Source organism: Festucalex cinctus, chromosome 9 (assembly GCF_051991245.1).
Source record: "Festucalex cinctus isolate MCC-2025b chromosome 9, RoL_Fcin_1.0, whole genome shotgun sequence".
Classification (NCBI taxonomy): domain Eukaryota; kingdom Metazoa; phylum Chordata; class Actinopteri; order Syngnathiformes; family Syngnathidae; genus Festucalex; species Festucalex cinctus.
The window spans coordinates 17379715-17523893 of record NC_135419.1 but is presented as its reverse complement, the minus strand read 5'-3'; the positions used below and the strand labels follow the sequence as shown (position 1 = coordinate 17523893).

Here is a 144179-nt window from a genome sequence, read left to right as displayed (position 1 = left end):
TGTGACCTGCTACTTCCCTGCTTGACACTAAAGCAAAGTTATCGACAAGTAAAAAATAATAAAAATACATATGCATTTTAAGAAAATAGTTCTATTTATTACAGCTTGAAAAAAAAAGTCAATATAACTTATTTTTTGTATAAAAAATATTATTTTTAAGACCGCTATGGTTGATATGGGAATAGTATTATTTTCTTATTTTTCTAAATCTTACAGGGAAATTTAAGTGATTTTTTTCTTGTTCTGTTGGCAGATAATTTTGCTTATTTGAAGAAATAATTTTCTTATTTTACTATATTTTTTTCTTAAAATTTCTACTGTCCTTTTTTGCAGTGTATTTGAGGAAATGCAGCATATGTGTATGCAACAAAAGCTCTTTTAAGGGGCAACAAAATTGTTTATTTTAGGTGAGGCATTTATTTATTGAAGTGGTTGATGATGCACCCGAAGATTAATTGTGGCATGGTGTGTATTATTCGGGCCTTTATTTGAAGAAATACGGTATGTTTGCATACAAGATCACCACCTGCATCCACTTAGCGCCTAATCCAGAATTTCTCTGGAGGACCAACGCTCCGCCTGCTCCCACTCGATGTGTTGATAACCTGACACAAGTCCTCAGGCCCGTTAACGGCGCTCCGATTCGCCTTTTTATGGCTTCAAGTGCCAGTGGGGGAGTTATCCCGCCATGTCTGCTGGACATGTTTTATCCCTGAGATGGAGCGAATGTCAAAAAGCAGCCAAGGGAGCCATCAGGGGGTCCCTCAAACTGAGCACCCCCAACTAATAAAAGTGAAGTATAGTTTCAATTCAGACCACTGGATCAGCTAGAACCTCCACTGTAGGTCAGATCTGTTTAAGGAGACGTACATTTAGTCTACATTATTATTTGTGGTAGCAGCGTGATTGACAAACAATCTGATTGGTCAACTATCAACTTTCTTAGGCGGTCTTGTGAGACATTACTTGAAGTGTTAAAATTATACATTTTCTTGGAATTTAAGTGAGAAGTTTTTTTTTTCAAATAAAAAAAATTAAATAAAATAAAAATTGTACAATTTAACTGATAAATTGAATAAATACTAGTCTTTAGAATGTAAATATAGGTCAGCAGAAGTTCCAGAAGCTGGCGATAACTTGTGACATCATTATCATCCAATGAATGTGTTTTTCAACAAGATAAACCCGAAGCAACATCAAGGTATACCACGAGACGGGCTATCCATAACCACACATCCTGTCTTCTTAGGTCAAAGGTGACGTCGTGTTGCTTTCTCTTAAGATCAAACAGAAGAAGGGTAGGGGGTCTTGCATGGGGAGATAAGATGCGAGTGTTTGATTTCACATTCTGGATAGATGACTTTCGCAAACCTCCTTGCTAGCGCGTGGCGCAGACGTACCCCCTCGTACGCGCGTCATATGGCCTTCGTTAGAGAACCGTTTGATGTCTATAAAAAGATGTGTAAGAGGCGGTTGTTGAAGAAGACAAAAAACTTGTTTGGAGTCGAAAAGGTACGATACATCTTTCTCACATGATAAAGTACTGCAAACGCTCACAGTCACTCGTCAACATTCCGCTTGATTTTTTTTTTTCTTTTGTATTTCTTGGAGCGTCGGAGCCGCAGGTTGTTATCTGAGCCTTTTGGGAGGGCGATATTATCTGCTACGGAACGTTGACGATCACATTCCAAGCGGAGATCAGAGGAGAAGTGGGAAGGAAAAGTGTTATGAGTGTTACATATTGCTTGATGTGAAGATAGACTTTCCAGATAATGTTGCGGGATGGGTGGGGACCAACCGGGCTGAGCTTTTTTTTTTTTTTTTTTTTCCCCAACCGGCAGAAATGTGGAAACATATTCCTGTGAGAATTTAGTAGGAAATAGCATACTTTACTGTATCTTATTCTATTTTCCAGTGTCATGTGCGAACTCTGCAAAAATGGAGTTCTGATGCCAAACACACTTTGATTTGGATTCTACTGACAAATGGTGATACTACTTGGTGATGATGTCATTGTATTTGTCGCACAGAGGCGAAAGCATCGACTTTTTAATTAAGCTGACTCTCTCGAGCTGCATCTGGCTAAGCTAGCAAAGCTAATACCATCCCTTCATGCAGTGGAGCCTGTCCTCTAATTCACCAATCCTTGCCTCCTCAGCAAAAAGCTTCATCACAAAAGGACGACAAGGAGTACCGGTAAGTAACAGGAGAAGATGGTGAAGCCTTGCTAACCGCTAAGATAGCATGAAATGAGAATGACGAACGATGAAGATTTCCATTTCCACAAGAAAACAGACAATACAGTGGAACCTCGATATGCGAAAGACCTGTTTTAAGAACAAATGAGCTTACACATTAACTTTTTGTTGAAAAATTACCTTGATTAACAGATTATTTACAATTTGCTAACCATCATAGGAAGGAAGCTCAGTTGTACTTTTTTCTTTTAGCTAGCTGTATGAATGCATTTGTCACCATAGCAAATGTAAACATATCGTATCACTTATCAGAAGCTAATGCTGTTAGCTGTCGTTGCTAATCTGTGCTTTAGAAAAAACGCTCAATGTAGCTATGTTTACCTTTTGGATTTGTCATTATTGTGAGAGATGATTGTGTTTCAGACAGTGTTGTCACTTTATGACTCTGGATCTTCCCCCAGCCTAACTGATCAAGTCATTAGCACAAAATTTGGTGTGGAGCGGTTATTATGGAAATTAGCCTCAACATTGCATCATAGTGTGGAGAAAAGACTCCATTCACTGTCACATTATTAAAAAATAAACAGATAAAGATTTGCTTGGTTGTTTAATTTGACACTTTTTGGCACACGCATGGTGGGCAGGAACTCCAAATCCAACTATTTGTCCACAAGCCTTAGCTACCTTAATTAATAAAAGTTTTCACAAGGTTCAACGTATCAACAGTCTGCTGTTTCCAGACTCTGGAAAATGCAACACATCTCACGTTCGTTAGTGTTAAGTCATAATCAAGGCGAACCCTGCTGGGCTTACCCAGAAGCCGCAACATTTCACACGGGCTTCATTAGCGGCCTCTCTAATTGGCCCGGCTCCCTGGTGAGAGCTAAACACTGCTGTGGTGTGATTGGTGGAGCAACACTATTAGCTAATCAGATGTTTTGTTTTGTTTTTTTTACAAGTGTAACGTTGCCAAGTTAATGTGTGTAGTACATATAGCACACTCTCACTTGCCTTTGAGGGATTCTCGGAAAGCAAAATAAGATACAAAAAAAATAAAAATAAAAATAAAAAATAAAAAAAAGTTGTACCCCCGAGATCAGTTTTATAAAGTGTGAGGGGCTTAGCAGTTACAACTTGTAGCAGCTGGAGAAATATTAGCATTTCATGTGCTTGTTCTGCCCATAAAGTCCTGTCTAAATCTTTTGTTGCGTCTCACACCAGCTTCATGAAAAGACAGATTTTGACAGACAGCACAGAAACAAATAAAAACAAATAATAAGCGGACTAGCGGTGATCAGAATAGCTAAAGCTAACAAGCTAGACACTATCCTCAACCACCACCAGCTTATTTTCATGCTTTCGGACCCGCACAGATGAATAAAGACTTTATTTTAACATTTTGCATATCCACAAAACGTTATAGCTTGTCAAACTTTCTCTGTAAATTAGCCAATTGAAAGACGAGATGCCAAAACATGTGATTAGAAATTAGTCGTTCGTTTAACATTGATGCGGCTAATTTGACGAAACGTTTTAATCGCTACCACTCGGTGAAAATGTAGCTTTTGCCTTTTCGCATTTTTGAAAGGTTTTTGTGTGGGACTTTTACACAATTTTCACTCAAAAAGGTCAAATTACACGTTGCTCAACCACCAAATGGTTCCAGGAGCCTTACTATACACAACAAAAAGTCAATAAAAGACTCTTAGGATGCTCTCAAGAGGAGAATTTACAGACTTTCTTCCTGTTCTCACTCCCGGATTCCCGACACTTACAAGTTCAATTACGTTGACTGTGCGTGCGTGCGTGTGTCCATATGTGCCTTGTGTGCACTTTTACAGCAAGTTGCAACAATCTGGGGCACCATTATGTTCTCTGGTAGCCGGCAGCGAGTGCGCGAATGGTTTGAGTTAGAGGAAGAGAAACGGCGTGAACCGAGAGCTACAAGAGAACAAAAACTCTGCGTTAGTATCTGTGACAGCAGAGGCCACAGTGCTCTTGTATAAGCCTCATTTCCACCCCCTACAAACTGCATTTAATGCAACACTTATGGCATTTTTTTTTAACTACTTGAACTTTGCTTTGCTATTCCAGAAGAAGCCCAGAAACCATTAATGACTTCACCAAGCACCGTAGTTAACAATGAACTGTATCACATGTGCAGAACAACAGTTTAGTGGCAGACACTGTAAAGGGGGATTTAAGGTTTTAATGATGTAAACGTTTGGCGTACTGATGCTTGTGTGTGGTTATTTACAGGATTTTTTTTTTTTAATCCTTTTTAAGGTAGTTTTTTGTTGGGCCCAATTCTAATATGGTCTATTAACACATACAATAATAAAAATATGAATTACAGGCAGGAAATTTGACTGTTTTACACGACTTTGTTATTTATTATTTAACTTTAACCTTTCCACTATTTTTTTGTCTTATTTTGTAATCCATCCATCCATCCATCCATTTTCTTGACCGGTTATTCCTCACTGGCTGGAGCCTATCTCAGCTGGCTTTGGGCAGTAGGCGGGGGGCACCCTGGACCGGTTGCCAGCCAGTCGCAGCTTAATTTGTAATGTATTAAAAAATAAATAAATACATAAATAAATAAATAAAATGTCTTTTTGGGTCGGGGAAACTTTCATTACAATTGTCTTATTTCGTAATCTGTTAAAAAAAAAAATAAAAAAAAATAAACAAAAATCAGTCCCCCCTCCCCTTTTTTCATGGTTTAACTGTCATTACTGCTGTCTTATTTTGTAATGTGTTAAAACAAAAACAAAAATCTGCCTTTTTTTAGGTGGAGACTTTAATTAATTAATTATTATTAATTGGGGTAGGCGACTATAAGCTTTTGCTTCAGCCTATTCCTTTTGGGCATTAACAGTATACTGTTTGTTTGATCTGTCTTGTTTTTTTGTGCTCAAATAAACTAAACTAAACTAAACATAAACAAACATTACCGTTGTCTTATTTCGCAATATTTTAAATAAAAGAATGAAAAATGATCCGGGGAAGGGGTGCGGTGGTGGCTCGTACTTGCTTAACGAGGCCCCAGTCCATGAGGCTCTCGTCGGAACCGGAGTCGATGAGTGCTGGCATGTCAATGGTCATAGCATGGTGGCGTATCTGGGCTTGCGTGATTCTTTGTGTCTTAGCAGGTCGGGGTGACGGGAAACTCACCGGTGAACCTCTCTTCACGGTGCAAGTTCCAACCCGATGACCAAGTTCACCACAGTAGTAGCAGCGGCCTTCTTGGCGGCGACGCTGTCGCTCCTCTGTGGTTAACTGGGCCCGACCAAGCTGCATGGGTTCCTCGTCATTCCCACTGACCTCCCTCGCGGAGGATGACTGGGGAAATGCATATCGTGGAGTCTCACTTGCCAGTGGATGCTGGAGGGGTCCAGAACCGGGTATCCCTTGGAGTCCGCTGCTCTGCTTGAGCTCCCGCCTCCGATGATCAGTGCGGATGGCAAGCGAAATCAACGAGTCCAGGTCGCCGGGTAAGTCACTAGGAAGCAAGAGTTCCTGCATTGAGGTTGTGAGTCCCTTTAAAAAGTGATCATAGAGAGCTGTGTCGTTCCAGCCACTCTTGGCTGCTAGAGTTCGGAATCGGATGGCATAATCATTGACCGATTCTCTGCCTTGTCTGAGATAGCTGAGTTCTCGCATCTTCTCTCGATCCATGTTGACTGGATCGAAAACTTGGCGGAGAGTCATGCAAAACCCGGCTGCGGTTGAGCAGGTCGGGGAGTTTCGTGCCCATTCCGCGGTGGCCCAGTCCCTGGCTCGTCCAGTCAAGTGCGAGATCATGAAGGCCACGCGGGAACGGTCTGTAGGAAAGGCCTGTGGTGAAAGTTCAAAATGAATATCGCATTCAGTCAGGAATGCCTGGCAGTGTCCTGGTACTCCTGAATAACGCTCCGGGGGAGCCAGTCTCAGACCTACTCCGGCCAATGCTGGAGTTGTGGTCGGTGGTTCAGCGGTGGTTTCCTGTCTCGTGGCGGGTAGCGTGGAGTGTTGCAGGTGGCTCATCAGCCCCTGCACCTGTCCAGCAAGTTCACCTATCCGGGTGGCCATGGCTTGCTGGACCTCCTCCAGGTGTGACAAGCGAGTGGCCTGCCTCCGCAGTGCAGCCTCCAACTTATCTGCTGAGTCCATGCTGGCCGAAGTGTACTGACACGACGTGAGGAGGTAGGACTCAGACGCAGATGTAAAGTTGGCCAACAAGGCTGCAGCTTTAATAACACGAAAACCAAAACGCCTCTTAAAGAGGGAAAAAAGGCTGAACAAAAAGAGCTCCACACGGGAGATACAAAAAAGGGCACTCAAAAACAGGGACAACAAAAGGCGCTCCACAAGGGAGGAAAACCAGGGCAAACTAAAGGCGCAAGACAAGGCAAGGCTAGACATCAAACAAGGACTGTGATACGAGGACTGAGAGGACGCTTCCATGCACTGAGATATGTGACACTTCGGCCCAGAGGGGAGGAATCAGGTGGCTTTTATGTCCAGGTTGATTGGGAACAGGTGGATCTGTTATATAAATATAATCTGTTAAAAAAAAAAAAAAAACTCAACAAAAATCAGCCCCCCCCCCCCTTTTTTGTGAGTTTAACTGTCATTATTGTTGTCTTGTTTTGTAATGTGTTAAAACAAAAACAAAACGAAAAAAGAAATCAACAAAAATCCGGGGTGACTTTCATTACCATCGTATTAATGTGTAGTGTATTAAAAACAAAAACAAAATTAAAACACACAAAAATCTGCCCCTTTTATTGGGAGGGTATCATTACCGTTGTCTTGTATTTGAATGTGTTAAAAACAAAAACAAATTTAAAGAAATCTGTCTTTTTTTTTGGGGGGGGGGGGGGGTGACTTTCATTACCGTTTCATTACCTATTTTCTAAGGTACTAAAAAACAAAATTAAAAATCAACAACAATCAGCTGTTTTTCTCCAGTACATGAAACCATTTTTCCTCCGCTTTCAACCAACACACCAAAACACCACCTACGAATCATCAACACAATTGAGTTTACAAGAGCAAAAACACATTTCAACTCTCTCTATTAACTTTTATTGGCTTCACACAAATGATGCTCGTTAAATGAGACAAATGCATAAAACCTAAAGACGCTTGGCAGGACTGTGATTTTTATTTATTTATTTATTTTTATTTATTTTTTTAAGGAATTTAAAGCGGAAGCCGCATTCTGTGTATGTCCGGACAGCAACAATTCAATTTGAGCTTGTTTTTTTATTTATCATACTTAAGACTCTGGTATGTTGAGAGGGTGGGCAGAAGAGGCGGTGGGGACGGAGCAAATAATAAAAAGATGGGAGCACGGGGGAGAACCGAGGCCGATTTAATGGTGAGAGTCAAGATAAATGAGGAGAAACAGAAGGAGGAGGCTGTGCGACGTTCTGGCTAAAATTGTGAATCGACGCTTCCTGGGAGGGTTTCACAACGCATACAAATGAACGCGGCCGCACTCGTGGCCGCAGACCACCTGTTTCCTCTGAATGCATTTCAACATTGTGACCTCATAACTGGTTCCAGCCTTTTTTGCTTTGTGTGGAAACGCTGTCATTGTTTATCACAGCTGGCTTGTATCACCCGCTTGAATGTAAAAGTTACCTTCCAGGTCAAGAGGAGTGAACTCGGTTTGTCGTCGCCAGCCTATTCGTCTCTCTCTGGAAGTTCAAGGGGTTGGAATATTCGCCGGAAGGTAAAAATGAGGATTGGCCTGGCTGGTGTAACACAGCAGTGGGAGAATCAAGAATGTGTGTACGAAGGACGCAAAAAAAAAAAAAAAAAAGGTTCCTTCCCAACCCAAACCCAAACATTCCAGCTATGAAGCATCAACTGTCTTGCGGGACAAAAAATATTCCACAAAAGCACATTTTTTCATATATTTTCTGTACTGCCTTGCATATTTCAACAGCAACTGACTGATTTGCGAGCGTCTCCAGTGGAGAGTATTGACAAGGTTGACTTGCATCTGATGTTTTTTTGCCGAAACTGTAAAAAAATAGCTCCATTTGAACTCGGTGAGATGTCAATCCGTCCATTTTCCATTTGTCCTCAACATGGCTCAACTTTTTAGAACATCAATAAATTATCAGTAGCTGCTAACTGGTGTTTGTCAGGCTGTTTTGTGCCTATAAAATTACTTGTATGGCATTTTAGAATCTAAAAACACAAATATTTATAATAATAATAATAATAATAATAATAATAATAATAATAATAATAATAATAATAATATGTATTTTTAGTGTAATTGCTTGAGATGCCGTTCTGTCAGGAAGGATACTAGCATGGACCCAAATTCACATCTGCAAAACCAGAGAAATGTATTTATTTATTTATTTATTTATTTATTTATTTATTTTTAAATAAATAATCTCCAGCTGAGGCTGGAGCTCTCAAGAGGACAATACAAATTAGTTTACCAAAAGAGGTTTACTCACATACAAGGTTATTTTAGTTAACTAAAACTAACAAAAAAAACAAAAGCTAAAATTCAAAAAACTATTTAATTAACGAAATAAAATAAAAACGACAATACTTTAAAAAAAATAAAAACTAACTGAATCTACAATTGATGTTTACAAAACTAACTAAAACTAACTATAATATATAGCAAAAATGTCCTTCGCTTTAGTCTTTGGTGATTAATTTAATGCACGAGCACTTGGGGATGATTTTAAATGTGATATTAAGTACGGTAGATTTATTTTGATATTAACCCGTTAATTAATGAGGACATTTGAAAGGGTGTCACATAGAAGTGACATCATCTAGTGGCAGCCAACAGAAAGGCACCTTCAGATGACATCGCTCCCATGGTGGGTTTTTTTTTTTCCAATATTGCACACAAGTATTACACATTTTTTAAAACTAAAACTAATACTGAAACTAATTAAAACTAAACTAAAAGTAAGCATTTATTAAATAACAAAAACTAATAAAAACTACCAGAACCTCCCTGAAAACTAAATAAAACTAACTCAATTAAAAAAATAATAATAAAAAAAAAAAAAACACAAAATAAAAACTAAAATGAAAATTCCAAAACTATAATAACCCTGCTCACATGTGATTACTGGACAACCAAAAGTGACACTAGCTGAGGCAAACAGATTAAACTGACATGACACCTATTACTCACTCGTGAACAGAAAGTAGAGGTGGAAGTCTGTGATCCAAAAATCGGACACAAATTCCCAAACTGGGTCCAAAGTGAATTAGCAGATATCAATCAGGTCAGGTTTGAAAGACAGAACCAGACGAGAATGGGCAGGTCCAAAAACAGTTTCAGGCTCCAATTTTTTTTTTTTTTAAAGTACTGCAAATGCAAGTGACAATCTGGCAGTAAGATCTGACAGTTATGGTTAGATAGCGCAGTGAACAGGTGAGAACAACGAGCTCAGGTGCAAGAAATGATTAAGAAAATAGGATAAGCAGGAAATGAGGAGAACATGACATGCTAACGAGGTTTTTCCGTGCCTTGAAAGAAATCTAAATGGTCTAAATTACTATTATTTTTATTTTCGGTACTGGTGGACAAAGTAGCCTATGGCTTGTGGTCCAGTTCATTTTAAATTAAATTAGATAGAATGAAAATTAGAAACCATGCAACGCCCCTAAATACATATTAAGGGTTGTAAATGAAAAAATCTAATTGTACATAGGCCTACTAGATGCCACTAAATCTCACTCTGAAGTCCCTGTTGCATTCAAATCTCAAACAAGACACCCCACCAGCTCAACAATTACTTTGTCCATTCATAATATTTATTACAACAGACACTGGAAATAATCGACTTGACATATAATCAAACGCCGACTCTTTCAAAGTGAGCGTACCCAAGTCGCGATTTGAACGCTCTTTCTTTGCCCAATTGGTGTTGCTATGTAGGGCACACCGGCAGAGCTTATCTCTCGTATTTATCCGGCGCTGATCCACTGTAGCTTTGCCTGGAAGCCGTAGCCTCGGCAGGAATTCCGAGTTGTGACAAGGTTTATGTTGGCTCAACTGCCTGAAACTGGAGCCCAGCCCTGCGATGCAGTCAAATAAATCACCTAAAGAGCAGGACGGCGCGTAGAAACACAAACAAATGGCTTTTTTTTTTTTTGCGCAAAAAACAGTGTTTCCAATAATGTGTTATTGCTCGCCAAGCGAGAGGAGCGGCACAGCCACTTAAAGAGAGCTTAGATCAATGCAACGACACATTAAAGCAAGAGCATGTCCGCCAATTCTAAATACATGTCAGATACATTTAATGTCAATTTCGTAGACTGTGTTGTTTGGTGTCATTATGTGGTCAAGAGGTTTCATTCAAACATCGAAAGCACCGTCATCATCTGAGACCGCCAAGTTCTTCCTTCCTTCAAATGTTTGAACAATAGTTGCAAGGACGATGAAGGACGGGCAAAATCCAAGACAGGCGAGACGGCAGACAGCTGGAAATGTTGATGAAGATCCTTAAAGACGCTGCCAACTTGTCTATCACATGCGGCGGGCGAGTTACAACAGCGACGAGGGAGGGTGATGGACATTGTGGACATAAAAACGTTTGATGCATTCACTTGCACTCATGTTAGTCGCACAGGAACACTCGACACCATGTTGAGTATCGGTTACAGTCGTGTCAACCAGACCAGCCCGGTGACCTAGTGGTTTTGCGTGCTGACCTCACGGTTTGATGTCGTGGGTTCAAATCTGTGTGAAGTTTTGCATGTTCTACAAACGTTAGCGTGGCTTTTCTCCAGCTTCCTTTCACATATGTCTAAATTTGCCTTCACTGAGTGGGAATGGTTGGTTGGCTGGCGACCAGTCCAGGTTGGATGACCAAGTCTTTTGCCCAAAGCCAGCAGTCATCCGTGACGAGCGCGTTAAAAAAAATAGCTGAATGGATCAACCATTTACAGTACAATGGGAGTGCCACAAGGCTCGATCTTCAGACCATTGTTTGTTGATAGTAGAAGCAAGTCAAAACTGTCTTGGATGTCATTTGTAGTGGAAAACTCAAGTATGACAAATAAAATCTGAACTTTTTCTTCATTAACTCATTCACTCCCAGCTGTTTTACTGCATTTTGACTGATTTTGCAAGGCCCACAGAATATTGTGTTATATTTGTTATAAAAACATGGAACCTACCAAAAGAAGGTTTAGCATCTCTTGTTTCATTAGGAAAAAAAAAGAAGTATATTTTTATGTTTGGGTTTTGCAGCAATTAGCATTGGAATATAGCTAAGTTTAAGCATTATTCACAAATCTGTTTAAAACAGTAGGGAAAAGAGTTTTTTGCAACATGGCCCAGGTTGATCTCTTATACTCTGCTGCCACCTGCTGGCCGTTTTTGTAATAACTACCTTAGATTCAAGCGTTCTCTTCAGTTCAGAGGCTGCATCAAAGCTCTTCTGTATGCCCTAGCATAAAAAAAAAACCTAAAAGTATAAATACGTCTTTGGGAAAAAATGAGTTAATTTCTTCTTGAAAAGTTATTTGTTTTGGAATTAGCTCAGGCAGTGTCAAGCCTGACAGTTAAAATGCATATTTAACATACTTCCTAGGGTTTTTAGCCAATTGCAATCAGCGATCAATGAGTTAAAAAAAAAAAAAAGATAACCAATCACAGGTTCAATGAAAATATGGAGCAATTATCTGTTTAAAAAAAACATTTATATATTTACTTTACTGTAACAGGGGATAGCAAGTGACTGATTTGGCCCACGAATTGTGAAATCAGACACATAATTGGTGTCAATTGGAATGCATGGGGGGGAAAACAAATCTTGAAAAAATGCTGATAAAACAAAAAACATAACATGTAATATGTTTTATCTCGTAGAGCCGATCAATGACATCATTGATTGATCGGGCAAATAAAGACATTACAGCCGATCACCGATTTTGCATAAAATGCTAAAAATCGTCCGATCCCGATCCAGCTGATCAGACGAGTGTAAAGTCTACTTCATGGACACCAAATACTAGTTTCTGTCACGCCGCCACCAGAGTGGCGGTTCATGCTTTTGTTTTCACAGTCAGGTTCCCGGTTTATTTTGAAAGTACTAACTCTCATCTCACCCCAGGTCACTTACCCTTCCTGCAGCCTCACTGATTACCGGTCCACGCCCATGATCACTACCACCTGTTCCCAATCAACCCGGACATAAAAGCCACCTGAATTCTCTCCTCGTTGCCGAAGTGTCACACATCTCAGTGCATGGAAGCGTCCTCACAGCCCTCGTACTAGTGATGGCAAAATGAAGCCCCGTAAAGCAGTGAAGCCCTGCAGTGAAATGCTTCACACACACGTAGGGGCTTCAAGATGATTCATTTCCTCGACTACGCCATCATGTGGACAGAAAAATGTATAACATGCTTGGTGCATGCAATAAAATGGTGGGGTGTAAATCATGCTCTAAATACAAAAGAATATATATTTGAAGAGTGTTTTAACATGAATTGTTCTGTGTTACTTTGTCTATGTTTGTGCTTATGCAACAAGTGAAAATGTGAAATAAGGAGGTAAAATAAAGTGCTTATTCATTTTTATTTAAAAACTATTTTTTCCGAAGTTTTTGGACTCAGGCGGTTTCTTTTTTTTGCAGAGAATTTCACCTGCTTTGGAAAAAAACTCTTTCACATGGTACTGATGAAGCAGGGGTGCATCGATATGAGATAGCAAGTTTGTATAGAATTGGACGCGTATATTTCTGTGATTCCCAGTACTGAAGGGGACTTTCAACTGTGAACAGAAAAATGTTAATTTTATGTGTTGTCACATTTTATTTTATTTTATTATTGGAATCTGTTAAAATAGTACCGTAATTGCAGTGCATTACCTTCTGAGGTGAGATCTGCTCAAAGTGCTCCTAAACAAGGGAAAATCTCTTTCTTGCTGGTTCCATCGCAAAAAGAAGCTCGTCAAATCGAATGCCAAAAGCAAAAAAGTAGCGCAATAAGGGACCCGAAAACACAAAAAGTGAAGGGGAATCCATAGCGTTTCTTTGCCGCTTTTATTTCGAACTACACTCAAACCGAGCGAATCATTTCCTGAATCAGTCACGTGGTACACCTGCTTCGTGGGGCTTCAAACGTCACCACGTACGTCATCAACACACGCATTGACACGCCGTTCATGAACCACTCATCTGCATTACTCGGCACACGCTTCAGGGATTCGACCCGAGAAGCACATCACTACCTCGTACCATAGTCCTAGTTTGATGTCTTGCCTTGCTTTGTCTTGCGCCCTTAGTTTGTCCCTTGTTTTCCTCCCTAGTGGAGCACCTTTTGTTGTCCCTGTTTTTGAGTGCCCTTTTTTGTATCTCCTGTGTGGAGCTCTTTTTGTTCAGCCTTTTTTCCCTCTTTAAGAGGCGTTTTGGTTTTCGTGTTATTAAAGCTGCAGCCTTGTTGGCCAACTTTACATCTGCGTCTGAGTCCTACCTCCTCACGTCGTGTCAGTACACTTCGGCCAGCATGGACTCAGCAGATAAGTTGGAGGCTGCACTGCGGAGGCAGGCCACTCGCTTGTCACACCTGGAGGAGGTCCAGCAAGCCATGGCCACCCGGATAGGTGAACTTGCTGGACAGGTGCAGGGGCTGATGAGCCACCTGCAACACTCCACGCTACCCGCCACGAGACAGGAAACCACCGCTGAACCACCGACCACAACTCCAGCATTGGCCGGAGTAGGTCTGAGACTGGCTCCCCCAGAGCGTTATTCAGGAGTACCAGGACACTGCCAGGCATTCCTGACTGAATGCGATATTCATTTTGAACTTTCACCACAGGCCTTTCCTACAGACCGTTCCCGCGTGGCCTTCATGATCTCGCACCTGACTGGACGAGCCAGGGACTGGGCCACCGCGGAATGGGCACGAAACTCCCCGACCTGCTCAACCGCAGCCGGGTTTTGCATGACTCTCCGCCAAGTTTTCGATCCAGTCAACATGGATCGAGAGAAGACGCGAGAACTCAGCTATCTCAGACAAGGCAGAGAATCGGTCAATGATTATGCCATCCGATTCCGAACTCTAGCAGCCAAGAGTGGCTGGAACGACACAGCTCTCTATGATCACTTTTTAAAGGGACTCACAACCTCAATGCAGGAACTCTTGCTTCCTAGTGACTTACCCGGCGACCTGGTCTCGTTGATTTCGCTTGCCATCCGCACTGATCATCGGAGGCGGGAGCTCAAGCAGAGCAGCGGACTCCAAGGGATACCCGGTTCTGGACCCCTCCAGCATCCACTGGCAAGTGAGACTCCACGATATGCATTTCCCCAGTCATCCTCCGCGAGGGAGGTCAGTGGGAATGACGAGGAACCCATGCAGCTTGGTCGGGCCCAGTTAACCACAGAGGAGCGACAGCGTCGCCGCCAAGAAGGCCGCTGCTACTACTGTGGTGAACTTGGTCATCGGGTTGGAACTTGCACCGTGAAGAGAGGTTCACCGGTGAGTTTCCCGTCACCCCGACCTGCTAAGACACAAAGAATCGCGCAAGCCCAGATACGCCACCATGCTATGACCATTGACATGCCAGCACTCATCGACTCCGGTTCCGACGAGAGCCTCATGGACTGGGGCCTCGTTAAGCAAGTACGAGCCACCACCGCACCCCTTCCCCGGATCATCCAGGCCAGAGCCCTGAATGGCAAGGAGCTCTTCAGCATCACCCACGTCACCGAACCCCTGGAAGTACGAATTGGACAACATATCGAAAATCTCCGTTTCCACGTAATCCAAGCTTCGTCTCCCACTTTGGTTCTGGGATATCCTTGGCTACGTCAACACAACCCCCAAATCGACTGGAACTCCGGGAATGTACTGGAATGGGGAAATGATTGTAAGGATCACGTTTTGGACCAATCAGCGACCAGTGCATCCTCAGCCGCAGTCAACATGGTCACCCTTGAGTCTCTCGCTCCCGAGCCTCGCCGGGCGCCGCCTCAAGCCCCCGAGCCTCGCCGGGCGCAGCTCGAAGACCTTACGCCATGCCAAGTCTCTGCATCATGTCACGCCAAGTCTCTGCATCAAGTCACGCCAGGTCTCTGCATCACGCCGACCAAGCCAAAGCCGACCAAGCCAAAGCCGACCAAGCCAAAGCCGACCAAGCCAAAGCCGACCAAGCCAAAGCCGTCCACGCCTAAGCCGTCCACGCCTAAGCCGTCCACGCCAAAGTCTACCACACCACGCCAGGTCGGCCAAGCCTGCCACGCCTTGCCAAGCCTGCCACGCCTCGCCAAGCCTGCCACGCCAAGTCTGCCACGCCTGCCAAGCCTGCCACGCCTCGTCAAGTCTGCCAAGCCTGCCACGCCTCGTCAAGTCTGCCAAGCCTGCCACGCCTCGTCAAGTCTGCCAAGCCTGCCACGCCAAGTCTGCCAAGCCTGCCACGCCTCGTCAAGTCTGCCAAGCCTGCCACGCCAAGTCTGCCAAGCCTGCCACGCCTCGTCAAATCTGCCAAGCCTGCCACGCCACGTCTGCCACGTCTCGCCAAGTCTGCCACGTCTGCCACGCCTCGCCAAGTCTGCCACGTCTGCCACGCCTCGCCAAGTCTGCCAAGTCTGCCAGGTCTACCAAGTCAAAACTATCCACGGGATCCCCTTGGTACTTTCCAAACCTGATCCGGCGCTAGGAAAAGGTCTTCGGAACGGTCCCGACGGGACTCTCGTCTGGCGTCATGGACGCCCTCCTGAACTGCCTTTTTGTCTGGGACGGATGGGTGGGTCGTGTTCCCACCTCCGTGCCCCCTTCCACCCGCCCTTGTTTTTGGACTCCTTGCTGAAAGGCCGTCAAGGGCCGGCCATTGAGGGGGGGGGTACTGTCACGCCGCCACCAGAGTGGCGGTTCATGCTTTTGTTTTCACAGTCAGGTTCCCGGTTTATTTTGAAAGTACTAACTCTCATCTCACCCCAGGTCACTTACCCTTCCTGCAGCCTCACTGATTACCGGTCCACGCCCATGATCACTACCACCTGTTCCCAATCAACCCGGACATAAAAGCCACCTGAATTCTCTCCTCGTTGCCGAAGTGTCACACATCTCAGTGCATGGAAGCGTCCTCACAGTCCTCGTACCATAGTCCTAGTTTGATGTCTTGCCTTGCTTTGTCTTGCGCCCTTAGTTTGTCCCTTGTTTTCCTCCCTAGTGGAGCGCCTTTTGTTGTCCCTGTTTTTGAGTGCCCTTTTTTGTATCTCCCGTGTGGAGCTCTTTTTGTTCAGCCTTTTTTCCCTCTTTAAGAGGCGTTTTGGTTTTCGTGTTATTAAAGCTGCAGCCTTGTTGGCCAACTTTACATCTGCGTCTGAGTCCTACCTCCTCACGTCGTGTCAGTTTCCAACTACCAAATGCTTTGGCACCATCTTGTGGCAATATAGAGTATTGCAGAAAGAGTTATCAAAAAAAAAAAAAAAAAAAGGTAAATTCCGGAATTCAAAATTCCAAAACACTTTTCACAAATAAATAATGAAGAGCACTTTGGATACTGAATATCTGAAGGCGCGTAGTTACATTCATGGAATGGAATCAAATGTATTGTCATTGCACAAATACAGAGCAAGGAAATTCACTTAACAGTTACGATCAATCCAAGAAAAAAAAAAAAAAAAAAAAAAGACCAATTGAAGGAGAGAGATAGGGAAGCCTGACAGGCGGCCAAACGGTGTCTCGATTTATTTATTTTTTAGATTAAAAAGAAATACATAAAGTCCTCATTTACTGGAGTCTATCCCAGCCTATCCCACTCACAGTTATAGCAAGTAAATTACAATTTTACATCTTTTTCAGGAGGTGAAGCACTTGTTTTTTTTAAACGGATGGCGCACTTTGATTACACCAATATATAACATATTTTACACCCGCATTTGTGGAAACACTGGATTTCCTGTAGCTCGATCAGTAGCTTCACGAGCCTGCTTAACTCTTCTTTCACTCAATTCAATTGCCGATACAATATATCGGCTTAGTGAGTTTCGATTTTGATGGTTTGTGAGGCTGTGTTCAGCTCTATTGTCTTTATTAGGCCGTCATAGAGCCATTAGTGGTACCAATCAAGTGTGAAAGGGAAGAAAACAATCATGGGAATGATGGATGGGATCTGATTTTGACTTAATGATGTTAGACGAGTGAGCATGGGTGGCAGTTTAGCTCGCCCCTGGCATGCAGAGTTCCATTGATTTTCATATTTTTGTGACATGTTGTGAATTTAGTAAATACAGTGTGACAGTTTCTCACTCAGTAAATCTTCACTTAAATGTCTCATTTGGTTCCCAGAGAGATCTGATCAATTAATTTAAAAGAAATTAAAAAAAATGGAGCACAAGGTCTGCATTACGGATGTAACGATGACGGCAATATTGTGATATTGCGATATTAAAACTGCCACAATGTATCGTCGTCGTCATGTCACGATAGGAAAAGCAGCAGATCTGTTAGAGTCGGGTTGATTTCCATTTGTGCAGTTGTAGCACCCTCTGGTGACTATTTATTATTTTTTTTAGTGCAGTTTAATTTTCGCAAGGCATGTTTTGGCCCTTCTATGTTTTAAATCCACATTAATGGTCAGATGAAGGGGAACGTAATATGCTTGTGAAGCGAGTCAATATTAGGGATGTAACGATATCCAAACATCACAATACGGTATTATCACGATATTAAGGTCACGTTACGATAATTATCACAATATTTTGGGGCGGTTGGTGATACAAAAAAAAAAAGTCACAATATTGTTAAAAAAAAAAAAATTAGCTCATACTTAAAAAAAAAAAAAAACAATATTGTGTTTTTTTGTACATTACAGCAATGAAAATATATATGTATAACATAATTAATAAGAAATTAATAACATTACTAACATTCATAAGAAATTAATACATACAATAAATTGAGTTCCTCCTCCACATATTGACTCAGATCACAAGCATATTATGTTCACTTTCATCTGACCATTAGCGTGGATTTGAAACATAGAAAGAAACACGATATTGCCGCTATCGTTACATCCCTAGTCAATATGTGGAGGAACTCAATGTGTGCTTGCATTGCCAATGTTGTAATATTTTTAATTGCTGTATTGTACAAAAGCACAATATTTAGGGTTTTTTTTTGGGGGGGGGGTGTTTTGTTTGATGTTTGGATATCATTACATAGTCTGCATGGAATAAAACCACTTTCTTTTTAAAATTATATTGGAGATTTCTGTGGACTTCTAGGGGGATTTTTTTCAGGGAAAAAAAAAAAAGGGGGTCCAATTCCCCAGTAAGTATTTACATCTCCACTTGCTGGGAGTGGGAACGTTTGTGCCAGAGTGAATTTGAGAGGCTGCTCAAATGTTTGGCAGATGCTGAGCACTTGATGGCATTAAAGCTCGTCGTGCCGAACGGCAGACACAATGAAGTAGTCAGGGGGGGAAGAAGATGCCAGCTGGATTGAGGGAGTCACTTGCTACAACTATGAAAATATGATCCAAAGCATTAATACTGATAAGCCTTGTTGGCTTTCTGCGGCCATCGCATGCTTGTGTAACGTAATCCATTTGTAACCAGTCCCGCTCTCGGACGCGGGCCTTTTTTAATTTCAAATTTCCACAAAGTATCTCCGTGTAATCCTCATTGAAATCCACGTATGGGGCAACCCGGGAAAACTTTTCTGACTTTGTTCCGCGCCAAGATTAATTTGACCGCGTCCATATTTTTTATTTTTTTTTAACTCGTTGAGCCGGACTGCGGTGTAAAGCGAGCGGGGTTACTTACACGAGCAATTTTTCGGACGCCGCTTTGCCGCGCGCGTAATCAAGGCTTGCGGTCGCGTTGTCATCAATCTAAAACGTGACGGCACCACCAGATGCGGCGTGGGTCCGACCGGGGGGGCCGGCTTGCGTCATCGCTGGACGCTGAACATATTTCCCGCAATTCTGTTCTTAAAAATAAAGTCAATTCATCATTGGCGACAGATCAGTTAAGTGGGATGTGTCAACTTGATCGTACACAGTGAAATACATGTTTCGGTTGTTCACATTTTTGGCCTATATTAAAAAAATTAAAAAAAATAAAAACTGTGATATGTCAAGAATCCTGTGGGCCCAGATGGAATGCCCGCATTTTTCTTTGCCTTGTGGGATAGAGCTATACTTAATGTAAAGTATAACATCTACACGGTCTAAACATTCATGAAGGATTGTCGGGGCAGAACATGACCACTGAAGCCTCAAGACTCCCCATGGCGAACTGTGGCGATCATTTTTATAGTCTTAAAACTAAAATACTGTACAAGAATGCCATCCTTACAAGTTCTTAGAAGTGAAAAGTAACTACTGTACATGCAAATACTTTTATAACTAGTTTCTTCATCTATCTTTCCTTTCTTACTTTCTTTAGTTTTTCCTCTGGTCTCTTGAGATCTCCCTAATCTGTTTGGAATTTAGAGGTTTCTGGGGTTGGTGAAAGATTCTGGTTTTGTAACGTTGTGGGTGGCAGGTGGTGTCTGGTTGGTGCTGGATTTCACTTTGCTTCATCTCTCTTTACTTTGATCCTTCCTCTGGTCTCCTGACCTTCTGAACTTCACGACTCCAGTTCAAGAGAAGGGTATGGGATTTTTATTGGGTTTCAGGTGAATTCATGAGCGCAAACTCACACGCACGCACGCACATGCATGCACACACATAAAAAAAAAAAAGCAATGATGATGACGTTGAATCGGTAAGACTATCGAATGATCAACAATAAAAAAAATAAAACTAAAAATAAATACAACAATAATAATAAATAATAATAAAATAACCTTTAAAAAAGTCTAAAAAAAAAATCAGCTTACAGACTCAAATGGATTACTAATTGTACTCTTGTCGAAAAACACGGCATAATCAAAAAAAATGAAAACACCAATTTGATCATAATGAGTGCTCTGATCACTTTATCTACACTTTATGTTGTCAAAAGTGCTTTATCAAGCTTCATCATTCACTTTTTTGAAATCATTCCTTTTTAGTTTAAAATAACTTACTTTTAAAAATAACCTCTTTTTTTTTTTTTTTTACCTCCAGCACCCCTTGCCATACACTGGCCATAAGCATAACCAGGGTGCTATTTTAGACCAATTTAAAATAAATAAATAAATAAATAAATAAATAAATAAATAAATAAATAAATAGTCTGACATGATGGTCAACAATTGAATACGGTCGTCACGCTTCGTGTTGCTGTGGCTACTCCTCGTTGTTTCACAATGACCCGGCGGAATGTATTCCATCCACCCAAAACTTTAAGTAGATATATTTTTGCAGTAATGTGTAGGCAGAAGAAAGATGCTAGGCAAAGTAGCATCCATTTCTCATGGTTGTACTAGCGGTATTTGATTGACATTTGACAGTTGAATGGTGCGTGGTTTCAGTGCATTCCACACCGACAGCATTTGGCAGCAGACAAAGGCTTGACTTTTCAAGACTTCAAATATTAGTATTTTTATTTATTTTTTTTAGTTTCTCTTCTTCTCATTTGAGTACTTTTGCCACCTCTGTATTTTATATACTGCTTATCCTGTTCAGGGTTACATTGGGCCCGAAAAGCAAACTTCACCCAGGATTGGTCGCTCATCAATCACAGGGCACGTTGCGAAAAGGGACATCAATTCGTGCTCACATTCTCACTGTCACAAAGTTGGAAGTGAATCCACTCTGCCTGCACGCAAGTTACGCGAGTGAACCACGACAGCGTCAGTGACTTGGAATAGAGAATTGTGTCCTCCCATTTTTACATTCCTTGTGAGCTGTTAAATCAAGATGGCAGCAGACACGCCTGTTCAATTAGTGACATGCCGGTCGGCATTGTCACTTTGGAATGCAAGCTAAGGGGAGAAACGCTGGTGAAGATGCTATGAGCTAAGCTAAGATGCAAACAAAAAACACACTTTTACTATCAAATATTGGACTGGTGAGACTGATGAAAGCATTTTTATACCTGGATTCAGTGTACTATTGTTTACATCATAAATGCGACCTAACATATCCAAACATTGACCATTGACAACAGCCTCTCAAAATGTCCACACTGGCAATTGGCTTATTAACGCTAGCTAACATGATTAGGGCCTGATAGACAACATAATATTTGATTGTTCCCATGAAGTTATTCTCTATTATATAACTTATTCCTTGACAACCGTGGCATGTTTTTGTGGTTCAATATAAAATAGCACAGTATAAGGTCCAGGTTATTATAGTTGTAGAATTTTTCATTTTAGTTAGTTTTTATTGCGTTGTTTTGTTTTTTAAATTTAGTTAGTTTTAAATTATTTTCAACGTGGTTTTGTTAGTTTTGATTAGTTTTAGTTATTTAATAAATGCTTAGTTTTAGTATTAGTTTTAAAAAGTATATTACTTGTGTGCAATATTTAAAAAACACCATGGGAGCGACATCATCTGAAGGTGCTTTTCTATTGGCTGCTGCTAGATGATGTCACTTCTGTGTAACACACTTTTCAAACGTCCTTTTTCCGGTTAATATCAAAATAAATCTACCTAAAATGACATTTAAAATCATCCCCAAAGGCTCATGCATTAAATTAATTGCCAAAGATGAAAACGATGGACATTTTTGCTATAATTTTAGTACATTTTGTAAACATAAAATGTAGTTTCAGTTAGTTTTCATTTTTTAAAAAGCATTTTCATTTTCATTTTGTTAACGAAATAATTTTTTGAATTTTAGTTTGAGTGTTTTTGTTAGTTTTAGTTAAATAAAATAACCTCGATTAGGTCACAGTTTTTGGTCCAAAGTGGTACAGCATCACTTGGTGATGACTTTTGTCATTTGTGTTGCTTGGTTGAGTCTGAACAGACCGTACTAAACTGCAAAATGCATCAATGCATCCAAGCAAGTGTCCAAGTAAAAACTGCGACGGTACCATTGGGTACTGATTCTGGGACAAGACTTGCCCAAGCTGTTAGCATTTTCACATCACTTTTGCATGAGTGGACCATTTTTTATTTTTTTTATTTTTTAAGGTTGAGGTTTTTGTATGAGGGTGGTTGCGAGTCGGTGATGGCCCACTTAAGTCCAGACATTTGGGATTCGGCCAAGGAATACTTTTGTGACTCACCGTCCGGGTGAACGGGGTTGAAAATGTGCATTTGGGCGGTTCCTCTTGATATAAAACAGAGATGAACCCAATTATTTCAATAGTCAGCCCAGACACAAAAATAGACACAAAAATGTCCCAAGTGTGATCTTTTCCACTGCACTCGGGTCTTCGTATGCATTGTTCAGCTGCACTTCTTGTTAAATATGTGGCAAAAAATATTATAAAATGGAACTCGAGTACGAATGTAAAACTTTATTTTCTCGATTACATACTTCCTGAAATTTATGAGTTTTTGCCATTGCCTGAATCCAACAACGTCTGGTTCCAGACTTCAAGCAACAAGTGAGGCACTACTCGACCCGTAACGTTGCGGTTTGGTCGTGTTGGGATAGCCTTTCCCAGAAAAAATATCAGCGGTCCAGACGAACGGGGTCCAAAGTAAGTGTTCCATGGTTCGGAAACAGGCCGCCTTCCCGTTTGCTGTCACTCTCTCCAGCGTGAGGCCAAAGCCAGTGTACGCCCATTAAGTCAAGCTGTCAAATTAGCAGCGACTGAGCGAGCGATCATTCGCTGAGGTAAACACGTACGTCTTCATATCGTAACAATGCTAAAAGAAGTGAGAGCATGACTCATTCTCCCAAAGCCAGACGTCAAATCGAGGATGGGGGATTTTTCGGCGGCACGCGTCCAGGTGCAAACCGCACGGGTAGCGTTGACTGCGTCAGAACAATTGCTTTTTTTTTCGAGTTGGCCACACATACTGAAGCGTAGCCGTGCCGCGGTATACTTGTAGCGTTTGGGTTTGTCTCAAATTGAGACCATGTTTCCCCCCATAAAGCGGTTGCTTCCTGTGGCATGCCAATGTGTTTTGTGAAAAATAATGACAGATCGCGAAGAGCCAGCAGCGGGGCCCCTGACAACAAGAGAAAGCCACACCAAGAGGTTTTCCTTTGGAGCCAAGGCGGCGGTGGTGAGAGCATTTTTATGATCTACGTCGGACACTTTTTGGGCGAGAGGCTGCGCCTCCATCCAGCTTCCATTGAGCTCAAAGGGAAAGTTAATAACGTTTGTAAACGACACATTTCCCCTTGTGATTAACACTAAAAAAAAATACGCAATCTGTCGTATAGTGCGCAAGTGTCAAACTCAAGGACAGTGGGCCAGATCCAATCCTCAATATCATTTTATGTGGTCCTAAAAAGGATTTTTCCTTGACTTTTTCAATAATTTAAATTCTTTTTTTTTTAAACAAATAATAAAAATAGGTTTGTAGAAACACAATTTCTAGCAGCCTTTATAGGGGAAGCCTACCCAAAAAAATTCTTTACAATAATATTTTCATGACTAGGGTCATGCAGGGGTACTGTTTGGGTCTTGACTCATGACTGGGTCACGCCAGGGTTAAGTTTGGGTCATGACCGTGAGGTCAAGTGTCTGTTTTGGACTGATGTTTTGAAGTGTTGTAATCACATCTAGTTTCATCTGGTTTTAAGCTATGTGATGCCAGGAGCTATGTGATGTCAAGAATCTTTAATCTCTTTATTGGGTCAACATGCAACTAGATAGTTCCATATCAGTACTGTCACCCGCATGTCTAGCCACAACCAATGAGATTGATTCACTGTCTATTTAAGCCAAACTGAGAAGTGCATGTTTTTGTCGGATTATTAACGCTGTCTCGTTGTGTACTTCCACAGCCCAAGTTAGCTTAGTGTCTCGCGTTTCTTGGTGTGCCTCGTTTAGTCGAGTTGTGTTGCGATCCTCGTTGTTTTTCGTTTAGTCAAGTTGTGTGAATAAAGCGTTAAAATCTTATTTTTGTCTGCATTTTTGGGATCCAACCATAGAAGATAACAAATATGTTATATGTGCTCTAAACCAGGGTTATTATAGTTTTAGAATTTTTTTATTTTAGACAGTTTTGATTTTGTTTTGAGAATTATTTTTTAAATTTAGTTAGTTTTAATTCGTTTTCAGGGTGGTTCTGTTAGTTTTTATTAGTTTTAGTTATTTAATGAATGCGTTGTTTTAGTTTAATTTTAGTTAGTTTTAGTATTAGTTTTATTTATTTACTTTTAAGTGTTTTATTTGTGCGCAATATTTAAAAAACACCATGGGAGTGACGTCTTCTTTTGGTGCTTTTCTATTGGCTGCTGCTAGATGACATCAATTCTGTGTGACACACTTTTAAACGTCCTTTTTCCGGTTAATGTCAAATAATTCTACTTCAAATCACATTTAAAATAATCCCCAAATGATCTTGCATTAAATTAATTACCAAAAACTAAAACGAAAGACAATTTTTCTATAATTATAGTTAGTTTGAGTTAGTTTTGTAAACATCAAATGTAGTTTCAGTTAGTTTTCTCTTTTTAAAAATCATTTTCATTTTTATTTTATTTCGTGAACGAAATTCATTTTTGAAAATGACAACACAATTACTCAGGGCTCCGGTAACGACCAATCACGGATCAGCTGTTATGAAGCTGAGCCGTGATTGGCCCAATTGCAATGTTATTATCACTCGATAGCAAGTGACAAAATGGCCGCCCCCTGTGATGGATAAAAACAGGCGGATTTTTGCTTCTTAACTCAAATTCCATAAACAGAATATCAATCAGAATGCCATGTTTAGACTACTGGGGGAACAACATTGTTGTAAACTTTTCATGTTTGTACAAAACACAAGATAATTTGTTTTGTATTTGGCTTCCTTACTGTACTCGAAGTGAAGCGAGCCATGAGTTTTAAATCAAGTTACATAGAAAACTGTAATTTTATTTTATGTATTTATTTTTTTGCCATGCTGTTACACCCCCAGCGATTACACATTTATGTGCTTTGACCGTTATAAACCTTCCTTCTGAGGGCACCCATCACTATGATGAGCCCACGATGAAAACAAGTTTGACACCCCTATTTCAGTGGAATCTTGAAAACTGAATACTCAAACGCTTGCTTCATTCGGAACTCAGCACACTGAAAAGTGGCAGATTATGTCAGAGGTTTTGTTTGCAAGTATCTGTAGTGTTTACCCTTTATCTCGGAAATCATCCAGAAGGACTGAGCAAAAAAACAACATTTATTTTTGAAAAATATTGCCAGCTGTGAATAAAAATGCTATCGCAAAACATTGGATCCAGAGAAACTGCCTCACAGTAGATATTTTTTATCAACATTCCAAAACAAATCTACTGTACATGGTCTGCAGTAAAAGACTTACTATATGTAGACAAAAATATTTGGCTGAAAATTTTTAAAAGGAACGGCACGGTTATTTAAGCCAATGAGACTAACTATTGGCCAAAAAATAAATCAATACAAAAAAAAATCATCTCATGAGAGATATTTTACATGAAGTGGAAAAAAATAACATCACAGTAAATCATCAATTTTTTTTTAGATAAATCAGCAAACGTCAATTTTCTACTACAAAACTAAATTCTACTAAATTCTCATGAGCCTCAACCCTTACATGTAATCTTTTTTTTCCCTCAGTCTTTTTCATTGAGGTCATGTTGGAGTAAATCATGGGAATGCGAACGGTAATTTCCAATACACCGCATGCATGTGCACACCTCCTCATGTTTCCCGGCATTACCTGAGCGCATGCCTGCAGCCTGATTAAAGGACACCCGATAGCGCGACATCAGGGGTTGCCATGGCGGCTAACTGGCGCAAATTAACCGGAGTGTGGTGGTCATTTCCCCCCCGTTAAGTGCTCGGGGAGGTCGCAGGGGGGCTAACGTTACACCAATCACACCGGAGTGACTCGCAGTCAAGTGTTCAGGTTCCCGGGAGAGTTGCCACAGGGGGAGAAACGGCTTTGTTTCCGCTTTTCTTCACTTTTTGCAACTTATTCTTTGTATCTTTCTGCTTGTGTAAGCATCTAATTGAGCTGCATCCGTTTATTGTCTTCCATTCGCTTCCTAATTCCTCATCCCACTCCTTTTGTGATTTGTTTGCCAGGCAGCAAGTCTTCCTCACAGTTATGAGATTCTAATTTCCAAAATCTAAGTTCCAATTTTGAACTCACCCAATATCAGCTGGGAATTTTAGTCCATGAAAAGGGCCACAGAAAAAATGGCTGGATGGATATACAATATACAGTACTATAGGTGTGCCACAAGGATCAATCACGAACCCACTTTTCTTTTTTTTTCTTTTTTTACATACAATGCTACAATTTACGCCAAAATTGGGTCACTTTCAGCCCTGTGGAAGACAAGCGCTCTGAAAAATGGATGGATGGATTTTTGGGTTCAATTTTGCACTGACCCAATATCAGCTGGGACAAATTTGTCCATGAAAAGGGCCACAGAAAATAGCTGTATGGATATACAATATACAGTACAATAAGTGTGCCACAAGGGTCAATCCCGAGCCCACTTTTCTTTTTTTTTTTTTCTTTTTTTTCTTTTCTTTTTTTTTTCTTTTTTTATTCTCTACAATTTATGTATTCAAAACTGGGTCACTTGCAGCCCTTTGGAGGACACGCACTATCGAAAATGGATGGATTGAATCAGGTGATCAAAATAATATAATGTACGACAGTAGTCAGTAGGGGTGTTAAAAAAAAATCGATTCGGCGATATATCGCGATACTACATCGCGCGATTCTCGAATCGATTCGATAATCGGCAGAATCGATTTTTTTTTTTTTTTTTTTTTTTTTTTTTTTTTTTTTTTTTTTTAGGATTCACACCTTGAGCATGGAAGAATGTTATATGAACGGCACATTAAGCCTTAATATTTTTATTTTAATGCTGTTCAAACATGAAACAGATTACAACCTCTATAAGACTGAAATTTCAGATAAATAAATAATACATTTTCATATAAATCTTACACTCTACAAGCTTACTGATTAGTATTTTCTAAATATGAATGAAAAAAAATCGCAACAATCGACTTATAAATTCGTATCGGGATTAATCGGTATCGAATCGTGACCATTCGTATCGGGATTAAATGGTATCGAATCGAATCGTGACCTGTGAATCGTGATACGAATCGAATCGTCAGGTACTAGGCAATTCACACCCCTAGTAGTCAGTATTAGGGATGTAATGATATCCAAATGTCACGATACGATATTGTCACAGTAGGAAGCTCACGATACGATAATTATCGGGATATTGTGGGGCGGTTAGTGATATTTAAGAATGGTCATAATAGTGTAAAAATCATGAGCTCAAACTAGAAAAAAAACATAAAAAGCACACTATTGTGCTTTTATACATAACATCAATGTTATCATTATTATTATTATTATTGTTGTTGTTGTTGTTGTTGTTGTTGTTGTTGTTGTTGTTGTTGTTGTTGTTGTTGTTGTTATTATTATTATTATTATTATTATTATTATTATATGTTGTTAATGCACACTCACATTATCAAGTTCCGCCACATATTGACTTGCTTCACAGGCATATTATGTTCCCCTTCATCTGACAATTAGTGTATATTTTAAACATAGAAGGGCCAAAACATCCCTAATGAAAATTTAATTGCACTAAAAAACTAGCCACCAGAGGGTGCTAAAACTGCACAAATGGAAATCAACCTGACTTTTTTTCTTTTTTTTTTTTACAGATTTGTTGCATTTATTGTGAACATGGCGACGACGATATTGTGGCAGTTTTAAAATCACAATATCACGATATTGTGCTTATCGTTACATCCCTAGTATGAGGCAGTACATTTCTGCATTAAAATTGTTTACACATCAACACGATTGCACAACATGCACCGCAAGCATGGACATTAATGGGTCGATTTTGCTTTGCAGTTCCAAGTAGATATTTTGGGCTCTGCACTAATCGCTAACCAAAACAGCAGCGCATATGTTTAGAGACATAAAAAAGTGATCGCTCCACAATATTGTGTTATTTTGAGAAGCTGCACAATTTGTTCCTGTTGCCATTCTTTCTCTAAGAGTCCTTTAGTTTGTTTAATACTTCACTTGATATATTTTTCAATTTTCCAGTAATATTGCTTAATATTGTTCCAATAATTCCACGTCTGTTCCTAATGTTGTGTCTGGGGAGTGTAAATGGCTGAAGAGAGGGAAAGCAGGTATTTGTGGGAGGGAAATCTGTCGGAGACCAAAGTGCAGGAATGGTAAAAAGCTGCACCGAAAGACTTTCCCCCCTCAAGAAAAAAAATATTTAAGGCTTTGTGGTATTACAAACAAGCTGAAAAATGACATGGTTGTCATAACATTTGTGGAGGAAAATGTTTTTAAGAGTGATGGCGCTTCCACCCGCCTCTCCCAAGGAAAGATTTAATGTTCACTGATGTCCGGATGAGGAATGGCCTTCCCATTCAAGATGATTTTTTTTTTTTTTTAAAAACTGACCGCCCCCCGCCCTCCTTTTTTTTGTTGTTGTTCCGTTACATATTTTCGTCTTGCGCTCAAAAAGTTATCAGCAGAGTCTGTTAATGTTGGAAATGAAGCAAATGGAGATTCAGATGCAGAGGAGGTCTTATCTGCCGGCACAGTTCTTATTATGGATGGATGGATGGATGGATGGATGGATGGATGGATGGATGGATGGATGGATGGATGGATGGATGGATGGATGGATGGATGGGTTGTTATGAATAGTTGGACGGATGGATGGTTGGATGAATGGATGGATGGATGGATGGATGGATGGATGGATGGATGGATGGATGGATAGATGGATGGATGGGTTGTTATGAATAGTTGGACGGATGGATGGATGGATGGATGGATGGATGGGTGGGTTGTTATGGATGGATGGATGGATGGATGGATGGATGGATGGATGGATGGATGGATGGATGGGGTGGATGGATGGATGGATGGATGGATGGATGGATGGATGGATGGATGGATGGATGGATGGATGGATGATGGATGGATGGATGGGTGGATGGATTGGATGGATGGGTGGGTTGTTATGGATGGATGGATGGATGGATGGATGGATGGATGGATGGATGGATGGATGGATGGATGGATGATGGATGGATGGATGGGTGGATGGATTGGATGAATGGGTGGGTTGTGATGGATGGATGGATGGATGGATGGGTGGACAAACTGTGGGGTTCTGTCGGGTTTGTTTGCCCATGACACAATCAGCTGGGCTAGGGGAAGATCCAGAGTCCCTTTCAAGTGATGATGTAGAAATAACCCCACTAAAGCCCAAGCCAAAAAGTCAGCAGCGATGCACTGAGTTTTGCATAATGCACGGATTAGCGCTAGCTAACATCATTAGCTTCTGATAAACAGCACATATTCGATTGCTCAGTAAAGTTGATGACGTGCTAGCAACTTCATATACAGTATGTAGTGCATGAAGTGCTGCCTCTATGATTGAAAATGTGTTTAATTTCTTTATGCGCTTTCATGCTTTATTATTTTTTGTTTAAGTTAAAGGTTAAAGTAACATTAAATTAAAAAAAAAATGCAAATGTATTTTATTCTTTTTTTATTTACTTCTTCTGAAGCTGCTTTAACTTTTTTTTTTTTGCTACCTATCTAATATAACAAAAAGGTTGAGCGCTCAACAGAAGCAATAGCAGGGTGACAAGAGCAACTTCACAGCTGCCCTGAACTCCCCGAGACCCCCAATTGCCCCCTTGCCCATACACACACGACAGTTAAAGCCAGCAAAGAGGCCCATTAAATTAACGACAGGTATTCCATCCACAGAATGTTGACGTAAAAAAAGAAAAAAAAAGAAAAAGGGGTCATGGAGGCAGCTGAGGAAGCTCATAGATCAGGCGGGAATACGACAGGATGCCAACTCATAATGACGTGACTTTGTATTCGTGTTCGCCCCTTGCACCACCCACCCCCAAAACACATCCAACCCACCCACACTTGTCAGTAACTGTATGGATCCGTGTATGCGGTGCATGCATCAGACACGAGCATACACGCAAACGCGTTGGAATAAAAAGTAAAATAAAACTATTTAGGCAGTAATTCTGTGACGTCGAAGTGGGATTGTACCCATCGATAGATGCCACAAGATGGCGTCAAAGCACTACTAACCTCAAGGCAAACTGCTTCCATGGCACCAATTTGCTCTCAGCGTTCTGATATTGCTTTGACCTGAGCACAAAAGCAAAAAATGGAGGACTGGTTTAAAAAATGCCATCTGTGAATATGCAAATGATGAATCTCAGTGTAGACTCAAATATGTCTTGGACTGTTAATACTGGGTAAGCTGAGCGGAACACTGAACGAGTGTTGAGTTAAAAACCTTCCACATAACAGCTCGGTTATTTATCACATTTCTCACTGGTTGTGAAGTAATGCAGAACAGAGACATTTTACAAGTACTTAACACTAATGTTGCAGTCATGAGCTCACTGCATTTTGCACACTAAGCTTACATGTCACCCTCCTCCCGCACTGTAGAGGTGATTTATTTATTTATTTATTTTAACTTTTATTTATTTTTTTTATGATAGCCTCAAGCAGCGCAGTCCCATGCTAGATGATGCACTTTCAAGTGTTGATTGTCTTCAACATTTACCCTAGCCTTGGCGCGGGGCCACATGCGCAGCGGGGTCGAGAAGAATTTCAGCACATTGTATAGGACTTTGTTGGCAATAATTCACAACATACGTGAACGTGTTTGAATGGGAGGTGAGGTCAGGCGCAAGCCCCACGCGGAGAAGGCCGTTAAACTGTGATGCCCTTTACTACTGCAGTGGGGCCTTGAGCTGCCATGCGTTGTGGGGTTCTGTTTTATATATATATATATATATATATATATGAAACAGAACCCCACAACATATATATATATATGTGAAATGCTGCTCTTTGTTTTTATATGTCAATTATGGAGCGTTTAGCTGCAACATGTTACAAAAAAACTGCCTTAGGGTTCGTCGTTAAATGGTCTTGTTCACTATTAGCCGATTTTTTTGACACTTTGCATCAGTCGGCACATTTTGCTGTGAATCATGTTAGCCTCAATTACAAGACCCTAAATTGCTCATACACCAAATCATTTTCAAAACGTTTCCCACTGTTAATGTAAACTATAACCTCTCCAACTCAAGTGACACAAACAAACAAACAAACAAACAAACAAACAAACAAATAAAACAAACAAATAACTGGGGATTTGACTATTTAGAATTAACCGGTTAATATGTGAATATACGCCATTCAGACTAATGTGAAATGAGAGTCATCACACACCTACCACCCTTTGAATTCCCATTAACCCCAAATTAAATTCCTATATTCTAGTATTAAGAAGCTAGTATTAAGTTAAGAAGCAGCAATATTTCATACCGGTAGTCAACCGCTTCAAGTCATTACTTCGTTTGACCAGCAGAGGTCACTAAATGCTAAACGATAGCATTTTTATTTTATTTTTTGGTGGAAATTATCATTGCTGTACATTAAATTCTTGATGAGTGCTGACACTTTAAAACTTTACAAACAAATATGTATAAAATACACATATTAAAAAAATAACTGTTTATAAAAAGGAGTACAAGTTGCATTTAAGTTGCATTGTATTATTGAAAGAAATTTCACTTATGCTCTGGAGTAATATATTGTACTTGTTTTTAATTTGCAGTATTTTATATTTTGTGTTTTTAATATTATACAGTGCAATTTGTGCTTGCAGTACAAACAGTTGACTTGTAATGCGACTCGCTGTGCGGAAGATGGCAGTATTGCAACATACAGTACTAGATTATGGGTCGAATGGATGTCACATCACTCGCATGCATTTGTCAAAAAGCAGACTTTTAATGTGTACAGTTATAACGTAATTTTGAAGCTACACCACACATAAATATTAATTCTTACGCCTTTCAGGTTGCTATTGCAATGGTAACGCCATTGCCACAGCGTCGCGTCATTACAAGTACATTACATGGTACAAATATAATGACAAACACACTCCCATAGATATATGTCGACCAGTAGTAGATACGTGACTGGTTTCACAAAATTTGAGCCAATAAAAGTATTAAATTGTGTATTTTTCGCTTACTTTTAACAGGTGCCATCTTAGACATTGGTGTTGCGTTCGCTTGCCATTTCCGAGTCGTATTTTAGACGAAGAGAGTGTTCCAGTAGCATACATGAGACTGATTTGTCAAACCCCACATTTGCACTCATTATTGACAGATAAGGGTAAGATAGTGGAAATTTATTTTACGTTCCAAGTCGGATTTTAAAGTTCAGAGGGGCGTTCCTGTTGCTTGTTCTCCAATTGGGAGCTTTAAATTCCGATTTACATGGCACGCCCCGAAAGGACCAGTGTGAGACAGCGTAGGCTGGTCCAACATCCTGCCTACCCGAACCTTCACCCAGCTCGGCCGCTGACCCAGCTCAAATCCGGGTCGCGTCTTACCATCCTCGGCCTCGCCCTCCAGCGGATCATACGGCGCACACAGCTCGGCGCCTGGCGGCGCTCATGTGCCTGATTTATTTTGGAGCCAGCAAGCGTTATCTGTGAGGACGGGAGTGCCGTCGCCGTGGGCGTGATGTCGGCGCCGGTGAACGGCTACGGTCAGAGCCCAACGCCGAACGGTGGAGCTGCACCTCCCCGACAGAATGGTAAAGCAGGCCGGTTGATGCTATTAGCCAGCTCCCTGGGCTTTAGCATACAAACGCTAACGCGATAGTTGCATACTCGTCACTTACAACCTTCATGTAATCATAAACTAATCATAAACTTACCTTAAAAACAAAGAGTGCATTGCATTTATAATATGTTGTACTTCAAGCCAATTTAAAGACTACCATCATGCACCATTTTGATGGTAACAAATCAAAAGGGGGATGCTAACATTAGCCTAGCGTCCATGGGCGAGCAAGATGGCAATTTTGCACCACATTAAGAATCTGTATTTCACAATTTGTCATTAATTTGCCTCAGTTGGACATAGATCTGATCATCGGCGTGTAGTAAAGTGTTTATTTTCAGTGCTGTCATGTTTGCATGAGCAGTACACCGGAGCTTCTGAACCAACAGCTGCTGATGAAGTTGTTTTGTTTTGCAGCTAACAACAAAGCCACCGCTTTGAAATCTCATTTCAGTCATCATTAAAGTAGCTACGGTTTTATGTTGATCAAACAAAGGAAATGAAAGGCTTTCATAGGGCTGCTCGATTATGGGAAAAATAATAATCACGATTATTTTGGCAATAGTTGAAATCAGGATTATTCAAGCGCTTATTTATTTTTTGGTACAAAACAAGAAAATGTTTAAGCATTTAAAAATATTAAGACCAATAATTATAATAATAATAATAAATAGAAACACTATGATTATACAAGTTCCTTTTGGACCAAAAAGAATTTGTAATAATATATATTTATAATAACATAGATTTATTTATTTATGTTGGCAAAAACGAGGTTGGAGTGCAATGTGCAGTAGGATGTTTTTTTTTTGGTACAAAACAAGAAAATGTTTAAGTGGGGGAAAATATATATATATATATATTAAGACAAATAAAATTATTTGGAAAAAGTATAATTAAAAAAATCTTAAATTAGTTATCTTAAAATTTAAAAAAGGTGCAAATGTATATATTTAAACAACTCAAAAATTACTATTAATAATCTTTTTTTTTTTTTTTTTTTTTTTTTACGATTATGCTGATTTTGTAATTGCGGAGTGCAATAATTGAAATTGTAATTGAATTTCGATTAATTGCACAGCCCGAGGCTTTCATGTGGAGCAGGTCCAGGTGTTCAATTGGAAACCTTTTTTTGAGTTTGTGCAAATATTTTATATGCAACAAAACTCAAAATCATAAATACAAAAGATTTGTCACAAAAAAATAACAATGATCTTGTCTCAATTTTCTCACACATTGGATTACTCAGTGAATCCAGTTGCATTTAAATGGTCCAACGATCATTTATTTACTACAAATAATTCATCTTTGTTGACTTTCCGACTTTTTGTAATTAATATTAATGTATATACTTACTAGGGGTGTGAATTGCCTAGTACCTGACGATTCGATTCGTATCACGATTCACAGGTCACGATTCGATTCGATACCGATTAATCCCGATACGAATTTCTAAGTCGATTGTTGCGATTTTTTTTCATTCAAATTTAGAAAATACTAATCAGTAAGCTTGTAGAGTGTAAGATTTATATGAAAATGTATTATTTATTTATCTGAAATTTCAGTCTTATAGAGGTTGTAATCTGTTTCATGTTTGAACAGCATTAAAATAAAATATTAAGGCGTAATGTTCCGTTCATATAACATTATTCCATGCTCAAGGTGTGAATCCTAAAAAAAAATCAAAAAAAAAATCGATTCTGCCGATTATTGAATCGATTCGAGAATCGCGCGATGTAGTATCGCGATATATCGCCGAATCGATTTTTTTTAACACCCCTAATACTTACTAATATTTATTTAATTTTTTGTTATTTTTGTTTCACTTATTTACTGCACAACTTATTTGTTTTCCATGTACAGCACTTTGTTTGCAGCTATGGTTGTTTTAAAAGTGCGTTAAAAATACAGTTGAGTGAATGTAAAATGTGTGCAATACTTAAGAAAAGCACGACCAAGAGAACTGCTATCACTTATTATGACTGCTCTAAATAAAGTTTTTGCCCCACCACATTTAATGTTAACATCAATCTTTTTGTACTTTTCCAGGTCCAGTTCCAACATACACCTCCACATATCCCAACACGGGTTACTACGGAGCCCCACCTCAGCAACAGAACTATCCCACCATCCCGTCACACTGCACTGGTGTGTCCAGCAAAACCCCTGTCACAAACAGTGCCCACCATGTGAACAATTACTACCCAAATCACCATCATGTAGCACCCGTATGTTCTGCGCCCCCTCCCCAGCGACACACCTCAGCACTACCGTCACCAAGCGACCACTACACACAATTCCACCAGCAGCAGCAGCATCCGCCCTATGCTACTCCAGGAGGTTATTACGGACAGACGTCGTACCACACGCCCACAGCTCAGTGTCAGCAGCAGCAGCCCACTTTGTTGCCGGCGCCACCTAGTGGCCCCGGCGGGGCCGCTGTCTACCCCATCGTTTCCTACCCATCTGCGCCGGGGACGAGCCAGTATGGCACGCTCGTCTCCAGCCAGATTGCCGCTACGGCGGGAGCGGCGCAGTACAGCGACCCCCAGTCGGGTTCGGCAGCTACAACAGCAGCAGCAGTGCATCCTGGGTATAATGTGGCTCCTCCCACTCAGATAGCACCAGCTGTCAATGGTCAAAGAAGCACAGGTATGAGCCTTTTAAAACTTTTGCCTCTGCTTTGTAAAATTGACTTTGTAGAATAGTTCAGTGAAGCTTAGGAAAGGTAAACTCAAATGTGTCTTGTAATATCTCCTGGTTCATTATTTTTCTATCAAATTAACTCATTCACTGCCTTTGACAAGTATACTTGTCAATTGTATTTTTTAGAGCGGTGCTAAATGGGGGCGAATCTGAGCATGCTCCACTGTAAATATCAAACTTGGAAACAACTTTACTGATGCCCAACCACCGGTAGATGACATCATAGCCCCATTTTATAGGAAATAAACACAGTTTCAGAGTCCATGGGAGAAATGGCTGTATTTTGGCAAACCTACATTTTCTGCTGTCAATTATAAAAGAACGGGACGGGACAAAAAGTAGGGAGTCTATTCTGTTATTTGGTAGATTCGGTTTATATATAATTATTGAATGGAATATCACGTGAGTATTGGAAATGTAAAAATTTTCTATAATGACTGGCAGTGAATGAGTTAAAAACAAAAACAAAAAAAAACTTTTTCTTCCTAAAGTGACAGCAAGAGATTCCATACATTCACACCTGTGGACAAAGACTATATTCTAGTTTGAAGAAAAAAAAAAAAAAAAACAGTGGACTCAGGATGGAGCCTTGTGGCACACCCATTTTAATTTATATGGCCTGCCTATCCAGCCATCCATTGTCTTTCGTGCTTTTCCCAGATGGACTGGCGCTTTATCCCGTGTGACTTTGACACTGGTTAAGATGCATTCGCAGGCCACATGTAAACATGCAACCAGTCACATTCGTATTCACACCTATAGACAATTTACAGCTCCTTCTAAACTTTCAACAACGAATCAAGTACCATTTAAAGTCATTTGAATTCATTTCCTCTTGTCCGTTTTGCAATTGCAGTCGCAAACACAGCCCACCAACACTACGACCACCATCAGGCTTCTCGAAAGTACGACTCCTGCGGCGGCGGTGCGAACGGAGATCGACCACCCTCAGGAACTCCCGCAACGTCGGTGCACTCCTCACCGGGCCACCACCATCAAAGTAAATAATGCATTAAACCGTATTGTGTCTGATGCCATTTTCAGGTTGGTGAACGCCAGATCTTGTTTTCAAGGTTGCACCCTGCTGCTCACTTTGTGAATCATTTACAAATTCATAATTCGTCACAGCTACGCTTTGGAGTGTCACATCCAGTAATTATTACCCCACTTCCAAATGTGCTAATATGAGGCGGTACACTTTATGCAAACAAAGTGTCTGGATGTTTTCACCAAATTGTAAGGTTCTAAAGTTAAATATTTACGAGAGATAGACCAATGTTTTTTTGTTTTTTTTGTTTTTTCAGAGACCATACCGATTATTAGTAGCCAAGGAGGCTGAGAGCTGATATTAATTTTCACCATAAAGGAAAATATTGGAGTCAAAACAAAAAAAATTCAACTGCTGAATTTTTTTTAGCGTATGTTTTTTTTTTTTTTTAAACCCAACTTTAAGATTTGAAAAATATTTCTGGATTTGGTCAGTAAACTAAGACATGATTGGTCGTTACCTACTTCCACAGCACAGCTGATGTCATCATCAGTTGACAGCAAATAGAAAAATTACTTCACCTGTTTTCTAGGTTTGGTCATGTGACATTCACAAGCTGAGCTGTGATTGGTTACCTGAGCCCTTGTGATGTCATTTTCAGTCGACCGCAAGTTGCAAAATGTGTTTTTAAAGGTATTAATTGTACATGAAAAATAATGAAAATATCAAATTTATTATGGGTAAAATATTAATGTTTGACAGCCAAAATGGCTAAATAAGTAAAGTATCCCTATAAATAATTTTACTGATTTAAGTTGAAACAACAAGAGAAGGTGCAAAGAGTTCCCAGGGTCAGCAGCATCTCTTATAAAGTGAACTGAAATTTTAAATAAATACTATTCACTGAAGTTAACAGCTTTAAATTGATCTAATATTCTTCAAAAAGGCAGACGCCGATATTTGTCAATGCTGATTATCTGTGCTGATAATTGATCCGGCCGATAATGGGTCTATCCCTAATATTTCCATATAGGAAGGCATTCCTGATCACTTGTTTTTTTTGTTTTTTTTCCTCTCATTTCAACCAGGCTCGCAGTATGGCTATGTCGCTAACAGCGGCGCAAGCTCGGCTTCGGGTCCGAACGCAGCCCCCTCGTCATCCAGCTCGGAGGAGGATGAGGACGACGAGGATGAGGATGAGGATGAGGAAGCAGGTGTGTTTTCGGTTTAGCATTTTAACATTTATCATTCTGTCACTTTCCAGCCGACCGACCCCCAAGGGGTCAAGCTCTTCAGCCATCCTGCTGTCTTAAGTCTACCAGAGCAGATAATCCACCAGGTTTGGAAGTCCGATTTAGTCGGCACTAATTGGATCCGTTGAGCTTCCCTTGCCTGCCTGGGACAGAAAATCTTCCCTTTCAAGTATTTTCTTGTTTTTTGATATTAGGACACAAGTGTAACCTAAGCAATGAAACGAACAGGATAAGATGTGCCAACATCCTTCACACGTTATATTTCCTTGAATTGAATTTCATCAATCTAGCGTCCCCTTGATTTTTTTTTTTTTTTTTTTGTCTCCGTGATGCCTTTTCAGGTGACGAAACGTCGTCGTCGTCCACCACCGGCAGTGCATCACCAGTGCCCAACAGTTATGATTCCCTGGAAGGAGGCAATTTTCCAGGTATGGACGACGTCGTAAATTTATTATGGGAATGCCAGGTGTCTGATACTGCTCAGTGGTAAAAAGCATTGTCCAGTAACCAGGAGGTTATAATTTCATAATTTGTCTCTCCATTTATTTCATAAGCATTCCACATGTATTCAAATCTTAGCATTCATCCTTCAGCATTCCCACGCAATTTCTTCAGAAATTACACTTAGTCTAGTTGTTCTTCTTCTTCTTATTATTATTATTATTATTATTATTATTATTATATTTTTTTTTAATTATTATTTTCTGGCATAACAACCTCTCATGCAGATTCAATGCCACCGTCCGCCAATCTGACAAATCAAGCGCCGCCCTACAGGAGCTACGGTTACCCCGCCGTGCAGCCAAATTATCGGCAAGGACCAACCTCACTCGCGGACTCGCCCTCTTCTCAGGAGCTGCTTGGACCGACGGGCTACCAGCAGTACTCCCAGGTTCGGCAGCCCCCCCCCCCCCCCCCCCCCCCCCCCCTCCTCCTGCCTTCAACCAAGTTGATTGTTAAACATGTACGTCAATCGTGCAGCAGAATAATTTCTATACTCACTTCCTGGTTTGCGTTCAGCCTTTCCCGAGCATGTCCCAGCTGTCTGCGGCCCTGGGGGGCCTGAGCGGGATCCCGGAGCTGGAGGTGGAGGCTCTCAGGCCTCTCAACCTGCTGCAGGAGAGGAATTTGCTCCCCCCGAGACCTCTGGAGGCCCCCGAACCCAACCTGAGTTCGGAGCTGAAGAAGGTCAACTGCAGCCCGCAGTATGTAAAGCGTTTTGACCTCTTGCTAAAGTCTGTGGAGGGAAAAAACAAATAGGATGCAAATCAACTTCCTGTTTCTCATCCTTATAAGGACATTCCGATGTACCCTGACCAGCATCCCTCAAACGCAGGCTCTGCTCAACAAGGCCAGGCTGCCCCTCGGCCTTCTCCTTCACCCCTTCAGAGATCTACAGGTATGGGCTGAGCTCGAAAGCAGAAAAGGCTGAAAAAAAAAAAGAAGTGGAATCTCCACTGTTGTCATATGTTGTTGGAGGTTTAGCGCCATTGGCAAGATTGAGTGGCAGCAGCACAGAAAGCAGGACGATGTGAGCGAAGCGAGTTTATTTTTAGAGGTTCTACTTGCCAAAGAGGGTCACTGATAGAAGTAGACGAGGACACTTGTACTACAGAATGAAATTCTCTCAACTCAAATGGAGAATTAAGAGAACTGTTGAGCTCCCAGAAACACCATACAACTTTGTGGGAGTGGTTATTATGCAAATTAGACATCTTGTGACGTAACAGCAGTCCACCGATATAAAAAAGGCAATTTAGCATCATATGTCCCCTTTAAAGGGGAAGTAAAAATGTCTTAAAAAAATCCTATGCAGCCACACTAGTCTAAATCTGGTATTCTGGTTAATATTGCGTTAGTGTAATATGAGTTAAGCATCAAAATACAGCCGTTGTTATCAATATCAGAAGGCGGCCGTTTTGCCACTTGCTGTCAACTGAATATGACATCACAGTGGCTCAGGGCGCAGGCAATGACCAATCACAGCTCACCTGTTTTCTGAAGTCGAGCTGTGATTGGTTATCTGATGCTGCATTCGAGGATGATCGAAAGTCGGACTTTTCTGAGTTCAAAGCAGGAAGTGTTTACAGGAACGCCCCCTGGCTTGAACTCGGAAATTCCACTTGCAACAGACTACAATGTGACGTCACTGTGAATGGCAAAACACAATTTACTCGAGTATAAAACAAGATAGCTTTCTTCATTCATAAATATTTGATATAACTTCCACGTAACACAACATACGTGACAGTATGCTGCTATCTCCCTGCATGAAATTATGCTACTGAACTGTATGGAATGATTATGAAATAAGATAAAAACAATAAATGAAGCAAAATTGTGAGCAGGTATGTTTGCTGGAGGTCAAAATGAGTTTTGAGGACCAAAATAAAAAACAATTTACAGCTATCCACCATTTTGGTTGTTTACTTTCGCCTACAACGCTTTCAGGTCGGAACTGGGGAAAAAACAACTCGAATATATCCGACTTCCGACCATCCTCGAATGCAGCATGAGACCTGGGCAATTGTGATGTCATCTTCAGTGGACAGCAATTGGCAAAATGGCCGCCCCCTGAGATGAATAAAAACGGCTGGATTTTGCTTCATAACTCATATTCCACAAATGTAATATGAACCCGAACGTCATGTTTAGACTAGTGAGGTCACATATAATTGTAAATAATAATGTTGTAAAAATTGTAAAAAAATGTTTAAGGTTGACTTCCAGTTGAAACAGAAGTTAATGTTTCAGGTGTGATAAGGGACTTGGGTCACATCAGTTTGCGTTTTAATTCATAAATGCGTGTGTGCAGCAATTACCCGTCATCACGTCCAACACTATCGTCCGCTGTCGCAACTGCCGCACCTACATCAACCCTTTTGTTACCTTCCTGGACCAGCGCCGGTGGAAGTGTAACCTCTGCTATCGGGTCAACGACGGTACGGGAAAATGACCGCCTGACTTTGTTTCATGTAGCGACTGCTGCTTTTTAGCCATGCATTCATTTTCAAACGTTTCTTTCTAGTACCAGATGAGTTCATGTACAACCCGGTGACGAGATCGTATGGCGAACCACACAAGAGACCGGAAGTCCAAAACGCGACAGTAGAATTCATCGCCTCCTCAGATTACATGGTGAGAAGCATTATTTATTTATTTATTTTTTGTGGGGGGGAATTTATGACTTGTTTTGAGTGTGTCAGTCCACTAGATGGCAGTCTTGTGTCACTTACATGAGCTAGCAGTACATCAGCTTTGATGTACTGTCAGCAACAACAAATTATGTCTGCCAAACGTAGTTCTCTGAGCAATGAGTAAGTCGTAATATTTTTAACGTGCATTTGTTTTTGATATCCATAGAGATTGTATGAAGGTGTACCTAATTTTGTGGCTTTTGATGCTAACGTGACCACAATTCTAATTGTCAACTAAACTTGTGTGGATAGCTGCGGCCCCCTCAGCCATCAGTCTACTTGTTCGTGCTCGACGTCTCACACAATGGCGTGGAAAGCGGGTACCTGAAATATTTCTGCGAGTCGCTCCTGGAGAACCTGTACAAGTTAGTGTCAGGATCGTCAATAAACTCTGCCTAGAAACAGATGGTAGTGTTTAAGAAAAAAACAACAACCTGTTGTTTAGGTTGCCTGGTGACTCGCGTACCAAGGTGGGATTCCTCACGTTCGACAGCAGCGTCCACTTCTACAACCTCCAGGAGGGATTGTCTCAGCCACAGATGCTGGTGGTGACTGATATCGACGGTACTCACTTCTCATAATCAGCTTTTCTTTTGCTTTGTGACATAAGAGCTGTGTTGTAAGATGTTTTTTTTTTCACAATTTAAAACCGTTCCAAGGCGTTTTATTTGTGATATATTTTTACACACGCATCCTTCTACTAATTGTCTACTAATAATTCTACGAATCAGCGCATCCAGGAAATATTATTGCAGCATATGACTGATTTATGGGGGATATGGTGGCCAAAACATACCCAACTAAAATTAAGTTGCACTAGTAAGCCACCTGCGATTGGCTTCCAACCGGTTCAGGGTGTACCCTGCCTACTGCCCAAAGCCAGCTAAGATAGGGTCCAGCACCCCCCCCCCCCCGCGACCCTTGTGAGGAATAAGCGGTCAAGAAGATGGATGGATGGATAGTAAGCCACTAGAAGGTGCTAGAACTGCACAAATGGAACATAATCTCACTTTTTTTTTTTTTTTTTTTAAATACAGATATGCTCCTCTTTAACTCTTTTATGCCACACGTTATTAAAAAAAAAAAAAAAACAACCCTGAAGAGCGACAGCCGATTTAAAACATTTTAACTCATCTTTCAAGGCAAACATATTGTGTGCTTTTACTACATTTACAATGTGGGTACCAAATGTAAGATTGAATTCCATTCTTTGATTATATAAAAAAGTATGTTTCTACCTTATTCTGTTCTTGAGGCTTTTCACAAAGGCTTTGATCATTCACATCATCCTTGAAAGCGTTCGATTTCATCAGATTCCGTCATGTTTCATTGTGATTTCATACACCGGCAGGCCATTGAAAAGATATACAATGCTGCCATCTGCTGGCCATAGTTATTGGGTGTTTTTGATTTCATAACCCATTGACCAGGCAGCACTTACACTGAGACGTTGCATTGATTTAAAAAAAACAAAAAAAAAACTTGTTGATGTCATGTAACGTTTATGGCGGCATACATCGTGATTTTACTAGTCGTTATTAAACGTTTTTGGCGGTCAAAGAGTTTAATATCGTGACATGACGACAATGCTCTTATGGCAGTTTTCATAATCGCGATATTGCCATTATTGTTCCATCCCTGTTTGTTTTACACTTGTTGAGCAGACCGGCAGTCCAGAAACTAAACTATTTGTCAAAAAGTCAATTTTCAAACTGCATGTAATGCATAGATTTGTATTTAAACTTTTTTCCCCCCTGCTGCAGATGTATTCATACCATCTCATGACAGTCTAATGGTGAACTTGAAGGAGAGTAAAGAGGTAGACTCGTTCACTAAAATCTTCCAGAACATTTCATCTATAGCTGTTTTGTTTTTGAGCGTGAATGAATTCTCTTCTCGGCGCAGCTGATCAAGGACCTGCTGACCTCGCTCCCGGCCATGTTCAGCCGGAGCAGAGAGACGCAGAGCGCACTGGGCCCCGCCTTGCAAGCCGCCTACAAGCTCATGTTGCCCACCGGCGGGCGCGTCAGCGTCTTCCAGACGCAACTGCCCACGCTGGGCGCCGGCTCGCTGCAGTCCAGGGAGGACCCCGGCCGGCGCTCCAGTGTCAAGGTAGAGCAAATAAACACTTCCAGGGTTCTCTCCCAGGTGTCATGAAGTTTTTTATTTTTTATTCTCTGGCATATTCGCAGGGAGTGCAGCATCTTGGCCCCGCCACAGACTTCTACAAAAAGTTTGCACTGGATTGCTCCGGACAACAGATCGGCGTTGATCTTTTCCTTCTCAGCTCCCAGTACGCTGACCTGGCCTCGCTGGGTAAGGCGGCTTGACTTTCCAAAATGGCTTCCAGCATGACAGAGGAAATGTCTTCATTGTTGTTGGGTTTTTTCCCCTCTTTTTGGCTTGTTTCCTAGCATGTATTTCCAAGTACTCTGCCGGCAGCATCTTCTACTACCCCTCCTTTCATCACATCCACAACGCGGCCCAGTTGGAGAAGTTCCAGAAGGATCTGACGCGCTACCTCAGCAGGAAGATGGGCTTCGAGGCAGTCATGAGAATACGATGCACGAAAGGTTGCCCTCGCCTAAAAAAAATACGTTGCCCCACCGTGCAGCTTTGAAACGGCTTGACGACCAGTTTTCCCCATAAAGGTTTATCTATCCACACGTTCCACGGCAACTTCTTCGTGCGCTCCACCGACCTGCTGTCCCTCGCCAACGTCAACCCAGACTCGGCCTTCGCCGTCCAGATGTCCATCGACGACTCGCTGGTCGACTCCTCGCTGGCGTGTTTCCAGGCCGCTCTGCTCTACACCTCCAGTAAAGGTGAAGGCGTCTTCATCACATTCATTTGCCAGATATTTCCAAAGCAGCATATTAACAAGTCATCTTTCTTTATATAGCACTTTCAAACAGCCTTAATCGGCATTTTGACTAATCTTTTAAGACCCACAAAATACTGTGACAATGTAAATGAAATTACCAAAAGACAGTGTTGGATGCCTTCTTTTACCACGATAAAAAATAGTAAACGTTTATTTAGCCTTAAAACAATGTGTTGATTTTGAGGGGGAAAAAAAGTGAGGAAAACAAAACAAAACAAAACTTCAAACTGTAAGTAAAAAAACATGAAGTTGAAATTGGTCATTCAATTGCATCATCTTTTTTCACAATCACGACACTTTTTTTCCACCTACTGTGACACGTACTCTATTACACAAATATATACGCTGCGTGACATACCTAAACGTGTTTGATTTCCAATGTGTTGGCATTTCTGTCAAAATCGACGACAAGCCACGATTCCCGCCCTAATCTTAACTCATTTGCTCCCAAAAAGGTATAAATTTGTTCTATTTTAAATGTATTAAGCATCCCAAAGACGTATTTATGCATTTTTTGTTTTTTTATGCTAGAGCATACAGCAGGCTTTGATACAGCTTCTCAACTGCAAAGAACAGTTGAAGAAATGGTAGTTATTACACAACCGGCCAGCAGGTGGCAGCAGAGTAAAGGAGATCAACCAAGACCATGTTGGGAAAAAAGCTCAAGTCCTCACAATTCTAAATGGATTTGTGAATAATGATGAAACTTAGCTATATTCTAATGGTAATTGTTGCAAAATAGAAACAGACAGACAGAGACATTAATCTTTCTTTTGGTAGGTTCCATGTTTTTATAGCAATAGAATACAATATTCTGTGGGCCTTGCAAAATCAGTCAAAATCCAGTAAAACAGCCGGAGTGAAGGGGATTGCTTCCGTGAAAATGGCTGCAAGTGAATGAGTTAATTTTAATTAACTCCAAAACTGTGCTAATCTCAAAACCAAAGTGATGCCACGCCGCCATCTACAGGAATCTGATGGACATGACAGTGGTTTACAAGCCGGAATTTCACTGACGAGCTGTGCAACACCCTCTTTTCCACGCCTTCCTGTTGAAAAACGTACTTCACGAATATATTTATCAGTTACAGTCAAAGGTTGGATTCCAGTTGATCGATATAATTGTCCACACCAGTAAATGGATTGAAAATGGATTAAAGGATGGATATCAAATGGGTGCATTTTAGCCTCTTAACTGTGCGTCCGTGTACTATTCCAGGGAAGAGGCGTATCCGGGTCCACACTCTTTGCCTCCCTGTGGTCAACCAGCTGAGCGACGTGTACGCCGGCGCCGACGTCCAAGCAATTACTTGCTTGTTGGCAAACATGGGTGGGTCACCGATACTTGCCTTTCGGACTTCCATGAACCTTTTGTGGGCTAAATGTTTTTTGTTTTTTTATTTGTCTGTTTTGTTTTGGGGGTTTTTAAGCGATTGACCGCTCGGTATCATCGAGCCTGGCGGATGCTCGGGAGGCCCTGACGAACGCGGCGGTGGACTTTGTGAGCGCCTACAAGAACAACGTGTCCAACCTGCAGCAGTCGGGTCTGGCGGCGCCCGCCGCCTTGCGACTTTTCCCGCTTTACATCCTTTCTCTGCTCAAACAGGTGTGACTGCTTTTTATGCGAATTAGTTCATCTCACCCATCACGGGCCCCGTTTTGAATCACGCCGTCCGGACGACGTGTGTTTTGCTTCCCAGAAAGCTTTTCGCACGGAAACGAGCACGCGCCTGGACGAGCGCGTCTTCGCCATGTGCGAGTTCAAGACGCAGCCGCTGCAGCAGCTGATGCGGATGGTTCACCCCGACCTGTACCGCCTGGACAACATGTCGGATCAGGTGAGGAAGCTAAGCGAAAAGGGAAAAAAAAAAGAAAATGATCCTTCATGAAGTCGATTGCAATTGCTGCGTTGCACCCGCAGGGGGCGCTCCACCTCAACGACACGCTGGTCCCGCAGCCGCCTCTCCTCCACCTGTCTGCAGAGAGGCTGAGCCGAGATGGCGCCTTCCTCCTGGACTGCGGCAGCGTACGTATTTATTTTATCTCTGTCCTCTTACGACTCAGCCGTGATGCCTTCAAGGACTTCTGCTGTCGTCGTTCGTTTCCGCTGTTGTCTGCTGAAGCATGGATTGATCTGATTTTATTTTGTCATGAGCACTTCCGAGACTCTGTATGATATATAACAAGTGAAGTAATCAGTTATATTACCATCAGTTACTACTTTTTAGTTACTTTCACCAAAACAGAATCATTCCAACGTATGACGATAAACGCTGATGGCCTTTAATGAGACAAATATTAAAACATCAAACGACATGATAGGCCCGATTTCTGTTAAACTATTGTACTTTGTCATTGACTCCAACATAAACTATTTGATTTTTTAGTATGTATTTTGGCCAAATGTGAAATCGAAAACAAAACTATGAATAACATTTGTTTCCATGTAAGAGCACTGGATAATCAATCGTGCTCCTATAATGATTGACATGTATTTGAGCCAATGATGTGCCAATAATGACTTAAAAGACAACAATTGTCACTGAACAAGTGGATGAAGCAGAAACCCAAGTCATTGAGAGGAGTAATACGTGCCAACAGACCATATATGTCCTGAAAAGTGGGAAACCGAAAAAAAAATAAGTACTTGTGTAGCAACTGTGTAACATAGGGGCTGTGCATCAATCAAAATTCAATTACAATTTCAATTATTATACTCCATAATTGTAAAAAAAAAAAAAAAAAAAAAAAAAAGTATACTATTTTTTGCATTGTTTCAATTTTATACATTTGCACATTTTATACCTTTTTTTTTTCTTTTTTTTTTTTAATAAGTTTTAAAATACCGGTAATTTATTGCATTTGTAGATTAATTTATTGGAACTTTCATAATTAGTGTTTCAAAGAATTTTATTGGGCCTAATAATTTTTTTATTTGTTTATTTACATCTAAACATTTCCATATTTTGTACCAAAAAAAAAATCTTCCTGCTGCACTCCAACTTCAAGTTTTTTTCCAACATAAATAAATAAATAAATATATATGATTATTAGGGATGTTCGATACCACTTTTTTTTTCAGACCGATACTCAGACCCTCAGTACTCACCGATACCGATAGCAACTGCCGATACCAGTAGTATATTTTGACAAATAAAAAAAATCACTAAAAGATATTTTTAAACAAATATATTTCCTTTAATTTTGACAAAAAAAACAGCACAGTCACTCTTCAATAGTCTTAATGCTCAAAATAAAACACAAAAATTCTCTTTTAGTTTAAGATTCACAATTTCGAAGTATTTCCAAACCGGTGAAGTTTTGGTGAAAAACTGATGCAAGCTAGCGCTAGTTACAGGCAAGGAGGACTCACTTAATGTCTTCCCCCTCTGCCATCGGTCGCATGTACTCGTCTGCGTCACGAGTACTCGAGTACTTGAAAAAAGGCTGGTATCGGTACTCGCCCATACCTAATTATTATAAACACATAGTATTATAAATTCTGTTTGAGCCAAAAAGAACTTACATAATTATAGTGCTTCTATTTTTTTATTTTTAATATTTTTTAAATGCTTAAAAAAAAAAGAGATACTTTACTCATTGAACGATTTTCAGCAGTGAAAAGTTTATTTGTACAGAATGAATTTGATAACTTCATTATTTTTCATGTACTGTTAATACAGTTAAAAAAGTCATTTTTCTACTTGCTGTCGACTGATGATGACGTCACCTGTACTGAGGAAGTAGGTAACGGCCAATCACGGCTCACCTGTTTTCTGGCTTTGGTCAGTAAACTGAGCCGTGATTGGTCGTTACCTACTTCCTCAGCAAGTAGAAAAATTACTTTTTAAAGCTGTTAATAGTACATGAAAAATAATGAAGTTACCACACTAATTATAGACAAAATATTAACTTTTTACTGCTGAAATTGGCCCAATGAGTCAAGTATTCCAACATTTCACTGTTTTGTACCCAAAAAAAAAAAATTGTTTGAATAATTGTGATTTCAATTATTGCCAAAATAATCATGATTATTATTTTTTCCATAATCGATCAGCCCTCGTGTAGCATGTTACACCCCTGATGATACGATTGGTTGTCACCTTCATTTCTATAGTGACTGATTAGTTGTTTTTTCTTCTCACATCTGTGCAGGTGTTTTACCTTTGGGTGGGCAAATGCTGCAACGAGATGTTCATCCGAGACGTTCTGGACTACCCCAACTACGCTTCAATCCCACCCAATATGGTTAGTAACGCATGACTTAAGCGTTGGTGTCGGGAAATGAGCACGAGTGATGCTAAAACAACAATAGCAAAAAACTATGAATAGTGAATAGCTGCTGGGGGATACGTGTACACGAGTTCTACTGGAAGGTCCTCGATTTGTGTGATTGGGGGTTGAGCAAGTGCAGCAAATCAGACCTGCTGTTGCTGCTTTTTCTGCCTCTCGAATATTCGGCCGACTGGGCGGACATCATCCGTCAGCGTGTTTTTCTCTCCCTTTTTCACAAGGACGGGTTGATGCCTCCCAGAACCACCTACATACCAAACATTCCAAACTGCCTTTGTGCGGCTGAATGCCATTTGCGGCTGTGAAAAGCGGCTTTTTTTTGTTGTTGTTGATTTTTATTGCCGTTTTGTGGTGATGCTGTTTCTGGCAGACTCGCATTCCTGAGCTGCGGACGCTGCTGTCGGAGAGGGTACGAGCGTTCCTCGATTGGCTGCAGGACAACAGAGCCTTCAGCTCCATCCTGCACGTCGTCAAGTAAGCGTTGTCACGGTAACCCCCTTTAAGCGCTGCCCGGTGAAGCACAACCACGCGAGGTACGGGCCACATGAAGTGGTGAAAAGGGGGCCTGATAAAACCCGTCGCACGCGCTGGCGATTATCTTTTTGTCACAATCGCAACGATTCCTTGCGAGGAAGTTGTTCTCCATGACGGGGGCGTCTGCTTCCTCAGGGAGTCTATTGTTTTGGGCCGCCTCCGTCGCCCTTCCTGAGCACCATTGTTGTCTTGCTCAGCAGTCTTGTCGTCCAACACTTGGACTGATAAACAAATACCATGCTACGATTATTTCCTCTGAATCCAAAAGGTACGTGTACTGTAAGAAGTTCCCACGTAACAACCAATAGACGGACATATAGAAGTCTGATTACATTTCACTTGCTACTAAATGTGCCATCTGGATTGGAATGGATGGAAACATTACGTGAGATTTAGTGGATTCGTTAAAAAAAAAAAAAAAGTATTGAATTTGATTTTCTGAAATTAACTGGCCTTTAAAATTACAGTTAAGTCTTGACAATGACATATTGTTTTTCGGTTGTTGACAAAAATGGAAAAAAATAATTATTTTGTTGAGGTCAGATGTGATAGATTTAGGTAGTTTGCAATAAAACATATTGCAAAAGGTACTAAAATACTGTGACAAACATCCATTGTGATATGATTAAATAAAATATGGTCAAATGGTAGTTAAATAAATATTGATTAGTGTATTTTATATGCACATTTTCTGTATTAATAAATAAATAAATATATATATATATATATATATATATATATATATAATGGTTAAAAAAAAATTCTCTTTTTAACAATTCAACACCTTAATCACCTATCATTTTTTCAGTAAAAAAATGAACCATTTCCATCATGAGATGATTTAAGCAAAAAAATAATACTATTTTAAGTGAGAGTGATGAATTATTTTATTGTGATAAGCACATTTCACAGAATCTGAAGGAAAAAAAGAAGGAAGAAAAAAGGCCAAATTAAAACATTAACTCATTTGCTCCCAAAAACGTATAAATATGTTCTATTTTAAATGTGTTAAGTATCCCAAAGACGTATTTATGCACTTTGTTTTTATGCTAGAGCATACAGAAGGCTTTGATTCAGCCTCTCAACTACAGAGAATGGGTGAAAAAAAATGGTAGTGATTACAAAAACGGTCAGCAGGTGGCATCAGAGTATAATAGATCAACCAGGGCCCTGATGAAAACAAGCTGTTTGCCCACAATTCTAAGCAGATTTGTGAATGATGATGAAACTTAGCTATATTCTAATACTAATTGCTGCAAAACGGAAATGGATGGAAATGTACTTTTCCTGATGAAAGGGTCCTTGTTTTTATAGCAAAAGAACACAATTATTCTGTTGGCCTTGCAAAACCAGTAAAACAGCCGGGAGCGAAGAGGGTTGCTTCAGCATAAATGGCTGGGAGGGAATGAGTTAACCTCCTCCATGAACCAAATTCCAGATGCAGTTCTATTAAAACGTGCGACTTTTCTTTCTCTTTCTCTAGGGACGATGCCTCGCCGAAAGCGACTTTCTTCCAGCACCTAGTGGAAGATCGCTCCGAGTCAGCGTCCTCTTACTGCGAGTTCCTGCAGCACATCCAGCAGCAGGTATCCTAGTGACAGGCGGAGGACCGTAGCAGGAACACGAATGTGATTGGGCAGGAGGGAACAAGAGACAATGAAGCAGGAAGGGACCGCCCCCGCTGCCTCGTAGCTTCTCCTGGAAATGCGACTAGAAGAAATGGAGCCAAGAAGATGCTATTTTTGTCGTAGCGCTGTAATGCTGTCCTTCCCTTTTTGTTTTGTTTTGTTTTGTTTTTCATTTGAGAAGATTTGACTGACTCTCTACTCAATTGAAAACATTGAAGATGGGGAGAATTTCACTGGCTTGCACTCTAGAAGATTTCCCCCCCAATTGGGAAGAACTGATAGTGTTGGGATGTTGGATACTCCTCACTGACCAATCATGGAGGGAAAAACCTTTGTCAAACTATACCCCGCCCCCCAAATCCCTCGCTAAGTGTACTATCCTCTTTGTAACTACTGAGAAGAATCTTTTATGAGCGATAATTTATGAAACAGCTTATTAAATAAAAATGACAAACCAACGCTGACAGACTTAATCACGGTTATTTTTCATTTAGGAAAAGTTGCCATTACATAATGGACCGTCGCCGCTTTCCACACTCGCCAGTAAATCGTTGCTTCTGCAGCCATTTTAATACAATGGTTGCCTTCATGACAAACAGCTAGTTAAAACCTCTTACAAGCTTGCTAATGAACTCGGTTGACATTGTTGTTTTTAGTTTTTCAATTCTCAAATTAGACAACAACGGAGGGGAGAGAGGCTCCGTCAAATCACACTGCAACAGGGTAAGCTGATGTGCGCATGTGTTGTAAATTTGCTCATAATTGCCAATGTACAATAATAAAAAACAAAAAAGAGAGTATGTATGTTCATTATTATTACTGATACTGATAATAGAATTGCTCAAGAGGAAATAGGGCCTACTATATTTATTTTTTTTGTTTTTAAAATATATTCATTATACTGTAATGACTCGAGGAGAAAATATTTGTATTCATTTAATTAAATAAAAAATATACATTTGAATTTTGATTATATCAAGCATATTTTGTTAGATTTTTTTTTATTATTCAATAATATAAAAATATTTAATTAAAATTACCGTAATGTCATTGATGAATTGGGAATTTGCATATTTTTGAAATGTTTAATATTTTAAATGACTTTTTCTCTCCGTGAAATAGCAAAAGCCTTTTTTTGTACCATTAAAATGTCTCAAAATCCAACAAAATATCACAATCACGTGCAATGTCAAAGGGTACTAGTAATGGCAAAAAATAAAACAGGAAAGAGAAATAGGCTGTGGCGACTCAATACTATACGAGAAATACTATTAATTCATCAGGTCAAAAACGTTGCAGGTGCTACATAAGTTTATACCATGTTAGCATGATGGCTAACTGCTAGCATAACAATGATCGGGAAAGTGCATTTTGAGTACCTATTTACCATGTCTTCAAGTTTGAGTTATTTTTACTTATTTTTTTTTCTTTTGTTTGTTTAAATTCTGAAATCAAAACAACTTTGATATCTCTCCAGTAGTACAAAAACTTGGTCACTATGGAATGTTGTGATGCTAATGGCGTGACGTGTGCCTCCAACATTGGCCTAACTGCGGCTGTTCTCAAGGGGAAAAATGTAGTTTTGGCTTCAAATATATATCATATCATTCTTCGAACAGCTTCCAAACAGAAAAAAAAAAAAATTGGATAACTAGGAGAAGATGTGCAAATCCATGTGGGAATGTGTTGGAAAATGGTGTAAATCTCAAACCTGGCCTCTACTTTGCATGCGTTTTACCCCAAAAAGTGATTTGTTCAGGTTCTCTGTTGGTGTCATTGTTTCCAGCCTGCTGTGCTGTCAGCTATATTTAACATCAGCGCTAACTGCCAGGTCCAGCCCTCCACATGCCCCAAATCATCATACACACCCCAAAACCCCTCTGCTGCACCGTCGTCTCATTCCGACAAAACCCTCTTTGACGTGTTGAGGAAATTACAAGTCTTCATTACATGGTAGCATTTTTTTTTTTTTTTCAAACATCCTTTGAAAGTAATGGGAACTGACTTGAGTTTTGAATCCAATTCACATAGAAAGTAGAAACATCTTGACCTGTTTTCCTGATGAGTGAGGATGTGATGGGAAAATGCAAAAAAACGTATGGTTTGGTTAAAGAAACTTTAGATTTCTAGATTTGCTCCCTGAACATGTGTGCTCATGACACTGTTTGCTTTTAATAGACATACCTAAAATAATGAATGACTGCTTAAACACCATGTAATACACCTAATTATGTCAGCATTGAAGCTAGCGCAAGCTTGCTGGTCCAACTGATACTACTGTGGTACTTTGACTTAGTCAAAATAATTTAAGACCATTTGAGCACTACACTAGCATACCAAAGTTAACCTAAAACTACTGTTAGCATTGACGCTAGTGCTAACACAAGAAGTGTTGTGCGCTATCAGAAGGGAATTATTTGGAGTATCGTTTAGGTGAAGCTACTTCATGCGTACTCCATTCTAAATAGTAGCTAGCATTGATACTAAGTTACGAACACAACACAAGACGTGATTCGATATCTTTTACTAAAGATATACTCAAAATAATTTAAGACTGTTTGAGCCTAGCTTAGTTATTTGAACTCGTCATTTAATTGTTTGCGCCAAAGTCAACATACACTGATGCTAGCATTACGACTTATCCAGGTTGGTCCAATAATATGACAGTGTTGTCTTTTACTAAAGACATACCCAAAATAATTGAAGACCGTTTATAACACTCCTTGCAAATCCAAAAAATGTTAGCATTGACGCTAGGGCTCTCATGACATAAGCACCTTTTGAATTAGGTGTATCTCCCAAGTCAAAATGGCAACACTAGCCCAGATGCGAACATAATTTTCTCAAAATTGTAAACTTAGTAGTTTAGTTTTTTTTAACAACAATATGTCTAATCCTCCTCAAATATCTTTGACACGGTCATTTGTGGCAGTCGACGTAGGAAAAACAAATGGGGAAAATGTGTTTGAAGCGCTACGGTGTTAAGTTTGGCGCTCGCCAGTTGTTTCTTTAGGATTTAGCTTGCGTAACAGCGCCTGTTTCTTCTACAAATTCTAAATCGGGAACAGCAGGAACTGATGTGCTAATCCAGCGTATTGTTCATCAGGTTTACGCTCAAGACAGTCCGTCACGGTCCATTAACTTGTTTTCATGTGAATTTCATAAGAAACTAGAGGAAATCGGGCGGGGGATGTTTTCATCAGACTTGTGGATGCACACTCCATTCCAAGATACCAGCTACCCTTTTTATTAGGAATCTGGGCAGTCTTTGCATTTCTTGATTTCTTAAATGTGAATTATTTTCACCCCTGTCTGTCTGTTAGGGAGTCTCAAAAGCATTTTTTTTATCTTCCATTCAAACAAGCAGTTCTCTAAATAGAGAACAAACATTGTTTTTGAAGTCATGATAAGCAGCTGTGGACCTTGTTTTTATCCCTGAGGACCGCCATTTGGCTTTTCTAAATGCGCCACAATGTTTTGTCTTACAATTTCACCACGACATCATTGTCTCCCGACCCGGTTCCATAATTACGCCCGTGTTTTTCGTCACTCCTTACTTATCTCCGCTGTTTGTTCAGCTTCCCTGCGGCCTGACAGCGACCCCGCCCCGCCTCTTGACTTGTCAGGAGGAACCTCGGCTGGGGTTCGTTTGCCTGAGCCTGCCTCCCATACGCGACCGCACGCAGGAAACCACTTCACAGAGGAGCGATTGCGAGCGTGGCGCCGCTGGTGGAGACCTCAGAACCCCCAAGCGGAGGTTTTCGTTGCCGCTTTTCTCCTCTCATTTGCCGCCACAGAGCGTTTCACGCCGACTAAAAATCGCCTGTCGTGTCCTCAACTCACAAGCACGTCAAACTAAAAAACAGGCTGCTGTTAGTTATTTTAAGATAACGTTACTGCCTATACAAATAAATGGATTCATCCGCTTTTCTACACTGTGAAGCCTGACATCGCTTTTACAGTCACTGGCAAACTATCCACACGATTGCAATATTGACTGCGCTGTGGTGGTGTTGCATGAGTAGCCTACTCAATGTGCTTGCATTCTTTCTTACATCCTGCACACATTCCACATTTGAGAAATAATTTAACGCACATTCACAAATTGTTTTTCTTTGCCAATAAGGCTGTTAAAAAAAAATGTATTACATTTTTTTGCTAAATGGTCTTAAATAGGTCTTAAAAAGTCTTAAATTGAACTTGACAAAGCCTGTTGGAACTCTGAAGCTAGCCTCTGTAATGGGTTCCTTTAAGAGGCGGGACCTGGTAGAGCCACAACCTGTAAATGGACTTAAAAAAAAAAATAGTTGTCCTGATGCTATCATGTAATCAGAAATTGGGCCAGACTACAGCTGAAAAAGATCGGATTGAAAAAATAAAAAATGAGCTCCACTGAGACAATGTGGTCACGTGACTTCCAGCCACTCAAAACAAGTGTTGAAACTTGGCTTGCACAAGCTACCTAGCGAAGGAGGGACCTTCCCTGATTTGATTTTTTTGGATGTGGAACATTTTTAATGGGGCCAAGTTTTGGAGGTTCTGCTCTTTGTACAGAGACTTCATGAAGGCTCTCTCTGTTTTGTTTTGGAATGTGGACTGTGCTCAGGAAGTCTGAGCTTCCTTCTCAGGCTGCTCCGTCCATCTTTTCGAGCTTCCTCACAAGTCAATTGAACATCCGGTGGCCCAACACCAAACAAGCTCTCTGAAATATTAGCAAACAGGAAGTCCAACATCTTTTGCTCCGCCAACTTGCTTGCTTCAACAAGATACGGTATATGTTATGCACACTAAATCTCTTTTAGAAAAGTGTCCTGCTCAGTTTAACTGGGAAATGATCATTTAAGATCTTGAAAGTGAAGGTGCCCACTGTACAGTATATCCAAATCAATGCAAGCTGTTGCTAATCCTGAGCACAGGAAAGTTTGCGCCGCTGCAATCTCCAGGATTTGCGTAGGTCATTAATTGAAAAAGTATTACAAGTCATTAAAAGGATTTTGGTCAAATTAAGGCCTTAATGAGATTAAGTGAGATGTCCAGAGGCGTTTCATATCTCAATACAATTGATGTTATAACGTTTATGCCTTATTTTACATACATTGTGCAAAGTCTCTAACATGATTTAGTAATAATAAATTGTGATTTTACAAAATTTATTTGTGGGAACGGGTGACTAGTCGTAATTTACAATGAACAAAATGGCCTGGAGTTCACCAGTTGTTCTAAATAGCAGTTGCCCTGAATTTGAGAAGAAAAGTGCCACCAATATCCAACATGAAACACTAATACCACCTAATGGCATAAAAATTACCTCAACACAAAACCGATTCAATTTTTTACACTTCTTGAACTGTTTAGTATATCTTCACTTATAACTTCAAATAGCTTACTTATAAAAATTTCTGTATTGCAATGAACTAAAAGATACAAATTTACAAATACAAACTAACATAAATGTAGTTTCCAAATACAATCTGCCTCTTCACTGGCTGATGTTTTTGTTTGAGCAAGCGGGAGGGTGGGCGACCTGGAACGGAGACAAGGGAGGACCAGGATTTGGGCCTTATGTAATGTCCATGTGCTGCACTCCTTCGTGGAACATAATGAGTCACCAGGGTGAGGACCGACGGGGTTGGGGGGGCGCTTCCCCCATTTCCCACAGCAACCACAGACAGTCACGCTCGTATTGGATTCTTGATGAGAGTAAATCTTCTTCAATGAGCACATCCAGTGTTTGTGTTGGAATTTAGTAGCCGTTTCCTTCTGCTCAACTGTTGAACATCCGCGTGCGCTAGCGTGACAAATTTATTGCAATAGCCTTCCTTGTTCTACTAGCTTCTGTTGGCCAGGTCCACTTGCATGCAATTTAGATGTCGATTTTACGTGTTCTCAAGCATGATTAAAAAAATAAATAAATAATAATAATAATAGGGGCACTGTTATTAAATGAACTTGAACAATGACTTTTAATAAGAAAAGTACTATTTAGTATTTACTTTTTTTTTTTTTTTTAATAAACTGCAAAAATGCCATCACTGTGAGGCAGTTGACACTTTTCCCGCCTGTAATTACGTATGAAAACATGATGATATCTTGCTATAGTGATGCGCGACGGGAGCAATGTGACTCAACAGTCAGGATCTGTCGCCACGACAACCACCTCAGGGGTTGCTTTATTTTCTGATGGAAAACAAACAAACAGGAGAATGTGGTTTCTCAGGAAATTGCATGTGGATGTTGTGTTGCGTTGACACAATCCTGAAATGCTACAAAAGTGTCATTCACGCGATCCCCCACCCTGATTTCGGAACATGTGCAACACATTAAATGCCCCCAAAATGTGTGATTGAATCACAGCAGATAAAGGGAACACAGTGGGTTCAATACACGCAATGTTTCTTATCCGTTATCGCACTAATGAGCAAGCATGCCGCAGCTGTAAATACACACAGATCTTATCTTGACAGCATGTCGAACGGGACAACAAAACAAGTTGAGTTGGAAACATGGAAAGACAGCAAATTGTGTTAAAAGTTGCCCTTTTTTTCCCCCATTTTACGTACATGAAAATGTTTATGAAATGCTCATGACGGATGTTTCTTTTCCCACATTCCTGGAGGGAATTTTCCATTAAAAAAAAACAAAAAACCTCCAGGGGTGTTTGTTGTTCCCCAAAGAAGTGAGTGCAACAGTGCAGGAAGTGAAAGGTCACGACCGGCGTTATTTTTACTCAGGCAGGCCCATCGTGCGCAGATTGTGGACTCTCACACTCTTGTTCTTATCGTCACATTTTGTGATTTCCACTTTTGGCTTCATCAACAACACCGACTAGTCGCCATCCGTCTCTCCCATGTGTGTATGCTCGATGTAAACGCTCAACACAATTGATTTAATTGACTTTTTGTCGAAATTGATACATGAATTAATTTTTCTGAAACGTGACTGGCAAATACTGTATACTTTATCATGTTTGATCACTTTTGATGTGTACTTTTATTAAAATTTTGCACTATTATTTTTCAATATTTTAGGTGCTATTTTCCATCAATGCATGTTGTTTTAATTGCATTTTTCACTTTTTTGTTTTACTTTTATGTATTCAATTTTCTTTTTTCTCCCTTTAGTCATTTAAAAAAATCTGCTCTGTATTTTTTTAACTTATTTAAATTATTTTTACATTTATTGATTTCATGTTTCTTTTATTCATTTATTCACATTTATAATTGTCTTTTTTCTTCTTTTTTTTTACTTTACAGTATTCTTGCTGGTGGCTGGTTAGCTGGTGGCTAAAGAATAATGCTACGGGTGACCGTTCACATTTGTCATTTTATGACAATTTCACATTACATATCTAGTGTACTTTTGATGTTGCACTAAAGCACTTCATTGTTACGAAAAGCATAACAGATCACCTTTCCCCTCAAAACCTCAATAACGCTTTCCAACCGTTTTCCTCGGGATTGTAGTATGTTTGACAGTCATAAATTGACACCTTATCAGTGCGTGTATCATGCGTTGCCATGGTGACCACTATATTTATGATTGACTATAGCACATGCCCCACAATAAAACATCATTTTACTTTGAGTGAAATCAGGAAGTTGACACTTTCACTCGTTATGCCAATAAACAGTGAATGATCGACATGGTAACGTGGCTCCATAAATGTGAAGTGATATTCCGTTACTCTAGTTCAAAATATACTTCTTTTTTTTTATGTGTTTGTTTAGTTTAGTCCTCTTTTAGTTTAATTTTTACGTAGGAATGTTGATTGGTGAAATTCCATTAAAACGAGTTCCACTATGCAGCCAATTTAAAAATAAAACTAGGCATCATTGCACGTTATTCATTTCCAGTTAAATGACTTCATTTGTGACGTCACTGCATTGCGACCACTACAAGCTGTCACAGAAATGAGACATCACTCGCCCGGGGTGTCATGTAGTTTGTGACGTCAGAGCTCCGCCTCCTCTGGAGGAGCGCTCCGACCTCCGGGATTCCCGCGGGCCGGGTGAGCCGTCACACGCCGGCGGCGAGTCGTCCGAGAAACACGCAGCCGAACCCACGCTCCGGACAGCCCGCAGCTTCCCTCGACTCCCTCCCGGCGGCAGCATTTCGCGTGCGACATGGAGTGCAAGAAGCTGTCCGACTACCAGGCCAAAGTTTTGGAGGAGAATTTTAAAGCCAGCAAGAATCCCGACGACACGACGCTCATGCTGGTTGCCGCCGAGTGCGGACTCTCAGAGGAGGAGACGCGGGTAAGGTCTCGCACAAACTCGCATCATGCGGGTTCCAGTTCGGTTTGCAAGTGCGTGTTCACATTACAAGTCGAGAATGGGACTCACTATACATTTTGTGTTCTGACTATATTAAACGTCAATAGATTTGAATAAGGAAAATATTAAATATTTGTATATTTCCATTATTTTTGTAATTTGATTTGTTTTATTATCAATCTTACACATTTGAATTTTATGGGGAAAAAATACACTTTAATATTCCATATGCCTAAGAAATATACTTGAATTTAATGAAATATTCACATTGTCAATCTATTATTATTATTTAAGCATATTAGTGCAAATTATCCATCCCTGTTTAGTCATAACTAGTTTAATTTAGTTATTAAAATTTGTTGATTTTGTTTTTCAGATTAGTATAATTTTACTCTAATATACACATTTGATTTAATTAAAAGTGTATAAATATTAAAAATATTACCATGCAATACATTTTTATTGCTTTGTGTAAATGTATTTTTATTTTAGCATAAACTAAGATTATCCCAGATTTCACTATAATTAACACTTGAATTTATTCATAAAATATACATTTGTTCATTATTTTAGATTCTTTTAAAGTAATATTTATCTTTATATCCAATTTTACACCCTAAAAACATGTAGATTTGAATATTTATCCTTATATAAAATTTATACAGTGAAAAAATGCAAATGTGTCTTTAAACATATTAGCATCTATTTCATTTTGCATCCTGTGCAGTATTCATGTTTCAGAAATCCAATTATAAGATGCTTCCCCACCACCCTCCATGCACTTTGACATATTTTGGGTTGTAGTGTGGCACAACAAACCCACACACTATCCAAAATATGAGACGCGGTGTAGTTAAGTATGGAGCTAGCTACTGTATGATTGTGCAGTATCAGGCCATATTGTGAAACCATTTGGCCGCTGTGAGCTCTCTTGTGGTCAGTTTTGGAATTGAGTAAGAGTCCGGTCCATGTTTTTGTTCAAAATGTTGCATTGTCATGAAATTATTCTAGTCTGACAGCAAGTATGAAACAAAACAGGGCTACTGACTATTATTATTTAAAAAAGAAAAAAAAATGCTTAGTAAAGTCTGAGAATGTGTAAACCCTTCCTCCCTGTAAAGAAAAAGTGATGCGGGCATGTCCAGTATCACTCGCCCTCATCTTCCTCCCATGTAAATAATCAAGTTTACATATAAGCAAAGTTGTGCTGGATGGACAACAGCTGCTGTTTCGCTTTCATGTCCTGTTTTTAAAACACTTTCATCCATCTGCAAATGCAAAAAATTTTTATTCCCCACATTAAGCCAACAAACCTGTTAGTCCGGATTTGACAACATAGCACCAGCGTAAACAAACCTGATCAAATATAGTCAGACACTTCACACTAGCAGAAGCTGTCATGACATTGCCGTAAAATGAGGATCACCCAAGAAAAATTCACCTGCGGCACAGTTGTTGCCCCGTGACTGAAACCGGTGACAATCATGGTGCTCTCACTTCCAAATCGGACATTCAATTACTCGAGAAAAATAAAATATATACAAAAATACAAAAAATATTGTGCAAAGCTAAAACATTGCATCAACTGCAAACCTCAGATGAGTTGACTAAGGAGTTTGGACAACGCAGGCATAAACAGTCAATGTAGCAACTGAAGCTAGAAGTAGCCGGACAAATTTCGGATATAAATTCCATGACTGCTTGTTTTGTGACAAGACGGTCTTGAGCTAGTTCACGTTTCCTAATGGTGGGCCAAAAACATCCATCCATCCATCATCCATCCATCCATCCATCCTCTTGACCGCTTATTCCTCACAAGGGTCGCGGGGGGTGCTGGCGCCTATCTCAGCTGGCTCTGGGCAGTAGGCGGGGGACACCCTGGACTGGTTGCCAACCAATCGCAGGGCACACAGAGACGAACAACCATCCATACGCACAAGTACACTTAGGGACAATTCGGAGCGCCCAATTAACCTGCCATGCACGTCTTTGGAATGTGGGAGGAGACCGGAGTACCCGGAGAAGACCCACGCGGGCACGGAGAGAACATGCAAACTCCACCCAGGAAGGCCGGAGCCTGGACTCGAACCGGAGTCCTCAGAACTGGGAGGCGGACGTGCTAACCACTCGACCACCCGGGCCAAAAACAACAATCGTAAAAAGCCAACATCAAAGGATCAAAACATGACATCGTTACGAACGCTTGGCTGCCACATGACGCCAACATATATTATGTATTAGCAATCAGAGCAAAGCTTATTTACACATCAAATATAAATGAGAAATCCAGTCGCCCTGTCTTATAAAGTGTTTTGACAGGATAGCTTGTCAAATCAAAACTATCCTGCAAATCTAATAAAAGGATATCAAAGATGATTTAAAAAAATAATAATAATAATACAAACTAATAAGAGTGCCATGGCACCTTTAACAGGTTATAACACCGCAATACCGATGCTATCCATTAGCCTGTCTATGTTGTTTCCCATTATGCATTAGCATTAAGCTAGTCGAATTTAGTAAGTCTGAATTTGTTGTTTTTACTGTTATCACAAAACATTCAAACTGAAATGATGTTGTTTCCATACACAACTCAGTGATGTCTAGCTAGCTAGCTAAATAGCCCTTTATGTGTTGCCGTGTGCTGCTATTGTATAAAGGCACACATGGTGTACACATCAGGTGTTTCAAGTGCTTCTATTTATTGTGTGCGAGAGGACTCTGTGCAGTCTGGGCGGGGTGCAAGGTTCACATGTGGCACCTGATCAAAAGACTTGACTTCATTTCCTCTCAAGTGTTCTTGGATTGTTAACAAAGCCCTCATTGGGGAAGGTTTAGCTCCACAAAAACACACACACAGTAACATATACACAGTGATACATATACACAGTAACACACAAGGCTTGGGGCCACTCCCCGTTTCACATAAACAGCGTTTACAATGTGCGGCGACCTCCGCGCGCCTCATGTTTGAGTTCCTTGTTTGTTGGGAGTGAAAAGCAGTCAACTTTGTCTCGGTTATGCAACGACGAGAACCCAAGGAACATACAACACAACATGTGAGAGGCCAATCCAAACTACTACCGAGAAAAATATACACAGCGTAAACTGTTGTTGAAGTAGTGCCTGGAGATTTATTTCCACTCATGGTATTTTTATACGTACATATAGAGTAGTGTCCCAAAATAGCCTTAGCCCAACATGGTTTTTCTATGTGCCTACATGAGAAAACCTATGCACTAAAACGGGGGTGGGGGGTGGTTGTTAGCTAGACCTGATTTCTATTTTCAGATCTGGTTTTGGTCCTTGGAACAATAGACTTAAATCATACTTTAGATTTGGACAACTGACTACAACATACAAACTATACAGCCATATGTGATACTTACCATATCGCTTGTAAACTACTTGAGACTTGAGGAAACTGACTCATAACAGAAGCTAACTCATTCACTGCCTTTGACAAGTATACTTGTCAATTGTATTTTTTAGAGCGGTGCTAAATGGGGGCGAATCTGAGCATGCTCCACTGTAAATATCAAACTTGGAAACAACTTTACTGATGCCCAACCACCGGTAGATGACATCATTGCCCCATTTTATAGGAAATAAACACAGTTTCAGAGTCCATGGGAGAAATGGCTGTATTTTGGCAAACCTACATTTTTCTGCTGTCAATTATAAAAGAATGGGACGGACCAAAAAGTAGGGAGTCTATTCTGTCATTTGGTAGATTCGGTTTATATATAATTATTGAATGTAATATCACGTGAGTATTGGAAATGTAAAAATTTTCTATAATGACCAGCAGTGAATGAGTTTTAAGAGCGAGAATCTACTTTAGACTTAAAGGAATGATTTACTTTAACCATGGACCAACAAACTTACTTAATATTCGGAACAATAGACTTAGATCCTACTTTAAAACAGTCTTAGAATGTACATTAAATTTGGACCAACTGACTCAGAACCTTCTTCACACTTGGACCAGGTGATTTAGAATTAACTTCAGATTAAACCAACATACTTCAAAGCTACCAAGTGACTTGGATCTACTTAGAAATATTGACTTTTGAGTTTATACTTGGACCAACAGACTTAGATCCTACTTCAGCCCTGGAACAAATCACTTAGAAGCTACTTATGACTCGGACCAACAGACACAGAATCTACTTTAGACTTGGAACAATTGATTTATAATCCACATAAAACTTGTTTCAGCAGATTCAGAACCTTTATTAGATTTGGACAAAGTGACTTAGAAACTACTTCAAACATCAACCAAATGACTGAGAAGCTATTTAAGACTTGGACCAGCAGATTTAAAAGCTTCTTTAGACCAACTGACTTGGATCCTAATGCCTATGACTCTTAAAGCCTACTTTAGCCTTCAAACAACAGACCTAGAACCTACACACTGCAGTCCTGGAGGAAATGACTTAGAAGCTAATGAAGACGTGAATCAACTTTAGATTTGGAACAACTAACTTGGAACCTACTTAAGACTTGGACCAACAGACTTAGAGGCTATGTTTGACCAACATACTTGAATTGTACTTTGGACACTCAAATAAATGCCTTAGAACCTCCTTTAGACTTAGACAAATAGACTTAGATCCTACATTAGTCTTGGAACAATTGACTCAGTCAGAACACATTTAGCCATCAATCAACTGATTCGCAAGCTAGACCGACTGACTTGGAACTCTGTCCTTACACAGGCAATCATGTTTAGTGAACAAAAAAGTTTTGGACCCACAAATTCAGTTCTTATTATATGGAGTACCTGGTGCGTGTTTACAGCAGCCGCCGTTTTGTTTGCAAAACTTTTTGAGGTGATCAAAAGTGCACCTGTTCTCAGGACTATTCATGCCAGGTCTGTTGCATCATCATTTTTCGTCTTTCAGGTTCTGCCAAGGGTTTTGTGGCCAAAAGTGAAAAAAAAAAAAAAAAGAGAAAAGTTTCAACACCTCCCTCTTCCTTCTCTGTTCCCTCCAGAAATGGTTCAAGCTACGCACGTCTCAGTGGCGCCAGGCTGAGGGTCTTCCAGCTGAACTGGGCTCTGTGTTGGATTGAGACCCACCCCATCACCCAAACCACCATTCCTGCCACCCCAGCTACTTTGTGGACCTTTCACCTGGAACTTCCTCTTCTTCCTGCCTCCTGACTCTTTTTATTTTATATATAAAGCTGTTTGAAATTTGGGAATGTGAAGGTGTTTGAATGCTGTTAACTATATAACCGATGTGTTTACATGAAATGACTATTGTTAATAAATTAAGCGTTAAAATGGCTTGTCTGGTCTTTCTGTGTTTTTTTTCTAACTACATTTCAACAGATTAGTTTTTTTTTTTGTACCTTTACTTACACTTTAGCACAAGGTGGGAGCACTTGTTCCACCTCTGTCCTTTTAACAGTTCCTCTGACGTATTATTTGAGGCCTGGCGGGCCCGATTCAAAGTCCCCGACTCACGGGACGAACAGAAACACGAGCCGGACGCAGCGCTCGGCACCACGGGACAAACAAGCGACAGGTGATGTCATTCCATTGTCCGCCTGTCTGTAAAAAGGATGTGAGCTCATAGTCGTGCACTAGCTTTGGCCCTCACTTTCGGCATACTGTTAATAAACAAGATGTACAACAATAGGCACTCTCGAGCGTCTTTGGCAGCTGCTTGGCTGTTCTCATGCTATTGGTGTTTTTTTCAAACGATAACTCAGCCATAAATGAGACAAGGTGGAAGGAAAGGAAAATAAACAATGAGGAAGTAAGTGCTTTACTCTGAAGGTCATTAAAAATGTCTAAAGGGGGTGTATTACTTATTGGATGCTGTGCTATATACCCTGACACATTTGCATGAGAGAGAACCGCCCCCTTAAAACGGAGTGATTTCAGCCAGAAATTTTACAACTTAGAGAGACACCTGGGAACCTTTTGAAATGGTGAAAAATAGTGATAGGCTGATATGGCTTGTTCAGGGCCGATACCGATTATTAGTTGTCAAGAATGCCGATAACTGATATTTCAAGCCAATATTCATTTGCTGTAAAAGAAAAAATAAAAGCGTAAAAAAAAAATCTTTTAATTTTAAACATATAAACAATAGACAGTTTTGTTTATTTTTATTTATTTTATTTTTAACAGAAATTGTAGGGAACTTCCAGGGTCATCAGCATACGTCAAGCTAAATTCAAAAGCAAGTAAATAAATATTTTTGTTGTTGTTGTTTTTTTTACTGTAAATAAAGTTTTCCAAAATTTCAACATAATTTCTGAATTTATTTATTTATTTTTATTATTATTATTTTTTATATAAATTAAAAAGTGTTGGGACTTCCAAGTGTTTGCAGTGAATAAATAAATAATGTTTTCTAAAGTGTTCTACTGTAAATAAAGTTTTCCAAAATTTCAACAATTTCTGATTTTTATTATTCTTATTGTTATTATTATTATTGTTATTATTATTATTATTCTATATATATATAAATTAAAAAGTATTGGGACTTCGCAGTGTCAGCAGTGACAAAAATGTATGCAAAATGAAATGTATCTAATTTTGGGTTTTCGTCAGGGTTCAAAAAATCTTCGCAGACAGTGAAAAATTGTCTGAATAGGTTCGAAATGTCTTTGCAACAAGGACAAAGTGTCTGTGAACATCTTACAAATCCTGATGAAAATATCAGCACAGATAATCGGCCTATCCCTAGTGAAAAATTGCGTCCTTAATGTTGCCAAATATGGCAAGAGTTTCTGAAGTGAGTGTGAAGCAAGGAGGGCGAGGGTCCGATGGAGGTTGAGGTTTCCTGTGCAAAAGCGCCTGCACAACCTGCTTGACGGAAACCACCCAGCAGGTACTTCTGGTATGCTGCTCATCAAGTGTGTGATATATTGCAGTATTGTGTTAATGCCGCAAACAAGCATGGCGTTTATGTGAAAATGAAAACAAAAAACATCACTTTGGGGGTGATTTTGTGTAAAATATAGATTCTATCTAAAGCCAAATTTAAAATTGATCCAATTTGCCATTCATTGTGTACATACCGACTCTTAATGAGGGTATTACATATTTAGATGACTATTTAACAGGATACAATTGTTAGTAAAAATAATAATAATTGCAGGTCTGGGTTTTTGTTTTTTTGTTTACTTGAAACCACACTCGAGCAGCATATCAAGTTATCGAGTTAGTCTCGCTCATGGTGCATTTTTAAGCATTAGTAATTAATCTAATCTACAAATAAATTTTGGCTTCAAAAGCCTCTTCTTGCTCTTGTTTTTGTTGTTTTACGTTTGAGGTGTCACAAAATCAAAAAAAAATATTGGTGTCAAAGTCGCTGTTCTGCTTGAAATGTTTCTTTGCACAAAGAGATCGTTTTCTCCGCTTTTTGGTCAAAAACCTGTTTTTAGTGAAACCAATCGACTGCTCATTATTTAAGAACGTCAAAAAGATAGAAACAGTTCTGTTTAGCACGTTGTGATTAGGAGCACAAAATGCAAACGGAATGCAAATGTCGCCTTGTTTTCGTTTGTTGCTATGAGGAGCGAGTGGAGCAGTGAGGAATTTGTCACTTGGAAGCTGCTCTTTTTTTCTTTTTTTTTTATCCTTGACTTCTACTCATTCTTTTCTATCATGTCTTTTGGGAGGATGCATTTGCTTGTTTACACAGACAAAAACACAAAGTGATCTTAATTTGATAACAGCCATCTCCCGCATATGCCAAGCCCTTATCACATAGGAAAGTAGCACATCGGTGTCAAAGAAGTATGATCAAGTGATAAATCTCAAATGGAGCGAAAACCATTGGAATCCAACAGCCGAGTGGAACATCACTAACCATCTACGACCGCCAGTTTGTTGACGAATAGCTGGGGTCCACTGTGATTGGATTATTTCTGTGTGTGATTTAAAGCCTCAATGTCATATCGTAGTGTAGCCGCCGGCTATCATGCTAATAAACGACATTATGTCGTGTTTAATTACAGTGAGGAAGGATCGGTCCCGGGAGCTTGCGCTTCCTGTGTGGGCTCTTGATCCGATTACCGCTGCACGTGGATATGCTTTTAATGTGACAGCCTGATAAGGGGGGGATTAAGTGACCTACAAAATAAAGGCGCAGAAATGGAACTCATGCCCAGTTTGTGTGTATGTAATAATTAAATACTAGGAGTATGTTAACTTGTATAGGTTGGACACTTTTTTTGGCAATGCAAAACCCTATATATATATTTTTTTTAATTAAAATAATTACACTGTTAGTATTTTTTTTTAATATATGTATTTATTAATCCTCCTGTTATGCCACATTTCAAAATGATTGCTTCAAAGTGTAAAACATTTTTTGTAGGAAATATACTAAATGTACTGTTTGATTATTTATATATATATATATATATATATATATATATATATATATATATATATATATATATATATATATATACATATATATATATATACACCCACACATTTAGCACTCTAAATGTATAAATGAACCATTTTTTAATGCTAAGTCTAAAATATTTTTAAGTTTAAAATATTTTTAAATTTAAAAAGCCATAGGAAAAAAGACATGATCAGTATATATTCAACTTTATTTATTGATCATGTCACAAAAAACAATCACAGTTAAAACAAAGTGCTGTACTTAAAATGAGGAGGAGGAGGGTTAACAATATGTTTCTTATTTTGGTTGCATTCTGAATGTCATCTACTTTTTTTTAGGTCTTCTTCTGCTTGTCTAATGGGGCCCCTGGCACTCCTCCACCATCATCCCGCTGCACTTACTAACCTTCACTATAATGTCAATTTGGCAAATTTAAAGCTTTGTCTGTGCACTATACGGACAAATTTAGCCTCTCCCCGTCTGTCTCTTTACGAGTTATTGATCCAGCTGAGGAGGACGCTAATACGCAAACACCAAAAGCGCTGAACATGTCATTTATTGTATGAAGTACATATTGTCAACTGAGAGAAGACCAGGAGTCCATTTAGAGAGAACACCGAACTGCTGTTATATATCAAATGTTAGGATTTATTTGAAAACGTAGATGACACACATTTGGGGCCCGGGTCTATTAGAGCAGAGGTCGCTCTGTAAGAATATACTGAATCTGTTTAATCCTTGCAATAAATCATAAGACAAGGCAAATATTTAAAGATGAACCCGTGATGCATTCAAGTCCGCACCTACACTTCTTTTTCCAAATACAAATGCAATGGGAAAAAGTCGGGAAGGTGTCACCTTATCTGCCTTTGTTGCCATGGAGACGCGAGTCCCTAGCAACCCACACACATGAAACCCGAGTCACACGCTTCATGTCTCACCTGACTACTACAGAAGGACAACAATAATAACATAAAATCAAAACCATCAAATTCATTAAACGACGTTCTTTAATTCAAAACAAAAAAAAACAAAAAAAATCTGTGTGTTTTTTTTTTTTTCCCCCCTCAATATTCGAAAAGAGCTGAAACAGTTGACATTTATTTTGGTCCCAGGGAAAAAACGGCACAGTACTACAAAGAACTATTTGAGCCATACAGAAAAGAAAAATAATATATATTGTAACTAAAGACATCATTTTTTGAAAATACCGGTAGTCATATTATCTCAAAAATATACAATTTTCTCAAAAATGACTGAATGAATTATTGAATACAAGACTTACTTGAAAAGCCCCGATTGTTGTATCTTGTTAATCTATAACTTTAAACCCAATATGTACAATTTTATTATCTACAATTCCAACTTTAATTTCTAAAATCTGATTATTATCTTGAGAATCTACAATTACAGTGCCCTCCATAATTACTCCTGGTTAAGATGCGTTCTGTAGCTTTGAATAAATTCAGTTTTGTAATAAAATACACTAAACATTAAATTAATTTTATGTTTTTAACACTTCTTAACCAGAGGTGCCAATAATTAGGGAGGACAATGTACATATTTATATATGACAGCTACCTTGACCTTATTTTAAGTAAACAGGATTGACAACTGACATTTAACAGTGTAACGTAATGTCAATAAATGATCAAATAACAATTCACACGCAGTAAATCTTTCATTGAACTTTGGCGACGCCTAGTGGTTAACAGGTCATAACCAAATTGAATTAATGGAATTAATTATTACTATTTTATAAAATAATAATAATAATAATAATAATAATAATAATAATAATAATAATGAATAGGTTTTACAAAATACAAGATTTGGACGTTTGACTTCAATTTTTTTTATATTAGGAAAGTCGCAATATTACAAAGCTGTGACTTTGTCCTTAAAAAAAAAAAAATTCCAATTTATTTTCCTGATGTTTTCGGATTCCTTTAACAACACAAACATGAACTCCTCATCTATTCAAGTGATTCCCAACCACTGTTGGAAATCAAATTTCACTTAAGTGGTCCAAAAATTCTTATCTAACTACTACAAAAACATTGAAAACGTCTTTGGTTAAGTTTCAACTTTGTTTCGGTGGTGCTGGTTTAGCGGACGCAAGTGAACGAGGTGCGAACAGAATAAGACAATAACAATCGCCGGCGGACGTGAAAATATCAAATAGGAAGTTGGAGACCGTTTACTTGCCACCGGCCATTTGGATGATGAGCTCTCGAGCGTCCCGCACGCCCGAGCCGACTTCCGCTTCGCCTTTCTTGACGCAGGTGCCGATAAGAAACATCTTGCGCTCTCCCACCTTGGAAAGCTCCAGAGCGTCGTGCAGGTCGGTGATGCTGCAAGCGCCTGGTAGGTCCTGCGAGACAACACGTGTTGGTGTGCCTTTTTATGAGAACTATGTCATTGCTTATTACTACTTCATATAATTCTCAATTATTTTCTGAAAAATGTCTTATTGACTGTTTTGATGCTCATCTATAAGATGCCACAACATAGAGTAATACATTAATAATAATAATAATAATAATAATAATAATAATAATAATAATAATAATAATAATAATAGGCCTGTCTAAATAGGAATTTGTGCAGGGGGGCAAGTTAGTGATATAGAAATACGCCCTAAATACTCCCGAGGTACTTTTTATAGCATTTAAAGCAATTTTCAAGATCATAGGTATAACATTGTTTTAAAACATTTACAATCACATGCAATAACTTAATATATTGAGAGAATGCAAGAGCAATGGATAAGACAAAAATATAGTACAAACTGTTACAGTGTAGATGCACACTAACAAATTTATCATTTCACCATTATTTTTATAATAATATTTTTAATTGTATTATTTATTTAAATTTTAATAATTGATTTATGTCACTAAATAAAGCCCAACCGATATGGATTTCTTTAGGCCGATACCAATCTTTAAAAAAAATAAAAAATAAAATAAATCAGCAAAAAAATTACCGGTAATCAAAATCAGCCAGTTTTCTCAAAATTGAAAAGAGCTAATATTGGCCCATTAATTGGCCATGCCCTGTCAATAATCATGCCCAAAGACGTACATTATAAAATGAGCCTGCAGCCGCCACTTTCTTTAGACCTAAATAGCTGGATTAAGGAGGATCTCATGTTGAATAATCAGCTAAAACTCAGCTGATCTTGAAATACTATCTGTTTTCATTCTTCTTCTTTAAATTTAGCATTAAACACAAGTGTAATACCATCTAATGGCCGTCAGTGGAATTACACACAAAATATTTCCAATTTTAGTGTGAGCACCTATGTAGGATTGCACCATTTTTTTTTACATATCTGACACATGCTTGTATCACAAATTTTGGCTTGCAATACAAAGAAAAAAATAAAAATAAATTGTCCAAGTGACGGCTCTGGAAAAAAATGACAGGGCACTTGTTCATCAAGCTACGACTGCATTTATAAATGCACAACTTTTACAAAAGGACCACCAAAATTGGATCCATTCTCCAGAGTCTTTTACATTTATTAAGTTCCATTTTGAATAGATTTAGACAAAACACCTGTTGCTATGGTGTAATCGGGGCTGAAGGACAAACGAAGCCTTTTGTAGCTTTTGAGAGTTCTTTCATCCTCACCTGCTTGTTGGCCAGTACCATTAGAGGAAGGCAGGGGTCGGCATCAAGCAGCTCATGCAGCTGCGCCTTGGCGATGCCGAACAGCTGCGGTGCTGAAGAGTCTACCACAAACACCAGCAGCAGCGCCTTGGACATGTACCTTGGCCAGTAAGGCCTCAGTTCTGCCTTGCCGCCAACTGATGACATACATAAGACGAGACAAACTAGTTGCTGGGTTTACAGTAGGTAACATGTTCTGGCTGTTCTCTAATTGAGTTTTAAGACTGACAACTATTCATCAAGCAAATCAGACACAAGGCTGCTTCTTACTCTCGAGAAATTCAATGTGCAGGTCTTCTCTGTTAATGGAGACGGCGTTGAAGCCCTGTGTCGGCTCAATGTCCACGTCCAGGCTGCCGACGGCCAAACAGTACAGCAGACTGGACTTTCCGGCTCCATCCAGACCCAGAACCAGCACCTGGGTCCCCACTGGCTTCACCGACGTTGATTGCTGCACGCACAAGCACAAATAAATAAGGGGTTGAAAATGAGATAAGACTATTTTCTGAGTGTTCATTCGCAAGACTCGTTTAGACTTTTTCTTCCAGATGCAAAATGTTTACATTAAAATGTTCCATTCCTTTTCAATAGCTTGCATTCCCTCCTTACCATCAGGCAGTGCCTCAAGTTAAATGTTATTAAATTAAAAGGTTCTATGTACTCCAATCAAACGATCGTGGCAAATAGCCGCCTCAAGATTTTTTACTTCTCAAATGTGGTCCAAATGCTTGGAAAGTGTCATACGAATATTTGATGCTAGTTTTACTTTTAAATACAGTTGGGACTGCATGACGTCATCATGATAAAAGTTGTGTGACTCTGCCGGACCTTTGAAACATCGCCGAGGTGTGCATGCCAGCTTGCCCGCCCGTTGTGACGCATACCTCGTATACATTCTGCGCTCTCTCGGCGGAGCCAACAGTCTCAACGCGGGCTTCACCGACATTTTCCTCAGTGTCTTTCCCACTCTCCTCCACCTCCTCTTTCTTCTTCTTTTCTCCGGCGGGCCTTCGCCTCTCCCGGCTGCCGTCACTCTCGTCCCCCCAGCGACTTTCACCGGACTCCCGGGAGAAGGCGTAGTTCCAGACAACATAGGCCAGTCCCCCCGCCAGAGCCACGGAGACACCGAGGACGCTGGCTTCCCTCAAGCCTAACATGGCGCTCACTCAAACTAAATATGATGAATTATGTTACATAACCTTGTCCGTTTAAGTTAAATTTAACCTTCGAGTCTCACTTCCCTTTCATCAACAAGTGGATTACTAGACCGGAAGCGCGGGTGGAACCTCTTCACCTTACTTCCGGTCTCGTCTTTTGTTGATGGAGTTACTCAGTTCGGCCAACAGAGGGGGGAAAAAAAACAAAATATGAACGAAAAACCAGCCTGTTTTCTTGGTGTTTAAATTCTGAGATTTACAGAATTTTCTGAATGTAAATTAAAGTTTATCAGAATGGGCTGCTATGTGTTGCCAACTTGCCATGGCAACCTAATCTGCCCAGGGTCTTCAATTAAGCAGTTCTTGCCATTGTCACTTAACTATAATGTAATACGACTGTTTGTTTTTCAACTCATCACATTCTAAATTTGCCTCACTGTTATATTGCAATTTTGTATATAGTTTTTATAACAGCAATGTCATAATGTACGTTTTCAAAAAGTTAATAACTGTGTGTGACAATGCAGACAGATATACAACACTCCATATAAAACAATTTTATTTGCCAAAAAACAAAGTCAAATAAGTACACATGACCCTTTTCTACTACTTGTATCGTCCCTGCTGGATCGTCCGTTTCAGTGGCACCCTTTCCTCGTCCGGGGCGCTCAGGAGCCACATCTTCAACTCAGACTTCTCCGTATTTTTCCCGAGAGTCTTCCATGTGCGGGCCCTCAGCGACAGGGGCTTGTCCGGCTTGTTGGGCCCCTGCCGCTTGGGCTCCGAGCTGGAATCCTCTGCTGCCGCCGCCGCCACCACTACCTGGCGGGGCCTCCTGGACTTGGAGCCCTCCTGGCTTTGCCCGTAGCTCCTCTTCTTGATGGAGTCCAGCAGGGCAGCCCGGCTGCGGCAGGCCTCCTGCTCGGTGGGCTCATCCTCATGCTCACGGGCATCTTTTGTTTGGGTCAAAGTTTGCTGCTGCCAAGTGAGGAACTCGTTCAAAGTGTCTTTCAGGCGAGAGGTAAAGTCTGCATGAGTCATGGTGGCCTGGAGGCGGACCTACAACAGCAAGAGGCAACATAATTAGAACATTGTACAATTTAAGATCAATTGGTTGACTATTTTTTACAAATAAATGTTAAATGCCTCCGTAAAGATGTACACTTTTAATAGCTTTTCTTGACACTTACTTATTCATCTATTTTATTTATTTGTAGTTTTTTTTTCTTTGTGTTTACGTTCAGAAAACCAAGCAAACATAAAATGAACTCATTAGAACACACGTTTCCCCACCCCTATTTTACACTATATACTTCTCGGCCACCGTAGTAGTAACAGCTGTACGGACCTCCACTAGCTCGTTCTTGATCTTGTGGTAGCGGTTCTGGACGTTGGCGACCTCCTCCAGGTCGTCTTCGGTGAGCAGCTGCTGCACCGCAGTGGCCCTGGCCAGCATTTTGGTGCTCACATTCGGACCTTTGGACTTCTTGGGCCGTTGGAAGACAAGCAAATGCGGCATGGCGGTGTAGTCCACCACCTTGGCGGAGACCAGCTTCCGGTAGACGTAAATCACGTCCAGGTGTCCGCAGGAGATGGAGTCCCGCAAGAAATTCTGCACGTCGTCCCAGTCCCGGAGAGCCAGGCGGATCCGCACCGGTGGTGCGGCGAGCTGTGTGTGGTAGAAGGCGTGCATCAAGTACAGGCCGCCGACCCGCACCTGGTAGCAGTAAGGAGGCAGGAAGTACTTGACGGCCGTGGCCATGGCCACCCGACAGAAGCGCCTCATCTCGCTCATGCTGGGTATGCCCAGGAAGACATCCGAGAAGCGGGCGTCTCGCCACAAGGCCGTGAAGCGCTCCAGGCGGACCGAGTCGCTGAGCTGGAAGCGGCCGAGGAGTTCTTCCACGTCCTCGGTGAGAGGATCGTAGAAGGTGTCCGCGTATTTGGGAGGCATGCGAGGCATCCTGGGCTAAATTGTGTGCAGGTGGGTGTCCCAAAGCAAGGCGTTACCATGACTTTAAAGCAATTTCCGGGAATGGGCGTGGCCCAATTAAGACAAATTCAACAGATTTTGGGTATGGGAAAATAAAAATACACTAATACACTAAGGTTGCAAATTATTGTGGCGTGTAGATATTACATTTACTGCCAATAAAAGTAAAATATGTGTATATTTTGTAGATGTAAAATATTTAAGATGAAACTAATATAGGGATAAAATAAGGTGGTATATTTAAGAACAAATGTATATTTCCAAGACTATAGTAATATTACAAGAAATGAATTGAGGAAAAGAGTTGCATAATTTCAAGATTAAAGTCCAACAGTTCAGCTGTACTGTTTGATTAGTCGTGTATTTCTTAGATACAAATTGTCTTGAGATTCAAGTGTTGTGAAAATAAAATCTTAGAAAAAATTTAATTTTCATTAAGTCAATTTCACCAGTAAAAAATGTAAATTTCAAGATTAGTTGCAGTTCTATGCCAAGTTTATTCTTACAGTTGTTTTCCCGAATACAGTAAAGGAGAAATTTTCCGAAATTTATCGGTAGGTATTATGCGTCACTGACACTTTGAGGCACGAAGTCACATGGTTTCAAAACCTGATTATGGACAGAAACATGAGCCCAGTGCTGTTCATTTTCTACTTTTTAATTCAAATGTGTTTCATTTTTTGAACACATAATATAATTTGTCTTCCGACAAAAATAAAAGAAACACTCGTTGAGACGTATACTTTCATTTCCTCTGAATCGCCATTGAGAGTCCATTTTGTGCCGTTTCCTGTACGGTAAAAATAAGACAAAAAGTGGAGGGAAGTTGGGAGGTTTTGTCTGTAAATTAAAAAGGAAAAAGTAGGACCCAAGAATGGGGAAGAAAAAAAATTCTTTGCGATGAATGGTCCTTTCTTCCTGAGGCTACCAGCCTCCTTTGCCGCCCTTTTTCTTCTTCTGTGGTGCCTTCTTGCGTGTGGCCCCGGACGAGGCGGGTTTCTGCTGGCGTGGAGGGACCACGTTGCTGGGGGCCGAGCCGGACGCGGACCCTGGTCGAGGGGATGTTGGAGGGCTGCTGGCGGTCTTGCTCGCATCCCTGGAAGTGGAGGAAGACAACCAAAGTTTGTTGCTCGTCAATTCAGTCAGTTGCATAAATATTGGGACATGGATACAATTCAACTTTGTGGCTCTCAACACCACCTCAATAAATGTGAAAAATGAACAAGATGTGAACTGCAGACTTTCAGCTTTAATTTGTAAGATTTATAACATTTTGCATAAATGCCTCCCACTTTTTAAAGTCTAAAAGTAATGAGCGGCCATAGCGCCAAATGATGTCAACATAGGTTGGGGCAGAAATCTTGCTTCGACTGTATGGATTAATATTTCAATTCAATTCAATTACTTACAGATCTGACGACGCGCCCGCCGTGGCCCCCTGCGTGCCTTTCCCGATCTGCTCCTTCTTCTTCCCCTTCTTCTTGCCTCGGTAGTAGGAGCGTTCCCTCATGGGCAGCCACCTCTCTGGGTCGGGGGTGGCTTTGGGGTCGCAGTTTTTCGGTAGTTTACCTGGAGGGAGGAAGCGGAAAAGGAGGCGGTGGGTGCTTTAGGACCTCCAGCCAGGCCAGAATGGTTGAATTATCGGTAAGCAAAACCTACCCTTCTTTTTCTTCCTCTTCTTTTTTATGTCCCCTTGTCTGTGGGAAAAAAAAATATATTGAAAACTTATTTCAATTATACCACATCAACTGTCTTTCTGAAGCACCCTAAGTTCCACAAGATGGCGCCAAAGCCAATAGGAAAGTAGCAATCAGTGTAGAAGTATTTTAGGTGATATATCTTCATTGCCTTGCCTGGGTTTTTGGAAGTAATGAAAAGTCTTTGCGGTACATGTATGGTTTTAAGTCAATTAGCTGTAAGCCAATCATTTTTAGGGGTAAAGTAAGGTGAGTTCGAAATGATCACGTGTTTTGGGATTATAGTTTGGTTACAGTTCAAACTACCAATATAGGCAATTATAAAACTTTTTTTGGAGCAGGTGTCAATTACTTGCATTTTTTTTTTTTGCTAACATAATAGTGGGGTGTACTGTACTTGTGTTAGCAATAATAATATACAGTACAGTTCAGAATGTAAATATGCATTTAATGTTTAAGAAGTGTATTTTTAAACATTTATGTACAATTTACATGTAACTTTTTTTTGCAGTAGATTTTAATGACTCATGTAGTTTTTTTCCCCGATTTATCTGATATTTAATCAGTTTTAACGGTCACACTCAACCTGTTCCAGTATCTCATATTAAATTACATACTTGGGAGTAACTAACAAACCAGCAAAATAATAATACTAATAATAATAATGATAATAATTGTTACCCTTCTTCTTTGGGAAGATTTTCTCCCGCGACTTTGGCTGCCTTTTTCCTGACGTAGGTAGCTCCGTGTGAGTTCTCCAGCTCGTCCACGTCCACCTTGAAGGACATGGTGTCCGCCGAAGGGAGGTGCTTGCTCAGGCTGGAGTGGAACTCTGAGGAAAACTTTGAAACTGACTTGTATAACACAAGCTCGCTAAACTGAAAGAAGACGTGATTTGCTTTTCAAGGATACGATTTGGCTTTGTCCGTGTCCACCAAAGAGTAGGCGGAGATGAGTTGCGCCAGCGTGTGAATGTCCTTCGGGTTTTGCCTATTAGATGAAATAACATTGAGTTCAAGAGGACAAACGCAAAGTAGCCAGTCTCCACTTTTGTACATATTTTATTATTATTTTTTTTTTTATGATTCCTGTTAAAATCTAAAATAAATATGTTATTCTCCGTTAATCTAAATGAATAATCTAATATGGTAAAGTCTAAGTGGTCATTTTACACATAATGCTTTAATAAGCGTGTGTAATGAAACTGCTTCCTTTATATTCCACCGACATAACAATCACTGCCAAAACCACTACAAGTGATAAAGCTAATGACTTATGTACCGGTAGATTGTAATTTGGTCCTAGTGGTACACAACAGCATACCAAGTGCCACAAAATAATTAGAATAACACAGCTGTATATGAACTGAAGTTCAAGCATATCTTGTGTGTCCTGCCTAAAACATGGTAAAACCTTTCCACGGAAACTTGAAGGAGTCTTTATGAAATATAGAGTTTGAGCTGACGGGCCACTTTAGTAAAACATGCACAATAGCCAAACGAGTGTTTTTCCCTCCCTGTGTGAACTCACTTCCACAGTTGCTCCAGATCACTAATGGCTTCCTTTTTTCGTCCGTACTTCAATTTGAAATTGGCAGCTTCTCGCACCAGAGCCAAGTGGGCCGTGGATCCCGACTGAGGAGGAAAAATAGGAGTACTAAGGTAAACATTAAATATACTAATCAAATTACACTGCTTTTCTGCAGCTGAGGTATGAAAAACGACAAGACACAAACCTGTTCCGACTGGTAGTGTTGAATAGCTTGTCTAAAAACGTCAATAGCGCCGTCAATGTCTTCTTCGTGAGAGTACATGGACACCAGAGCCGACACCTTAGGAGTCAATAGCAATGTTTAGTTGCTTGATCAAGCCTGTTAAAATGGTAGAGAGCAGAAGTGATGATGCTGTGCATCAACACATAATTACCATGCCCGCTTTGTGCTTGAACTCTTCAATGGATCTCAGGACATCACAGGCTTTTGTAACATGACCTGAGGATCCCCAAAAAAAAAAAAGGTTATAAAATGTTGACAAACTGACAAGAAAAAAAAAAAAATCAATACTCATACCTTGAACTAAATACAGCTGTGCCATTGTCAGCTTGATGCCCGACGCGCTCTCCGGATGTTGATCTGAAAATTGCTGAAGATGGAGGACGGGGGAAAAAAAACAAAACAAAAAACATAACACAAATTAGCTCCACAGGTGTCATATGTGCCAGTTGGCCTGTGACTCAAATACCGTCCCGACCTGGAGCAACTCGACCGCTTTGCTGTGCTGCTTCTCCCTGCACAGTTGAGCCACCTGAATCAGGACGGGTCGCGGGTGACCCGGGTTCTGAGACTGAAGACTGGAGGACAGCTTTCGGCACTGGTCGGCCTGTTGGATGACAAAAACATACCAATTTGATTGTTTAATGTAAACAAAGCACATATGACGTATAAATCTGATTGCGCCGAACTCACCTGGTTGGTGTACATGGCCAGCAAGGCTTTGTTGAATTCGATGGCCTGTAGCTGCTTTTTGGCCAGCTTGTATTCGACCCCTTCTGCGTTTGTCAGCTTCACCTTTTTCTTAGAATCGAACACGTTTTGGTCCTGTGGAAGAAGAACATTTTCTTGAGTGAGACGGCCCGCTTGGAATCATTGCATTTATTACTATCCCAATGAATGAGGAGTAAGAAAAATCAGCAATCCCTTCAATGTCTGCATTCGCTTTACTGTGAGCTTCATAATTGCTTGCCATAGGCCCACCTTGTTTATTGTAATGATGTTATTGGCAGTCACGGCCAGCAGGCCCACATCTGAAGGCCTAAAACAAGCAAAAAAACTGTTTTATGAATCCAACACAAGCTTCCACCTGTGCCTGTAAATGAAAGGACATTCATCTTACTTGAGCTTGATGACCTGATTGTAGAGCTGAAGCGCTTCGTCCGTCCGACCTTGCAACTGCATCACGTACGCCATCTGAGAATGGATGACGGCCAACTCCGACTCGACGTCCTCCTCCGTTATGTCCTGCAGGAGACGATGCCATTATGACGAAGGGAAACAAAAAGCACAGATGAATCACACTAACAATGTGGATGTGGCAAATGTTGACAAATAACAGCTTCATAAATAAACCCTTAACGCAAAGAAATGATCATGAATTGGACAACTATACAGTGTGTGTGTATATATATATATATATATATATATATATATATATATATATATATATACACATACATATATATATACATACATACACACACACACACACACACACACACACACACACACACACACACACACACACACACAAACGACCAGATGTACAAACTTACCGAATCATCAGCCAATGACTGCCGGCAAAGCTCTGAAATACAAGAAAACATGTTTACACTAGTGATTTCCAATCATGGGAAATAGTCCGACTTCACTCAATTATCCAGAAACTCTTATTCCATTTACAACAAATAACGTCTCTACTTTGTTTAAATATACAATTATGCATACCGAGACATTTCATAAGATTTTGTTGGGGGGGGGGGATTTATCTGATATAAAATATCCATGGCTCACAAAAGTTTGGGGAAAAAATGGTTTACGATACAAAAAGTTGTACTGGGAACAGGACGAGGCCTGACCTTCAGCTTGTTGAAGCTTATTATACGCTGCAGTCAGCTGACCCTGGCCAATCAGCATGCAGGAGGCGTTGTAGCACAGCTCGTAAGTCGTCTCGGGGAGGCCTAAATCTTCCTGTGAAGTGCAAAAAAATATATAAACAAAAGGGTCTGGCGTACCAATACTCCTAATAGAACCATATGAGCGTTTGTTCATTGAAACAAGGCTTGCCAATGGTGCCTTCTCCCACTGGCTCACAGCGGCCAGGACAGCCGCGAGGTTAGTCTTGCGCTCTTCTTCATACTCGTCCTGGGAGTTCCTGATCAGATCCTTGTAGACGGACTTGCACTCATCGTAGCGCTCCAGTCTGTACAACTGCACAAAGACAAAGGTAAAAAATAAAACATAAAATATTTGAAAGTATGTTTCCTTGTCATACACTAGACATTAACATAGATTATTTTTTGGTGTCCTAAAAACATGCTTTATCAGCTTCATATCAAACAAGATGCAATTGAAAGAATTGTCCATGCATACATTGACCAACCAGGTGGATTTATTTTTTTTGTATGGTTTAAGGATGAATCAATAAGCCTTACCACTTGACCGTAGAGCTCCTTCAGCTTGTCTGTCTGCTCGGGAGCACTTTCAATGGTCTTCAGAGAGCTCTCAACTCTGTTCAAACGGTACTCGCAATACGCTTTCTCGAACACGAGCTCGCTAGAGGAGGAAGTGAAGCACAAAAGTAACGTTTCAAACCAAAATGGGATTAATGCTGCATGGTACAAGTGACACAATCAGGCCTCTTCCAAATGTAAAAAACATTTGATAGGTTCCCGACATCTGCCAATGAGAGTGCAACGTAAACACACATATGTGATGGCAGTCAGGTGATCACGAATTACCTGCCGATAATCTTGTTGTGCGTGTTCATGACATTTAAAGCCTCTTTGAAGGTGCCGTTATGAATGAGGCACACTATTTTACAGTGAAGGGCCGTCACATCTTCTCTGTTTTCCTGCAAAACTGTGACAAAAGCAGGGAAAAGCAGCACAAACACGTTACAACTTCATCAAGCAAACCACATGTTCATTTTTCTAGAGTGGGATTGCATTATATGTCCAAAAAAATAAACTAAGATAAGATGAGCCCACTGACATGAAACAGACACGTCACTAACCACAAGAAGACGGTGCAACATAAAATTACAGCGTCGAATAACATATGCAACTTATATTATAGTTATACGACTACATTACTGAATATATAAAAAGCAAAAGCGAGCAAAGAGTCACATTAGGCGGATTTAGGGCCCGTAACCGAGCCACATGCTAACAGCTGCACGGGGAGTTTAACCATAGCTTAGCCACGGAGCACCGCTGACAGGAGCCACAAGTTAGCCCACGCTCAATCCACGAGTCGACAACATGTCCGGCTTCGCTCGCAGCAAGGACACCTACTTTTTGTAAGCGCTTTCAAGGCTCTCGTGTAGTCTCCGTTCTGTCCGCAGCGGTTCACTTCGGTCCACAGCGACGCCGTGGACAGCCCACCGCTCGCCATCTTTGATGAGTGGACTACTGGAAGTCGGAAGTAGAAATGTGTACATCCGGATTAACATCAAACGAGTTGGAACTTCACATCAAACACGATCGGCTGTAATATTGACTTATATTATAATTGTTTAAATTATTTTTTATATCTTCCAACGCGTCGCTGCAGTGTTTTTATGATGGAGATACCGGGTCCTCGCTTTACGACGGAGCTCCAGCCCAACGGTGTCGACGTAATACAAATATGTACGTAATTTGAATGTTTCGGGATTGTGTTTGTGTTTTAATTATTAGTGCGGATGTTTCGATATTATGTTAGTGTTTTAATAATTAGTACTCTTGTATTTCGCAGTTTGAGTTTGTTATCTTAAATGACAGCGTTGTTATTGTACATATGTCAAGTGCGGTCACAAAAGTTCCAATCAAAGCAAAGTCCCTACTCATTTCAGTTGCAGACGTTCACATTAACACACAACACATTTTCAAATCCCCCGACAAAGAACGATATAATATATCTGATATCCTATTTTAAAAAAAGAAAAACTTACCACGATATTTTTACAGCCATCGAAGGATTTTTTAATATTCCGACATTCGACCTAGTCTTTGAAAGCATCTCGGTCGAAAGCGAAATGTTCCAGGTTCCGACGCAGTCCTCAGCGGATGCGAGGGGGAGCTGTTGTCATCTAGCCCGGCTGTATTGTGACGATCCTTTGTGTCCAAGCGAGATGGCAGGGATAAAAGGTGCGGCGTATGACGTTTTTAATCCATGACATAGCTAAAAATAAAAAAAATTAATAACAAATGGCATCCGCTGTTAGCTTGACGCAATGCGTTTAAGCCTTACGCGCGCGTTTGGCATTTTTAGCTAGCTAATGGAAAAGTATAGCCACAAGGCCGATAGTCATTAGCATTAGCTTAAAATATAACACCGCCGTGTTTGTTCATTATGTCTTTTTTTCCATTTAATGAATCGGCGTGTGTTGTAATGCATAAAAGCATTGCATCATGTGACGTTGTCGCTTTTTTTTTATGTTGCCAGTATTACGTTAACCAGTCGCTAATAGGCTAAGGCTAACGAAAGCGTAAGTTGGGCGATTACGTGCCAATTAGGTCACGCCAATGTGTGTTAAAAAAAGAAGTTACAAACGCCTGACCAGCTTTGTCTGTCTTTACTGTTGTCGAACGTGAAATCAGCTGATATGTCACATGGTATGTAGCTTGGGGCTCTGCTGCTTATTGTTGAGGAGGGGGCTGGGGGGGGATCCCAAAAGTCATTAAGGCACGTTGATTTCAGATGTCTACTCAATGGACGCAATATTAGGTACACTGACCTGCCTATCTATGTCGTAACTGTCATTTTTGGTTGACACCATCAGGCACACATTTTAAAAGCCTTGCAGTCTGGTGGCTCCATTTTTTTTTCTTTTTTTTGCATTCACTTCCTTTGGCGATAAGAGCTGCCACTTCTGTGGACATTTTTTAGAGACATTTTAAGACTTGATTAGTTTTATGAAGTGTTCTTTATTAACTGTGTAGTATTTGTGATTTTATTTGAACCATGTGAAGTAGGTTTGAATTGTGAGTCCTCTCTGCGACATAAAATACAATGTACTGTACTGTACTTGTAGGTTTGCCTAATGAATTGTCCTTGCTGTGTTCCAGCTCTCATCGCATTGTCCTTTGGAGGGGCCATTGGCCTCATGTTCCTCATGCTGGGATGTGCCCTCCCCATTTATGAGTAAGGAAGCTGTGTCAAAGTTTTTATTTTTTATTTTTATTTATTTTATTTTTTTTAATAAATATTTTATACTACATCGAGTTAATAATGAAACTTTTAGCAGTGAAGAAAGTAGTTGAACTAGGGTCTCCAGTATGTCTGTTAGTTGTCGAAGGTCACATTAAATTTATGCTGTTCTCCTCTGTATCTCAAAAATTGAGAGGACATTAAATTTACACTTTTGATTTATTTTATTTTTTATTTTTTTTACAAATTGTACACTGGCTACTTTTTGTCATATATGAATTATGAGCCATTCCTCCTTGATATGTCATTTCCGTGGTTAACAACACATCAGCTATTGCAAATGGCAAATCTCATTTCTCTGTGTCCAGCAAATACTGGCCACTGTTCCTCCTCTTCTTCTACATTCTCTCGCCCATCCCATACTGCATCTCGCGGCGGGTGGTGGACGACACCGACTCCGCCAGCAACGCCTGCAAAGAATTGGCTATCTTCCTCACGACGGGCATCGTCATCTCAGCGTTTGGCCTGCCCATTGTCTTCGCACGAGCTGAAATCGTGAGTCGCCGGTTTTGTACGAACGTTTCACGTACCGAACGAGGTGTTTCGAGCTAAGGCGGAATCGCCGCTGATTTTTTGCAGATTGCCTGGGGGGCGTGTGCGCTCGTCTCGACGGGCAATATCGTCATCTTTGGAACCATCCTGGGCTTCTTCCTCGTCTTCGGATCAAATGATGATTTCAGCTGGCAGCAATGGTAAACCAGCAGAGCGAGGGGGTCTGAACTATTTTTATTATTAATATTATATTATTATTATCATTATTGTAATAATTATTACTAGCATCATTATTGATGGTCTTATTATTTGGTCCTTGTTGTTATTATTTATAGTAGTCACTTTGAAGCCGTGCAATAGCTTTTGTTGTATCCCGGCCTGCTTCACATTGAACTGACATAAGGTTGGTGTAATTTTTTTTTCGTTCATTTTTGGGAATGTTTCTCAGATATCTTCCATGACTTCTGTTGTGATATTTGAGTGTTTGGAGCCAAACTGCCATGGACAACAGCTTGTAAATGCTGTCAAAACTACGAAAAGGACATAACCCGAACGTCTCAGAAGACCTCCATGACAATGTCTATTCATTTTTGTGTTATTTTGAATACATTTGCTCTAGTCCACTAGGTGGCGCACAGTAATTTTCCTCTTTGCTGGTTTGCCAACTGCTAACACACAGTCAATAATCTACATAAGCAGGGGTGGGAATCACAGAATATCTTGCAAAATGATATTATTGAAATATTTTGCCATTAAAAAAAAACAATACAATACTCATTATACAGTATTGATTTTATAAACTTTTAGCTCAAAAATATTAAACTCATTATGCTATGACTTGTGTGGTGTTATTGGTACCTTGTGGAGATTCTGAGATTGCCTGCAGAGAAGGAGATGTTCACCAATCGGTGTCCACACTGCAGATGAATGCCGCATGCGCAAAACAATCAGGGTCACACTTGATGCAGGCGCACTAGTTTATCAATGCTGCACCGATACTGAAAGATAACATTTCCATTTATCAAGATAGTGATATTTTGTCCCACTCCTGCTCTGTAGGATTTTAATCCAAAATGTGGTGCCATATCACTACAGGTTTTTTGTTTTGTTTTGTTTTTCTCTAGTTGTGCCATGCTCCTGATGAAAACACACAATGAACATTCATTTATCAATAATCCATTTGACATCCATCTAATGGTGCATTTTTTTATGTTATCCTGACGTCACTTCAGTGAAGGTATTGATTGTACTGAGAGGCACTGGAATGAAGGCAGCTTCTGTGGAAAAAAAAAAAAACTGACTTAATTTGCGTGCTTTGTTCCATAATACTAATGCTTTAAAGTTGGTCAAAATGTGCTGAACACGAGACATACCCACTGGTGATGATGTTTAAAAAAAAAAAAAAAAAAAGTGAGTGAGAAGTGAAAGAGAACTCAAGATATTTCCTGTTAAATTTGTCCGACATGGTCTGACCAAGTGTGTTGCGTCGCTGTAGCTTGGGCCTCTCTCTTTCTCTGCTACTGTTACGAGCAGATTGCTTCCACACTGGCAGTCATGTCATTCATTTATTTTCTTTAATAGAACAACTCATGTTCGATGCTACTCTTCTATGGCAGTAGTCAGCATGGCGATTTTTTGTTTTTATTTTTAAATAAATGCAATTTTGGGACATTCTGTCTGATCCGTTCAGTCATTCAAGTTGATTTTTCAGTTAGAAAAGGCATATTGTTTGATTTTTTTGGGGGGTATTTTGGTGGGAATTTAAAATAAAAAAATATATATAAATTATTGATAAATAAAATAGTGTGGTTATATAGCCACATTATTTTGGTATATTTAAAAATATATATTTTTTGGATGCTATATAAAACTTGCGAAGTAATGGCACAATACAAGATGACTTTTTCATTCTGGCTTTTGTCTCCCTCTGCTGGCGAGACATTTATTCAGGCATCTTCACACAGCTACAGCGCAGTACGCGTTTTTCACAATTTAAAGCACAATCCACTTCTCAAGTTAAGTAGAAGCTATTGTTTTCTCACTTAAGCTTCGTGTCTCATTAACATCAGACTCAAGCTGTATTTTCCTCAGGCGTGGATTTCAATTTTATGCTTATACAATGGAAATGTTTTGACTTGCTATAAACCCAGCATGCTCGACACAACATGCCCTAACCGTTTATAAATTTGTAGAACACCTTAGTTATTAGTCACTTCTCAAGTAAGTGCATTTAAAAAAACATGCAGCAGCCTCGCTTCTGTTTAGTCAACAGCTCACTCAGATTAACACTGTGGTGTGCCCTCAGTCGATACGCTCCAGTGTTGCTTTAAGACCCCTAAAGGAGAGAGGTCTGGTAGGTGTTGACTTCACAGGGTGCTTTACAACTGGAGGATCATGCAAAGGTAGCGACAGAGTTAAACCGAAGACAGGTCATGAGGAGGTTTTTCCGAGCGCAGAGGGATGAAGACTATGGTCAGATCCAGTACCTGACAGCCAAGTGTACACGTTTGGCTCGAGACAAAGGTAAGCAGATGCTTCATGTGAATATGGGAACATGATTTTAATGTTTAAATCTATAGTCCTGAAATACATTCATGGTGCTGTTAAAGTGCTGATGTGTTTGCAGCTGTGTCAGACAGGGAAGTCCTGTTGTCCAGGGAAAGGGAGAAGAAGGTACAGAATGACTTCCAAGCGCTGGTCGCTCAACTTTTCCACCTGGAGAAGAGCAACGTGGAGCTCAGGAGGACACAGGACCAGCTTATCGGCACCATCCACCAGCAGCAGGTTCAAACCGCTTCAAATAGGCTAATTGTAATTCATATCAGCACCAAGTTACACCACCCACCCCCTAGCGTAGTGATAATTTACCATGAAGATGCATGCATTATCGCTGAAAGATTAGGGCAAGGTGCATCTTTTGTTAGTTGTTTATATTCTAAAGTACATCTGTGATACGTTGGAAGAATTTTATTCGGATGATGGCCAATACATTCAGATTTAATGGTTTGCTTTGAAAACAGGCAGTCGAAATGAAGACGATAAAAGAAACAAACCGTCGTTGAGTGGAAATGTATACAATGAAACTAGTATGGGACTCAGGACAGAGCCTTGGGGTACTCCACATGAAATATGTAGTTGTTTCGGCTTTTAACTTGTCACATCGGGTGTCACCACAGCAAGTCATGAGATTTTTATTTATTTATTTATTGGCACAGATTTTACATTAGATTCCCTTCCTTATTCTGAAGTCCTTTCTTGGGCTTGGAACCAGCAGTGGTTGGATATTGGGGTACTGGCCGAGGGGGATAATGCATGCACCACTAGACTGTCAGGTCATACAGTTATGTATAATACAAAATAGGTTACTCAACTAGGAAATGTACAGTACAGATATAAAATATGAGAGAAATTAATTTACCATTAAAAAAAAAATATCTAATACATGAAAAACATCTTTGTTTTTTGTTTTTTCTTTTCTGTTTTCTTTTTTAATCATTTTATTTACTTGTGTAAACTATTTACAGTAAGATAAAATAATATTCGCACTCTACAGGACTGTCTCAGAAAATTAGAATATTGTGATAAAGATCATTATTTTCTGTAATGCAATTAAATAAGCAAAAATGCCATACATTTTGGATTCATTACAAATCAACTGAAATATTGCAAGCCTTTTATTGTTTTTAATATTGCTGATTATGGCTTACAGCTTAAGAAAACTCAAATATCCTATCTCAAAATATTAGAATATTTCCTCAGACCAAGTTAAAAAAGAAAAGAAAAAAGAAGACATAATCAGCAATATTAAAACAATAAAAGGCTTGCAATATTTCAATTGTAATGAATCCAGAATGTATGGCATTTTTGCTTATTTAATTGCATTACAGAAAATAATGGAATTTATCACAATATTCAAATTTTCTGAGACAGTCCTGTATAATATGAACCTCATTCATTTTTGGGTTGCAGTATGTTTTCAACCGAGCAAAGTATGTAGTACACAGAACATAGTTCTCACAAGACTCACATTGTAGTAAGGTAAGGGTTACAAAGTTAACCCAAGTGAAATTCTCTTCATATTACTAATATTTTGTCACCTCTATTGCCCATTTATTACAAATGTCCCCATTCTGGGACCAAATCTAATAACAGTAACAAAGCACCTTAGCTTGCTATTAGATTGACTGCGCCATGATGTATTATTTAATGGTGTCTAAATTAATACAGATGTTTGGTAATAAACTTTTTTTTTTTGCTTATTTTTGACACATCAAATATGAATCTGCACAAAGGATGAATTACTTTGACTTTAATGAGCGCGTTATGTATTTAAGTCATTTTTGTGTTATTTTTATTTTTCTGAATTTGAAATGAGCTGTTTTATGAAACCCTTTTCAAGTTTGGCCCAGGTGTTCTTAGAAACATTTAAATTTGACAGGAATGTGGGCTGGCACAACCGACTCGCTCATGCATCAGGTATAGGCATGCCTTGAACTCGTTGACCTCCAGGCGTTTTCTTAACAAAAATCATTTTGACGTACAGGATCTAGATTCTAGCATGTGTATCCACTGTACCACCTCTTATCTTATCTATAATCAACCTACCCATCTCTCTCGTAATGTATGCAGGAGTTAGTGGAATTGCTCCAGCAGCGTGTAATGGTCCTGGCAGGAGATAGCGAGCGCGATGCCGAGCTGCTGCGTCAAGTGTGCGCCGAGCTGCTGTGCCTCCAGAACTCAGAGGTGCGGCTGCAGAGCCTGGTGGACGAGCTGCACGCCGAGGCCCAGCTGCAGCAGCCGCGCAGGGACACGGAGAGCCCCCGAGTGGAGCTGCATCCCGAGGCCAACTGCAGTGACACACTGAATGAGGAGCTGCAAATGTAAACTATTACTGTGGTTGTAGTTTTCTGCACCGCTGTTTCTAATATTTAGCCTCTAATGTGGTCATCTTAATATTAGGAACAGATCTAATAACATAATGTGAATATGCACTGATATGTTCCTCATGTCTTGTGGCCTACAGTAAGACGGCGGAGTTGGAGCAGCTTCGTGACGCCAACAAGATGCTGGCGGTGGAGCTGATGGATTTGCGTTTTACACATGAGGAACAGGTGAGCAATAATAACTGCTATAATGTAATATAAGTAAATCAGAATTTGCTTGTGATCCAATATGGGCCTATAATACCTAAAAAATGTGCATAATTTTCTTTGCAAAAAAAAAACCATTTAGTGATTTATATCCATCATGCAAATATAACTATAAACAAAAACAAAAAGTGTGAGGGGAAAAAATGGAATACTGTAATCACATCAAATACTATCCAATGCTCTGCATTGCCTCTTTTGTCCAGCAGGTGTCAGGTTTGGACAAGCCTGCAATGGAGGTTTCAAGCGCAAGTGTTCGTTATTTGTCTTTGTCAAACGTTGAAGCCAAGTTCATCCAGGAATGATAAAATGCTACATTAGCAATCGGGGAAATCATGAAACATTCCTACCTGTCAAGATTTTCTTCTTTCTTTTCTTTTCTTTCTTTTTTTTTTTTTTTTTTTAAAGAACACTTGACTTGGACAACTCCAAACCAGTCAATCAAACCACAAACCGTCCAAAATCCACAATTACCTTTCATTGCATGTGCACAAGCCAAGTGGCGTGCATAACACACAACACAAAACAAAGCCTAATGAGATGTTGAAACTGTATTAAAGAGCTGCTTTATTTGTTGTTGATTACTTCCTTGTTACTGGTGCAGCTATTAATCATAACGAATGATGTTGTTTTGGAGATGAGAGCTCTGCGATGGGAAAATGACAGCTGTGCGAGGAAGCTCCAGGAAACGCTGGAGCAGTTTGAGTGGCTGTGTCAGCAACAGCGCTACTGGATGGCGTGCGTCAAAAGGTGGGGGACGCTGCCTGAACACGCCAAGGTCAAATGTTCACAGTTTAGACACGTTTTCATGTGGAAAGCGAAAGGGGAGGAAGGGAAGGGGGTTCAATTATAGAACAATATTGTTAAAATGCCATTTGGGATTAAAGTCAACCAGAAAATAGGTTTGATGTCAAATTTAGACAGTAGCTATATTAGTTAATTTTAATCATTATTCAAATGAACCTAACTAACCTTTCAGTGGAACTTATGATGGAGAAAAAGGCTTTTTTTTGTGAATGGGTGAAACTAATAATAATAGTACCGGTAATATGCATACAATTAACATTTGCCTGAATGCATTATTTATTTATGTATTTTTCAGCTTTAAAGACAGTTTTCTGGAGGAGAGAGAAGGTCTGGTTCAGCAAGTCCGCACACTGGAAAGTAAAGCGAAAGAATGGAATTTGTGCGACCATGTGCACCAAACGACGCAAAGCTGCCCCCTGCAGGGCAACGACTGCTGTAACAGGTTAGCAGAAACGCGTTGCAATCGACTCTTATTTGCACTATTCAAACTATAATCATTCCAACATGATGCCAGACTGTCACATCACGTTGAGTTACTCAAGTGGTAGAAATATAATATCTGAAATTGAATAAAGTTCCTTATGATCTCCTCAGAAACAGTCCGTCATCCTCTTGGGACACTGATGAAGAGGCGAAGATGACAACGTATGAGGAATGTCACGAGCAGGTATCTGACACTTTCTTGACGACCAGTGTCACAAATGATAGTAGGCTTACTTCAAGTCTTTGAGAAGATTTTTTAAATAATCATAAAAATACTTTTACTTACTAATTCAACCAAGGCTGTTGTTAACGCATGATTAAACAAAGCATATAAAAACATGGAAGACCAAAAGAGAGAAATGTTCAACCTTATTGTAGTTTTTCTATTCTTGGAAGACTGAAGACCAGTAGCAAATAAAATATATATATATAAAAAATAAAACCGAGCTGTGTTTACCCGAACGAATGATGATTGTCTTTTGGAAAATGTTTAACAATCATAAAATGACTTTTACTTGGAAAATCCAACAAGCCTGTCTTTTAGATTTTTACTTTCTTTTTCCAAAAAGCATATAAAAACATGGTGGAATACCCAAAGAGAGAAATGTTGAAGTATTTAGCCGCTCTATTTTTGGACAATTAACGCTGAAAACTCGAAACAAACCCAAAAACGGAGCTGCATTTACTCCAATGGAAGATGATTGTCTTTTGGAAGACTTTTGCGATCATAAAATGATTTTTACTTGGAAAATCCAAACACGCCTGTCTTTGAGACATGGGGGGAAAAAGAAAAAAAAAAACATTTAAAAATGTGGTGGAAGACCCAAAGAGAAAAATGTTCCAGAATATAAAAGAATAAGTCTTCAAAGACAACAGACCGGTGGAGAATGTCTGGGTTTTGGTTGTGGGAATGAAATAGAAGACTTAAAAAAAATACAGCTAATATTCCGAGGCGGAGTGTTTCCTAACCTAAAAGTGTTCTTTGCGGCCACTGGAATCTCTTCACAGCTTTTATGCTAATCAATGTTTAGCATATGGCTAGCAGTGGGCTGGGGGGAGTAACAAACTACTCTACTTAGCTTGAGTATTTTTCTGACAACTTTTTACTCTTACTCCCTTCAATTAAAAAACAGATATCTGCACTTTCTAATCTTTTGCAAAAATAAGATCATGACTTTTTTTTAAAGACGTAAATAATAGTGTTGCACCGATACCACTTTTACTGATGATTTATAACCAATACTGTACTAATTTTGCATTATTATTATTATTATTATTATTATTTGTGTCAGTTCACGTTTGAAAAACTATGAGGGCACATTATTAGCTAACTCTTGTTACTTTCGTGCTGACGTTGACATCACTGTTAATTTTATCCACCATTTTTAAATTTAGTCTCCGTTTTAGTACAGTCTCAATCACGCTTGTTAGTTTTTATCAAAGTTAGTCAACTTCATCCCATTTTTATTTAGTACATTTTTAGCAGACTATGAATGAAGCATTTTAGTCCAGGAAAACATAATTTTATTCGTCTGGTTTTAGTCAACAAAAACTGTCAATGTTTTAGTCTAGTTTTAGTCAGGACAATCATTTAACCCCTGTATTTATTTATTATGTATTTATTTATTTATTTTGTCAGCAGATGTTGAACGTTTTGAAACAAAAACTATTCCACATAAATTTTCCTCTCATCTTTTTGATGACACACAATTACAGTACATCAACAAGTGGCTACTATGGCTCTATGGCAGGGGTGTCAAACATACGGCCCGCGGGCCGGATCAGGCCCGCAAAGTGGTTTAATCCGGCCCGCGAGATGATTTTGTAAAGTTAAAAAAAATAATAATAATTGTAACGTCAGACTAATTAATCAGCCGGCCACAATCAAAATATATACAATTTGTGATTTCACAAGCAGTCCTCAGATGAGCAATTCAACTTGTACGGGGGTCGTCCTGGATGTCATTATTTTACATACAGCTTAAAGTTACAGTTTGTTTTAAAGGCCCAGTCTGCCGGTTTCACTCAGGAAAATGCACTTTTTAAATACAGGATTCAAACAAAACAAACTACTTCTCAATTTACAGCTCTGGGCTTCTCTTAATGTCTGGTGGTGATTTTGTCCTTTTCATTAACTGCGCCACCCAATGCCTTCTGGGAACAACATATATATGCAAAATGGGTCGATTTAACACATCTGGAACGTATACCGCCAAAGTGTCGCCCCGTTCCGTTTGCATTTGTGTTATTCTTCGGAGCAACACGATGACAGTTGAGCTCCGTAATTTAGGGCTGGTCCACAAATCTGTGTATAAATGACGGTAATTGTTTTTAAGTTATATACTGTTATTTTTAGTGCTGTTCCAATACCTTTTTTTGGGTCCCGATACCGATACCGATACCCAGCTTTGCAGTATCGTCCGATACTGATACCATACCGATACTTAAGGTTTTTTTTTCCTCAACATGAAAAAGCTGTCCTGCCATTGGTTCAGAGCATTCAGGGACCCATAGGAGATCTTAGATCGGCATGCAGTGAACATGTCACATACCAGTGAATGTCGTGCACGAGCAAGACACAAAATGCTGCATCCAAAATCCTATATTAGTGTAGGAATTAATGGTATCGGCATGTTACTTGTGAGTAGTCACCGATACCGATACCACTGTTTTAATGCAGTATCGGCACCTCTGCCGATACCAGTATCGGTATCGGAACAACACTAGTTTATTTTTCCTCAACATGAAAAAGCTGTCCTGCCATTGGTTCAGAGCATTCACGGGCCAATAGGATATCTTAGATCGGCATGCAGTGAACATGTCACATACTAGTGAATGTCGTGCATAAGCAAGACACGAGATGCTGCATCCAAAATCCTATATTAGCGTTGGAATTAATGGTATCGGCATGGTACTTGTGAGTAGTCACCGATACCGATACCACTGTTTTTATGCAGTATTGGTATCGGAACAACACTAGTTATTTTACCGATGCGGCCCACTCGGTAATATATTTTCCTCCATGCGGCCCCTGAGCGAACATGAGTTTGACACCCCTGCTCTATGGTCTATGCTATGAGCTAGTAAGTTAGCCAACATTAGTTAGCATGTCACATTAACATTATTGTTAGAACGTAATAGCCGTTGGATTAATGTTACGTTAAAACTATAATTTACTTATTTTTTTTAACTGTTCAACGTGACACTGCGATTGGCTGGCAACCAGTCCAGGGTGTACCCCGCCTACTGCCCAAAGCCAGCTGAGATAGGCTGCAGCACCCTCCACGACACTTGTGAGGAGTAAGCGGTCAAGAAAATGATGGATGGATGTTCACCGTGAATCCACCTCCTGTCTGTTCCGTGCGTTTGTGCATGTTGCACTTGCTAACTGCAGATTTGAAAGGGGGTGTGTCACATGACAGATTAGCAGAGACAATATTTGACAAAATCAAATAATTTTCGTCTCGTTTTTGTTCATGAACTAAAATTTGGATAGATTTTAGTCCAGATTTTATTAAGTGAAGTACATTTTAGTCTTGTCTTCATTAGTCGACGAAAATGCATACTGATTTAGCCCCAGTCAGCGTTGCCAGGTGGGAAATATAGGATTATCATACCATAGACTTAAAATTATCGTATTTTGATGGAAATTATCGTACAGTAACGCGACAGTCAAATGTCGTCGTTCTTGTGTTTAAAAGCGCTCACTGCTAACAGGCACTCAAGGCTTCGTTGCGGGTTAACATCACTGATCTGTATATATTACTGGATAGGTGGTTTGAGTCTTGCGCGATTTCCTGTTTGTGAGCGTCTCCTGGGGGCGGGCACTTACCATTCAGCCAATCAATGCATGGACGTCTCTCGTTACTCATGCTCAGCAAAGTGCGATTGGCTGGTATTATGTCACATGAGAACAGATGCCTTCAGGGTTTGCAAAAAAACTCTGGCAGTCATCCGAAATTGTCAAATTATCGTACATTTGCCATTTTTTTTAGGATTATTGACCGTACATCGTACAGAGGGTCAAATTATCGTAGGCTACAAATACGATAATTATCGTATACCTGGCAACACTGGCCCCAGTTGTTGTTTATTAATGAAGGTTTTAGTCTAGTCTAGTCTAGTTTTAGTCCGGTGAAAAATGTGTGTTGACGAAATTATTTTTGTTTAGTTTTATTAGAATTCTTTTTACTGCTAAACAAAATCAAACTCGTGACAACATGTTAAGTACATTTCAGAGTCTGTATTGTCTGAAGAGGGTTAAAAGAAAAAAAAAAAAGATGTGCTGTTTTGTACAGTTGGCATCTACAGCGATGCAGGTGGTTGGAGGCCGCCCTGTCTTGTGAGGCTTACGCTTTTGGCAGTCGGCGTAGATTTTAGACCGTAAATCTTTCAAAACAAAGTCGAGGAGGCAGCAGTCTCTCCAAACCCGCTTATCTATGGCCTCATGTCCTATTGGACATCATCATCATGGTTTTTCAAGGTCCAGCAGGTTGACAATATGGAGGAAACGAGTCCATCTGTTGCTCCATAGAAAACTGTAGAAAACTGGAGGCACTGCCAGACGAGTTTGTATTTTGTCTGACGGCTGGATATATTCATCAAGAAACAACTGTCTGAAGTCCAAACTGTCTTCAGCATTCAGGAGACGCCCATATGACGCAACCAGGCGCTACTTGATGATTCCACTGTAATGCCAGTGTTAGGGAAGCAAACCTATGGCATGAACCGAGGGCCTCCCATCCTGTAAAAATACCTGGAAAATCGATAGTTAATGCACTCAATTGTTTTGAGCATTACAGGGAGATTGGCAAAAGTACTTTAGTGCTCTCCAAAGCAGCCGGTGAATATAGTTCCAGACGGGAACTTCCACAGCTCTCCAGATCGACTTTCTTTTTCTAAAAGTTCAGTCAGCACAGGTGATAGTAGCAGCCCAACACTGAAATAGAAAAGAGGAAATATATGTATGAAGTAGGGGCGGGTACCTCACGATACGATATGAGATGTGATGCAAGGCTCACGATAACGATTATCCCACGATATGACGATACTGTGATTTTCGATATGTTGGTCAGGTAAAGAATCCATGATAATCTACAATAAAACTACTGAAGACATAAACGGATGTTTTTTTCAATCAGAAAATAGGTTCTTTTTGTACCATCACTGAAACACAATATTCAAACTGGTGTCTTCTTCACACTGAGTACTTTAGTGTATTTTCTTTAAACAAATACAAATGTCTTCTTAACAGAGACAACTTTCTGTCAACAAATTTGTCTCTTTCTTAAACACCATTGTCATGCAACATGTCAGTCAGTCACAGTCAACTGGTTTCATTTTATAAGCTGTGACATATTTTTTGTCTAACATTGCAAAAATTAATAAATACATACAATTACTTAAATATTCCATCCAATTAAATCAATATTCCTCAGAAATTGTGTGCTTCAAAAACTCAAAACATAAAACATGTTTTAAAATGTTAAAATTTAAGATACAATACACATTTTTCATAGAAACATATGCAAAACTGAGTCAGTTGCTGGGTAGACAAATGTGTTACACAAGTAAAAGTAAGCTTATGAGTCTTCTTCGCCTGAAAGCTTCCGTACATTTCTCTGCCACTCTTATGAGGAGCTCCACCTAGTGGCCCACCAAGTAACTGCTCAATAAGTAATGAACAATGGAGCCGTTTAGTGGCTGTATATTAACTACAAATATCGCAACACTTGCATAGGCGTATCGATAATCTATTGGGAGACAAAGTATCATGATTTATCGCAATATCGATATATCATCACACTCCTAGTATGAAGTGAATATCTGTTTACAAATGTAGGGAGTAAAGATGAAAAAAGTCATCATAAAATATACTCACATACGGATACCTGAAAAATCTACTTTAGCACTGTTAGCAAAGTATTTGTACTTGGTTACATCCCACCACTGCCTATAGTCGAACATTCCTTTCCTCTCCCCCCCGACAGTTGTGATGAAATTTACTTCCATTAGTGGTAAATACAAATTGACAGCAGGGATAAATGTGCATTTGATCAGCGACAAACACGTTAGTCAGAAGCTAAAGACGGCCGAGCCAAACGCTAATAGAACGCATCTGTGTTATATCATCATGTCTGGAAATAAACATTCTCTTATTGTTGTAGCGAACACACACAGCACACAACTACGAACTGGAACGGTAACGCTGACGCTAATGCTAACACACGAACCGCTAGAGCAGGTGATCCGAGGTCACCGTCGTCGCGTCACTTATTATTATAAGCCAAGACAACATGATTTTTGAAAGTGTTATTGTAAGGTCACATTACGACACCGCGTTCCTTTAAAGGTCGCTACGTAAATAAAGACGAGGAGTCTAGGAGGACTTTTGATTATTTTCTTTTTTCGGGACCATCATTCAAGTACAAAGGGGCTTTTCCGAGACGTCTGGAATGCGACGACGCGCAATTCTCGAGGGGGTGAAGTTGAAATTTAAAACATGGAGATATTCATCTGAGGACGGCTGTCAGTTCCCCTGTGGATTTGTTGTTCAGCCAGAGCCCTGGAGTCCAATCGGTTCTTTTTTAGTTTACGGGGGGGGGGGGGGGGGCTTTTGATTGAAACTCTTGAATGCAGCACAAAAAACTCCAAGGAGGCATTCACACCCTCTGACAGCCAACTGCAAAAAGAGTTTGTCGTCTTTTTTTGACAGTTTTTTTAAGCTAATGTTGAAACGTCTAAAGAAGAAGACGTTTGACAGACATCCGAACGCCGATGACTGCTCGCCGTAAGGCTTTGATTTTCAGGCACTGGAGGCCACATCAGCTTCTCGTGGCGCGAATCCCAAACCATCTTTCCAAGGCAGCAAGGATGACTAATAACAAGCACATACAGAGCTGCTGATTTGCCAATAGCCTCCGTGCTCCATTCCCCCGCACCTCTTACGCTGGCTCTGCTCAGGATAATTATTTAGATTGAGTGCAGATGATATATATTTTTTTTAGATAGAGAGAAAGACAATCTTGCTGGAGGAACAGGGACCGCTGGAGGGAAAATGTTAGCACGTAAGAAAATTCCAGCTTCTTGCAGACATGATTCCGAGACGAGTCGCTCGTCGGAAGAGCAACGCAATCTGCTCTAGGAGGATTTTTAACCACTAATTGGAAATATATCAATGCCTTAGAACAGTGGGGGTCAAAATACGGCCGGCGGGCCAGAACCGACCCAACAAGGGGTACACTCTGGTCCACGAGGACAACACAAATGGCTGGTTTTAGTTCAAATGTAACTGTTGTTGCAAATGTTGTCCACTGGAGGGCGCATTAACAAACACTTCAAGCAGGGCTATCAAATATACGGCCCGCGGGCCGGATCAGGCCCGCAAAGGGGTTTAATCCGGCCCCCGAGATGATTTTGTAAAGTTAAAAAAAAAAAAAAAAAAGTAATGTCGGACTAATTAATCAATCAAAATATATACAATTTGTAATTTCACAAGCAGTCCTCAGATGAGCAATGCAACTTGGTCCTGGGTGTCAGTATTTTACACGCAACTTAAAGTTACGGTTTGTTTAATTATTATTATTATTATTATTATTATTATTATTATTATTATTATTATTATTATTATTATTATTAATTTATTTTTATTTATTTATTTTTTTTAATCATAGACCGACATAAACATGTTAAATACGACACAAATTCAATTACTGGTAACACATATGACAAGGATTAGCGCCCTTATAACGTCATTAACTGTGCCACACAATGCATTATGGGAACAATATATATGTAAAACAGGTCGATTTAACACATCCGGAACATATACCGGCAAAGTGTTGATGTGTTCCATTTGCATTTGTGTTATTTTTCGGAACAACATGATTACAGCTGAACTCCGTAATTTAGGGCTGGTCCACAAATCTGCGTATAAATGATGGCATTTTTTTTTTAAGTTCTATACCGTTATTTTACCAATGCGGCCCACTTGATAATAATTTCCTCCACGCGGCCCCTGAAATAACATGAGTTTGACACCCCTGATTTAAAGGGATCTTGACTCTGCGATTGGCTGGCAACCAGTTCAGCGTGTGCCCCGCTACTGCCCTTAGCCAGCTGGGATAGGCTCCAGCACCCCCCGCGACCCTTGTGAGGAGCAAGCGGTTCAGAAAATGGATGGATGGATGGATGGATGGATGGATGGATGGATGGATGAGATGGATGGATGGATACTTGACTCATTGAGCCATTTTCAACAGCAAAAAGTAAATATTTTGTCTATAATTAATGTGGTAACTTCATTATTTTTCATGTACAATTAATACCTGTAAAAACTATTTTTTTCTACTTGCTGTCGACTGAAGATGACATCACCTGTGCTGAGGAAGTACATAACAACCAATCATGGCTCATTTGGTCAGTAAACTGAGCCATGATTGGTCGTTACCTACTTCCTCAGCACAGGTGATGACATCTTCAGCCGACAGCAAGTGGAAAAAAATGTTTTTAAAGGTATTAATCGTATTAATTGAATGGCAGAAAGTACAATTGATGTTTATCCACCTTTTTTTCCATTCATAAAATAGTTTTATGTTCAAGTAAACAAGTTTACGTTTTTTACCTCCAAATTACTTTGTCCCTTTGGATTTGTTCACTGGCATGGCTGCTTTTAGAGTGCCTCGTTGTTGAGGTTGAATTTTCAACATTGTAAAACTTTTTGAGGTACCAGTAGTTATAGACAAGCAGAGTCCTTTATACAGTATATACTGTATATGCAAAAATAAGGCCCTGTTTCCCTAGATATTTAAGATAAAATTTTTAGTTGTATAACTGAAAAGGAGGCCATTTTAGAGACACAACCAACATCTAGCTAATATTTATAATAGTCATCGCGAGAAAGCATGATAATAGCTCCGCGGAGCCCCACGCCTGTGACATATTGATGACTGTAGGGGACGTTTGCTCATGTCCCCCCCCCCACAACTTTTTAAAAGTCTTCCAACGTTTGTCCGCAGCTTCAAGCGCAGAAACGGGGGGAAATTGACTTTGACACAAATCCTGTCTCTTATTCAGGTGCTTACAAGCCAAACAAGTTGTAGCCCCGCTTTTTGCGCTCAACCCCGACCCGACCGTGAACTCGCGATCGCGATTTACGCTCGCTCCATCATTTTGGACTTTATGAAGTTTTCACCGCTTTTAAAGTCGTCGCTGACATTACTGCTGACATTCGTAAATCTCAGAGATGATTGGTGAACGGAGTGTGTAAGTCATTACCACTGGGACGGTTGGGGGATTCGTTTTCTTGGTATTTTTTTTTATTGGTTTCTTTGGTTTAATGTTTGTCTGACAGGGTGGAAATTTTTGCTTGATAAGACTGTCACTTAGATTTTCCAGACGCTTAATGCTGCTACTACACGTGATGCTGGGCGGGCAGAATGAGTTAGTTTGACATTCATCGTCAACGGAGAATGACAATACAGTAAACAACTTCAAGCAAGAATTTGGCCTTTTTTTTTTTTTTTTTTACAAAAACTTGTTAGTTGGGTCACTTGTAAGTTAAGGTTAGGGCTGTAACGATAAGCACAATATCGCAATATCGTGATATTACAATTGTCACAATATCGTCGTCGTCATATTCACGATATTTAAATGCAACACATCTGTTAACAAAGTCAGGTTGCTTTTCTATTGGCTGCTGCAAGATGACGTCACTTATGTGTGACACACTTTCAAATGTCCTTATTCTGGTTAATATAAAAATAAATCTACTTAAAATCACATGTAAAATCATCCCCAAAGGCTCATGCATTAAATTAATTACCAAAGACGAAAATGATGGAAATTTTTTTCTGTAATTGTAGTTAGTTTTCATTAGTTTTATAAACATAAAATGTAGTTTCGGTTAGTTTTTGTTTTTTAATTAAAATACATTGTCATTTTTATTTTATTTCATTAACAAAATTGTTTTTTGAATTTTAGTTTTATTTTTTTTGTTAGTTTTAGTTAACTAAAATAACCTTGGTCCATAGTGAATATATTAAATTTAATTAATTGTGAGTTCATTAAACTTAATCCTTTGGATTGGAGTCACTTTGGATTAATTTAATTCAAGTTAATATATTAAGTTTAATGAACTCGTAATTTATTAAACATAATATATTCACTTTGGACTAACTTAATTCAGTCGTGTGTTACCGATTGAAGCAATATTTTTTTTTTAAGTTGGTCGACAATTCAATTTGTCATCTTAAGTTGGTTCAACAATTCTCTTTTTAGAGTGCACTAACTAGTCGCTGAAAAACATATTTGCAGTTTTGTGCTTTTTCTTTAACACTCTAAGATACCACAAGGGGCCACCAAAGTACTGGCTAACAGGGAAGTAGTCATTGTTTTAAATGAAATATTGAAGTGAGAAATCTCGGCAACTTTGTATGTTGGGTAGGGAGGAGCTAATTTTAGCCCAGGTTGCTATAGTGGAAGTGTGTGCATGCACACGTGCATTTTATTTTTCCAAAGCAATTTATTTCTAAGATGAGTTGAAATGTTGGGATCATATTGTGCAGTATATTTACAGTTTAAAATACCAAAAAAGGCATTCTTTATTTATATTTTTCACTGTTCGCGGCGGGAAACCCTCGCAAATAGTACTGTTGTGTTTTTTAAACTGAGTTTAACTACTGGAAAGTGGAGAAGTTGTTACAAACCAGAACTTTTCCTGCTATAAAGTTCATCTAAGCCTTTTGGAAAAAGACATCGAACAGTGAGTCAAGATTGTAAAATGCACTATTTTCCTAACCGGGTCACAAACCGGACTTTCTTCGTTTGCCTCGCGTCGGTTATTTATCGAAATGTTGCACGTGAAGCAAAAATATGTTTTGCTGGAATCCTAAATGAGGAAGCTGTTTGCTTTTATGAGAACGTAAATCTGCGAGCGGAGGCCGCGCCGGCACGTCTTCTCAGCGCCATATTGGCACATATCTGACGCGCGCATGTTTCTTATTCCCAGTTCCCGTCACGCGCATATTTTCTGTTTATTGTTTTTGATCGTCCTCGCTCACAGTTTATTATTTTGCCCTCAGGCGGGGAGTCCTATCAACAGATACCAAAAACCTCCTTGAAGATTAAAAAGTCTGCATGCGGCCCGGGACGCTTCTTCATTTGCAAACCACAGCGTGGAATACAGTGGAAGCGACAGAGGCGAACACAAGTGCTGCAATTTGGAGTTCAACCACAAGTTTGCGATAAAAGTAGCCTCAAAAGTCATACAAAACTATCATATTATATCATCAGCAAATCAGCAGTGTGTTTTTTTTTTTTTTTTTCTTCAACTTTACATCCTTTTGCTGAAGAAATGTTTCACAGCTACAACTCGTTTAACTACTGAATGTATTCATATCCCTTTTAATGGACAATTTTCTTCATGAACAAATGGGACAAATGTATGAATGCTCACACATATGCCCATCACATGTGTCCAAGCTTCTTCACATGGGTCACGTTCCTGTAATCTTCCACTATCCCAACCTTGTAATCATCTCCCCTGACAAGAGGAGAGAGGCACCTGAGAATGTTGTTGAGTCAGTAAATCCATGCCGGGTAGCAGCAGCTGGTGGACAGAAGAGGAAATAAACAAATTGTTGTGATCCTTAAAAGAGCCTCTAATGATCTTTCCCCCGCTTGTTGAGAATCTGTTACAACTTAACTGATGATGCCATCGGTTCAATTATTGCTTCCCCTGACATTGAAAGCTTTTCTATCCCATGGCACAAATATGTCTCATAAAGCAGTGATTCCAAACAGCCTCAGGAAATTTGAACGTATTTTTCCGGAACTAACTGCACAAATATATTTTCGTTTATCTTCAGTATTTATGCCAATGACACAGTGAAAAGAAGGTGGCAGACTATAGCAAACTTGTATCCACCTGTTGCTAATCATTTTTCCCCCCAGAGTTTTTATTTGGTTTTGTAGAAGAAAATTTTCATCCCCCCTTTGCATGTTTAGTGAATGATGTACTTAGCTACTTACGAATCTACCTAATAGCTAACTACCTACCTTCCTAATTTGCTACCTACCTGACTACCTAACTATGAAGCTACCTATCTTCCTTCTTATTTACCTACCTACCGAAGAAGCTTGCCACAGTTACCGTTCTACCCATCGAGATACAGTACAGAATACCTACCTAGCTAGCTACCAACATACCTACCATGTAGTTAGCTTCCTTTCTACCTCCTTAAGCTATCTACCTATCAAACCAGCAACCTAGCTAATTAGCTAGATAGTTAGTGATATACAGTACCTACCTACGCTCCTATTTACTGGTCTATGTTATAACTTTCCACCTTCCTACCTACCAATCCAGCTTGCTAACTGGATAGGCCTATCAAGCTATAGCTACCTTCTTATCCATCAAGGTAGTTACCATAGCTTCTAATTAGACAACAATTAGCCTCCCTAAACAAGCTGCCGACCTACCTATCTACTGTATATTAATTTCCTACCTATCTACCTAGCTTCCTACCTATCAAATTAGCTACTTATATGCTTAGCCATTTTTATTTTAAAGCTACCAACCTACGTATCTAGCTAGTTGTACCTTCATAGTACTGTATAGCTGTTTGCCTACCCATTGAACTAGCTACCTACCTATCTAATTAACTTCCAAATGACCTACATACTTATTAATAAGCTAGCTAGCTACATGCCCATCGAGAAACCTAACTAACTATTAACCTACCTGTATCAATCAACAAGTAAACCAGCTATCTAGCAATCAACGAATCCGATATGTCTGGATATGCCCCCTTTTTCTGCGCTTTAGGTAAGTAAAAATCTACTTGTCTTATTTGCATTTGTAAATCAACTTAAAGTATCTTGCATGTTATTCTAAACATGTGTGGGTCTCCTGCCACCGCCACCACTGCTTCCTCCAAAGCAAACATGTCCAGATGGCAGCAGTCAGTCCGTGTTGGTCGTATGCGATCCAGATGACAGACAGATGGACGGACATGCAGTGAACATCGAGCCAGAAACTACTCACAGGTGATGCAAATATTTTGGCCCTAAAAACAACTTCCATGTCACAATGGTACACTTGGGATGAGCATATCTTAACTCCAGAGGTGAAATAGCTTAGTTTTTTTTTTTTTTTTGGATGTAAATTCCATCATAGCCTGGATACCTCTGTGACATGTCAGGAAAACTTCAAGTCATAGAAAAAAATATATACTTTACTACCTTCGCTTCCTGCATGTCTCAATGCTCTTTTTAAAATGTCCATAGTTCTTTATTTTTCACTGTGGCCAAGTAAACATACGTGGCAAACAAAATATGTAGCACCTGTTCTTGAGATGCCAATAATACAAATGGAACTGGAAATGGAAATGTGCTATCACCATGAGATAGTGGTTAACAATATCACTTCATGGTTATGAGATTTGTGAACCACGAATAAAGCTGTTTAACTTTTTCTTTCTCACTTACATGGCAAATATTACTTTTTGAGTCACAATAGACATTGGGAGACGTCCGTAATGGCGCCAATGACTACCACGGCACAACACATTTAACAACGTGTGGCGTTTGGAAACAAGCAGCGTTTGCACACAATAAATACACGTGTGACGATACTGTGACATTGGCGATGTTATTAATAGTAGTGCTAAAGGCGCAGGAAGAATAGCGTAGTGTTTATACGCAGCCAGACATCACTGAGATTTAATGCCAGGTTATAAGGAGACTTATTATAATGGAAAACAGCTGACCTTTTGTCTGTGTAGTCGTTCACATGTCAACTGTGACATTTGTGGATCACAAATTTGGAAATAGTGTCATTAAAAGGCGTTTATGGATGTTTTAGTTCACCATAATGACAAAAGCAAAAATCATGAGACCTGTTAAGTCGTGGCTCCTAAGGCACTTAAATACAAGACTTTTCCTTTCAATTGAATGGGGAAACAAAATTAATTGTTGCCCTTCAACAACTTTGCTCCTGTTTAGTTGTAAATAGTCATTTAGTTCAAGTCAAGTTGAGCCCAAGTCCTAATATTTCAAAATCCTAGCTGAATGCACTCAATAAGGCTTATAAGGACCTTGCCATCTGTCATAGTACAATGCAGTGTAAATGGATGTGCGTGAACCTGAACCGGCTCAACCCGAGGGTGACGACGTCCCCCCCCACCCCAGACGTGACCGTCGAGTGAGCAGGTGATGCGCGGTGCGGAGGTCGTTCCAGTTTTTAATCGAGCAAAAGTCTGTTTTTGTCGTACCGCGGCCAACGTCAGCCGGCCTGCGCGACAGATGTGCTCCACGTGGAGTGTTCTCGTCTATGGACTGTTTACACTGGCCGCTTGCGACGGCCGCATTACCCGTATTCCAGTGAAAGTATGACAAGTATTCTCGCTCGGTGTTCCCAGGATGATTTTTTTTTTTTTTTTTTTTTTTTTAATTCATTAAGACTTGCGACTGAAGCCTTAGAAGGCAAATAATCAAGAATGTCATCGGCTGTTGATTGTTTTTCTTTGACTTTGCTGTGATGCTACCACAGAGATGGTACAGTGAACCCATGCCTATTTTGAGGTCACTAGTCATAATTTATTATTATTATTATTATTATTTTTTTAATGGGTCTATTATCTACGGAAGCGTATTGCATTCACTTGGGGGGAAAACATATTTTTTGGGGGAGCTTTGTTTTTTTTGAGTATTTTTTTTTTCCTTTTTTTTTTTTAATATAGCCTATAGATATTTTCTGTTTTACTGAATATTTGTCATAAAAAAAAAACAGAAAAACAGGGGGAAAAATTACTCAGAGAAACAGGAGGAAAAAAAATATTCCAAAAAACAGGAGCATTTTTCCAAAAAACAGAGCACCAACTTCTGTTTTTAGGAGTAATTATTATTATTTTTTTTACCTCTGAACTCCAAGTGACTTGTTGCAGACCACTGACCACGCATATATGACTGAATAGCCGATAGCACATACACTCTAATGCAAGCCATAGAAGTCACAGGGCAGCCATCTTGTTACTCCCACCTCGCGAGTAGACTACTGTATAAACTATACGGTACAGGTGAGACATATACAGCTTGTAGGCAGTTAGTATAATGCCAGAGGTGGGTTGAGGTTGGGGGGGGTTAATTGCTAGTGTTTTTAATTATTTGTGGCTCACTCGGCCCCAAAATGCTAAAACACAGCTAACAATGGCTAATAAAGGCTAACACAAACAATAATACCAATACACACAAACACACACCAAAAAAAAGAAGAAGCAAAACAGACGGCTTATTTATATCTAAAACAACAGAGTGCTAACAACAATGCTAATGAACAGCTGCTAACAATTGAGGTACTGGTATTTGTGTAATGCACCTCACTGTTAAGGTGCAATTCTTTGTTTTTTTTCATTCACTTTGTCACACTGGATAACTTCATTTTAAACACAAATGACAGTTAAAAATGTTAACAAAGCAGTGTTTCACAAGCTTTTTAGAGCCAAGGAAAATATTGTACGTGAGAAAAATCTCACGGAATACCACCAAACAAAAACGTCACACAGTTTTAAATGCTTAAGTAATGATGATGTCATCTCAATTTACTCATAATTTACTCGCTCGGTGTGAAATGTGGGCCGTTGTAGTTGAACATTACACTATTATTCTGTTGTATGAATGGCAACAGTTGTATATGCAGGTTAATTGTACCTTTTTTTTTTCTTTTTTTTTTTTACCTCATGTAGTGGTAGAGCAGTTAATTGTTCTGTCTGACGATATACATCTCTGGCATAGATAGATTATTTGTAGTAGATAAATATTTTTTAGACAATTAAGTGGATAACTTCTTGTGGCACACATGATGATCTGTCACAGTGCTTTAGGAATCATTGACTTCAAGCTTTCCTGTACAGTTAAGAACCTTTTTTCTGATGCTTTTCAATGAGGAAAAGATAAACTGGGTCGGTCCCACAAGCTTGAATGATTCACATCTCCCTTGAAGAACTCGTCAGTTAATTTCATGTGTATTCAAATACAAGGTGCACCAGCTTGTAAACATTTCCTCCGAGTGTGTGAGTGTGTGCGTGCACACATCTGCAATCTATTTTCTGTCAGACCTGAAATGGCTGTCGGGTGCCAGGGCACGACTGTTTCCACCCCCATCCCCACCCCCCTCTCCATCTTGCTTCTCCTTTTTCTTTGGATATCTTTTCTCCGCACACGGTCACACTTTGGCACCCTAAAAAAAACAGCCGATCGAGGACATGTTGTAAGGGGTCCTGAGTGGTCCTTTATGGTTTGAAATCAGTAAAACTGCAGACTGGTCTTTCTTTGCCACCGTCCTTCCTCTTTATCCATTGAGCACTCCTTCAGGGGCTTCATCTCCATCCATTGATGCCATGTAGATGAATGCATTGAAGTGTGAAAGTGATGGCTCCATTGTTTTATTTCTTTCTCAATGTAGCCCTTTTTAGAGGGCAAAGAACTATATTTGGTTACATCAAGTCAAAAGGTCTCACGCTGAGGACCATGAACCACATTATTCCTCCCCTGCCAACCAGGGAAGAAGCGCAAAAAAAAAAGTGAAGAAAAAATAAAATAAAAATACTTGAAAGGTGGACGTAAATAAAGAGAAACAGCGGTTATGCCTCGAATGGCCTCCCGATGTCGCTCTTGCACCGCAATTTGGGCAATCAAGACTTTGCTCAAGCTGTGAGACGCTGAGACCAAAATGTGTCTTCAATTAGCAACCCAGTCAACAGCATTGCCTCAATTGGAATGTCAACCTGGTCTTCAGATAAACGTCTTAGCTTTCTTTTATCTCACACTTAAGCTCCCACTAAGGAACTTAAGGAGATAACGACAACAGGTACGTTTTCCTTTCCATACTCTTTGAATTGATGGCAACTTTTTTCATTATTTTCCTTTTGTCCTAAAGGCAACAAAAACTAACAATAAAAGCAAAACAGATGGGCAATTTAAGTCTAAAACAGCACAGAGTACTAATGTAAATGCTAATAAACTGCTAACTGTAGCCACTTCACAGTAATGTACTTCCAGAGGCTAACACATTGTAGCATGCAGAAAAACGAGTTTAATGAAAGCTAACAGCAGCAAAAAATAACAATAAAACTTAAAACAAAACAGAAGACATATTTAAGTCTAAAAAAAGGCAGAGGTGCACTGCTAACTGACCAGTTCACTGCTGACACATGTCTAAAAGCCCAAACACTTTTGTAGCACACACCAAACTGATGTTAGCAGCTACTGTACATCCAGGTTGGCCCAGTGTTATCTTACAGGCTAGCAGTGGCTAAGAATAATAAATAAAATTGACAAGAAATGCAAAATACACAAACAATTTATATCTAAAGCAGCAGAGAACGCCAGCAAAAGTGCTAACAGTGCTACGCTGGTAGGGTGGCCAGGTGTCCTGATATACGCAGGACAGTCCCAATTTTCAGTGATGTTTCCTGCTCAACCCTAGACACTAGCCACTTAACAGCTAACATGTCTAGAGGCTACCACGCTGTTAACATGCAGTTAACAGTGGCTAAATAATAAAAAATAAAAGCAAAACAGATGATCCATTTATGTCCGAAACAGCACTGCCCAACTTGTGCTAACACACATTCAGAGACCAACACATGATTGAGGCTGAAAGACAAATGCTGCATTTGAGGATGGTCGGAAGTCGGATATATCCGAGTTGTTTTTTCCCAGTTCTGACCTGAAAGCGTTCGAGGCGAAAGTAAACAACCAAAATGGCGGATAGCGGTCAATTGTTTTGTTATTTTGGTTCTTAAAACTGATTTTGACCTCCAGCAAACTTACCTTCTCGTTATTTTGTTTCATTTATTGTTTTTATCTTATTTCATAAGCATTCCTTACAGTTTAGTAGTCCACCATATAATTTCATGCAGGTAGATAGCGGCATACTGTTATCTACGTTGTTACGTGAACGTATGTCGAATATTTATGAATGAAGAAAGCTATCTAAATCCATCCATCCATCCATCCATCCATTTTCTTAACCGCTTACTCCTCATAAGGGTAGCGGGGGTGCTGGAGCCTATCCCAGCTGGCTTCGGGCAGTAGGCGGGGTACACCCTGAACTGGTTGCCAGCCAATCGCAGGGCACACAGAGACAAACAACCATCCATACACACAACACACCTACGGACAATTTGGAGCGCCCACTGAACCTGCCATGCATGTCTTTGGATTGTGGGAGGAGACTGGAGTACCCGGAGAAGACCCACTGCAGGCACGGGGAGAACATGCAAACTCCACCCAGGAAGGCCGGAGCCTGGACTCCATCTTGTGTTCTCAGTACTGGGAGGCGGACATGCTAACCACTTATTACCGTGCTGCCCGCTATCTTGTTTTATACTCAAGTAAATTGTATTCTACCATTCACGGTCTGTGTTTCCGAACAGGTCACCATTGTAGAGTGACATCACTTGTAGTCCGTCGGTGAAGTAGGGGTCCTTTTTTTCCAACTTCGCAAGTGGAATCTCCGAGTTCAAGGGCGTGTTCGTGTACACACTTCTTGGTTTGAACTCAGAAAAGTCAGACTTCCGACCATCCTCGAATGCAGCATAAATGCACACTTTTGACCCCAAAGCAAATACAGAAAACCTATGACAGCAATTACTATGTTCTCATTCGCCAGGTCTTGGATACAATTTTGTGGCACCGAAAGACGACAAAAATACACACAAAGGCTGCAAGTATCTGATTTTTTTTTTCTGTGAATAGCTAGGGATCTTTTCAACAGAGAAAAAAAAAAGAAACAAACATGATTCAAATTCACCTAAATTGATGTGCTTTGTCTTGGCCGTGATCGTTTTAGCTTTAAATCAGCAGTGCTTGCGTGTTCCTCCGTTATCTACGTGTTTGCAGTGTGTTAGCCACAGCTTAATGTGTGTTTGCTCGCTGTCGACTTCTGTTTGCCATGTGCACTTTCAAATGTATTAGCTTTTCTTGTGGCCGTGTGTCAACAAAGTGTACGCCTCAGCTATCATTCTGCTTTCAACGATGGCCTCTAGTTGTGGCGTTTTAGCCTCTTTGGATGTTCCTGAGTCGGGAAATACCCATTTTTTTTTTTGCAGTTTGTTTGCACTTATATTAACCCAATGAAATAAATTTGGGTGTCTCTTTTTGTGTTAGTGGTGCCATAGCTTTATTGGCTTGCTGCTTATTACTGATACAATGGGTTAGCAACTTAGCGTAGAGATTGGGGAGGGTATTCCAAATAGATATTGGAAAAGGAGTACAAATAAGAAATACCTATTTTACATGTGTGTTAGCTGCAAATTTACTCGTTTTAAGAATTTGTTCTATAATAGCATTAACTTATATTTTACTCCCAAATTGGCCATCTGTTTAGTTTGTATTGCTAGTGTTATTGTTTTCGTTAGCTGCTGTTAGCCTCAAGATGTGTGGTAAACAGAAATAGCCAGTTGATCTAATTTACAATATTTTAGGTTATGTTACATTATGCAATCCTATGTTACAGTACAATGTTACACTTAAAGTAGGGCTTCGTTATGTTACGTTATACTGTACTCTGTTTACTTGCACCAGTAGTACGTATTCCCCAAACTACTGAGTGTGTTTTAAGGTCTTCCACCTGTCTGTGGCTGTCAGCAGCATTTTCTGCAACATGTGCATGTACACACACACAAACACGCACGCAGCTCCTCAGTGTGGGGTCGAGGTCACGTTCTTCGTCCAACTTATCAACCTTTCCTCGAACTTTGGCATGGCACTATAACACAATAAAACAGAATCCCTCAAGCGAAACCGACTCCCCTTCCCCCTCAGCCTTTTTTTTTTTCCTTATGTCTCCAAAGTCATTTCCAGGCTTTTCCAAATCCTGCTCCCATGCCGCCTCGGCTCATCCAAAAGTATGCTTTCAATAAAGCTCAAACACGGTGCGTGGCACACTCGCGGCGGCCGCTACAGCGAGGAATATGTTTTCAATTAAAGAAATATTAATGCACGGGTGAGTCAGTGTTGCGTGCTGATGTTGTCATGGGCTTTGTGCACGTTGCCTGGTAGCGCCACTGTGGGAACACGGGGCAACGAGTTGGAACCAACAGTGAAGATCTAATTTGTTTATCGCGATTAAATTAACTACAGTATCTAGGTCAATTGAAAACACATTTATTAGAATCAAACTGCAAAGGCAACATTTTCAGCAAATAGAGTGAACAATTAAAATACAGGGGCCCCAAAGTCGAACCTTGTGAAACACCATATGATACGACAGTAGGGCAGAGTGGGACCAAGGCAAACGCAAAAAGTCCTGCATGCTAAGTAGGATCTAAACCACTCTCGAGCGCTATCACTAATGGCCACCTAGGCATAAAAATAAATAACAATAATAGTCATAATAATATGTAATAAAACTAAATGTGGCATCTGTTTCAAAGATACTGGTATAATTTTCCAATAAATGGTGATTTGATGCATAGCAAAAACTTATTTTTGGTTTTACATACATATGTGGGGGGGTGTGAGTGCGTGTCGGGGTGTGTGTGTGTGTGTGTGTGTGTGTGTGTGTGTATGTATATATATATATATATATATATATATATATATATATATATATATATATATATATATATATATACATATATACATAAAAAGAATAGATGATTTTACGTTTGTTCAATATTTAACTTCATCTTAATCATGGTCACATCTACCAAATAATTGTGCCTGGCTTTATAGTTTCTATTGGCTCTAAAAGTTGTCCCAATGGTGAATATTTCCACGGTTGTACGTTTGCGGGGCCTTCCATATTCCCGCGTATACGGTCTTGCCCTCTGCGTCTTTGGATAAGAGAGCGAACCCAAAGCCCACACTGCAAATGGAAACAACGTGTGTGAAAACATTCCACACGTGATGTGCGTGACTTAGTATGAAGGAGATCTTATTAGCGTGTACCTTTTTGTACATGTACACATGTTCTGTAGAGTAAATCCTTCTCCACTGGTTGGCTGATATCCGGGCCAAGAGGACGCGGGTGACATGGGAACCGAACCATCTGCATCTCCTCCCGCTGCTCCGCCGCCGGTCAGTAACTTGCTCCAGCTGCCTCGCTCCCGACGGAAAAGAAGGTCCAGGGATGCTCCCCGACAAATGGCCGTATAAAACAATGAAAGACGGTGGGAAAAGTCAGGGCTGTGTCAGGGGCTCTTCTTTGAGTTAGCACTTTGTACTGTAGAGGATCACTTGGAATGTCAAGCAGGAGGCCGAAATACTGTTCTTCAAGTTCACGATGGTAGTCTAGTAGTGGGGTTACAGAATACACAAAATAAATGTTACGTTATGTATATTCTGATACATCACGCTAGGTTATATCAGTGATTCGCGGCTGGTGGGCCGTGCACCCATTTTAGGTGCCTTGCAGACAGCTAGCAAAAAATTACATGTATTTGTATTTTTTCCCCCCCTTTTTGGGGTACAAGACAGAGGCGTATCAAGTTCCCACATAAAACATAAATATCGGTAATAGGAAATGTTAGTTTGCTCTCATTTAAAATATTTTAGGTTATGTGACATTATGCTTCATTACCTTTCGTTAGGTTACCATCAGTTACATTATGATGACAGTTATTAATATACTGTATTATGTTTTATGTCCTTCTGTTTCATTAGATTATGTTTTGGTATTTTGCATTTTTACTTAATTACTGGATGTCGCTGTAAATGCTGAAGTATTTTTGGGTTACTTTCGGTTATATTACATTATGTTTTATTTTATTACATGGATTTGTCATTAGATTACATTATTTTATGGCATTTTGTAACTGGATGCATATGTCCTGTAAATACTCTTGCTTGGAGTTAACCACATATTACCTCTCTCCAGTCTCCATTAAGAATCACTTGGAATGAGTCACTTGATCATAGAAAAGCTCGCATTTCGATCCCTAATTCCTGTTGAAACCACAGTCAAGGCTCAAGCAGGCCTCTTTCATACCTTCACGCCAGAACTGTCAGAAACATTTCACGATCATTTAGAAATGTTTAGATAATTTTGCAGTACAGTGGAACGTCTAATGGCAAACAATGCAGAATTTAACCATCATTGTAGAGAAAATTACGCCTCTAAACGAAATGTCATTCAAGAGGATTCATTCTGCGTGTTTGGATTTCTTATTTGGATTATTATTATTTTTTTTTGTGATACTTATTTACATGAAACAAGAATACTTTAATTTTTTTATACTGTTCCATTACTGTTGTGCAGCTTCTCTGAATGTCGGCACTTTATATCAAAGTTGACACATTTCTATTGTTTTTGTTTTTACAGCGGTTTGATATTGTGTGAAACAAAAGGTTTGAAGAGGCTCATTTTAGCGGAGTTATTCTGGTAGAGCGCTGACCATAAATTTGTACGGACAAGGCAAACCAAATTCTATGTTGTAGCATCTCTTTCATTTTGGGGTTTCTTTATTTAACGACGCCGTACTTTTTCGACTTATTTTCTCGGGTAAGAACATACAGTAGTCAGCATCTGGTTCAGCTTCAAACGTCATAAATCTGCCGCCATGTTTCCTGGCTACAGAAAGGCTCCTCGGCGATTTGCAGAAAATTGCCAGGGCAAGTGCTGCCTTGGACCTCGTTACTGGGGGCCCGAGGCCAAGAACGTCGCCCTTGTAAGTCGCAGTGGCAGGCAGGTTAAACACCGCCACTTTACGCTGAACACGGATGATTACCGTATCCAAAAACAAGCAAAAAAATAATAAATTCCCTCCCACCCTGCACTATTTTCTGCATTAAATTGCCAAAAGGCGGCGTGCCAAAGCACTTTAGGACCGCAAGCTCCCTGAAGAAAAACAATGTATTCAGGTGGAATAAAGAGCATCTATTCATGTGACCGTCTTTCCACTGCTGTTTGAAAACTACCCAGCACAGGCAAAATGCAGGTACTTTTGAGTGTCAATTAACCCGGATGGCTCGGTTTCAACAGCTTGCGGTTGAGCTCTGGACCGCAGACGGGTTTTTGGAGAATGTCTGGCTGTGAAAGACAGGACGAGTCCTGTGGGGAAGCAGATGGGAGATGTGGGTTCTGGTGGTTTTTTGTTTTGTTTTTTTTCCACAGTATCTAATATGGGATCCGTCTACGGAGGTATGCAGTGTCACGGCTGGTTCAATGTCTTCATTTAGTCGCAAAAAATGGGCGTCGGCCTGTATCGCGGAACGACCTCGGCTTAAGGATCAGAAGACAGCTGGTTCATGACGTCTCAGAGTGCAGACATAACAGTGAGACACCAATGGTGTGAACGGTCCTTTTAGAATGGAGACATTTCTAACAACTTATTATATTTTCTTTATGTTGAAAGCATAGTTGCTTTGGCCCAATGTTCTGTCCGGGTAGACTTGTCAACCCAAGCCAATCCCACTTCTGACACCAGTGTTATGGTTGGCCCTGTTTGACTGTTAATTAATGATTCCGTCCAAGAAAGAGCTGAGTCTAGGGAGGGATTCTGTGTCCCCCAAATGTGTTGATCCTACTTCTGACACCAATGTAGAGAATAGCCTTGTGTTGGTCCCACTTCTACCCATTTTGATGCCTTTCTGTGACTCTTCCAGTCTCTGTATCTCATATGCAACCTGCTGATGACATTACAAGCCAAACTTTTCTCCTTCGGGGGCTGCATACAGAAAAAGGGTGCACTTTCACGTTGTCTGACTCAAGCCATTAATGTGTTTACAGTTTGGCATTTTTCATGATTTTGGGGTGGCCCACAGCTCTGTTAACCTAGCAATAGATGATGGATATGCGCTTCACTCAAGTGAGTTCTCTGCAATATCCGTCTGGTACCTCTCCTCTGTAATTTGGTCGGGAACGGCAGGACATTCTGTGCAATAATTCGAGCTGATTGGACGATGCGTCATTCTACACGTTTGTTGTAACCAATCACGGCCACGGGTGAAAGTTTCATCTTCGTTCTTGCCGAAGGGGGTAAAAGCACGAAAATCTTACCAGCTAGAAATGCACGAAGCACCCCTCGCTGTTCAACATTCAACAAGGAAACGGTAATTCTGCAAGAACAGAATTAATTTCAGCGTCCATGTTAGGTTTGTTTGTTAGCCCCTGCGTCGGCGCTGGCTTCCTGGTTTCGTCACAGTTGCATATCCCGCCCCCAAACACAATGTCGCTCTATGATTGGTCCGAACCACCAATGGTTCAGATCGGCGGAAATCAACGGGAGTGGTACAAGATGTATTCTCCGGCGTTCGTGAACTCACAAATACCGTGAGAATTCATCTTGCGAGAGCAAGGTTACAGCTCTGTATCTCACAAGCAAAAAGTAGACCCGACCCTGCCTGAGGAGATCTCCACATTCAGAACAAAAGCAAGAGTAATTGGTCAAAAGATGACAGTTTTTAGAGCAGAAAGCAGCGTTAACTTGAGGATTTTAATTCTATGTTCACAAATCCAAGCAGACAGTAGAATGTGGAGGAAAAAAATCCTGCTTCTGAAACTGAAATATCTTAAATCACAAGGCATTAGAAAGAGCAAGAAAAGTCCAAATTATTTTTTATTACATAAAACAAAATTTTTATTTTTATTTTATTTTTTATTTTCGCTGCTATGTGAAAAATACTTATGTCCATTTTTTCCCCATTTTTCAGATTTTTACGTTGGGATGTCTGCATTCAATTTCATCATAAAAATGACAAAAATGGGCATACATGTTTTTCATGTAGCAGCAATGATATATAAATGCTGAGGGCCGCTAAAAAAAAAATGGAAGATGGCCAGAAATGGCCCCCCGGGCCGTAATTTGGACACCACCACTGTTCTAAGCTGTGTGACCACTTCCTGTTTGATGGCGAGGAACTGCTAATCAGTTGTTAGCTGCCTGCCGTCTCGGTCTGATGATGTTGACATGTGAAGAGGATATTGAAGAGGACTGTTTAAATACTAATTCTAATTGAACTGGCAAATGAAACTGTCCCTTCGTGGCTGAAACGTGTTGTTAATTTTGATGCTCAGCTCCTTGTTAGAGAACACCAAGTCAGTTGAAAATTTCACCCGAAAGCCGAACATACTTCACTTTTTGTGTTTTCTTGCCATGTAATCAATCAATCCAGAACTTGTTAGGGACTGCACGCTACTATCTTTGCTCCCTGCTTGCTGAGCTGCTACACATGTGTTTGTTTGATGCCTCTGTACATTTGTTTGCACAGTTTCCCAAGGAACAGAAGTGTTTCCAAACAACAGCTCATCTCCTGCAACAGCTTCGGGGGTACGCTGCGACGGTTTTTAGAGACGAGGCCAGCGAATATCAAATTTGAGCACGCTGGAGAGGTGCAAGTGAGGATGAAACACAGGTTGGAGCGACTTGAAAGGTGGGCGAATATGAAATCAAAGAAAATATGATGTGACCTCCATAAAGGACTTGTCACTCAATCTGCGCTGAGATCAGTTCTCGGCCGCCCGGTCCATACCGCACGTTATGGCTAATAACGCCAACAAATCCATTTCTGCTCAGGCCCAAGCGAGTTTGAATTTACTGTCTGCTGATGTATGAAGTTATTATGACAAGTTTTGGAGGAGCTGGCATTTACCAGCCGCAAATTAAATCCAGCAAGCACATTTTTTTTGATTGTTCTCTCGCTGGCAAAACGAATAGCGGCATAAACAATGAGGTGATTTACTTTTCCAGACGCTTCGCGCTGAGCAGAAAAATGAGCAGCTGCCGAAAATGTTCCCACGGAACGCACCGCACGGTTTCCTGCGCCAAACGCTGGAGAGTGGGCGCGTAATTACGACAAGACTACTTTGGTGACGTAGTTCAAAATCTGTCAACAATGTGGGTGTCCAAGCGTACGGTTAGGGGGCTACTCCAAATCAAAAATAGCCAAGTGAGCTTGTGCTTTACTTTGAACACGCTCATGTCGTGGGTCAAATGCTAATTTCACTTAATTCCCCCAAAAATCAGTCAATCTATTTTTTTTTGCGAATGTTTTTTTTTTTTTTTATTGTTAACCTAGCTTACATAGTAAAAGCTATTTTTAAATTTACTGTTGCCAAATCAATTAAAAAAACAAACAATGCACTTTAAGATTATTTTTTAATGCGGAAACATGACTGACTATGATTAAGCAAGCGTTATCTAGCTAGCATCGCTACCTCTTAAAATCAGAATTGGGAAATGTGATCATGGTACGAGGTTGTGAATGGAATGGATAAAATTCACAAGTCAAGGTTATTATAGTTTTGGAATTTTCATTTTAGTTAGTTTTGATTTCGTTTTGAGTTTTGATATTTACATTTAGTTAGTTTTAATTAGTTTTCAGAGTGTTTCTGTTAGTTTTTATTAGTTTTAGTTTAGAAAATGCTTAGATTTAGTTTAGAGTTAGTTTCAGTATTAATTTTTGTTTTTTATGTATTTATTTATTTTAATGTGTATTACTTGTGCACAATATTTAATAAACACCATAGTAAAATTAAAACATCACTTCAGTGTGACACACTTTCAAACGTCTATTTCAGTTAATATTGAAGTAAATATACTTAAAATCACGTTTAAAATCATCCCCAAATGCTCATGTATTAAATTAATTACCAAAGACTAAAACAAAGGACATTTTCACTATAATGTTAGTTATAATGTTAGTTTTAGTTATTATTTTAAACATAAAATTTAGTTTCAGGTAGTTTTTGTTTTTTTAAAAAGCATTTTTCAATTTTAGTTAGTTTTTTTTCATTAATTTTCGTTAACTAAAATAACCTTGGTCAAGGCACTACTTGTAGAAATGCATATGAGTAGTTGAATTTTTTTCTTTTCCTGTTAAGGAAATTATTCACCAGTAGTCATTCTTCTGACCCTTTCTTTGCATGTGTTTAGTTAAAGCGACCCCTGCGGTTGTGAATCAGCGTTTTGGAATGCCTCCTGTTCTATCGGAAGTTGCTGGAAAAATAAAGGTTGGCGCACTGTTTCCTCTTCACTTTTTGCAGAGGAAAGGAGCCAAGGAAGGTTTCCCAAATTCTGATTTGACGTCTTCGATGCTTTTGTGTTCAGGGCTCGTCCCTGAGCCTTGGCTCAAGTCAAACTCAGAGCGGTGCGACCAAAATCAACAAACGGAGCTAAATACGCCAAAGGGGGGAAGCAAAATAAGCACGGATGCCGTTCGCGGTGGCGTGGATCGGCCTTGGGAGTAATCCCGGGAAATTGATTAGTGAAGAAAAACAGCGGCAATGTGGGTAAAAGCTTTTAGAAGGCAGTTTATCTAAGATGTGGCTGGCTCGCTAATAATATGATAATTAGATCAATATGCTTTTTAGGATGATTCGCTATGAAATGAGACACCTGGGGAGGCCCAGCCACGGGCGTGACGGCGCAAAACAGATCCTTGTCTTTTTCAAACACACAAAGGAGGGAAAGTTTTTACACGTTTAAGCCCAAGAAGTTCGGCTCGCCGAAGAATTTGTCGCGTTTATTTTTTAACTAGCTACCGAAAAGAATTCACAAATCCGGAATTATCCAGTAGTAATTATTTGGGTGAGATGGTTTGAAAAGCTAACATATTGCAATCAGATTCTCATACTGTGTATGTTGCTAATGTGTCATCGGCTGTTTTGTTATTTCACCTTCTTGGTGCAGTTAGCCTCAGTTAGCGTCAAGTTAATTCGCTACGCTGGCACTAGGCTAATGCTTGTGAATTAGAACTATTTTAGATGGTAGTATAAAGTTTACTGTTACTAGCTATGAGCTAGCCTTTTAAAGATCAACCTTAACACTCGGACACTCCTAATTACGACGGAGTTCTGTTCATGTGCTTTTGTTGTTCTAGCAATATAATGCACAGGGCAGCTGACGTCTTTGCTCGTAAAACCAAACAATTAGGCCTACGGCAAAAAATGAGCAGTAAAGGACAGGGCATTGAATTATGTATGCTACATAATTGTGTAGATTATAAAGCAACCTGCTAGTGGATGACAACGCCCTGTTCAGATTTCTTGCCATTCATGAATCCTGCGGCACTCGCCGCCATGTTGAAACTTGAAAAGTTCTCTCTGCCCGGAAACTCAGGTAACAAAATAAATTCCCAGTTGTCCAGTGGGAAATACGATATAAGGGGGCGTTCACGTGCATTTTTTTCCTACTGGACAAGTGGTATTTACCACTATTTCGATACCACATGAAGGCAGCATTAGTCCAACTTCTACAAGTATACGGTTATATTATTTTGATTTATTCAACAAATACTGGCTGTTATAATTATGTTAAACATTTAATGAGGATTACATTTGAGAAAGTCAAATTTGGTATTTATGAGACAATTTTGGATGAGAAACGTATTTACAAGCAATAGCTTATCGCCAGCTACAGGCTTGGAGTGCACATTACAGCATTTTTAGTCAAGATTTTATGCAGCTACTGTCATACAATTAAGTAGTTTAAATTAGACCCACAGCATCTTCAAAGTGTTGCAAATGTTAACAGACATTTTAGCATTTAGCTCCGCCTGTGCATGAATTCATGCTGTGATGATTTATTCTTCCTTGTCCGGTTGTGGTCATTATCTTCCAAACACACATTTAACTCTCATTATTTTTTTATATGGGCACTTTCGCTTTACTGTGCCAAAAAATGCCAGCTAGTCTCCCTCTGCACATGTCAAAAAATAGCCAGCCGCACGTATCAATTGCCAGTGTGTATTTTTGAAAAGTATAATATCATCCGCTGGGCAAATTACGGCAAAAGGATTCCGGCTCCAAAACCGCCTCTTGAATGTTGCTTCTACAAATAGATTAGAGTATGAGCGGTTTATGGAGGCACGCCACGTTGGATAATTTATCAAACGCTTCCCTGTGTAGTAGATAATTTCAGACATACTGTAAGGATCATAACTATACCTGACTATTTATTGCCCGCTATATCTAGAAGTCATTCATTCTTCATTTCGTTGTGTTTCTCTTGGCTGTGCTGCTTCCAAAAGTACAGTATTTGGATGTTATATATATATATATATATATATATATATATATATTTTTTTTTTTTTTTTTTTTTTTTTTTTTTTGGTCCAATGAGATTTCAGCATCTTTATGTTGCTATGACAATCTAATCTGCCCAGGGCCTTCAGAATCACTAGCGCAAGGTAAATGTAACCAAAACTATATTAGCAATGGGACTGTTTCTTTAGCTCAGATTTCAAATTCAGCCTGGAATTCAGTGACTTCAGCATTATTCCGTCTTCTGATTGGATGATTACAGCAAAACTTATAAGTACACACAGTGCCACCAATGGCAGCAAAGCATTTTGGGGTGTCAAAATGAAACTCCTCACCTGACTTCAACAGAGTTCTTTGTCACAAAAATGTCACAAGATGGCGACAAAACACTATTTTTGTGTAAACGAAGCTCCTCGACGTCATTATGGCGCTATTAAAAGATGGAGTAAACAAAACAAAATGTAAACAAGGTTACATATGAATTTGCATGCGCTCAAGACTGCCAGGAAAGCGGGGCCTTAAGATTTGACTCCAGTCACACGGCAGATCCAGATCGGCTCTAAACAAATAAATCAAGGTCCGCATTCTTTAGGAGAATGCGGCTCGCCACGTCACCAAGGTTAACGCTGCTCCGCTTCAAGAGCGCTAAGCTTTGGTTTCACTTATTTGCCTCTGACTACTCCCCGACCACCCCACCATGGGGGGTTCACGTGAGGTCATGTCGGTCAGCCACTTGAAACCTACAGAAGCAACAACAGTGTCACTGCCCCCCAACCCCGAAGACGCATTTGAAGAAGACATATTAGGCCAGTTGTTTGACATTTTTTTTGCTCCGCTGGCATAGGCTACAGACAGGCACTACAGAAAATGGATGAATGGGTCAATTTGACCCGCAACTTCACAGGAGGGATTTCATTTAGTAAAAAAAAAGAACCAGATCGTCTGTTTCCCTTCATTATAAAAATGTCAAAGTAACAGCGACACATTTGAATATCAGCTCATAAAGACGAACAAGGAAGCTCCATTTTGGAACCCCAATTTTTGCCGATGTGCAACACTTGGATCGGATTACGGTGATTACGCTTAATGTCTTTTTGGCTGCGCTCGTAGGATGTGAGCTACGGATGGGGAAGCCAAGTGATGTCTCTTAATAAAAAGTCTCCTCGGTTGAACAAAAAGTGGAGAAGTTAAGCCGTGGGGTTGTTGACGCAAGCGTGAAAATTTCCAAAAGCGACGGAGAAGATGAGACGCAGCTGCTTCTTGTCGAGAGTGACACGGCGAAGAGTGATTGGCGACGGAGCTTGTGTGAGGTCTTGATGGCTGAACTTCAATCCACCGCCACTTCCTGTTCCAAGATGGCTGCCGATAATGACATGAAAAGTTACGGCAAGAAGTACTCTGTATTTAAGTAGGTAAAATAAATAAATAACAAGCTTAAAGGTACACTCAGTATTATACAGTGGCATCTAGTGGTGAAATAATAAATCATTCGGAAAAAAAAAACAATTGTTTGTGTTAGTAGTATGTAAAAAGATATGTTGTATCGCATAAACGTACTTTTTTAAAATATAACGGTTAGTCTAGAAATCGCAAATTATCTTACATGTCCGCGCCTCGCCTGCTAGTGTCTGCCATGTTTCGCCGCCATCTTTCTGCTACGGGTGCCGTCAAAGACAAATTTCAGCGCTCCATTTCTTAACGCGTTTTTGGAACGCACTTCCGGTTTGTATGGCGACCGCATGTCCACGAAGAAGAAGAGTTTCCGGTCCCCGAAGAGAGCATTATCAAGCATCACACTTACTTTGGGAATTTATTTTATTTCAGCGCGACAAAACAAGAGTTTATATTGTAGCCGCATTTGCCAGATGGAGAGAAATGAGGAACAGACTAGGTTTGGGACGTGCCGGTGCCTTCGACTGCTTTCTACTTGACCGGTAAGTAAGAGTACATTTGTGTTTACGTTTTGAGAGCGAGAGAAAAAGTATACTCCGTACTAATTAATACGATGTTCGTACCTTTGTTTTACGATCACTGTATCTGTTGATTAGCAACTCCGCACCACTCGAACGATTTCGTTATGTAGCTACTTGCTTTGAAAAAAAAAAAAGATTCCCGCTGGCACGTTATATTTAGAGTAAATGCGCAAGTTATTGTGTAATGTAATGTAACTGTGATTTCGGAGGTATATTTGCCCATAACTTCAATAGAGAATCTAAAGCATACTGTATTAGTGGAGGAGTTGAAAATTATTTTCGTTGTGGTTGGTGAAAATAGGGTTCTCGAAATTAATTTTCGGCAGGGAATAACTTTCTGGACTTAAATGCTGGCTGTACCGTAAGCACTGCTAGAGTCTGAACTCTCTCACTCAAGTGTGTACTGGTCCATTGTGTAATTGGGTGCACAAGAATTTACAGGCTGCCACGTTTTCCACGGAAATTCGACAAGCAAGCAGCCTTTGCATATTCTATGCAGTATGCAGTCAAGTTACTTTTATCTAGCTAATACAATGTTTTGGGCCCAAAAACTAAAGATCTTACCTCTATTTTGGGGGCTTTGTTGGAAAGTTGGTGACATATAGTAGTATCATCAATTATTCTATTTTATTTTATAATTGTGTTTTTGTTTGTGTCACACTAGATCAACAGCCAAACTTGAGGGGTTCCAGAACCATATTCTGATGTATACAAGCATTCATGCACCGTTTAAATACATCACCGACCTGCAAGAAAAAAAAATATCAAGGGGAGAGTCAGCAGCCATATTGGAATGCCCCGAATGAGGACACTTGAATGGAGGACCCCAGAAGGCTTCGGTGTTGTACCACCAGTATCTCCACCTACCATATCTGAGCTGCAACAAACTGAAGTCAGCCGACGTCTTGGTATGTCATTTACATATGGACGGCATTGCACACTACATGAACTTTTTGTGTGAAGCAATACGGAATGGTCACATGTACAAGCACCACTTGTTTTACACAGGACCTGCTGACCAGGTGTCTGAAGCCATGGAGTGACTCCTCCCTCACTTTCCTCAGCAAGCCTTTGAAGAATATGATATCATCGTTGGTGGGAACATGCCCTCACTCCATAACATGTACTTGTGCAGTCAAGGAGCATGTCAAACTTAATAAAACCAGCAAACATTGAAGTGACTTCATTTTTACTGCAGTCTGTTCACACAATCAATGGACAAGCCTTCCTTAATTTTGCCCCAATAACATCATAGAGTAGGCGAAAAGTAGTGTTACAGATCATACTGTGTTCGGGAGAGTTTGAGGAATGTTGCAATGTTAATGGGGGGCAATGTCGGCACACACACACACACACACACACAAAAAAAACCATCATGGTATTGAGTTAATCAGATATTTTAGCTGTGTACAACACATACCTGCTCTGTAACACTACTTTTGGCCCAAACCTGTATGTCTATTTTCCATATTTTGAAATGCACAGCGTATTGGTAAAATTCTGGAACAACTGCAATTCATGTAGCTCATTATATTCTAACAGCATTTTTTTTTTTTTTTAGTTAATATGTTCATTTCATGTAGACTTTTATTTTACTTTATTTTATTCATTCATTTTCATGTACTGTACCTTACATTCATTGGCCAATGAAGAATTCCTTGTCATTGCAAGCATTTATAATAATTCTCCAGGCTTTTGATGTTTTACATTTCTGGTCATGTAAAATAGTGTTAGGTTAGGTGTCGAATGAACACTGCATGTTGACGCCAAAGGAAATAGTATTTTTTTAGTTATTCAAAATGTACAAATTAACACACAACAACAATATACAAGTTATACAAACTACAACAACAAGTGTCAGACATGGACTAATTATATGCCAGGTAAAAAACCTTTGTATTGTCCTCAAGGATCTGGGAAAGTGTCACTTATTTGCTACAAGTCCACCAAGGTGCTGCAGTCTGGGATCCAGGTACAGGAAATCATGGTGGTGCTGATGTGGGATCCAGGTACAGGAAATCATGGTGGTGCTGATGTGTCAAAAAGTATTTCTTGGTGTCAGTCTATCAGCTGGACTTGGATATCTTCATGTTCCTCCATGGTCATTTCCTGTACGAGTCTCTGCAAGAAGGTAACAATTGTATGTCAGATGAGGTACCAAACAATGAACTGAAAGTCACTGAGCCAATGAAGTACATTATTACATGAGCAAGACTATTTGTGAAAGCCATGTAAATTCCTGCACATCGAAGTACAAGGAAGCTGTTGTATCTTCAATCAAAACTAATTAAGTTGCTTAGTGATATTTATTAGGTAAAATTGTTCAACATGGTGACAAATCGATATCTGAGTAAAGGGTTTCAAATGTTTTTGTAAGCAGCACTTTTCTGAGTGGTTAGTAGCAACAAGACACGGGGGGGTTACGAGTCTGAGTTGCAGATGTGTCGTTCAGTTAACACCATTATTTTTGCACGATATACTAAACATATCAGCAAACTATGTAATCTAAATACCACATATTCCAAGCAAAGGTATGTTTTGAGCCATTCACATGCATGCTCGAATGGAATTATTTTTCCATGATGACATAATTGTACGTTACGAGGCACCGCGTTCTCTTCCTCGTCGTCTCTCTCGCCCCCTTTGAGATGGTCCACATGTCTATAAAACGTATAACATAACTGTGTGTTCTCTGTTGCATGGTTTAGTTACACTAACAAATATGAACATAGATAGCCATTATCATTAGCTGACGTACAGTATTTCCAAACAATGCCGACAAAAATATTAATTCTGAAATTAAATGACTAAATCACAATTATTAGGGATCTGTACAGTATGTCTAACAAATGCAATTCACTTACGTCATCACTCGAGGGAATACCAGAAGTTGTTTGCGTTCTGTTCCGGTGAAATTGGTGGTAGGCTGTTGAAGTAGGGTCTCTCTGGGACGCCGTAGTTCGTGTGCTTAAAATCATTGCATTATCTTGTTTGACCGATAGATGGCGGTCGTGAGCTACACACTGGGGCTTTAAGTTAACATGGCAAGGAGTATAAAAAGTATTTATATATTTTTCCAAATGTGACTAAAATTGCAAAATCGGCAGAAAAGTCAATACTCATGTAAAGTACAGGGACAGTGTTCCACTTCCACCCACTGGTATTTGTATTTTTTTAAATCTGTGCGTACCGGTAACTGATACCACTGCCAGAAATGTTTGTCATTGCCCAAAGTTGCCAGTAGATGGTGGCAAAGCACTACTTTTTGTCTAAATAAAACTCCTCAACCCTCTTCAACATAGTTCCTTTGTCAAGATGGCCCCAAAGAGCAACTTTTGCCCAAATGAAGTTCCTGAATTCTCTTTAATTTTGTGCCATAGCACCAATATTCATAAGATGGTGACAAAGCACGACTTTTGTCTAAATAAAACTCCTCAACTCACTTCATCATAGTTTGTTGGCACCAAGATAGCTGAAGATGGTGTCAAAGCACTTTAGTCTAAATGAAGCTCCTCAGTTTATGTCAACATAGTTCAATGGCAACAAGATGGCGCCAAAGTAAAACTGAGCACACAAACAGTGACTAATGCAGGATAGGTAATAAATTACTAAATGTAAAAATCAGACAATAGTATATATACGACAAATATTTCAGGTTCACAGTACCTGCAAAATGTACTTAATCTACTTATTTCCCACCACTATTATGTGTCGAATAATTACAACAAATGCCGAACCACCAACCCTGGGCGTATTTAAATCCGACGTCAGCCGTGCGTGGCGAGAATCACTGCCTTCCCTTCGTGTTGTGTGGGCTCAGGAAAGTCCGGGGTGGGGGGGGGCAGCGCCCATTCAGGATGAGACTGGGGGATGCGGTCACCACTCAATCCGTCCCATATGAGATAAAGCTCCAGGGATGAGTTCAGTAGTGGTTGTGTCCCTGGCATCCAAGCTATGTTAGTCAGCGCTAAAAAATGGGAACAAAAAATAATGTCGGATGATGTCACTGCATGCTGCTTTTATCCAACTTCGATTATCTTTTTATTTTGGAATGGACAGAGGCGTTTCTAGCCCATTTTTGGAGGTGCTCAGGCCATCCCTATATTGAATCCCAGCATCCCTATATTTATTTGGATATATTTCCTCTTAAAAAAAGTTTGACATGTATTATCATAAAGTATTTTGTTGAAACCTAATACTTTAACAACAAAATTACAACATAACTTCATTATTTTTCATATCACATCACAGGTGCTCAGAGCTCAGGTAACGACCAATCTCGGCTCAGTTTGCTAATGTCTCATGGCCAAACCCAGGAAACAGTTGAGCCGTGATGTCATACTCAGTTGACAGAAAATGGCAAAATGTGCTTTTTAAAGGTACTGTATTAATTGTACATGAAAAATAATGACGTTATCAACCTATCCTTGACACCAATTACAAGCCAATTTCTCCTACTTGGTGAATTTATGAATAGTCGTGTCATTACTGTACTCTACAGTGCTTCCACCATTTATGGCACATTTTTATGACCTCATTCACACATGGACGCCATTGAATGATGCCACTGACAACATGCAAGCCTGTGTACAAATATTATTTACTGGAGACATTAATGCAAAGTTAATGACTCATACCGTGTGGGTGTGTGTATCTGAGTTTAAAGCCATCCAGACATTTTACAATCAGAGAGCAACCTGCTGGCATACCGTCAAGATGACTTAAACCAAGCCACAAAAAAAAAAACCATATAAAAAAAAAAAAGAGAAAAAAAACATCCTTATAATCATTTACAGGGTCAATGTTGTTGTTTTTTTTTCTTCCAGAGACTTTCCAGACTGTGGTTGAGTGTTTCTGGAGGACAGCAAGTTTTGGACAGTGACCAACAGAAAGCATCTTGTATCTAATACATTGCAAAGAACTGAATTAAAGTCCTGGACTGGACTACAAGCCACGTCTGTGATGCGTAAGCAACACGCTAGCATCACTCATTTAGATCATTTGTGGATGATCATGCAATACATGTAACATAATCTAACAATTATTACGGACATATGTTCTTTATCCTCTGTGAAGAATAACAAATATGAGTGCAACGCTATGACTTAGAGCAAAGTGACTTTTTATTAGTTTGTATACCAAATGGTTGGGTCTCTGGCTTGCCTGCTCACCCAGAATGTGTGAAATTAAACAGCTAAGTAAATCTTTGTGAAGAATTGACATATTGACATAATTGCTCTCTCCAAACAGGTTTCTCCAGTCATGACTTGGCGGCTGGGGTGGGTGAACATCTGCCGTTTTCGAGTGACTACAGACAGTGTCAAAAGGTAAGCAGAGCTGCAGTGTTATTGGATGCTTATTCAAATGTACAGTGAAGTTGTCAACCGTGTTGCGATGAAGTGCTGCCTGCATTAATGAAAATACAGTGGAGCGTTTACTGCTCACCTTGCTGCAAGCGCCTCCGTCATGGTAATAAAATTCATTCTTGTTCTTGGCCGACCTATAGGGGGCACTGTGAGCAGTGGTTCATTTTCGTTGGACAGCTCCACCCCATCAAAACAAGCAAAGCTTTAAAGTTTCACACTATTATTTTTGACAATTAGCGTTTTTGACAAAAGCCTTATTAACACCTGAAAACTGGTTTTAAATTGTGAACACATTTGCATACGCTTATTTTATCACCAAGCTCGGGTCAAACATTATTTTTAAACTACACTTGCCAGATGTGCGCCTAATGAAACCGCATCAAATTGGAGGTTGGCGTTGGCATGACATCCTCACGCTGACGACGGCCGGCACGAGGGGGTGTCGAGTGCTCCACGTACATAAACATGAGGTCTGGAAGAGAAAACGTCTTCGCCGTCCAAGAGCTCCGTGTTCTGCAACGTTGGCCACTTTTGAATCCAAAAAGGAAACGTTGCCATTGCGAGGCATCTGGGCAGTGAAAATTGAATTATGAGCCCTCCAACCCTCAGACATAAATTATATCAACTCCCGATTTGGTTTTTAATTTTGAAAGCATTACGTTAAACATTTTATTTTGAGATTTGAAACAAATTTACTTGAGCATTCATCATGTTTTACACTGAAAAAACACAAATCCAACAAAGACTGACTTACTCTGGCAGGGTACGTATTATAATTTATGAGTAAGTTAAGCTTAAATTATGGAGTACCATATTTATTTAGGTGTTAGTCATATAAATGCATATATTTTAAAGTTGTGACGGTCGGGTTTCGATGTCAGGCCAATATCGGGTCCTCATTAATACTGCCGATACCAGCCACTCACATAAGGCAATAAATTCTGACCATTAAGTCCTCCTCACCAGTAGGTGGCGCTACACTGTGGCAATTTGAAAGGTCGTTGAAGCATCGTGTCAGAAAGAAAAAAATATATATCAAAAGTACTAGTGTTATCGGTGACTACTCAAGAATTGTTTTGGTATTAAAAAAAAAGTGGTATGAAACATTTCTAAAGTTTTAATACACTGGCAGTTATTTTTTTTTAGGATAGTTACTGTTTGTTTACTTATTTTAAGCAATCTTGCCTAAGTCAAATGTTCCTGTTTTATTATGTTAATATTTCACTTAAATTAAGTAATACACATTTGTTGTTATTCCATAACCAGTACTTTTTTCTTTTTCTTTTTTTCTTCTTACTTTTCAAGCCTAAATCTTTGTGTGACTTTCGGTCTCAGGTATCAGGGCTCCTGTTAATTAAGTCTAATATCAATTAAAGTTAACGACCATGTGTACCACTGAATGTCATCTTTGAAAAGTGTCATATTTTTAAGAAAAAAAAACATAGAAATGTTAATTATTTTTTTAGAGGACTACAGTTTTTTTTTTAGAGGACTACAGTATTCATATTTCAAGAAAAAAAAAGTGTCAAGCTTTAAAAGAACAAAGACACATTTTTGCGGTTAAAAAGCTTTACTCTGTCATGTTTTGAAGCCATAATAATTATGACTATACAATGGCGCAATATGATATTAAAGTTACATTTTAATGAGAAGACAAGTGAATTTCAAAAATACAATTTTGTTTTACAGAAACAGAACTACTGTATAATTTGGACAAATGACCCTCAAGCTAATTTAGCATCTCCAATAAAAAATGTTTCATCAAGCCAAACCTCCTTCTCCTTCCCGTGATATATAGGAAGCCGCATTCTTCTTTATATCATTCGTAGCGTACGTCTCCATATAACTTTAATTATAGATGACGTCCCACGGCTCCCTGGAATGCCATTCCGTGTGGTCTCCGTTTGAAATACGACATATACAGTACGTGTGTGCGTGTGTATGTTATGGTTCACTGCCACAGTTTATTGTATAATAAGTACATTACAGCCGTTGTGGTGTGGATAAATGACAATACGGCCGTGGTGGAAAATGTATTTCATGGCCGTATTGTGAGCAAAACTGACAGAAATATACACACGCTTACTGTCTTGGAGTTGAAGATCAAGATGGTTTTTTTTAACAGCTTTTTTTCTTTGTATTTGTAATCTATAGTAGCTGTATTTTGATATCTTCATTCAGAAAAACAAAAAAAACAAAGTTGATCTGTTTTTCTAATCTTACTACATTAACCACACTGAGGTTGTTGCTTTATTCCGTCAGGTTTTTGTGTTTAAGGCAGGTTCTCAAGCTGCTCTCCACAAAAGTGTTTATCGTAAATTCATACGTGGCATCATTTGGAAAAGCACATATTCTTATTACCTACAAATGGGGATCAATGTTCCAATAAAACAAACATACTACACTACACCAATTATTTCTCCCTACCTCCGCTTTGGGCCAATTCTGACATCACTGCATGATTTATTTATTTTTTTCTTTCAAGAATAAAATGCTTATTTGGAGAATAGAGTGTGTATTTTCAGAATAAAAGGCGTAATCGTAATTTTTTATTTTGAAATTAACCTTTATTAAATTATTATTATTAAATATATATAATTATTAAATTAACTATTTCCTTATTAAACTTTGACCTTAATATCATAGTACGACTTGAGTTTGCAGAAATGGATAGGCTCCAGCACGCCCACGAACCTTGTGAGGAATAAGCGCTTCAGAAAATGGATGGATGGACAACTTTAATCTCTTCATGCACTTTCAACTTAAAAGGTCCTTAAAGTATAGTATAGTAGTAGAAAAACATCTAAATATATTTGTGGAATTATTTTATTTTAATGAAATATGTAATTTTGTCATTTAGATAACATCAATTACTTAATGAGCTAATAGAATAATAAAGAAAAAAAAAAGAATAAATGTGCCACCTTTGGGAAGTTTGGAGAAGTTTGGTGTATTTCACTTTTTAAATTATTTTTTTTTAACCACATTAACATTATCAAGACTATATTTCAGGTTAATTAAATGATATTTTAATTGACGAAAAGCAGTGCTTTTCTTGAACAATGAGTACATTTCTAAGTGACCCTGAGCTTTTGAACGATCCAATTTCAGGGGGAAAAATAATTGTGGGAATGTTGTGGGAATGCTGAAGCAACCCACATGTGTTATTGTGATTTTTATTCTCCACACTTTTTTTGCCGCGTAACAACTCCCACATAATACTTCGAATTTACATTGTTTAAATTTCAACTAGCTTCAAAAATTCACGCCTCCCGGGGTATGTATCGTCTGATTCCACATTACAGTATTTGCACAATTTAACATTTAATATCAACTTTTCCCCATTCATTTTCAATGGGACAGACATTGAACTTTTTCTAAGTATCACTTTCCACGCCCACTTCCATACATATCATCATTACCAGGTGTCTGATACTGTTCAGTGGCACAGTTGGTAAAGCGCATTGTCCAGTAATCGGGAGGTTAGAATTTCATTAATTTATCTCTCAATTTACTTCATAAATATTCCGCATGCATTCAAATCAGCTATTAGCATTCAGCTTTCATCATTGCCACACAGTTTCTCCAGAAATTGCACTTAGTTTAGTATGACAACAAATATTCCACGAGTCTTGACAATGAACGGAGCCCACAGACCATACTTTGCCCAACCCTGGTATAACGTCTGCAGTGTATTTGATTAAATAGCCCCGCTTCACCCCCCGTGTCGTCATCATGTCGCCGAGTTCACGGCCGCTATCAGCATGAATGAATCATGGAAAATTGCGGCAATTATCTCTGGGCCGGATCCTCTTCATGTTTATAACCTTCCAACCCGTGTTGTTGTTCCTCGCGCTCATTTCCACAAGAGGAATTATCAATATGGCTTGAATCAGGCCTGAGGATGCATTATTCGTAATGGCTTGCAGAAACTTGACATGCCAGCAGACGACTTCAAAGTCATGTGTGACGTACGACGGCGATCGCAGCAGTCAATCGAGATGCACTTTTGTACTGTAAACAATCTAGTTTCACCTAATTGGTCCAAAAAAATTATATTTATTGACTACAAATAATGCATCATTTCTTCATCCATCCATGCCAATGACGTATAGTGACAAGCATGTAGCACCATGTAATAATTTCCTGAAAATATAACGCCTAATAATATAATAAAACCCTATAAGGTAATAATTTCACCAATTTTACTTATTGTATTTTGAGACTAAAACTGTCAAAAGAAAAATTTGAGTGTTAAAATTTTGGTGTTAAATGTTTTAGAGTTGACTTCAACGCACGTGGAGTTATATGAGAGTTGATTTATTTAGTGTGGAACCAACTCTGCAGAGAGTTCAGCAAAGTAAGCTCCGCCCACTTGATTGCTAAGTGTTAAATGTACCAGTTTTTTTTGTTTTTTTTTTATGTTTTATGATTTATTATTAAATCAGTGTTACACCAGAGGTTTAGTGTTGTGCTGAATTTTTTTTTAAATTACTTAATTGATGAAATTATTACAATATTCGGTTTGATTTATTTTTATTTTTTTTATCTATAGTAAAGTGAAAATTGTAATACATTTTCAGGAAATTATTCGGATGCTACAAGGTAGAACAATCAATTGCTGTTCCACTACAAAATATTGCAAGCACATTTTTAGTTCGAGTTTTTTTTTTGTGAACTATAATTCTGTCCCGACAAGCTCACGTAATGCTTTGCTTGTTGTGGATTATTTCTCACTGTTGGCAGTCTCGAGACGTAAACCAATGGAGGACAAGACCACCGCGACGTTTTCAGAAAGTGGGTGTTCTCCTCTTTGAATTTATTACTATCAGCCACAATAAGGGAATTTCGCTTGGGCTCCCAAACAATTCGTCTTCCAACCATAGCCACTTCCTACCCGAGTGGTTTTTCTTAAGAGTTGCCAGAAGATGCAAATATACGTTGATGAATGTACTTTTCCCCTCATTTTCAGGACTGTGTCGGTCCCTCCCATCCTCCCAAGCCGGTTTGTTCTTCCAAGGCCTCGCGTTGGGCCTGTTAATGCAATCAGGCCGAATCTCACTCAGACATAAAATATAATAGCGTAAAGAGTTATTGGATGGGGATGAACGCTTTCCTCTCGGTTCCGTTTTGGCTCAATTCATTGGTCCGTCTGACCTCCTGAGAGTTTGCTTTGTTTGTCATCCAAGCTGACGATGTCGCAAAGCGGCTGGCAGCGTGGTCGGACGTTGACGTCATTCCCGTCGCCTACCGGCGGACGAATGAGATTTCGAGTGGGCCCCTAACGTCGTGACAGGTGGATCCAAACACGAGGAGCAGCTGCGAGTCAGACGGTTTTAATAGGAGCAAACCAAACAATGGAGCTGATGGATTTGCACGTGAATGGACGGCGACTGGAACAGCAGACGCGAGGAAACGGAGTTGATGAGGACCTTAACCTCTCAAAACAGCTTAAAAACTTGAGTTACCCAGTAGAAAGCAGACCTGATTTGGATTAGCGCCAAATAACCCACACCCCCCCCCCCGGAATGCAAATTGGCCAATCATAGCGCAGACTCAAATTCAGTGATAGTTTCATATCGCTTTGTTATTTTCCACTGTAATTTGAACTGTAAATTACTGTAACTGTAATAAAGTTTTTGTTTGCGCTTTTTTTTTCTGTTTACAAAATGACAAGTTAACGCTGATGAATGTCATCTCTAGATAAAACTATGCAGCTGTATGCAGAGTCAGTTGATGCCGTCAAAAAATTAAAAATAGTCCAGAAATATGTTGGTGTTACATAAAGCTATGTGGTCGTCTACATAGTTAAATTCCAAAATATTGGATGAAAAAAATAACAGATACAATTATAGGCTCTATAAAGCAAACGTGTACTGATCCTTCTTCTTTACAGTAACAAATCCCAGTTTCTCCAAACAAATTTATAATCTCACAATTTACATCAATTATTATGCCGAAAGATGTACATTATGGAATGAACCGACAGCTGTCACGTTTCTGTCGGTGTAAAAAGCAGAATTATCGTGGATTTAACATTGAATTTATCTTTAGCAAAAATTAGACTAATGTGGCAATTACACTTAAAAAAATAAATAAATAAATACAATTAAAAATTGGATTAGGATTATGTGATGTGTCTGTCCAATGACGCAAACATGCAGCTGAAAAAGCTCACAATGTGGCCAAAGTCGGTTTTGAATACTTTGATGAAGTTGTGCCCTTCCCAGACATCTTTAAGGGTGGAAAAAAGTCCCACGAAATGGAAAACGGCCGCTTCTGGACTTTCCCCCTAATATAGTGGACAATGATGGGCTTGGATGGCTTTGGCGTGGATGGTGATGACGTCAACGTGCTGGTTTTGGAAGTCTGCGTGTGATCTCGGCCCAGGAATGTCATTTTGCCACACAAAAGGAAAACGACACAATGGATGACCTGATGTGATTATTTACCTTCATCGCAATACTTTTGAACTCAGTTGCAAGCAAAAAAAAAAAAAGTCTTACTTTAGAAATACAATAGTACTTTGACAAACCTTTAGTGTTGTTTAGAAAGTTTGTTTTGGTTGAGAAGCAAATGTTCCTGAAATTAAAAAAAAAATAAAAATCAAGATATTCCTGGCGAAGTATTGTGAATGTTCCTGAAACGTAATGACAGGTTCTTGTCATTACTTTTGCAATACTATTTTTTACTATGCTAAATATGTACCGATTTTAAAATTACTTGAGTGCAAATCCAAACGAAAATGTCTGGAATTTCACTCAGCTCTACCATACAACACCACCTCCATATCTATGACAATTCACTTACAAAAAAAACAAACAAATTTTGACGTAAACTACAAAAGATTTAAAAAAAAATAAATAAAAAAGAGAGAGAGAGAAACCTTGCAATATTTCGTCAATGGCCCTGCTTCATCTCAGGTTCATTTTTTTTGCTGTCTGGCTTTCATTACTTTGTCTTGTGTCACTCGTCCTTGTGACTTCCATTTGTTTCATCATCTTTCAAGCAGACTCCCACTTTTTTATTATTATTTTTTTTTAACTAGAGGTGAAGCTTTTATTGACGTTTGCCTGACCACACACGCTCTCCTCCACCTCGGATGTAATTACCTCATGCTAACACATACTAATGGTGGCCAAAAATCTTGTCATGTGGGTACCCTCAGTGATTCAAATTTTACACCCTCGACGCTTGACTTTTATAGCCTCGGACCACACCTGTACCATTTGGTCCTGGAAATGAAACAAGCCAATAAGAAGTCTCATTGGGTACATTAGCGACACTTTGGAGAATCAGGGACTTTTTACATGGCAGATTTAGAAACCCCCCCAAAACAAAACAGATTTTCACAGAAATATGCCAATCAAGACAGTAAAAGGTTGGCTGTATTTTCACTTCATTTCCAAATCACAAAATTATTCAATTTAAACCTTTATTTAAATTTAGAGAGGACAGAAACAAAATAGAGCAAACATTATTTAAAAAAAAAAAAAAAAAGTTTCAGCGCATTCAAAATCCAAATTGTTCTTGATAAGAAAAGTAGTGTCACATGTGTGCCTTTAAGGGGCGTAACCTGTTAAGTGACATCAAAAACTTAGTTAGCAGGTTAGTGTGCGTTTTGACCGTCCGGGCACTTTGAGGTCAATTGCAGTTGACAGCAGGTGGCAGTACAGGACAAAATGGCCGACCCCCCAGATTATTCGTCTTAATTGTTATTTTACAAACACAATATTGATCAGAATACTGTTACATTAGCACTGTATGTCACCTTTAGGATAGAATTGTACTCATTTGATTGTACTTTGGCTGGTGAATGTACCACGCTATTGTACAATGTGTAACGTCTTGTCATTGTTTTGAGTTTCCAAAAGTCCCATGCAACAATTTGCACAGGAATTCAAAACGCGCAAATGTTGCAACTGAACAAAAGGCTCTTAATCAGCCTCATGAGTTGCAACCGCATACACATCCGCTAACCACCACCACAAACATACATAAGCATAAAAAAAAAAGAAAAAAAAAAGTGCAAACAATAGAGACTCGAATGGTACAAAATGGATTATGGGTAACTTAAGATCTTGTTTGACAAAACCTCACGCGTCTCAGTAGAGGAAAGGCACGTCGGCTTTGCGTGTTTCCAAAATAGACAAAAGCGTATTTTGGTAACAAATTCTTCAATGGAGACTTCCTCGGCGATGTTTGACACTTTACGTGATAATTAGGAGGAGCTCCGCGGGGGCTCAACCTCCCCACTCGCGTTTGACCTTCATCAGACTCGCTCGGCTAATGACGCAACCCTCGCCGCTTGACGTCCGTTGGCTTTTCGGGTCCGGCCATCTGTTCTCATCTCGCCAGGGCGCAGTTTGGCAGGGAAATGATTGACTTCCGCGACAGAAAGTCCTTCAGACATGTCAAATGTGTGTGCGTGTTTTTTTTGTATGTCATAGCGTATATATGAATCTCTTTTTGAAAAACCAAGGTTTCATATGAAAGAAATCGGAATTTGCCAGAAATTTCCTAAATTGTGTAATGTTGGCATAACGTGTTAAAATAGACCTTCAAAGTAAAAGCATGCAATATGATAATAAAGCTTCTTGCACACTTTCTTGTGACACATGGTGGCTTATTTATTTTTGTTCAATAACCAGTAATTAGCACAAAAGTAGTCTTGTGACTGCACCATGTTGCCCAGGAAAATGTTGTGGAACTGTATTATTATAGTGGTGTGCTTTTATTTTGAAGGTCTGACTTTTGACAGGATGTTACACTAGGAATGTAACAACGACATCCAAACATCATGTTGCAGTGCTGGGAATAATGGAGTTTAAACTAACGACATTCATTTTTCTCATTAATGCAGTAATTGTAATTATTTTTCCCGTACTTGAAACACCGTTATCGTTATTGTACGGTAAATGCATTGCGTTCCAATTGATTTATCAGTTCACGAGTCAACTACCACGAAATTGTAAGAAAAGTTCAGCATTAAGTTAGTGCACCAGTTTGTGTTCACGTGCTTTTGTTTCACATTGTTTCACACACTTCCTTTTTACGGGTTGCAGGTACGATAACCGACTTAGATATTTTTGAACATGTTCAAAAATTCCTGCGACACGAAAGATAATTAATTGTCTCTCCTAAACGTTCTCATAACAATCTTAATAGTCACAAATGTTCGCCCCTCAGTGGAATACAGCCGCTTTACTATGAGTTTTTTTGCTTTAAAATTACATTTGATTTTGTAAAGCATTCCGCACAACAACCGAGACTAAACTTAGATTAGCTCCTCCCCGAAACACAACTTGTCTCTTAATATGGTGTATCACTTCAATGTTATTCCATGGACCAAATGTACTACTTTCCTATTTAGATAGAGCCATCTTGTGGCATCGTATGTGATTCAGAAATAGCAAAAGTATTGACAACGTGCTAATAATACATTCTGGAAGGAGACCATAAGACCATGATGGTCATATTTCTAAAATGTTGAAATAAGCAATAAAAATGTATTGTAATGGACCAGCTCGATAAATTAAAGTCTATTACGGTGGGAATCTCTTAGTTATAAAACAAGGAGTTCTACAAATAACATAGTCTCCAAGTTTGTGTCTGTCATGCCAGCAATGAAGTACAGTGCGACGAAACATGGATTTGAAGCTCGTGCTCGGGTTTGCTTCTTGGCATTCAGCCGCTCTCAAAACGGGAAGTCAAAACATGGTGGCGCCGTACATTCATAAAACTCAAGACCAAAAGGTCTGCATTCAAATGGCTCTTCCAGACATGCAGTGCAAGTCTTTAGGTCAGCGGGGGAGTGTGAGTTTTCGAGTGGGCCACAGCCTTGAATGTCAAGTTAAAAGTCCGGAGAGGCGGCCTCTTCGCGGTTACTTCAGCTTTATACGAGCCCGCAGTGGAGAGTCGGCCAAATTGTGGACGGGATCTGACACTGTCTCGCCCGGTCGGGGCAACAATGATGTAAAAGAAAGATTGTGGCAAGGATTATGACTGAGGAGTGCTGTCACTATTGAATATTTGTAGACTCAATTCTATCGGTTATTCAGTCGATTAATAGGATGCATTTTATTTTACACTCAAGTGTTATTTATTTCATTGTTGTTTATATTGTTTAGTGATTTAAAAAAAAAAAAGGGGGGGGGGACTCATGTTGTACTCGCCAACTGTTTCTAAACTGCTTCAATTACTGGTTTGGTTATTGTTTTTCAAAGTAAAAACCAGTGTTTGCAAATGTCTTATTTTTTATTAAAATCAGTCTGCTTTCATCAAGAACTGCAGAAATGAGTGAATAATTACTTGAGAGGCTAAAATCAGAGCATTTGGACGATTTTAAGTTAAAAAAATAAAAATAAAAAGGCTCCAAACAATGACTCAAGTATTAAAATAATTAATTTGATAATCTGGATGGATGGATGGATGGATGGATGGATGGATGGATGGATGGATGGATGGATGGATGGATATTTACTAGTTCAGCCTGATTCTTAATATGAGGCATTTTAAGAAGAAGGACTTTAACCTTTAACAATCAATGAAAAAAAAAAGTGAACTTTATATTTCTTTTGGGGAATTATGAGAAAAATCAATACAGAGTGGTACCTTGGGAAAGAAGTGAGCAGACTGTCTAGTTTCTTGAAGTGAAAGCTGCCGTTTAACAGGAAACAGAAAGAAAAGTTACAGCTCAAAGGCTTTAGGGACTTTGGATTCAATTATTTATTTTTGTTAGGGTATTTTTGGTGTTATTTCATTGCTGTTTTTTTCAATGCATGTCATGGCAATAATTCAGAAAATATGAAGTTGTCATCTCATCTTTATTGCGTTAGGTTAACCAACAGTTTTGTGGCCAAGACATCCATGGGAAGTTTCTTCGGCAGGCGTCCCTGCTTCCCGCATCCACTTGTGGCAGCTTTCAACACAATGTACCCCTTGAATATGTTGACAGATTCTCACTCACACAGCCTTAAAAAGCGCATCAAAACATAGCTGATGATATTGAAAACATAGTTGATGATATTGACAGTAATGAAGGCATTATGTTTGCTGAAAATAAAATTGAAAAACCACATCAAAGATTGAAAATAGGGTGTCTCAGAAGATTTTATTTCAAGTATGAAAATAGTCTTCCGCTGTTATATTGCGGTGCGTTGTTCACACGTTCTTCACTCGTCTAAGCACGACCACACCAAGTCAGCATCAGAGTTAAGCTAGCAACCAATCAGACTAAGCTTACATTCAAAATTGAAGCAGTCAGATGTGACATAAAGGTTGACTATTTTCAATATTCAACAATTATTCAGATTTTGTAATCAGGAGCAGCACCAAACAACATCCAGGCTGCGTTCTAAACGTTCTGCACAGAAGTAGAAGAAGGAAAAAAAAACAACAATCCACTCTTTTCTTATCCCTTCTGATTTTGGAGTCTCCACAAGAGCCACAAATCACCGAGCCGTGCCTCCGCTTTGGACCACCCGTTCTCAGCGTGTATCACACTTGAAAGGAGGCATGTTTTATCAGAGGCGCGCCAGAGATAAAACTTCAGTCCACCTCCTAATAATGTGAAGCAAAAGTGTTTTTCTTGTATCCTGAACTCCCTATTAGGTCTGAAAAACAACAAGATCCAAAGACGGGTGTTAAATCATCCCCAACGGGCAGTCCCAAAATTGAAATCGCGCGTTCTTGTTTGAATTGATAGGTGTGGTTATTTGTCATGTGGTAGACGTTCGGCCATCAACTGTCTTCAATGTACGACGTTTCTAAGGAGCGGGGGTAGTTGCCAGGTGTGCAGTTCTTGGTGGGCAGCGGCCAAAAGAAATGGAAACAACCTCAGCCAGAGAGAGAACAAAGCGCACAAACAATCATACCGTAAAGAAGAAAAACAAGCAAAATCTCTATTTAGTCTGAGTTGAGTGATGGAGTACGTACAGTCGTACACTGCATTCTTGTAACACAACAGAGGGATAGAAATATTTACATTGGCCAACTCAAAGAAAACACTTCATCTCCAAGAAGCTAACAAAGGCATGAGGCCTGTACACTTCATCAACCAGCCTCTCTGAATATTTGCTTTTCCTGTTATGTCCAGTCCAGAACCCTTTATAATTATCAATAGTTTGAACTTTAAATACATCTTAAAATGCAAGCAATAATGAATATTTTTATGGGTACGCGTCAATTATTGACATTTATTGTACTATTTTACAGCCGTCTCTTTTCTTGTGCGAGCAAAGGTTTACTGAATTTAAAAATGAACAGTTGAGTAAATAGGGATAATCCTTTATTTTTATGTCAATAGAAGAGAAAAAAGTGAAATTTTATGGCATGCTTTGAATGAGAAAAAATGTGTTATGTCTAAAAATAAAAAATGGAAAGATAGTTCAAATCTTAGCTAGTTAGCTAAATAGCTCGTAGCTACGTAGCTTGCTAGCTAGTAGCTACTAGATAGATAGATAAGATACATAGGCCTTAAAGTAAGTTTTGTTTTAAGTGTTTTCAGTGAGTGGTAAGACTAATTTAAAAAATTTGCATTGTTTGCATAGCAGCTTTTAACTTCGTGCTTGTGGATGTGTACGTGTGTGTGTGTGTTTAAGCTACTCATGGCGGTTAATTACTTTACACTTCTTTGACAGTTATGAATGTGAAAATGTGACTTTCCTTTACACACCGGGTACAAATGTAAACCATGTCCAATGTTTCCTCACTTCTTCCTTCAGCCGCTAATGGTTTGATACAGGCTCGGTTTTCTTGTCATTGGTATTTATTTGCCGCGGAAACACCGTATTCACGCCAAGAAAATCACGTCGGACAATTTGGCTCGGGGAACGTGACAGGTCCCCACCCTGGTTTTTGTGTTTTTGTGAATCAGCAATAGTGTATCCTGCAATTACGCACGACGAGAGCAATAAAAAAAGAGAAAATCCTTTCAACACTTTAGCCTGAAGGAAACTGTCGTTTTTTTTCTTCTTCACGTGAGCCCCAGGTACGCGTTAGCACGATCCCCAAATCAGATAAATGCTGGGATGTCTGCAGCGTGAGCCTCGCTCCGTGTAATGATCCTCATTATACACTCGCTGACAGATGAATGCTATAAAAAAAATTAAAAAAAAAGAGAAAAAAGAAGAACGCTTAAGCCGGGTCGTCTAAGCTGTCAACGTTGGCTTCCCGTTCCCCCTGCGTGGTCACGACCGTTTCATTTCCTTTTCCGTGCAGGTAAATCCTCCCTCCTCCGTTCCAGCATGTTATTACAGGTCAAGTTTTTCATATTCGCTCCTCAAGATAAGACAAGGTTTTAGCTATATGTACTTATTATGGCTTCTGTGAGGTTTTAAATGACATGGGACCCAGTGGACTGTGGGTAGAGAAAGTTTATTAAAATATGTCACATTTGTATTTGGTTTTAGTGGTACCGTCATGAAAAACGTACTCGTACGAGACTTAATTCTGAACACTATGTAACTTACTGTATGTACTGTATGACTGTTTTTAGACTGCATAATTTGGGAAACCGGATTGGGGAGAATACGAATCTGTGACTGTGGAACTATATTGTTCAGAAATATTTTCTATATTAGCAAATATGAATAAGTACTGCAAGGTTGCAAGTACGATTAACATTTTTAACCTTTAAAAAAAAAAAATCCAACATTTTATGCAAAAAAAAAAAAAAAAGGCACTTTATTTTTATTTATTTATTTTTAACTAGCCTAAATATTCAAAGCATGCAGCAACATTTCTCACTTTTTTTTTTCCACAATGCCTTATTGGTAGATAATAATAGTCGTAATAGGTATGAATGCAAGCTTTTACTTTAAGATTTCAATTTGGACTAGTAGCTTTTTAATTTGTCCAACCGGTCCTACTTCCCATTTAAAGCATGCAGCAAAATTTTACACCTTTTTTAGTGTCATGCTACTGAAATATTAAATATTTTCTCTCAAATATCACACTGAGTCCCAAATCAATTCAATATTAAATGGTTAATGGTTATCTCAATGCATATTTTGGGCTGAAGTAACTCTGTGCACCCTTCACTTCCTGGTTCTCCACCAATTGCTCTCTCCCAGACATATGAGTCCTTTAGTGACAAGCACATAATACTTTGTATTACAGTGCATCCACAGTACAGACAGTAAAACAAAACACTACAATATTTAGATACAATAAAAATTTATGCACTTTTTCCATCCAGTACAAACAGTTACGATCATTTGAGGAACCACCCACCATCTTTTACAGTTTAAAGACATTTTCCAAGCTAAATACCAGTACATCCAATAGACATTTTGCGTGTATTGTGAATGTCACAGTTTGTGCTCCAAGCCGGTGGCTGCACATTGTTGTTGGTGACCACAAATTTCCACCGACTTCCTCGTGAGACCTAATCAAGACTTCCTGTTGCCTTTGGAATTCACAGATAGGCTGTGTCGCCTGCACCGATTAGCAATGACAATAAAAAAAACAAAAAAAAACAAAGGCTCCCTGAGGCGGTGGCTTTAGCCTCAGAGATATGATTCAAGCCTGCGGTTTGTGGTGGAAAGCCTCAGTCAGTGGCAGTCACCTCTCACTTCCTTTGCTTTCTCTCGCCTACGATCGCTGCGCTCATCGACACCAAAAAGCTACAATTGTGCTAAAATAACTCACAACGCCCTTAAAATGAAGACGCGACTATGCGAGTAGTTTTTTTTCCCTCCCCTTCATTTTAATGTCCTTTTTACAGAGGAAATTAAGTGGTTTGAAAGGGCCATTGCTTTCCACGCACACAAAAATAACACAACAAACTCTGGTTTTAGTGTGGTCTATCTCAGTTAATTGGCTAGCTAGCTAGCTATGATGGATATAGCTTGATTCAACATTCTATAGATTTGTTAGCTATCTTCTTACCAAGCTACCTAGCTAGTTACATGTGTACATGCCGAGCTAACCATCAATCCAGAAAGCTACTAGGGCTGCACAAATAATCAGATTTTTATCATGATCATAATTTTGGCTGCTACGATTAAATTAAAATCTTTATTTTAAAAGGCTGGCTGTGTTGCATCTATTTTTTTTCAGTCAACCACCAGGGGCTGTCTGCCTCTGTGTGCCTGTCATCCATCCATCCATCCATCCATCCATCCATCCATCCATCCATCCATCCATCCATCCATCCATCCATCTCTACAGGATCTCGCTACCTACTACATAACTAGCTAGATAGATAGCTAAAATTTCAGTTTTTATTTTTAGATGTATCCATCACATGGCTCACTTTTTTTCTTTTTCAAAGCTTGCAGTAAAATGTCATACTTTTTTTTTTTTTTTTGCCTTGCTACTGAAATGCACATAGGTGATGCATAGAGGTGCATAGATGTTGGATAATTGCTTATGTTTACAATTTGATCTATTGTTCATGTTTTATTTGTCTATCAGAGCCCGGTTGTTCAATTCTCGGTTATTTTAACTACTGTTTAACCCCTAACCGCCAGTTAACTCATTCACTGCCATTGATGTGTATATCCGTCAATGGCAGTGAATGAGTTAAGTCAATTCCGTTCCCATTGACGTGTATATCCGTCATTGGCAGTGAATGAGTTAAATTCTTCACCCGCCGTTAATTAACCGGCCGCTAAATATGCGTTGTTCAAAACATGGTTAGTCATGCCGCTTGTTAACGGCACCATCAAAGTTAACCATGTTGTTTACGTCACTGGTTAGCACCGATATATATATCCCACAATTTCTCTTGTTGTTTACTTCCGGGTCGGCGAAAGTGATGCTGACGAAGAAAACGTTAAACAATTAATGGTTAAAGTAATTTAGGAGTTTTTGTGACATTATTTATTTATTTTTAATTCATCATAATTTTTGTTTTCTCTCTGTCCATTTTTAGAAATTGTCTTAAAAAACACATTTTTGTTCTTTCTCTTTTGACTCAGCATGAGACTTGGAATTTTATCACTGCTAAGAGGTAACGTATGATTTAACTCTTCATTAGAATAATCACCAACGTCAAAGTCAAGCCCTTGAAAGACTCTCTTCTTCCTGCGCTCAGTGGGCATCATGAAGGCCAGCATTAGCCACGAACACAGAGTTAACCACACTGTTAAAAAGTTAGCGACGGTCCTTAAGGTGTGTTAACTTTAACAGAAAGTTAACAGCCGGCTAAAGTTAAGAGTTTTGAACAACAAGATAACAGTGGCGTTAAAGTTAATGGTCGGTTAAATCTACTTCTAACCAATGGTTAAAGCTATAACCGAGTTTTGAACAAACGGGCCCGGTTAGTTAACGGCGGGTTAAGAATTTAACCGACAGTTAGGGGTTAAACAGTGGTTAAAATAACTGAGAATTGAACAACCGGGCCCAGATGACTATTTTATTTATTTATTTATTAATTTTTTACCCATTCAAAGTATGGAGCACAATTTTACATGCGATTGAACCGCTTTGTTGTTGAATAATGGTTCGCCTACACATCCACATTTCATTCTGGACGACGGCCTTTTGTGGCCTCTAATGCAGTTCTACGTCTTGCGCAATCTCTACAGACAGAAACTTTTTTCATCATTTATTTCCATTAAGAATGGCCTGAAAATGTCCCGTGGTAGAGAAGAAAACATGAATGTGAAAATCAGCCCTGTACTCAACAATCATTCTCTCAGCAGTCTCTATTCATTGTGACAAAGTGCCTTATTCCACACAGGTATATTTTCCAACCGCCATGCAGTGCTTAGCCTGTCACGGGCCAGACAGGTGGCTCACAGCTGATGGAATGGAAACTCAAACCCTTTTGGCTTGTCTGCATGAGCGCCGCTCTGCACCTCCAGCCTCCCACGTCAAGGTAAGTCCACCCCCGCTTCACCCCCTCGCGAATGATGCCGCCGGGGTCAAGTCCCAGCGGCGGCAACTGGATACGGTAGCCGGGCAGCAAACGGGGCGACGTGGAGGAGGAACTGGGGCGAGTTCACGGTTGCGTAGAGTTTCATGTGTTGTCGACAGCTCGCCGGGTTCCTGAATACGTAAGCAGCAGGACTCCTATTTGTTTTAGTTGTCGGTGGGTGTTTTTTTTTTTTGTTTTTTTTTCTTTCCAGGTGTTGTTGAAAACCCCCACTGCTCTGTAAACCCCAAGTAATTGTAATGCTGATGGAGAAAATGCTTCTAAAAAACATAACATGAAGTTTCTGTCAGTCATCTCTTGGAAATATTAAACATTAATAGGGTTATTACACAGTCACATTCCTTTTTGGGGACTCGGGTACAAAAGGGAATTAAGTGGACTTTCTACACACGCCAACGTCTTGATCTGAAATAATCTGCTTACAAAACGCACCAAAAGCCATCTGACTCTCACACACACACAGTGAAGGGGGGGGGGGGGGGGGGGGAGAAAAAAAAAGACCACACAGTTTTGGAGTAAGCGAGGTGTTCACGTGACTGCCGTACTCCGGCTTGTTTGCACAGAAGGTGCACGTTAGACAGGAAGATTTAGCAGCAGCTGCGTGCAGCCTGCAGGTATGTGCGGTGCTGCATGCGCTTTGACCTCGGTGGGGGCCACACGTACAAACACGCTATTGGTCACTGCAGAAAGAAGAGGCTAAAAGGTCAACTTTTTTTTGTTTTTTTTATATATAGTTATGGATATTTCTTGACTTATGCAGCATATCATGCTCATTTTAAAAATCTTGCAAATCTTGATTCCAGATGTGATTTATCCAATATACATCTCGGCGAATTTGCATAAAAAAACTGTATTATTAAGTTTAATAAGTACACCTGCAGCAGAGCCAGTCAAAGAGCGACATCCAAAATGCGGCTTTCATGAAGATAATAGTGTTCAGTTTTGATTGACACTGTGTCTGAAGTATATTTATTGAGATGTATTGTCTTACTTTATTTTAAAAAAAAAAAAAAGTAAAATAAAATAAAAATAAAATAGAAAACAAATTTAAATCACAAATTAAAAAATATATCAAAATTCTCTATAAATACCGGTATACTGTATATTTACGAATAATGAAAATAATAGAAGTCAATAATGGTGACAAGGACAAAACAAGGTCTACAAATCATAAATAAATGGCTAAATAAATGATTAAATAAATTTAAAAAGTAACAAAAAATATAAAATAAGTTTAAAAAATATTTTAGAAATGCAGGTACACCATATAATAAAAATACATAAAAAATGATAATGATGACAAAACAAGATCTACTAAAAGTAAATACCTATGTAATATAATTGGCAAATGGAAAAATACAAAAATAAATTACAAAATAAATAAAAAAATAAAAAACTAAATACAAAATTTTGAGAATGACAAACATCTCTCTGAACATTAAAATAAATTAAAAAGGCACTAAAAAGTGTCAAAATAAGATAAAAATGTAATAAATAAAATTAGAGATCAGTAACTCTCTCCGAA

At 39.6% G+C, this 144179-nt stretch overlaps 7 protein-coding genes and 3 long non-coding RNA genes across 14 annotated transcripts; 6 read left to right on the top strand and 4 right to left on the bottom strand.

Moving 5' to 3' along the window:
* Nucleotides 1-30197: 30197 nt before the first annotated feature.
* Nucleotides 30198-41580, bottom strand: LOC144026216 (uncharacterized). Its single transcript, XR_013285088.1, has 4 exons — nucleotides 41464-41580; nucleotides 39150-39260; nucleotides 38835-39069; nucleotides 30198-30375 (listed from the first exon to the last, which is right to left on the bottom strand). It is a non-coding gene; the product is annotated as an uncharacterized LOC144026216 (long non-coding RNA).
* sec24b (SEC24 homolog B, COPII coat complex component) lies at nucleotides 32387-51168 on the top strand. Its single transcript, XM_077532805.1, has 24 exons — nucleotides 32387-32856; nucleotides 34935-35537; nucleotides 36448-36591; nucleotides 37668-37793; nucleotides 38174-38260; nucleotides 38561-38724; nucleotides 38853-39037; nucleotides 39129-39231; nucleotides 40648-40774; nucleotides 40861-40970; nucleotides 41282-41394; nucleotides 41475-41593; nucleotides 42793-42848; nucleotides 42935-43141; nucleotides 43222-43345; nucleotides 43444-43602; nucleotides 43681-43854; nucleotides 45133-45243; nucleotides 45344-45519; nucleotides 45614-45751; nucleotides 45835-45939; nucleotides 48069-48161; nucleotides 48577-48680; nucleotides 50224-51168. The coding sequence occupies exons 1-24, from the start codon at nucleotides 32784-32786 to the stop codon at nucleotides 50333-50335; spliced, it is 3513 nt and encodes a 1170-aa protein (XP_077388931.1). The 5' UTR covers nucleotides 32387-32783; the 3' UTR covers nucleotides 50336-51168.
* A 7193-nt stretch (nucleotides 51169-58361) lies between these two features.
* On the top strand, nucleotides 58362-63934 carry hopx (HOP homeobox). The gene is made up of 2 exons (XM_077531986.1): nucleotides 58362-58623; nucleotides 63640-63934. Exons 1-2 carry the CDS (start codon nucleotides 58492-58494, stop codon nucleotides 63715-63717), a joined length of 210 nt encoding a protein of 69 aa, XP_077388112.1. The 5' UTR covers nucleotides 58362-58491; the 3' UTR covers nucleotides 63718-63934.
* Nucleotides 63935-67565: 3631 nt separating this feature from the next.
* arl9 (ADP-ribosylation factor-like 9) lies at nucleotides 67566-72003 on the bottom strand. Of its 2 annotated transcripts, none has more exons than XM_077532435.1 (4): nucleotides 71588-72003; nucleotides 70974-71154; nucleotides 70665-70840; nucleotides 67566-69399 (listed from the first exon to the last, which is right to left on the bottom strand). In XM_077532435.1, the coding sequence occupies exons 1-4, from the start codon at nucleotides 71858-71860 to the stop codon at nucleotides 69226-69228; spliced, it is 804 nt and encodes a 267-aa protein (XP_077388561.1). In that variant the 5' UTR covers nucleotides 71861-72003; the 3' UTR covers nucleotides 67566-69225. The 2 variants fall into 2 exon arrangements, with proteins under 2 accessions (XP_077388561.1, XP_077388563.1); XM_077532437.1 differs by lacking the exon at nucleotides 71588-72003 and adding an exon at nucleotides 71313-71472.
* A 399-nt stretch (nucleotides 72004-72402) lies between these two features.
* On the bottom strand, nucleotides 72403-73869 carry snapc1a (small nuclear RNA activating complex, polypeptide 1a). The gene is made up of 2 exons (XM_077532434.1): nucleotides 73209-73869; nucleotides 72403-72919 (listed from the first exon to the last, which is right to left on the bottom strand). The coding sequence occupies exons 1-2, from the start codon at nucleotides 73821-73823 to the stop codon at nucleotides 72467-72469; spliced, it is 1068 nt and encodes a 355-aa protein (XP_077388560.1). The 5' UTR covers nucleotides 73824-73869; the 3' UTR covers nucleotides 72403-72466.
* A 626-nt stretch (nucleotides 73870-74495) lies between these two features.
* srp72 (signal recognition particle 72) lies at nucleotides 74496-81644 on the bottom strand. Its single transcript, XM_077531699.1, has 20 exons — nucleotides 81256-81644; nucleotides 80618-80734; nucleotides 80063-80183; nucleotides 79757-79877; nucleotides 79389-79532; nucleotides 79181-79292; nucleotides 78878-78909; nucleotides 78442-78566; nucleotides 78303-78360; nucleotides 78015-78146; nucleotides 77800-77928; nucleotides 77619-77691; nucleotides 77476-77540; nucleotides 77286-77381; nucleotides 77081-77184; nucleotides 76463-76540; nucleotides 76232-76369; nucleotides 75513-75550; nucleotides 75263-75422; nucleotides 74496-74949 (listed from the first exon to the last, which is right to left on the bottom strand). The coding sequence occupies exons 2-20, from the start codon at nucleotides 80715-80717 to the stop codon at nucleotides 74778-74780; spliced, it is 1998 nt and encodes a 665-aa protein (XP_077387825.1). The 5' UTR covers nucleotides 80718-80734; nucleotides 81256-81644; the 3' UTR covers nucleotides 74496-74777.
* LOC144025535 (leptin receptor overlapping transcript-like 1) lies at nucleotides 80765-84677 on the top strand. Of its 4 annotated transcripts, none has more exons than XM_077531702.1 (4): nucleotides 80765-80953; nucleotides 82373-82448; nucleotides 82823-83009; nucleotides 83094-84677. In XM_077531702.1, exons 1-4 carry the CDS (start codon nucleotides 80884-80886, stop codon nucleotides 83208-83210), a joined length of 450 nt encoding a protein of 149 aa, XP_077387828.1. In that variant the 5' UTR covers nucleotides 80765-80883; the 3' UTR covers nucleotides 83211-84677. The 4 variants fall into 4 exon arrangements, with proteins under 4 accessions (XP_077387828.1, XP_077387827.1, XP_077387830.1 ...); XM_077531701.1 differs by lacking the exon at nucleotides 80765-80953 and adding an exon at nucleotides 81294-81451; XM_077531704.1 differs by lacking the exon at nucleotides 80765-80953 and adding an exon at nucleotides 81486-81919.
* Nucleotides 84678-84823: 146 nt separating this feature from the next.
* LOC144025534 (uncharacterized) lies at nucleotides 84824-101031 on the top strand. Its single transcript, XM_077531700.1, has 8 exons — nucleotides 84824-85529; nucleotides 85633-85790; nucleotides 87636-87886; nucleotides 88030-88117; nucleotides 88791-88903; nucleotides 89256-89402; nucleotides 89555-89627; nucleotides 100525-101031. Exons 1-8 carry the CDS (start codon nucleotides 85439-85441, stop codon nucleotides 100561-100563), a joined length of 960 nt encoding a protein of 319 aa, XP_077387826.1. The 5' UTR covers nucleotides 84824-85438; the 3' UTR covers nucleotides 100564-101031.
* Nucleotides 101032-106180: 5149 nt separating this feature from the next.
* Nucleotides 106181-142585, top strand: LOC144025539 (uncharacterized). The gene is made up of 4 exons (XR_013284905.1): nucleotides 106181-106310; nucleotides 125230-125369; nucleotides 125654-125730; nucleotides 142460-142585. It is a non-coding gene; the product is annotated as an uncharacterized LOC144025539 (long non-coding RNA).
* Nucleotides 119876-121584, top strand: LOC144025538 (uncharacterized). Its single transcript, XR_013284904.1, has 3 exons — nucleotides 119876-120364; nucleotides 121068-121311; nucleotides 121412-121584. It is a non-coding gene; the product is annotated as an uncharacterized LOC144025538 (long non-coding RNA).
* Nucleotides 142586-144179: the final 1594 nt, after the last annotated feature.

Bases quoted from the DNA above. Each gene is read 5' to 3' on its own strand.
- LOC144025535 (XM_077531701.1), top strand. From the start codon at position 81,340: ATGTTCCAGGTTCCGACGCAGTCCTCAGCGGATGCGAGGGGGAGCTGT. The intron at 81,452-82,372 runs GTGCGGCGTATG...GCTGTGTTCCAG, and splicing joins CGAGATGGCAGGGATAAAAG to CTCTCATCGCATTGTCCTTT. The intron at 83,010-83,093 runs GTGAGTCGCCGG...GATTTTTTGCAG, and splicing joins TCTTCGCACGAGCTGAAATC to ATTGCCTGGGGGGCGTGTGC.
- LOC144025534 (XM_077531700.1), top strand. From the start codon at position 85,439: ATGAGGAGGTTTTTCCGAGCGCAGAGGGATGAAGACTATGGTCAGATC. The intron at 87,887-88,029 runs GTAAACTATTAC...TGTGGCCTACAG, and splicing joins CTGAATGAGGAGCTGCAAAT to TAAGACGGCGGAGTTGGAGC. The intron at 89,628-100,524 runs GTATCTGACACT...TTTTGCCCTCAG, and splicing joins ATGAGGAATGTCACGAGCAG to GCGGGGAGTCCTATCAACAG.
- snapc1a (XM_077532434.1), bottom strand. From the start codon at position 73,823: ATGCCTCGCATGCCTCCCAAATACGCGGACACCTTCTACGATCCTCTC. The intron at 72,920-73,208 runs GTCCGTACAGCT...TTGCTGTTGTAG, and splicing joins TCAAGAACGAGCTAGTGGAG to GTCCGCCTCCAGGCCACCAT.
- srp72 (XM_077531699.1), bottom strand. From the start codon at position 80,717: ATGGCGAGCGGTGGGCTGTCCACGGCGTCGCTGTGGACCGAAGTGAAC. The intron at 79,533-79,756 runs GTAAGGCTTATT...GTCTTTGTGCAG, and splicing joins AGGAGCTCTACGGTCAAGTG to TTGTACAGACTGGAGCGCTA. The intron at 75,423-75,512 runs GTAGGTTTTGCT...TCCTCCCTCCAG, and splicing joins GAAGAGGAAGAAAAAGAAGG to GTAAACTACCGAAAAACTGC.
- arl9 (XM_077532435.1), bottom strand. From the start codon at position 71,860: ATGTTAGGCTTGAGGGAAGCCAGCGTCCTCGGTGTCTCCGTGGCTCTG. The intron at 70,841-70,973 runs GTAAGAAGCAGC...GTATGTCATCAG, and splicing joins GCACATTGAATTTCTCGAGA to TTGGCGGCAAGGCAGAACTG. The intron at 69,400-70,664 runs GTGAGGATGAAA...GTTGTCTCGCAG, and splicing joins TGGTACTGGCCAACAAGCAG to GACCTACCAGGCGCTTGCAG.
- sec24b (XM_077532805.1), top strand. From the start codon at position 32,784: ATGTCGGCGCCGGTGAACGGCTACGGTCAGAGCCCAACGCCGAACGGT. The intron at 35,538-36,447 runs GTATGAGCCTTT...TTGCAATTGCAG, and splicing joins CAATGGTCAAAGAAGCACAG to TCGCAAACACAGCCCACCAA. The intron at 37,794-38,173 runs GTGTGTTTTCGG...ATGCCTTTTCAG, and splicing joins GGATGAGGATGAGGAAGCAG to GTGACGAAACGTCGTCGTCG.
- hopx (XM_077531986.1), top strand. From the start codon at position 58,492: ATGGAGTGCAAGAAGCTGTCCGACTACCAGGCCAAAGTTTTGGAGGAG. The intron at 58,624-63,639 runs GTAAGGTCTCGC...TGTTCCCTCCAG, and splicing joins TCTCAGAGGAGGAGACGCGG to AAATGGTTCAAGCTACGCAC.